The sequence below is a fragment of the Thalassophryne amazonica genome, chromosome 10 (assembly GCF_902500255.1).
Source record: "Thalassophryne amazonica chromosome 10, fThaAma1.1, whole genome shotgun sequence".
In the NCBI taxonomy this organism is placed as follows: domain Eukaryota; kingdom Metazoa; phylum Chordata; class Actinopteri; order Batrachoidiformes; family Batrachoididae; genus Thalassophryne; species Thalassophryne amazonica.
In genome coordinates this window covers 39,180,932-39,286,252 of record NC_047112.1, presented here as the reverse complement: position 1 = coordinate 39,286,252, position 105,321 = coordinate 39,180,932, and the positions used below count along the sequence as shown (strand labels likewise).

Below are 105,321 nucleotides of genomic sequence, written 5' to 3'. Positions count from 1 at the left end.
TCTTTGGGATGGTTATGAGTAATTTTTTCTCTAATAGTTAAAATTTTATTAGCAAAGAAAGTCATGAAGTCATTACTAGTTAAAGTTAAAGGAATACTTGGCTCAATAGAGCTCTGACTCTTTGTCAGCCTGGCTACAGTGCTGAAAAGAAACCTGGGGTTGTTCTTATTTTCTTCAATTAGTGATGAGTAGTAAGATGTCCTAGCTTTACGGAGGGCTTTTTTATAGAGCAACAGACTCTTTTTCCAGGCTAAGTGAAGATCTTCTAAATTAGTGAGACGCCATTTCCTCTCCAACTTACGGGTTATCTGCTTTAAGCTGCGAGTTTGTGAGTTATACCACGGAGTCAGGCACTTCTGATTTAAAGCTCTCTTTTTCAGAGGAGCTACAGCATCCAAAGTTGTCATCAATGAGGATGTAAAACTATTGACGAGATACTCTATCTCACTTACAGAGTTTAGGTAGCTACTCTGCACTGTGTTGGTATATTACATTAGAGAACAAAAAGAAGGAATCATATCCTTAAACCTAGTTACAGCGCTTTCTGAAAGACTTCTAGTGTAATGAAACTTATTCCCCACTGCTGGGTAGTCCATCAGAGTAAATGTAAATGTTATTAAGAAATGATCAGACAGAAGGGAGTTTTCAGGGAATACTGTTAAGTCTTCAATTTCCATACCATAAGTCAGAACAAGATCTAAGATATGATTAAAGTGGTGGGTGGACTCATTTACATTTTGAGCAAAGCCAATTGAGTCTAATAATAGATTAAATGCAGTGTTGAGGCTATCATTCTCAGCATCTGTGTGGATGTTAAAATCGCCCACTATAATTATCTTATCTGAGCTAAGCACTAAGTCAGACAAAAGGTCTGAAAATTCACAGAGAAACTCACAGTAACGACCAGGTGGAGATATAGAAGAGTTATGTATCCCAGATTATGCCAGCAATAACTCAATCAATCAATCAATCAATTTTTTTATATAGCGCCAAATCACAACAAACAGTTGCCCCAAGGCACTTTATATTGTAAGGCAAGGCCATACAATAATTATGTAAAACCCCAACGGTCAAAACGACCCCCTGTGAGCAAGCACTTGGCTACAGTGGGAAGGAAAAACTCCCTTTTAACAGGAAGAAACCTCCAGCAGAACCAGGCTCAGGGAGGGGCATTCTTCTGCTGGGACTGGTTGGGGCTGAGGGAGAGAACCAGGAAAAAGACATGCTGTGGAGGGGAGCAGAGATCGATCACTAATGATTAAATGCAGAGTGGTGCATACAGAGCAAAAAGAGAAAGAAACAGTGCATCATGGGAACCCCCCAGCAGTCTACGTCTATAGCAGCATAACTAAGGGATGGTTCAGGGTCACCTGATCCAGCCCTAACTATAAGCTTTAGCAAAAAGGAAAGTTTTAAGCCTAATCTTAAAAGTAGAGAGGGTGTCTGTCTCCCTGATCTGAATTGGGAGCTGGTTCCACAGGAGAGGAGCCTGAAAGCTGAAGGCTCTGCCTCCCATTCTACTCTTACAAACCCTAGGAACTACAAGTAAGCCCGCAGTCTGAGAGCGAAGCGCTCTATTGGGGTGATATGGTACTACGAGGTCCCTAAGATAAGATGGGACCTGATTATTCAAAACGTTATAAGTAAGAAGAAGAATTTTAAATTCTATTCTAGAATTAACAGGAAGCCAATGAAGAGAGGCCAATATGGGTGAGATATGCTCTCTCCTTCTAGTCCCCGTCAGTACTCTAGCTACAGCATTTTGAATTAACTGAAGGCTTTTTAGGGAACTTTTAGGACAACCTGATAATAATGAATTACAATAGTCCAGCCTAGAGGAAATAAATGCATGAATTAGTTTTTCAGCATCACTCTGAGACAAGACCTTTCTGATTTTAGAGATATTGCGTAAATGCAAAAAAGCAGTCCTACATATTTGTTTAATATACGCTTTGAATGACATATCCTGATCAAAAATGACTCCAAGATTTCTCACAGTATTACTAGAGGTCAGGGTAATGCCATCCAGAGTAAGGATCTGGTTAGACACCATGTTTCTAAGATTTGTGGGGCCAAGTACAATAACTTCAGTTTTATCTGAGTTTAAAAGCAGGAAATTAGAGGTCATCCATGTCTTTATGTCTGTAAGACAATCCTGCAGTTTAGCTAATTGGTGTGTGTCCTCTGGCTTCATGGATAGATAAAGCTGGGTATCATCTGCGTAACAATGAAAATTTAAGCAATACCGTCTAATATACTTCCTAAGGGAAGCATGTATAAAGTGAATAAAATTGGTCCTAGCACAGAACCTTGTGGAACTCCATAATTAACTTTAGTCTGTGAAGAAGATTCCCCATTTACATGAACAAATTGTAATCTATTAGACAAATATGATTCAAACCACCACAGCGCAGTGCCTTTAATACCTATGGCATGCTCTAATCTCTGTAATAAAATTTTATGGTCAACAGTATCAAAAGCAGCACTGAGGTCTAACAGAACAAGCACAGAGATGAGTCCACTGTCCAAGGCCAAAAGAAGATCATTTGTAACCTTCACTAATGCTGTTTCTGTACTATGATGAATTCTAACACCTGACTGAAACTCTTCAAATAGACCATTCCTCTGCAGATGATCAGTTAGCTGTTTTACAACTACCCTTTCAAGAATTTTTGAGAGAAAAGGAAGTTTGGAGATTGGCCTATAATTAGCTAAGATAGCTGGGTCAAGTGATGGCTTTTTAAGTAATGGTTTAATTACTGCCACCTTAAAAGCCTGTGGTACATAACCAACTAACAAAGATAGATTGATCATATTTAAGATCGAAGCATTAAATAATGGTAGGGCTTCCTTGAGCAGCCTGGTAGGAATGGGGTCTAATAAACATGTTGATGGTTTGGATGAAGTAACTAATGAAAATAACTCAGACAGAACAATCGGAGAGAAAGAGTCTAACCAAATACCGGCATCACTGAAAGCAGCCAAAGATAACGATACGTCTTTGGGATGGTTATGAGTAATTTTTTCTCTAATAGTTAAAATTTTGTTAGCAAAGAAAGTCATGAAGTCATTACTAGTTAAAGTTAATGGAATACTGAGCTCAATAGAGCTCTGACTCTTTGTCAGCCTGGCTACAGTGCTGAAAAGAAACCTGGGATTGTTCTTATTTTCTTCAATTAGTGATGAGTAGAAAGATGTCCTAGCTTTACGGAGGGCTTTTTTATAGAGCAACAGACTCTTTTTCCAGGCTAAGTGAAGATCTTCTAAATTAGTGAGACGCCATTTCCTCTCCAACTTACGGGTTATCTGCTTTAAGCTACGAGTTTGTGAGTTATACCACGGAGTCAGGCACTTCTGATTTAAAGCTCTCTTTTTTAGAGGAGCTACAGCATCCAAAGTTGTCTTCAATGAGGATGTAAAACTATTGATGAGATACTCTATCTCACTTACAGAGTTTAGGTAGCTACTCTGCACTGTGTTGGTATATGGCATTAGAGAACATAAAGAAGGAATCATATCCTTAAACCTAGTTACAGCGCTTTCTGAAAGACTTCTAGTGTAATGAAAGTTATTCCCCACTGCTGGGTAGTCCATCAGAGTAAATGTAAATGTTATTAAGAAATGATCAGACAGAAGGGAGTTTTCAGGGAATACTGTTAAGTCTTCTATTTCCATACCATAAGTCAGAACAAGATCTAAGATATGATTAAAGTGGTGGGTGGACTCATTTACTTTTTGAGCAAAGCCAATAGAGTCTAATAATAGATTAAATGCAGTGTTGAGGCTGTCATTCTCAGCATCTGTGTGGATGTTAAAATCGCCCACTATAATTATCTTATCTGAGCTAAGCACTAAGTCAGACAAAAGGTCTGAAAATTCACAGAGAAACTCACAGTAACGACCAGGTGGACGATAGATAATAACAAATAAAACTGGTTTTTGGGACTTCCAATTTGGATGGACAAGACTAAGAGTCAAGCTTTCAAATGAATTAAAGCTCTGTCTGGGTTTTTGATTAATTAATAAGCTGGAATGGAAGATTGCTGCTAATCCTCCGCCCCGGCCCCTTTTACGAGCATTCTGACAGTTAGTGTGACTCGGGGGTGTTGACTCATTTAAACTAACATATTCATCCTGCTGTAACCAGGTTTCTGTTAGGCAGAATAAATCAATATGTTGATCAATTATTATATCATATACCAACAGGGACTTAGAAGAGAGAGACCTAATGTTTAATAGACCACATTTAACTGTTTTAGTCTGTGGTGCAGTTGAAGGTGCTATATTATTTTTTCTTTTTGAATTTTTATGCTTAAATAGATTTTTGCTGGTTATTGGTAGTATAATCTTATAACTCAATAAATTAAAAAGCATATAATGAGGATGAAGTGACTGGACAGTGGTTAACTTTGGTGCACCAGATAAAAGGGGGAAAACATCTTATTCACTCTTCTGTCTTCATTTTGCTATGAGAGTCATGCTGCAAGATTAGATTTGATTATATGAAATAAAATTAGATTAGGTATAACTTTATTAATCTATTGGAAATTGATGTTCCAGAAACATTGTATAGCAGCACACAGGATGAGAAGCACACAGAGTATCAAAAGTAAAAAGGAAAAATAATTGTGAGTGTCATGACTGGGTATAAAAGGAGCATCCCCAAAAGTCTCAGCCGTTCACAAACAAAGATGGGGCGAGGATCACCACTTTGTGAACAACTGCATGAAAAAATAGTCCAAATGTTTAAGAACAATGTTTCTCAATGTTCAATTGCAAGGAATTTAGGGATTCCATCATCTACAGCCCCTAATATAATCAGAAATTTCACAGAATCTGGAGAACTTTCTACACGTAAGTGGCAAGGCCGAAAACCAACATTGAATGCCCGTGACCTTTGATCCCTCAGGCAGCACTGCATTAAAAGCCGACATCATTGTGTAAAGCATCTCACTGCATGGGCTCAGGAACTCTTCAGAAAACCATTGTCAGTTAACACAGTTCGTCACTACATCTACAAGTGCAAGTTAAACATCTACCATGCAAAGCGAAAGCCATATATCAACAACATCCAGAAACACCGCCGCCTTCTCTGGGCCTGAACTCATTTGAAATGGACAGACGCAAAGTGTGCTGTGGTCTGATGAGTCCACATTTCAAATAGCTTTTGGAAATCATGGATGTCGTGTCCTCTGGACAAAAAAGGAAAAAGACCATCCAGATTGTTACCAGCGCAAAGTTCAAAAGCCAGCATCTGTGATGGTATGGGGATGTGTTAGTGCCCATGGCATGGGCAACTTACACATCTGTTATGGCACCATCAATGCTGAAAGGTACATCCAGGTTTTGGAGCAAAACATGCGGCCATAAAAGCAACGTCTTTTTTAGGGACATCCCTGCGTATTTCAGCAAGACAATGCCAAGCCACATTCTGCACGTGTTACAATAGCGTGGCTTCATAGTAAAAGAGTGCGCGTACTAGACTGGCCTGCCTGTAGTCCATACCTGTCGCCCATTGAAAATGTGGCGCATTGTAGCAGCTGCACTCTGCAATCTACCTGAACATCTAAGGTCTGCCCAAACAGTTAGTCTATTTAAATCTGGGCTTAAGACATTGTTATTCAATGCTGCCCTTCTATAACTTATTAAATATTGTATTATTTTCTATATATATATACATTTCCTTTTATTGTAATTCAAATGTCTTGTTTTTAATGTTCTTAATCCTGTAATGTTAAGGTGTTTCTGTTTTTAATCCTGTGAAGCACTTTGAGTTGCTTTGTGCATGAAAGATGCTATATAAATAAATTTGTCTTGCCTTGCCTTGTGTTGTTATGACTCCACCCATTCACTCCCCTCGGGACGCAAACTCACGATCCTTGGCAATGGAGCCGGACTCTATAACCAGAAGGCTGAAACTCAGGGCTCTGGCCTTGTGACCAGAGAATCCTTTTGAACTGCTGAGAGTGAGGTTCACTAACTACATCTGCACAGCGACGCCTGCTGGCCTCCGTTACACAATATGAAGTGCAAAATACAACAACGGAGACCCCAGTCTGTTGAACAACTGAAGTCATACACCAAGTATGAATGGGAAAGAATTCCACCTACAAAGCTTCAACAATTAGTGTCCTCAGTTCCCAAACGCTTATTGAGTGTTATTAGAAGGAAAGGTAGTGAAAGGTACCACTGTCCCAGCTCTTTTGAAACATGTTGCAGGCATCCATTTCAAAATGAGCAAATATTTGCACAAAAACAATAAAGTTTATCAGTTTGAACATTAAATATCTTGTCTTTGTGGTGTATCCAAATGCACTACAATTGGGGTTGTACAACCCCTGGCAAAAATTATGGAATCACCGGCCTCAGAGGATGTTCATTCAGTTGTTTAATTTTGTAGAAAAAAGCAGATCACAGACATGACACAAAACTAAAGTCATTTCAAATGGCAACTTTCTGGCTTTAAGAAACACTATAAGAAATCAAGAAAAAAAGATTGTGGCAGTCAGTAACGGTTACTTTTTTAGACCAAGCAGAGGAAAAAAATATGGAATCACTCAATTCTGAGGAAAAAATTATGGAATCACCCTGTAAATTTTCATCCCCAAAACTAACACCTGCATCATATCAGATCTGCTCGTTAGTCTGCATCTAAAAAGGAGTGAACACACCTTGGAGAGCTGTTGCACCAAGTGGACTGACATGAATCATGGCTCCAACACGAGAGATGTCAATTGAAACAAAGGAGAGGATTATCAAATTCTTAAAAGAGAGTAAATCATCACGCAATGTTGCAAAAGATGTTGGTTGTTCACAGTCAGCTGTGTCTAAACTCTGGACCAAATACAAACAACATGGGAAGGTTGTTAAAGGCAAACATACTGGTAGACCAAGGAAGACATCAAAGCGTCAAGACAGAAAACTTAAAGCAATATGTCTCAAAAATCGAAAAATGTACAACAAAACAAATGAGGAACGAATGGGAGGAAACTGGAGTCAACGTCTGTGACCGAACTGTAAGAAACCGCCTAAAGGAAATGGGATTTACATACAGAAAAGCTAAACGAAAGGCATCATTAACACCTAAACAGAAAAAAACAAGGTTACAATGGGCTAAGGAAAAGCAATCGTGGACTGTGGATGACTGGATGAAAGTCATATTCAGTGATGAATCTCGAATCTGCATTGGGCAAGGTGATGATGCTGAAACTTTTGTTTGGTGCTGTTCCAATGAGATTTATAAAGATGACTGCCTGAAGAGAACATGTAAATTTCCACAGTCATTGATGATATGGGGCTGCATGTCAGGTAAAGGCACTGGGGAGATGGCTGTCATTACATCATCAATAAATGCACAAGTTTATGTTGATATTTTGGACAATTGAAAGGATGTTTGGGGATGATGAAATCATTTTTCAAGATGATAATGCATCTTGCCATAAAGCAAAAACTTGCAAAAAGACACATAGGGTCAATGTCATGGCATAGGGTCAATGTCAATGAGCAGATCTGATTTGATGCAGGTGTTAATTTGGGGGATGAAAATTTACAGGGTGATTCCATAATTTTTTCCTCAGATTTGAGTGATTCCATATTTTTTTCCTCTGCTTGGTCTAAAAAAGTAACCATTACTGACTGCCACAATCTTTTTTTCTTGATTTCTTATAGTGTTTCTTAAAGCCAGAAAGTTGCCATTTGAAATGACTTTAGTTTTGTGTCATGTCTGTGATCTGCTTTTTTTCTACAAAATTAAACAACTGAATGAACATCCTCCGAGGCCGGTGATTCCATACTTTTTGCCAGGGGTTGTAGTTGTAGAAGAAAAGGATGAAAAAGAAAGGAGGAAGACACTATTACCAGGCTGAGAATTGGGCATACGTTCTTGAATAGTACTCTTCCTCCTCGCGAAACACCAGGATGGACTATGTTTGGAATGTTGCCAGCCAGAGAGAGTGCGGCATGTTCTCATGTATTGTGATAAATGTTCCAGAGAAAAGCAATTCAGAATTTAGCAACAAGCAGAATTCAGAATTTAGAAGGATAGGTGTATGTAGGAAGTATTTTAGACAAAGGGTTAAGAGGAAGTGGTGTCTTTTTTAAATACCTGAAAGGCACTGAAAGCACTCGAGAATTTAGTACAACTGTAATGGACTGACGCAGAAGGTGGCAGCAATGCACCGTTAAGGATGCCGCCTGCCGTTAGATGCCAAAGAAGAAGAACCTGTGACGTATTTCCTGAACGACAGACCCTCAACGATTTGATTGGTGGAGATGTTTGCAGGTCAAAGTTAATCTTCCTGTTAGACAACAAACATGGGGGTGAGTTCGTATGCTTTTCGTTTTCATTCAAACAAAATATTAACGTTACACCTCTATGCAAGGTCAGAAATATATGCAAGTAGCGTTTTATTTCTGAAACATTGACCGAGCTGTAGTAACTAGTTTCGTGTTATGTATAGACGTTTTGCTGCGTTTATCAGCCGGTTAGCTTAGCAGAGCTTCGTAAATGCACCATTGTGTGGCTAACATGCGTAGGATTAAGAAACAATGTCCCTTTTAAACTGTGTAGGATAAAGAAAAGAAGAAAAAGGAGAGCATTTTCGACTTGTCAAAATATATCGACAAGCCGATTCGTGTGAAGTTTCAAGGCGGACGAGAGGGTGAGTGATGGTAAAATGCTAATGAAGTTAGCCTGTGGAACACAGCAGCTGCCTAGAATGATAGTCGCCCCTTACAGGTGCGGAGTGTATATTACAAAGATCAGTGTTCACATTGTGAACTGAAAATGTATTTTTGGCAAGTAGGAAGCCTACTGCCTTTATGAAGTTGGTTGTTTTTGTTGTTAAAGGGATCAATTTTTTAATAATCTGTACATTTTTAAGTCCACGTTATACTGGTCAAAAAAGCCACTGTATAGTTATTCCTGAATTAAAAAAAAATCTCTCGCGTTGTGTATTTCTCACAGCCAGTGGTGTCCTGAAAGGTTTTGATCCACTCTTGAATCTGGTGCTGGACGGTACAATTGAGTATATGCGTGGTAAGTCCTCTGTTATTTAATTGTTATCATGGCTGTAAGAATGTTTTCATTACAAAATAGTGCAGTAAACCCCGCCTAAACCGTCATCATTTAAACTGGACATTTGCATTTACCAGACAAAAGCAAAAGTCCAGTGCTTTTGTGCCGTTTTCCATGTAATAAATACTGTATATACCAGATTTTGAATAACGGATTTTCGTTCACATCGGACAAAATGTCCTGTCCGAGCGCAATGCATTTCCATTTAAAAACCCCTTGCCTATACCGGACACAGCGTTTTACGAAATGAAGTTCACCGCTGACATTCGACAATTTGAGGAAAGTGGGTACCGTATTTCTGTAATTAAAAGACCGGGGGATTTTTTGAACTGTGCTCAGACACTGGATCTAAACGAGGCTAGCCATAATTCGAGACCGGTGATTATTACCAAAATGTTGCTTGCACTATGGTGTTAAGTTTCACACACATCCCTGGGTATAACGAACCAAAACACTTTAAGCCCCTTTCACACCAGGTCTGCTTCGAGTTGCGTCAAGCAGTGTCATGACGACGCAGGAATGTCTGCGTCAGGTGCGCGCAGCAGGGATTAGAGAGGAGGTGAGGACGACGCAGAGGAGAACCTGCACACAAACTCATTTGCAGCCAGTCTGTGTGCGCTCTGATCACCCTGCTCAGTGCGCCGCTTTCATTGGACCGACATCTCTGGGATAGCTCGCGCTCACAGGTTGAGCTCGTCAGACTACTTTTGCCACCCTGCTCAGCGTGCTGCTCTCGTTGGAGCAACAACACACAGAATGTGTCTCTTCCCAGATAGATCTCTTTCAGTGCAGTTTCTTGTTCTGACTTTAACACAAAGTTAACACCCACCTATTTCATCGCCAACTGGAAATGGTAATCAAAACATTCCAATCATATCTTTTTGAACTCATCCGCATCAAACTCCATCGTGTCAATGTTTACAGTGTGCTTGAGTGATGTCAGGCAAAGTTGCTCATAAAGCTTACGTTTCTTAAATATTTATTACGGCTACTCTTCAGTTATCTTTGTAATGTTATTACTGGTAAAGTTTAGAATTGGTTTAGATGAGATGTATTCATTATCTCACAGGAATTATCACAGTTATCTGGGAAATACTTTTTGCGCAGGAATTCATCAAGCACATTGGCCGCGGGTGCGTACTAACACAGAATACCCAGAAACTAGCTAGAAGTTCGGCCAAAATGACAGCGTCCACTTTTAGCTTGCCATAAGCTAAGCTAGTGGCGCTCGTGAGAGTGTGCGCTCTGATCTCTCTTCTAGTTTAATGTCTTGTGCTGAGCTGCAGGCCTGCGCTCTGAGTTCTGTCATAGTTTATCTTCTTTGACCGCGAGCTGCGTCCCCACCCACGAACGAACCATCCGTGACAAACTGTGGAGATGTCTGGAGTTATGCTGTATTTTGTGGACATGTCCTGTCTCTGGCAATCAGTCTGTGAGCAGGACTTTGGACTTTATTCAAAAACAATTGTGAGAGAATTTAAGGTGAGTGCGAGCAGCTGCAGCCAGGCTGCAGTCAGCTTTTTTTTTTTCTGTGCTCTTTGAGCATGTAGTTTTTACTGCATTTTGTAGACGGTATAAAACAATCCTGCGTGATTGGGAACAATGGAACACAGCAGGATTCATAAATTAGCGTCAGGTAATGTTGTATTGTGAGGGTGTGGCTTCCAGTCACGTTGAGTAACGTCGCTTTGCCCTGACTTGTGCTGAAACTACTTCCTTTCTGCGTCCTGTGCTCAACGCAGAAAAAATTAAACATGTTTAATTTTTGGTGCCCGATTTGCTTCGTCCTTTGCGTCCCTCGCGGTGTTGTGGCATTGAGCTACATCGTCTTGGCACTAGGTTGCTTCCATGTGATGCCGCATGACGCAACTCGAAGCAGGCCCGGTGTGAAAGGGGCTTTAGATCAGAGCCCTCTGTGGGGCTGCGAACCTGCACACCTGCTAAATGACGGACACAGAAAAAGGCTATGATTTGTCACTTTTCCATCTTCACTCCTTCCTAACCCGTCATATTTTAAAAGTTTTTGCAGGGCACACGCCAATTACATTTTGATAATGGATCAAATGCATTTGGATAGAAAAGACCGCAAATATGAACAACTTTACAACAGCGAGTCAGACAAAGATGCTCAAATGACCTGTAATTCATGGAGGAAAATTGCATGTACCGTACTCTTGATTTGGAGGTTGATGATTGTACAACCCCTGGCAGAAATTATGGAATCACCGGCCTCGGAGGATGTTCATTCAGTTGTTTCATTTTGTAGAAAAAAAGCAGATCACAGACATGACACAAAACTAAAGTCATTTCAAATGGCAACTTTCTGGCTTTAAGAAACACTATAAGAAATCAAGAAAAAAAATTGTGGCAGTCAGTAGCGGTTACTTTTTTAGACCAAGCAGAGGGAAAAAAAATATGGAATCACTCAATTCTGAGGAAAAAATTATGGAATCATGAAAAACAAAAGAACGCTCCAACACATCACTAGTATTTTGTTGCACCACCTCTGGCTTTTATAACAGCATGCAGTCTCTGAGGCATGGACTTAATGAGTGACAAACAGTACTCTTCATCAATCTGGCTCCAACTTTCTCTGATTGCTGTTGCCAGATCAGCTTTGCAGGTTGGATCCTTGTCATGGACCATTTTCTTCAACTTCCACCAAAGATTTTCAATTGGATTAGGATCCGGACTATTTGCAGGCCATGACATTGACCCTATGTGTCTTTTTGCAAGGAATGTTTTCACAGTTTTTGCTCTATGGCAAGATGCATTATCATCTTGAAAAATGATTTCATCATCCCCAAACATCCTTTCAATTGATGGGATAAGAAAAGTGTCCAAAATATCAACGTAAACTTGTGCATTTATTGATGATGTAATGACAGCCATCTCCCCAGTGCCTTTACCTGACATGCAGCCCCATATCATCAGTGACTGTGGAAATTTACATGTTCTCTTCAGGCAGTCATCTTTATAAATCTCATTGGAACAGCACCAAACAAAAGTTCCAGCATCATCACCTTGCCCAATGCAGATTCGAGATTCATCACTGAATATGACTTTCATCCAGTCATCCACAGTCCACAATTGCTTTTCCTTAGCCCATTGTAACCTTGTTTTTTTCTGTTTAGGTGTTAATGATGCCTTTTGTTTAGCTTTTCTGTATGTAAATCCCATTTCCTTTAGGCGGTTTCTTACAGTTCGGTCACAGACGTTGACTCCAGTTTCCTCCCATTCGTTCCTCATTTGTTTTGTTGTACATTTTTCGATTTTTGAGACATATTGCTTTAAGTTTTCTGTCTTGACGCTTTGATGTTTTCCTTGGTCTACCAGTATGTTTGCCTTTAACAACCTTCCCATGTTGTTTGTATTTGGGCCAGAGTTTAGACACAACTGACTGTGAACAACCAACATCTTTTGCAACATTGCGTGATGATTTACCCTCTTTTAAGAGTTTGATAATCCTCTCCTTTGTTTCAATTGACATCTCTCGTGTTGGAGCCATGATTCATGTCAGTCCACTTGGTGCAACAGCTGTCCAAGGTGTGATCACTCCTTTTTAGATGCAGACTGACGAGCAGATCTGATTTCATGCAGGTATTAGTTTTGGGGATGAAAATTTACAGGGTGATTCCATAATTTATTCCTCAGAATTGAGTGAGTCCATATTTTTTTCCCTCTGTTTGGTCTAAAAAAATAACCGTTACTGACTGCCACAACTTTTTTTCCTGATTTCTTACAGTGTTTCTTAAAGCCAGATAGTTGCCGTTTAAAATGGCTTTATTTTTGTGTCATGTCTGTGATCTGCTTTTTTTCTGCAAAATTAAACAACTGAATGAACATCCTCCAAGGCCGGTGATTCCATAATTTTTGCCAGGGGTTGTATAAAGAAGTGGAGCTCATTGAGGGATACATTTATCCAGAAAAGGCCACTGTTTTGTGGCAAATTGCATTAAGATGCAACAGAGAACTTTAAAAGGGTCATGTGCATGTCAACATCATTGCATGGGCACGAAGTTACAGAGCTCGAGAAGTATAAATCAGGCTTTAGGATTTTACCAATCTGCAGTGAACTTTGAAAAAAGAGTGACTCAACCAAATGTAATCTTTTTTTAATGCACATAATGCCTGGCGCTTATTTTAAGGTCAGGTGTTTAATCAAGGAAATACGTCAGCCTAATTGGTGCTGTGGATTCCCTGTAGATCATTCAGTTTTACTGTATTCAGTTTTGACACATAAGTTTGAATTATTTTTTGTTTTGTTTTTAATTACAGGGCATCTGGAAAGTATTAACAGTACTTAATTTTTTCCATATTTTATGTTACAATCTTATTTCATAATATATTCAAATCAATTTTCCCTCAAAATTCTACTCACACTACTCCATAATGACATGCCTTTTTTGCAAATTTATTAAACATTAAGAACAAGAAATTACATGTACATAAGTATTCACACCCTTTGCTCAGTACTTTGTTGATGCACCTTTGGCAGCAATTACAGCCTCAAGGCGCACCTATCTTTGAGCAGTTTTACGGATTCCTCTCAGGCTCAAGTCTGGGCTCTGTTTGGGCCATTCAAGGACATTCACTTCAGTCTTTGTGGGCGCTACCCACTGCTATAAGGAAGAGACATTATCATTCACAGCATACAGCAGTCCAGCTGTGAGGCCTAAGTTTGACTTATGGTTTTGATTTATAAACCATATTAATCCGGATAGTTTAACTACATTAATGTCAAATCTGTCATGTGAACATATAACATATATCTTTTAATTTTAAAATAATGCACTAATTGTGAAGTTTTGAACATTAACACACAGATGCCAGAATGCATTATAGGTAAACTGAGCCTCCGATCACTGATTGGTTGACTCATTATATGTAAAAACCAACACACACGTTAACATGTGTGTTGGTTTTTACAAATAAATGTGTATTTGTAAAATATATCATTTTTTTCATTTGTTTAAAAAAAGGCATTTGTAAAACTCAAAATTCCATTTAAGTTGTAAAATACACATTTATTTGTAAAAACCAACACAAGTTACAAATCAGAAATTTGTGTTTGTGGATCACAAAACACGTGCAAATCAAGGACTATTTGTAGATCACCCTCTGTGCATTTGCAGGTATTAAAGAGACAAATTTCATTCCATAAATAATTGTGTTTTCACTTTAACAAATTAAAGATTTGCATGTACACGTTGTCTTTGAAGCAGATGCAGTTGTTGCTGCCATGCATTATGGGAGTTCGGGGTTTGTTTGTTCTTTATTATTATTCACCTTATTCAGCCCCGCCCACTTTCACAACAGAGGCATTTCCATTTTGTCTTAGGACTTCCAGTGAGCGGTGTTTTCAATATAGCACAATGGAAGATATTACATGGGTAGAAACAAAACCCTTTTTGAAAAGCTCAAAGGGATCGACTCTGGCTCACCCACGGGTTATAAGAGTGGGAAGATGACATGAAAAAGTGGCCCTCGATTATTTTTAACTACTTTGTGTTGTCACTCGGCATGGACAGTTTGGCTTTGAGGAACTATGAGCTCTTTAGTAACCGAGCAGGAGATTTGGAACAGTTAGCCACCTGAAGTGGTCTTATCCCTGAGATATTTTTAAAGCAAATTATGACTTGTACTACAGTATAATGAATGCTACCAGATTTTAAAGTTGTTAATAGCTGTTTTTATTGTTATGATGTCTTCATATACAATCATGTATACAAATATTTTACACAATAAAATGAATTATGAATTATGTTCGGGCACTTGTAGCGTACTGTGTTCCCACGTAGATAATCATTAGAAGCAGTGACAAACCGGAAGTTGTTTGACAAAATGGAGCCACCCATCCTGACTTCCTGAATAAGGTGAATTGTAGTACATGTTAGTTTAGCAGTGTTGTTAGTGTTATAGATTTGTGTTTTTATAGTTCAAGGAGTGTAGTTAGTTTGGTGAAGAATTATGTTGTGACCATGAGTGAAAAGTGCTTTGCGTTTGATCTCTTCTGCCACTGTCTGTGTCGTTGTATGTGAAAAGCAAATGACACTTTTTTGCAGCAGCCGGCAGCCGACCCACCCCCTTCTGCTGGGGGCTGATCTCCTCACAACAACTTGACTGTTGTGAAACACACGACATGAACTAATGTTTGATTTCAAGGTTTACAGATTTACAGATGTTTTTGACCTTTAAGGTTTCTCACTATGCCAGCAAAAAAAAGTTAGCGGAACTAAATTTAGTGGAAGCTAATTGGTCCACTGATAGTTTTCAAAGTTAGCTGAAAAGCTAACCTGCTAACGCAAAAGTTAGCTTAGCTAATTAGCAGAAATGTACCCACCACTGGAGGGAACCCACTCAAACACTGGGGAGAACTTGCAGACTCCACACCGAAAGGACCAGGTTGGATTTTAATCTGAAACCTTCCCTATGTGAGGCAGCAGTGTTAACTACTAAGCCACTGTGCTGCCCCATGATGAAGAGTGTAAGCCACAGCTCTGGTCATGTGGCACACTGAACATGATTCAGCATGCAGGTGCCTCAGTATTGAGGACTCCAGCAACTCTAAAAGGCCCAGGAGATGCCCATGCATCACCTGGCTGGAAATCAGCACTAGTAGGAGAGAGTCAAGTTCATCTGCTAGTGCAAATCAGATGTGAGTTCTCAGATTGGTCTGATTCCCAGAATAAATACAGCTATGAAGAGAGAACAAAACGGCACCACTTTCTGGATGTCATAAATACAGTACATTTCTACATATGTACATTAGTCAGAATGCATTGAGTATTATTGATTATTTCTTTTTTTACCCGTGGTTTTCATAGCAAATATCACTTCAGACATCAGTCTAAAAGCAGAAGTCGTCCTTTCATAAATAAGTATGCTTATGGAATATCAAATGCTAATTCATGTTGTCTCTTTACTGCCAGAAAAGTTGACAAATGCAAATTCTTTCCTAAGATTTTGCTGAAATAATCTTGATAGTTGATCTGCATATATAAATCCAATATGGAAGAAATGAATCACAAATATTGGAGCTTCAAGCTTTTGATATTTGGGTGGTCTCCAACATTTAAAACAAATTTTATAAAGCTGGGCCTCATGTTTATAGCAGAGCACTGATTGGTGGAAAATGGCAAATCAATATTAATGATTAAAAGTCAACTTGTAAAGTGTCAGTCACAGTCAACAGTAGGGGTGTAACGATACACAAAAATCAAGGTTCGGTACGTACTTCAGTTTTGAGGACACGGTTCGGTTCATCTTCAGTACAGTATGGGAACAAAATGCAAAACCTAAATTTGCTTGTTTAAACCAACAATTTATTGTAACATTATACAAACAGGAAATAAAATAATTGCAAAGTGTTGCCTGGTAATAAGTTAAATAAAATCTTCTCATATAAACTACAAATGTATGAAATATTATAAAAAAAAATACATTCCTAGTAAACAGCTTTTAACAAAACCTTTCCATAAGTAAAGCAGGGCACAATGGTTCCAGCATGAAGCCCTGTTCAATTTTATTCAACCTCCATATTTTTTGCCAGAAAAATTAACTTGTCCGAAACTGTCACACTCTATAAGGATTTTTTTAAAAAGAGAATGTTAAATGTAATGTTAAAAAATCCCTTTACTTTTGTACAATTTGTTTTATTTTCTATCTCTTTCTATTAACTGTTCATTTAATGTTTGTTAATATATCTTTTTCAATAAAGTTTTGAAAACAAAAAATGTGGGAGAGGCAAAAAAGTGAGTAAAACCACCTTCAAAATATTTAGAACCACAAATAAACTTGATTCTTGGTTTGTTTATTTATTTTGCCATTAAAATTGGCCATCACTTATTAAAATAAAATAACTTCTCAAGGCCAGGGCTTCTCAAAGTCTGGGGACTATTTAATCACAGCGCAGCTCAGTGCTTTACAGGCTGCTGCAGGCAGCGGAGGAGGGGGAGACCCACTGCCACTCGGTGACAACAGAAACTTTCAGTCGCCAAACATCAGAAAAGTTTCCAGTAACGCCAGAAAAAGTAGCTAGATTTGTTGCTAGTCACTTTTGAGAAAATGAGTCGTTAAGAGGGTTTGGAAAGTTACCAGATTTAGCGAGAAAGTCGCCAAGTTGGCAACACTGAATGTAAACACGCAACATGAACTCACCCGTGCACAGCCCTGTACCAAACTGAACGTCCTGTACCAAAACAGTTCAGGACAAATACATGTACCGTTACACCCTTTAATCAACAGTTTTCTTTGAGTCTTGACCTCATGGTAACTCTGACCTTTAAGCACCAGAATCACATGCTGGTCTTTTCCATAAGATTAGACATCAGTTGTCTTTGAACCTCACCTGGTGGATCAAAATGTGGGTCATTATTTAAATAATTTTCTCTGCAGATCCAGATGACCAGCTGAAACTGACAGAAGACACGAGACAGCTGGGGCTGGTGGTGTGCAGAGGAACCTCTGTCGTTCTAATCTGTCCTCAGGATGGCATGGAGGCTATACCAAACCCCTTCATACAGCAACAGGATGGCTAACATACAGTCCTCCACTCACTCTCTCTCTCACACACACACACACACACCAGTATATTTTGTGAAATATTTTGGTTGATGTTGTTTTAAAATGTTTATTTGGATTTCTCACAGTGATATTACATCCAGAAAAAGAAATTTGTGTTGTCGAAAAAGAAAAGGTTGATCAGGAAGAGGACATTTGTTTGTGTCTGATGTGAGACTAAATGTTTAATTTCCTTATTTATCCAGAAAAAATAAACTTTTTACTATTTGTTTTGTTTGTTTTTGATAAGAAAATAAAGTTAAAATTGATGTATGTAGACTCTTGTGAAACTGTGTTCTTTAAATGTATACAGTTGGGCAGGATTTGCATTGATTTATAAACACAACAGAGAAACTATACATTTTGGACTTTGCTGTTGCACATCTGCAGCCTTGAATCAAAAGCAGTTGTGCTCATGAATTGCTATTTTGAATTGTCTGGTGTCTCAGTGATATTGTTTCCAAACATGTCAGGGAAATTAGTTTTATTAAGTAAAGTAGAAGTGAAGAAAGGGACGGGAAAATTGTACAGGTAAGTGCACAGTCACAAATTAAGTGATGATATCATGTCTTTCATAAACAGACCTTGTGCTTTTAACTGCTGATACTTGAATACACCACTGAGATGGCCACAACCCACTCATGTTTGGTGTAGCAACAGAGGTTCTTGATTGCTATCATTAAATGTGTTTATAGGGATAAAGGGATACATGTGGGGTGGGGGAGGGATGAGACACGCAGACCTTTCTGCTCAATGACATCCACATTTGTTGTGGATTTAACCACTCAGCAACAAGTGTACTAAGCAGGGTGGGTACTAACAAAAGTGACTAATCTTTGTTAGGATTGTGCTTTTTAGGGATGATGGGCGTTTTCTCTCTCTCTCTCTCTCACACACACACACACATACATACGTATATATATATATATATATATAATATACTTCTGACTTATGGTATGGAAATTGAAGACTTAACAGTATTCCCTGAAAACTCCCTTCTGTCTGATCATTTCTTAATAACATTTACTCTGATGGACTACCCAGCAGTGGGGAATAAGTTTCATTACACTAGAAGTCTTTCAGAAAGCGCTGTAACTAGGTTTAAGGATATGATTCCTTCTTTATGTTCTCTAATGACATATACCAACACAGTGCAGAGTAGCTACCTAAACTCTGTAAGTGAGATAGAGTATCTCGTCAATAGTTTTACATCCTCATTGAAGACAACTTTGGATGCTGTAGCTCCTCTGAAAAAGAGCTTTAAATCAGAAGTGCCTGACTCCGTGGTATAACTCACAAACTCGCAGCTTAAAGCAGATAACCCGTAAGTTGGAGAGGAAATGGCGTCTCACTAATTTAGAAGATCTTCACTTAGCCTGGAAAAAGAGTCTGTTGCTCTAAAAAAAAAAGCCCTCCGTAAAGCTAGGACATCTTACTACTCATCACTAATTGAAGAAAATAAGAACAACCCCAGGTTTCTTTTCAGCACTGTAGCCAGGCTGACAAAGAGTCAGAGCTCTATTGAGCCGAGTATTCCTTTAACTTTAACTAGTAATGACTTCATGACTTTCTTTGCTAATAAAATCTTAACTATTAGAGAAAAAATTACTCATAACCATCCCAAAGACGTATCGTTATCTTTGGCTGCTTTCAGTGATGCCGGTATTTGGCTAGACTCTTTCTCTCAGATTGTTCTGAGTTATTTTCATTAGTTACTTCATCCAAACCATCAACATGTCTATTAGACCCCATTCCTACCAGGCTGCTCAAGGAAGCCCTACCATTATTTAATGCTTCGATCTTAAATATCAATCTATCTTTGTTAGTTGGCTATGTACCACAGGCTTTTAAGGTGGCAGTAATTAAACCATTACTTAAAAAGCCATCACTTGACCCAGCTATCTTAGCTAATTATAGGCCAATCTCCAACCTTCCTTTTCTCTCAAAAATTCTTGAAAGGGTAGTTGTAAAACAGCTAACTGATCATCTGCAGAGGAATGGTCTATTTGAAGAGTTTGTCAGGTTTTAGAATTCATCATAGTACAGAAACAGCATTAGTGAAGGTTACAAATGATCTTCTTATGGCCTCAGACAGTGGACTCATCTCTGTGCTTGTTCTGTTAGACCTCAGTGCTGCTTTTGATACTGTTGACCATAAAATGTTATTACAGAGATTAGAGCAAGCCATAGGTATTAAAGGCACTGCGCTGCGGTGGTTTGAATCATATTTATCTAATAGATTACAATTTGTTCATGTAAATGGGGAATCTTCACAGACTAAGGTTAATTATGGAGTTCCACGAGGTTCTGTGCTAGGACCAATTTTATTCACTTTATACATGCTTCCCTTAGGCAGTATTATTAGATGGCATTGCTTAAATTTTCATTGTTACGCAGATGATACCCAGCTTTATCTATCCATGAAGCCAGAGGACACACCAATTAGCTAAACTGCAGGATTGTCTTACAGACATAAAGACATGGATGACCTCTAATTTCCTGCTTTTAAACTCAGATAAAACTGAAGTTATTGTACTTGGCCCCACAAATCTTAGAAACATGGTGTCTAACCAGATCCTTACTCTGGATGGCATTACCCTGACCTCTAGTAATACTTAATTCTTCCTGTTAAAAGGGAGTTTTTCCTTCCCACTATCGCCAAGTGCTTGCTCACAGGGGGCCGTTGGGGTTTTTACGTAATTATTGTGTGGCCTTGCCTTACAATATAAAGCGCCTTGGGGCAACTTTGTTGTGATTTGGCGCTATATAAATAAAATTGATTGATATATATATATATACACTCGTGTGTGTATGTGTATATACAGTAGTGTTCAGAATAATAGTAGTGCTATGTGACTAAAAAGATTAATCCAGGTTTTGAGTATATTTCTTTATGTTAAATGGGAAACAAGGTACCAGTAGATTCTCACAAATCCAACAAGACCAAGCATTCATGATATGCACAGTGTTAAGGCTATGAAATTGGGCTATTAGTAAAAAAAAGTAGAAAAGCGGGTGTTCACAATAATAGTAGTGTGGCAGTCAGTGAGTTTGTCAATTTTGTGGAACAAACAGGTGTGAATCAGGTGTCCCCTATTTAAGGATGAAGTCAGCACCTGTTGAACATGCTTTTCTCTTTGAAAGCCTGAGGAAAATGGGTAGTTTGATTAAAAAGTTTATTGGAGAGGGGAAAACGTATACGCAGGTGCAAAAAATAATAGGCTGTTCATCTATCATCTCCAGTGCTTTAAAATGGACCAAAAAAAAAAACCAGATGTGTGGAAGAAAACAGAAAACAACCATCAAAATGGATAGAAGAATAACCAGAATGGCAAAGGCTCACCCATTGATCAGCTCCAGGATGATCAAAGACAGTCTGGAGTTACCTGTAAGTGCTGTGACAGAAGACGCCTGTGTGAAGCTAATTTATTTGCAAGGATCCCCTGCAGTCCCTCTGTTAAATAAAAGATGTGCAGAAGAGGTTGCAATTGGCCAAACAACACATCAACTGGCCTAAAGAGAGATGGAGGAATATTTTGTGGACTGATGAGAGTAAAATTGTTATTTTTGGGTCCAAGGGCCGCAGACAGTTTGTGAGATGACCCCCAAACTCTGAATTCAAGCCACAGTTCACAGTGAAGCATGGCAGTGCAAGGATCATGATAGGGGCATGTTTCTCCTACTATGGTGTTGGGCCTATATATTGCATACTAGGTACCATGGATCAGTTTGGATATGTCAAAATACTTGAAGAGGTCATGTTGCCTTATTCTGAAGAGGACATGCCCTTGAAATGGGTGTTTCAACAAGACAATAACCCCAAGTACACTAGAAACCAGCAAAATCTTTGTTAGAAACCAACAAAATTAATGCCTCGCAGATGTGAAGAAATCATGAAAAACTGGTTATACAACTAAATACTAGTTTAGTGATTCACAGGATTGCTAATAAAGCAGTATGAACATAATAGTTTTGAGTTTGTAGCATCAACAGCAGATGCTGCTGTTATTGTGAACACCCCCTTTTCTACTTTTATTTAAACTAATAGCCCAATTTCATAGCCTTAAGAGTGTGCATATCATGAATGCTTGGTCCTGTTGGATTTGTGAGAATCTACTGGTACCTTATTTCCCATGTAACAATAAGAAATATACTCAAAATCTGGATTAATCTTTTTAGTCACATAGCACTACTATTATTCTGAACGCTACTGTACATCGACATTTTTGTTGCACAAGCTCTAAAGTGTTCCCAGCACAGGGAACATTTAAAGAATAAATCATTTTTCCTGAGGCAATTAGTTTATTTACTGCTTCAGGTATTTTGAAACAGAAAAATATTTTCTTCACCAACAGAGTCACTTAAGTTTTCAGTCATTTTTGCAACAGTAAATTTTCATTTTTCATTTTCATTTTCTGAAGCAAGTGGTTGACTCGTGAGACTCTTGAAACAATTGTATTTTAAAGATTCATTTACTGAGTCAAGCATTTTAATTCTCTGAATGATTTTCTGAAACAACTGGATCTTTAGTGTTTGGTGCATTTTGAAGCTGTGAATTATTGATTATTTTCATTTTTCAAGCATTTCAAAAGATTGAAACATTTTCACAAGCAACTGCTTGTAGTTTTTAAAAGGGTACAGCCTTGGGTTTTTTAAGATTTATTCTCAGTTCTCAATTTATTTATAAAGCACTTTAAAATGCATACCAACAACCAAAGCGCTGTACACAACAAGAACAGGCAAGTTAAAATAAATAAATAAACCACAGTTAAAAGCAGAAACACTAAAAAAAAAAAAAAAAAATGTCAAACTGTTAAAAGCCAAAGAGAAGAAATGTGTTTTAAGAGAAGATTTAAAAGCAGAGAGCGAATCAGCTTGCCTAATGTGCAAAGGAAGATCATTCCACAGTTTTGGGGCAACGGCTGAAAAAGCTCGGTCACCTCTATGCTTCCTCTTTGACCTTGGGATAACCAACAGTGACAAATCAGCTGACCTGAGTGAGCGTGAAGGGACGTATAAATGGAGCAGGTCAGATAGATATAGCGGGGCAAAGCCATGAAGACATTTAAAAACAAAAGAATTTTAAAATCAATTCTAAAACGAACGGGGAGCCAATGGAGTGAGGCCAAAACCGGTGTAATGTGCTCGCACCTTCTAACACCAGCCAAAAGTCGAGCAGCAGCATTTTGCACCATCTGTAGGCGGGTAAGCAGAGTGATTCAGCCCAGTATAAAGTGCATTGCAATAGTCCAGGCGATTAGTTATAAAAGCATGGATTAAAATCTCAAAATGATGCCATGAAAGAAATCGCTTCACCTTGGCCAGTTGTCTAATAGTCTAATAGTCTAGTTGATAGAAACTAGACTTGACTACTGACCTAATCTGAGCATCGAATTTAAGATCACTGTCCAGTTTTACACCCAGGTTTGTTGCTGTCTGTGTCAGATACTGACTCGTGGGACCCAGATCAACACTGATTTTGGAAGTGTCACTAGGTCCAAACAGCAACACCTCAGTCTTTTTTATCATTCAGGTGTAGAACATTTATGGACAACCATGCCTTAATGTCACCAATGCACTCTAGGAGATGGTTCGCAGAGTATGCATTTTGCTGCTTCAGTGGCAAATAAATTTGACAGTCATCAGCATAAAAATGAAAAGAGATATCATGTCTCCTAAAAACTGATCCCATTGGGAGTAGATACAAAGAAAAAAGAAGCAGACCAAGTATGGAGCCTTGAGGCACCCCACATGTAAGGGGCACTGCACAAGATTCAACAGCTCCAATAAGGACACAAAAACTTCTCTCTGATAGGTAGGATCTAAAACAGTATAAAACAACACCCTTAATGCCCACCCAGTTTTCCAGGCGAGACAAGAGGATCTGATGGTCCACTGTATCGAAGGCCGCTGTTAGATCCAACAGGACCAAAACAACACAGTGACCAGAATCAGTAGCTACACAAATGTCATTAAAAACCCGCAGCAGTGCTGACTCAGTACTGTGATGGGATTTAAAACCAGACTGAAACAACTCCAGGGTGTCATGATTACAACCCCTGGCAATAATTATGGAATCACTGGCCTCGGAGGATGTTCATTCAGTTGTTTAATTTTGTAGAAAAAAAGCAGATCACAGACATGACACAAAACTAAAGTCATTTCAAATGGCAACTTTCTGGCTTTAAGAAACACTATAAGAAATCAACAAAAAAAAAATTGTGGCAGTCAGTAACGGTTACTTTTTTAGACCAAGCAGAGGGAAAAAATTATGGAATCACCCTGTAAATTTTCATCCCCAAAACTAACACCTGCATCAAATCAGATCTGCTCGTTAGTCTGCATCTAAAAAGGAGTGATCAAATCAAATCAAATTAATTTCATTTATATAGCGCCAAATCACAACAGTTGCCCAAGGCGCTTCATATTGCAAGGCAAAGCCATACAATAATTACAGAAAAACCCCAACTGTCAAAATGACCCACTGTGAGCAAGCACTTGGCGACAGTGGGAAGGAAAAACTCCCTTTTAACAGGAAGAAACCTCCAGCAGAACCAGGCTCAGGGAGGGGCAGTCTTCTGCTGGGACTGGTTGGGGCTGAGGGAGAGAACCAGGAAAAAGACATGCTGTGGAAGGGAGCAGAGATCAATCACTAATGATTAAATGCAGAGTGGTGCATACAGAGCAAAAAGAGAAAGAAACACTCAGTGCATCATGGGAACCCCCCAGCAGTCTAAGTCTATAGCAGCATAACTAAGGAATGGTTCAGGGTCACCTGATCCAGCCCTAACTATAAGCTTTAGCAAAAAGGAAAGTTTTAAGCCTAATCTTAAAAGTAGAGAGGGTGTCTGTCTCCCTGATCCGTTTTGGGAGCTGGTTCCACAGGAGAGGAGCCTGAAAGCTGAAGGCTCTGCCTCCCATTCTACTCTTACAAACCCTAGGAACTACAAGTAAGCCTGCAGTCTGAGAGCGAAGCGCTCTATTGGGGTGATATGGTACTATGAGGTCCCTAAGATAAGATGGGACCTGATTATTCAAAACCTTATAAGTAAGAAGAAGAATTTTAAATTCTATTCTAGAATTAATAGGAAGCCAATGAAGAGAGGCCAATATGGGTGAGATATGCTCTCTCCTTCTAGTCCCTGTCAGTACTCTAGCTGCAGCATTTTGAATTAACTGAAGGCTTTTCAGGGAACTTTTAGGACAACCTGATAATAATGAATTACAATAGTCCAGCCTAGAGGAAATAAATGCATGAATTAGTTTTTCAGCATCACTCTGAGACAAGACCTTTCTAATTTTATAGCTATTGCGCAAATGCAAAAAAGCAGTCCTACATATTTGTTTAATATGCGCATTGAATGACATATCCTGATCAAAAATGACTCCAAGATTTCTCACAGTATTACTAGAGGTCAGGGTAATGCCATCCAGAGTAAGGATCTGGTTAGACACCATGTTTCTAAGATTTGTGGGGCCAAGTACAACTTCAGTTTTATCTGAGTTTAAAAGCAGGAAATTAGAGGTCATCCATGTCTTTATGTCTGTAAGACAATCCTGCAGTTTAGCTAATTGGTGTGTGTCCTCTGGCTTCATGGATAGATAAAGCTGGGTATCATCTGCGTAACAATGAAAATTTAAGCAATGCCGTCTAATAATACTGCCTAAGGGAAACGTATAAAGTAAATAAAATTGGTCCTAGCACAGAACCTTGTGGAACTCCATAATTAACCTTAGTCTATGAAGAAGTTTCCCCATTTACATGAACAAATTGTAATCTATTAGATAAATATGATTCAAACCACCGCAGCGCAGTGCCTTTAATACCTATGGCATGCTCTAATCTCTGTAATAAAATTTTATGGTCAACAGTATCAAAAGCAGCACTGAGGTCTAACAGAACAAGCACAGAGATGAGGCCACTGTCTGAGGCCATAAGAAGATCATTTGTAACCTTCACTAATGCTGTTTCTGTACTATGATGAATTCTAAAACCTGACTGAAACTCTTCAAATAGACCATTCCTCTGCAGATGATCAGTTAGCTGTTTTACAACTACCCTTTCAAGAATTTTTGAGCGAAAAGGAAGGTTGGAGATTGGCCTATAATTAGCTAAGATAGCTGGGTCAAGTGATGGCTTTTTAAGTAATGGTTTAATTACTGCCACCTTAAAAGCCTGTGGTACATAGCCAACTAATAAAGACAGATTGATCATATTTAAGATCGAAGCATTAATTAATGGTAGGGCTTCCTTGAGCAGCCTGGTAGGAATGGGGTCTAATAGACATGTTGATGGTTTGGAGGAAGTAACTAATGAAAATAACTCAGACAGAACAATCGGAGAGAAAGAGTCTAACCAAATACCGGCATCACTTAAAGCAGCCAAAGAGAACGATATGTCTTTGGGATGGTTATGAGTAATTTTTTTCTCTAATAGTTAAAATTTTATTAGCAAAGAAAGTCATGAAGTCATTACTAGTTAAAGTTAAAGGAATACTCGGCTCAATAGAGCTCTGACTCTTTGTCAGCCTGGCTACAGTGCTGAAAAGAAACCTGGGGTTGTTCTTATTTTCTTCAATTAGTGATGAGTAGTAAGATGTCCTAGCTTTACGGAGGGCTTTTTTATAGAGCAACAGACTCTTTTTCCAGGCTAAGTGAAGATCTTCTAAATTAGTGAGACGCCATTTCCTCTCCAACTTACGGGTTATCTGCTTTAAGATGCGAGTTTGTGAGTTATACCACGGAGTCAGGCACTTCTGATTTAAGGCTCTCTTTTTCAGAGGAGCTACAGCATCCAAAGTTGTCCTCAATGAGGATATAAAACTATTGACGAGATAATCTATCTCACTCACGGAGTTTAGGTAGCTACTCTGCCCTGTGTTGGTATATGGCATTGGAGAACATAAAGAAGGAATCATATCCTTAAACCTAGTTACAGCGCTTTCTGAAAGACTTCTACTATAATGAAACTTATTCCCCACTGCTGGGTAGTTGGCTTTGCTCAAAAAGTAAATGAGTCCACCCACCACTTTAATCATATCTTAGATCTTGTTCTGACTTATGGTATGGAAATAGAAGACTTAACAGTATTCCCTGATAACTCCCTTCTGTCTGATCATTTCTTAATAACATTTACATTTACTCTGATGGACTACCCAGCAGTGGGGAATAAGTTTCATTACACTAGAAGTCTTTCAGAAAGCGCTGTAACTAGGTTTAAGGATATGATTCCTTCTTTATGTTCTCTAATGCCATATACCAACACAGTGCAGAGTAGCTACCTAAACTCTGTAAGGGAGATAGAGTATCTCGTCAATAGTTTTACATCCTCATTGAAGACAACTTTGGATGCTGTAGCTCCTCTGAAAAAGAGAGCTTTAAATCAGAAGTGTCTGACTCCGTGGTATAACTCACAAACTCGTAGCTTAAAGCAGATAACCCGTAAGTTGGAGAGGAAATGGCGTCTCACTAATTTAGAAGATCTTCACTTAGCCTGGAAAAAGAGTCTGTTGCTCTATAAAAAAGCCCTTCGTAAAGCTAGGACATCTTTCTACTCATCACTAATTGAAGAAAATAAGAACAACCCCAGGTTTCTTTTCAGCACTGTAGCCAGGCTGACAAAGAGTCAGAGCTCTATTGAGCTGAGTATTCCATTAACTTTAACTAGTAATGACTTCATGACTTTCTTTGCTAACAAAATTTTAACTATTAGAGAAAAAATTACTCATAACCATCCCAAAGACGTATCGTTATCTTTGGCTGCTTTCAGTGATGCCGGTATTTGGTTAGACTCTTTCTCTCCGATTGTTCTGTCTGAGTTATTCTCATTAGTTACTTCATCCAAACCATCAACATGTTTATTAGACCCCATTCCTACCAGGCTGCTCAAGGAAGCCCTACCATTATTTAATGCTTCGATCTTAAATATGATCAATCTATCTTTGTTAGTTGGCTATGTACCACAGGCTTTTAAGGTGGCAGTAATTAAACCATTACTTAAAAAGCCATCACTTGACCCAGCTATCTTAGCTAATTATAGGCCAATCTCCAACCTTCCTTTTCTCTCAAAAATTCTTGAAAGGGTAGTTGTAAAACAGCTAACTGATCATCTGCAGAGGAATGGTCTATTTGAAGAGTTTCAGTCAGGTTTTAGAATTCATCATAGTACAGAAACAGCATTAGTGAAGGTTACAAATGATCTTCTTATGGCCTCGGACAGTGGACTCATCTCTGTGCTTGTTCTGTTAGATCTCAGTGCTGCTTTTGATACTGTTGACCATAAAATTTTATTACAGAGATTAGAGCATGCCATAGGTATTAAAGGCACTGCGCTGCGGTGGTTTGAATCATATTTGTCTAATAGATTACAATTTGTTCATGTAAATGGGGAATCTTCTTCACAGACTAAAGTTAATTATGGAGTTCCACAAGGTTCTGTGCTAGGACCAATTTATTCACTTTATACATGCTTCCCTTAGGCAGTATTATTAGACGGTATTGCTTAAATTTTCATTGTTACGCAGATGATACCCAGCTTTATCTATCCATGAAGCCAGAGGACACACACCAATTAGCTAAACTGCAGGATTGTCTTACAGACATAAAGACATGGATGACCTCTAATTTCCTGCTTTTAAACTCAGATAAAACTGAAGTTATTGTACTTGGCCCCACAAATCTTAGAAACATGGTGTCTAACCAGATCCTTACTCTGGATGGCATTACCCTGACCTCTAGTAATACTGTGAGAAATCTTGGAGTCATTTTTGATCAGGATATGTCATTCAAAGTGCATATTAAACAAATATGTAGGACTGCTTTTTTGCATTTACGCAATATCTCTAAAATCAGAAAGGTCTTGTCTCAGAGTGATGCTGAAAAACTAATTCATGCATTTATTTCCTCTAGGCTGGACTATTGTAATTCATTATTATCAGGTTGTCCTAAAAGTTCCCTAAAAAGCCTTCAGTTAATTCAAAATGCTGCAGCTAGAGTACTGACGGGGACTAGAAGGAGAGAGCATATCTCACCCATATTGGCCTCTCTTCATTGGCTTCCTGTTAATTCTAGAATAGAATTTAAAATTCTTCTTCTTACTTATAAGGTTTTGAATAATCAGGTCCCATCTTATCTTAGGGACCTCGTAGTACCATTTTACCCCAATAGAGCGCTTCGCTCTCAGACTGCAGGCTTACTTGTAGTTCCTAGGGTTTGTAAGAGTAGAATGGGAGGCAGAGCCTTCAGCTTTCAGGCTCCTCTCCTGTGGAACCAGCTCCCAATTCAGATCAGGGAGACAGACACCCTCTCTACTTTTAAGATTAGGCTTAAAACTTTCCTTTTTGCTAAAGCTTATAGTTAGGGCTGGATCAGGTGACCCTGAACCATCCCTTAGTTATGCTGCTATAGACGTAGACTGCTGGGGGGTTCCCATGATGCACTGTTTCTTTTTCTTTTTGCTCTGTATGCACCACTCTGCATTTAATCATTAGTGATCGATCTCTGCTCCCCTCCACAGCATGTCTTTTTCCTGGTTCTCTCCCTCAGCCCCAACCAGTCCCAGCAGAAGACTGCCCCTCCCTGAGCCTGGTTCTGCTGGAGGTTTCTTCCTGTTAAAAGGGAGTTTTTCCTTCCCACTGTAGCCAAGTGCTTGCTCACAGGGGGTCGTTTTGACCGTTGGGGTTTTACATAATTATTGTATGGCCTTGCCTTACAATATAAAGCGCCTTGGGGCAACTGTTTGTTGTGATTTGGCGCTATATAAAAAAAATTGATTGATTGATTGATTGATAGTCCATCAGAGTAAATGTAAATGTTATTAAGAAATGATCAGACAGAAGGGAGTTTTCAGGGAATACTGTTAAGTCTTCAATTTCCATACCATAAGTCAGAACAAGATCTAAGATATGATTAAAGTGGTGGGTGGACTCATTTACATTTTGAGCAAAGCCAATTGAGTCTAATAATAGATTAAATGCAGTGTTGAGGCTGTCATTCTCAGCATCTGTGTGGATGTTAAAATCGCCCACTATAATTATCTTATCTGAGCTAAGCACTAAGTCAGACAAAAGGTCTGAAAATTCACAGAGAAACTCACAGTAACGACCAGGTGGACGATAGATAATAACAAATAAAACTGTTTTTTGGGACTTCCAATTTGGATGGACAAGACTAAGAGTCAAGCTTTCAAATGAATTAAAGCTCTGTCTGGGTTTTTGATTAATTAATAAGCTGGAATGGAAGATTGCTGCTAATCCTCCGCCTCAGCTCGTGCTACGAGCATTCTGGCAGTTAGTGTGACTCGGGGGTGTTGACTCATTTAAACTAACATATTCATCCTGCTGTAACCAGGTTTCTGTAAGGCAGAATAAATCAATATGTTGATCAATTATTATATCATTTACTAACAGGGACTTAGAAGAGAGAGACCTAATGTTTAATAGACCACATTTAACTGTTTTAGTCTGTGGTGCAGTTGAAGGTGCTATATTATTTTTTTCTTTTTGAATTTTTATGCTTAAATAGATTTTTACTGGTTATTGGTGGTCTGGGAGCAGGCACCGTCTCTACGGGGATGGGGTAATGAGGGGATGGCAGGAGGAGAGAAGCTGCAGAGAGGTGTGTAAGACTACAACTCTGCTTCCTGGTCCCAACCCTGGATAGTCACAGTTTGGAGGATTTAAGAAAATTGGCCAGATTTCTAGAAATGAGAGCTGCTCCATCCAAAGTGGGATGGATGCCGTTTCTCCTAACAAGATCAGGTTTTCCCCAGAAGCTTTGCCAATTATCTATGAAGCCAACCTCATTTTTTTGGACACCACTCAGACAGACAGCAATTCAAGGAGAACATGCGGCTAAACATGTAACTCCCGGTCCGATTGGGGAGGGGCCCAGAGAAAACTAAAGAACTAAAGAAAGATCTGTCGTTCTTCCACTTTCGCTCAGCTCTCCTACACTCGCGCCTGACAGTGAGCGTAACATCATTCATCCGAGGCTCAGATCGACGTTTGGAAGATCTAAGTTCAATGGAGCTACAGTATCTAAGACAGTCTGACAGATCAAGTTGAATTTAGAGGTGAAGGAGTCAACATCTAAATTAAAGCCGAGACACTCAGAAGAGCTGATCACAGCACTAAAAGCAGTGGAGAACTGAGCAGCAGTGGAAGAATTAAGAACATGACAGCGCTGAGTAGGAGCACAAGATTTCACCATATGACAAAAAGGAGGCATGTCAAAAAGAATAGGCATATGGTCTGAGAAAGCAGCATCATAAACCTCTAAATTAGAAACAGTAAAACCATAAGTTAAAACGAGATCAAGAATGTGCCCATGTTCAAGTGTTGGCCTAGACACAGACTGCACAAAATTAAAAGAATCAATCAAATCTAAAAAAATCATTGGCCAGCGGCTTCAGGGGACAGCAAACATGAATATTAAAATCACCAACTATTAAAATCCGATCATATGAGGTCTGTCCGAAAAGTAACGGACCTTTTTATTTTTTTCAAAAACTATATGGATATGAATCACGTGATTGCATCAGCCAAGTTTGAACCTTCGTGCGCATGCGTGAGTTTTTTCACGCCTGTCGGTTGCGTCATTCGCCTGTGGGCAGGCTTTGAGTGAGCACTGGTCCACCCCCTCGTCGGATTTCTATTGTCAGGGAAATGGCTGAGCGACTGCCGCTTTGCTCCATGAAAATTTTTTCAGAAACTGTGTGAGACAGCCAGTTGGAAACCATTCAGAAAATTCAGATGGCTTTCGGAGAAGATTCTATCAGCGTCACACAGATTAAGGAGGATTACAACCGGATTAAAGACGGTCCACAGTGGCGGAGGGCGCGCCGCGCTTTGAGCGGCTATCGACAGGCTGAAACAACCAGATCATTTCCAAAGTGAAGGCTGTGTTGATCCGGGATGTCGTGTGACTACCAGAGAAATCGCAGAAAATGTGGACATCAGCACTTTTGCGGCACATTCCACTGTTACAGGAGATTTTGTAGTAAGACGTGCGGAGGAATTCGCACTTCGGGACGGAGCCGCTCATGGCGCACAACAAAAAACACCTCCGTGTTGGAAGTCTCACAGGACAAGTTGTGACATGCCCAGCTGTTAAACAATTTCTTGGATACTCACTCGACTGAAAAGCCACCGAAAGCCATCTGAATCTTCAGAATGGGTTCCAACACGGACGTGTTTTTTGTTGTGCGCCATGAGCAGCTCCGTCCCGACGTGCGAATTCCTCTGCACGTCTTTCATTACAAAATCTCCTGTAACAGTGGAATGTGCCGCAAGAGTGCTGATGTCCACATTTTCTGCGATTTCTCTGGTAGTCACATGACGTCCCGGATCAACACAGCGTGGGCCGCCGCTGTGGGCCGTCTTTAATCCGGTTGTAATCCTCCTTAATCTGTGTGACGCCGATAGAATCTTCACCGAAAGCCATCTGAATTTTCTGAATGGTTTCCAACTGGCTGTCTCACACAGTTTCTGAAAATATTTTCATGGAGCAAAGCGGCAGTCGCTCAGCCATTTCCCTGACAATGAAAATCCGACGAGGGGGCTGGACCAGTGCTCACTCAAAGCCTGCCCACAGGCGAATGACACAACCGACAGGCGTGAAAAAACTCACGCATGCGCACGAAGGTTCAAACTTGGCTGATACAAGCGCACATGATTCAAATCCATATAGTTTTTGAAAAAAATTAAAAGGTTCGTTACTTTTCGGACAGACCTCGTAGTTTGGCATTATTTGTGACAGAAAATCGGCAAAATCACTGATAAAATCTTTGTTATACTTAGGGGGTCTGTAAACAACAGCGCACAACACCGGGAGGTCAGAGCGAAGTTCAAATAAGTGAGACTCAAAGCTGGAATAAGATGTTGCCATATTGACCCGTTTACACTTATATTGTTCTTTGTAAACAATCGCAGTGCCTCCGCCGCGTCCTGACATTCTTGGAGAGTTAAAATACGTACAGTCGGGTGGCATAAGTTCACAGAAAGCACTAGACTCACCAGCAGTCATCCAAGTCTCAGTAACACAGAGAAAATCCAATCCACGGGCCATAAAAAAATCCTTCAGGATAAAGGTTTTGTTGGCCAGTGATCTCGCATTTACCAGCACCATCCTGACAGGAGCCGGAGCATTAGCCGACTGTCGGGCCCGGGCGAGAGGCCGCAGATTCCGTAGATTCACCCCATGCCCACTGCGGTAAGGAAAGGGCCGCATCCGAGCCGACCACGGGAACCAAAAGAGGAGGCAATCGGATCAAGAAAACGCCACGAAATATATCTCTCTCTGGAGATATTGGGTCGGCATCGATATTGGGTATGACCTGGATTTAGGTCATAAAAAGAATGTTCTTTGGCACCATTATTATTTATTAGCCTTTAAATAAGGGATTCATAATACGAGTGAAGCGGTGTGCAGCGGTGCAAAGCTTGCTCATGGTACAGGGAGCCCCAAATAGGAAGTGCCAAATTTTGAGTCCACAGTGAAACAGTAAATGTCAAATGTTGAACACTTCCTGGATCAACACTTCCTGGATCGAGCGAGATCTCGTAGAATCTCTCGGGAACTCAGTGGCAAGTTCACACTGAAACATGAAGTGCCAAATTTTGAGTCTACAGAGAAACAGGAAATGTCAAATGTTGAACACTTCCTGGATCGAAATTTCCTGGATTGACCACTGAACTCTACACTACGTGGAATGGGCGTCACGGCTGAGCGAACCCTGCACAGTGGAATCAGGACGATAGTATAGGGTCAAACTCACCAATTTCTGCATAATTAAGCCCTTCGTTGAGTTGTTATGTAATATTATTAAGCTCTGTTAAGGCCATTTAGAAGACTTGTACACGCAGTGTAGTTTTTGATAGATTACTAAAGTAAATAGAAACAAAAACTTGTTAAATCTATGGACATTATAAGCTCTTGCAATGCAACACTATTTGAATACTTTCTATCATATCGCTTGTGAAAACGCACAAAGCCCCCCCACACACACACATATAATGTTCATTTGACACACACAGTCACACACATACACACATAATGTTCATTTGACACGACACACACACACACACACACACACTCAAAACACCCCCCAAACGGTGCACATCAACCACAATCAAACGCACAAATACTTTTTAATGTCGTGCACACATGCTGAAAGGCACACAAGTAACTGGTCAATCAGTTAAAGTAAAGATTAGACTGTATTATAGTTTTGCAGAAGTAGGAACATTGCAACAAATCACAATCACAGGTGATGTAAAGCAGTCAATCCATTCACACGTCAATGTACACTCTATCAAATTGAAAATTATCCATGTGACAGCTTTAGTGTCTGAAACAACAAAATACAACTAGAGCAATGGCCCAATTTTAAATGAGTTGTTTACAGTTGTTTACATTTCAAAACTTTACAGCATCTGATTAACATATTTTGAAAAATACCTTTTTATGTATGTACAGAGCGTGTACGCACTTTCATCATCAGATGGAGCAGCATCTTATTTGGATCCAATATAAAAAATAGTATAGCAATATTATTTGATAATGCTCTATAGAAGTTGACATTTTCAAAGAAGCCAGACCAAGTTAGAGGCAGACAATTTCAAAATGTATATTACATGTATTATACGATATATAATACTATAATAATAATAATATAATATATAATAATAATAATATATAATATATAATACTCGTATATATCTATTATATGTATTATATAATATATGTATTATTATATTATATATATTATATTATATGTATTACTGCATAGTATATGTATTATATGTATATTACTGAATCTGGCCTGTCAACTTCATGGAAAACTCATATAATAAAGCACTGTTAGGCATAAAATGTTGAATTTAATTGATAAAGGTAACTTTTTCCACATAACATTGTTAATTAAGTGCAAAACAACATTGTCATTGACATTAATTAAATCAAATGAAACATTATTACTTAAATCCCAATATTGTGTTGCACTTAATTGACAAAGTTATGTGGAAAAAGTTACATTACCTTTATCAATTAAATTCAACATTTTATTTCTTAGAGTGAGTCATCAGCGTCATGGCACAGTTTGTTTAACAAACATGAAAGCGTATGGCTGGGACATACCTGGGAAATGTAAGTCCTCTCCCACGATTTTCACGAGTATCACGATTCGTGCAATTAATTGCAGTGCAGGACGGCATCTTGCAATGCAAACAAAGCTAAATCAAATCAAACAAAGCTAAATCGGCGAATATTAATCTAAATTGCACGTGTGCTACGAGCGTCTTTTTTATATCAGCGTTGGAAGTTCTGGGGGACACAAGATGGCGTTTTCTGTACTTCCACCGGCTTCACGCCTCAGCGGCCAATCAAGGTGCAGCGATCAATCAGGCCCATTCCACGTAGTGTAGAGTTCAGTGGGATTGACAGACGACATCTTGTGGAATCTCGCGGGAACTCAGTGGCAAGTTCACACTGAAAGAGGAAGTGCCAAATTTTGAGTCCACAGTGAAACAGGAATTGTCAAATGTTTAACACTTCCTGGCATGGGTGGAGCTAGAGCAGAGGCCACAGATGATTGACATGTCACGGCACATGCAAAAAAAAAAAAAAAGAGCTGCATTTTGAAATAGGTGGCACATATTGACTGCTAGGCCCACCCTGTACAGTAGTTGGTGCTGTCTACCACAAAAAGTTCTAATACACCTTAGTAGAAGAAGAAAAATGTTTGACTCATGTGAAACTGAACACGTCATCTGAACGACAGGCTCCAAATGACACCAAAGTTATATCATGAGTAAACGACTGTATTTTATGCCAGAAATGATGTCCAGGTTGTTAAAAGTGGAATTTCTCCTTTCATTCGGGTTGCCTTATATATACAAGTGTTTCTCCAGTGATTTTAAACGAGCAGGCAGCTGTTGATTTATGAGATATAAAGTGAAGACACTCAGTCTGACAGAAATACAGGTAATTTACTCCTCCTCTGTTCTGTATAAAACCTGTGTAACCTCTTAATTTTGCTGTCTGAGTGACACAACTTTAGATAAATAAATCTAAAGTTATCTTCCTCAAACTGAAAGCAAATCTCTACAATTTGATATAAATGAATTTAAAATATACAAGGTCTGTTAGAAAAGTATCGTACCTTTTTATTTTTTTCAAAAACTATATGGATTTGATTCATATGTTTTTATGTCAGCCAAGCTTGAACTTTCGTGCGCATGCGTGAGTTTTTCCACGCCTGTCGGTTGCGTCATTCGCCTGTGGGCAGGCTTTGAGTGAACACTGCTCCACCCCTCTTGTCGTTGTTTCATTGCGAGGAAATGGCAGAATGATTTGGCTTTTTTTCCATCAGAAATTTTTCAGAAACTGTTAGAGACAGGCAGCTGGAAACCATTCGAAAAATTTATCTGGCTTTCTGTGTTGTGTGGGCCACTGAAGAGGAGGTACTGCTGGCCCACCACCACCAGATGGCGCCCTGCTTGGAGTGCGGGCTTCAAGCACGAGAGGGCGCCGAAACTAGTGGAGTGACAGCTGTCACATCATCAAGCACCAGCTGTCACTCATCTACATCATCCTCCATAAAAGCCGGACTGCAACTCCACCTCCCCGCCGAGAAATCAGCTACCATTCAGGTAATTTTCTCTGCTGACTTAAAACATTGAGTAATAATCTGAACTTCTTTGCAGCCGTTTTCCTGTGGTGTTTTCCTTATCTGTGGGATTGCCGTTTAGTGTGATCAGCGACGGCTTCGCTTCACACCCCAACCAGATAAGTGATTAGACAGGAGCTGCACGAGTGTGTGATTGGAGGTGGAGGTGCTCCCTCCCAAAAGAACACAGACTGTGGGATTACTGAGTGTGCAAACTCACACTCATCAATACTGTTTCTGTTCTCTGCCAGCAGTACCGGGTCTGACTGCTGAAGACAGTGGCCACCTGGGGCGCAGGGCTTGGCGGCTCCGGTGTTCTTCAGATCCGTTGGTGGTGGAAGCTGTGTGGGATCCGGCTCTTCTCTCGCCAGACGTCTTCTATCTTCGAGCCTGCCCACACGTCACCTTGTGTATAATTGACATTCCACAATATTGTTATTGTCTGTACTTCGTTGTGCGATTCACAACATTAAATTGTTACTTTTTGGCTTATCCATTGTCCGTTCATTAACGCCCCCTGTTGTGGGTCCGTGTCACGACACCTTCCCAACATTCTGTGAAAATATTACGGGCTTCACAGAGAATAAGGAGTGTTACTACAGCTTTAAGGATGGCCCACAATGGCGCACGGCGCGCCGTGCTCTGAGCCGCCATCAAGAGGCAGAAACCACCACATCATTTCTAAACGGATGGCTGTGTGGAGCCGGGACCGTCGTGTGCAGTTTCTCTGGTTATCACATTTTCCGGCAGGTTTCACTTTTAACAAGAGATTTTGTCATGGAAAGCCGCGCGGAGGCTTCGCGCGTCACGACCGATTCGCTGATGAAGCGAGACAAAAGAACACCTCCGTTTCGGAGTGCCAGAAGACAAGTTGGGACATGCCTATCTCGGCTTTCAGTGCTTACCAGTCGAGTGAGTATAAGAGAAATTGTGGAGAGCTGGGCTTGTCCTCTGGCACTCCGAAACGGAGGTGTTCCTTTGTCTCGCTTCATCAGCGACTCGGTCGTGACGCACGAAGTCTCCGCGCGGCTTCAAGCACGAAGGTTCAAGCTTGGCTGACGGAAAAACATATGACTCAAATCCATATAGTTTTTGAAAAAAATAAAAAGGTACGATACTTTTCTAACAGACCTCGTAAAATCCAGCTTCCTGATGAAGTGGTGTAGAGGAGGAGTTTCTTAAAAAGAAGACCCGATAGTTCAGCTACAATTTGCCATAAAGTACAACTGAGATGCAAGCCGAGATTTGATGTTTTGGTGAAAGAAACTTTTGCATTTCTTCATAAATTATATAAATAAAGTCCAACACATATTCAGTGACTTGGAAATGTTCATGTTTCCATCCCCTGACTTGTCTGAAGAAAACTGGCAATAAAACTGATTATTATTTACAGGCAGTGGTGGGCACTGTTCAGCTAATCCAATAAGCAATAATTATCAAAGCTAATGTTTTTGCTAGCGGATTAGCTTTTCAGATAACTTTTAAAACCATCGTTGGACCAATTATCTTCCGATAAATTAAATTCTGATAACTTTCAGTCCAATAACATTTTTTTCTGGTAAAGTGAGCAAAGTTTAACGGTCAAAACATTTGTAAACCCGAAAAATCAAACATTTTAATCCCTGTCGTGTGTACATCAGTGGTTTTTGGCAGACTAGCTGTTGCTTGTTGATGACATCATCATTAAGTGCAAAACGTAATTGGCCGGTCAACACAGGGAGCGTTGTGGGTCGTGTAGTTCAGCTTCACTTTGGACATTTTTTTTACTAATAGCTCAATTTCATAGCCTTAAGAGTGTGCATATCATGAATGCTTGGTCTTGTTGGATTTGTGAGAATCTACTGAATCTACTGAATCTACCTTGTTTCCCATGTAACAGTAAGAAATATGCTCAAAACCTGGATTAATCTTTTTAGTCACATAGCACTACTATTCTTCTGAACATTACTATATATATATATATATATATATATATATATATATATATATATATACACACACACACACACACACATACACACTCTACGGTGCATTCAGATCCAGAACGTATTCACAGTGCTTCACTTTTTCCACATTTTACGTTACACCCTTATTACAAAATGGATGAAATTATTTTTTCTCTCTCTCTCTCTCTCTTATTGTGGCCAGCCCAAGGCACACCTGTATAATAATCATGCTGTCTAATCAGCATCTTGATATGCCACACCTGTAGGGTGGGATGAATCATCTCAGCAAAGGAGAATTGCTCACTAATGCAGATTTTGACAGATTTGTGAAGAATATTTGAGAGAAATAGTTTTGTGTATATAAAAAATGTTTTAGATCTTTGAGTTCAGCTCATGAAAAATGGGAGCAAAAACAAAAGTGTTTATATTTTTGTTCAGTGTGTATCATAGGTGTCAGCCTGACTCCAGAAAGGGCAAAGAGGGTGCAAGTTAGGTTTCGTTGTAACCACCAACTCAGGTGACAAAAACCATCTCAAGGTGCCTCACACAGAACAATTCAACACACAAAAAAAAATTCAAATACATAATTAAAAACAGAAGTAAAATAATAAAACAGATGCAAAATGAAAACTATTCATAAGAAAGAGAATAAAAATAGGTTTTAAGTCTTGACTTAAAAATGTCCTCACAGTCGCAGGAAGACCGTTCCACAGAGTGGGTGCACGATAAGAAAAAGCTCTTACTTCTTCACCCTGGGAACACAGAGAAGTCCCGCATCCTGCGACTGCAAAGCCCAGGCCGGCACGTAGGGTTCCACCAGATCAGCCAGATAAAACGGTGCCATGAACAACTTTACGAGTCAATAACAAAACCTTAAAATCTGCTCTCACAGAGACAAGGAGCCAGTGTAAAGATAAAGTACACCACATTATTTGTCTGGTCATAAAGATTTCAAAAAGATATGGTTTGGACCATATATGAATGAATGTTAATGGGGTTAAAAGAGCCACAACAAAAGAAAATAGTCTCAAAGGCCAATTTGTACAAGGTTCAAAAGTTAACGTTGATCCAATTTTGGTCAAAAGTGATGCAAATTATTGATTGAGGTAATAAGATTAATAAATGGAGTCTTTTTGATTATTGAATTCTTCATCTCCAAGATGATGGTCAAACATGGTCGACTTCCATTGGTGTGTATGACACATCTGTATCTATGCATAACAGATGGTGTAAATTATTCCTCTTCAAAACCTTATTGGCTCAACCAATAATTTACATCACTTTTTAACCAAAATTGGAGCAGCTTCATTTTGTATGTAACTGCATATAAAACTTAATTACTGTCTTTAATTCGGGGCAGTTTCCTGCTTTCTTATTCTGGCACTCTGGAATTGGAATATTAAAAGCTTCTGATATTATTCAAAAAATAAATGTGATTGAGTAAACTCTATCACAGCGGGCCTGATGAGAGCAGCTGTAATCCTTGTAAAAGAACCCTATCAGGTGTAGAGATCCCAGGACATGCAGCCAGGAAAAAAGAATTCCTGCAGCTTTGCTCCTCCTCTGCTGCTCAGTCACTGTGTCAATGGAGCACCACAAGGCAGCAAGTACACAGAGTACCAGCCTCTCCTGATGTACTCTTTTTAATACTATTCTTCACCTCCCAAAAAAAAAGGGTTTTCTCTGCTTTGCTCTGTTGTGTAAAGGAGTGTACTTATTTACCTGGAGATTATGACGGTAACTCCTGTGTACATGTGGGTGTAACTGAAAAGGATCGAACGCGCTGGTTAGAGGGTCATCAGGGGATTTCTCAAAGCCTAAAGGTGAGTTACCTGTGTTACGGACGCGGCACACCCGTAGGGCACACCCCCTGCCAGGTGGCTCAAATATGGGAACTCTCATTCCTGTCACATCTTCCATCCATATATATCTATTCTGGAATGTTCAGAGATAAAGCTGAAAGAGGTGAGTTAACTTCAGAACATAAAGCCTTTATTGTTTCATGTCTTGCAGTGTGGCGCGCCTGGAGTCACCGTGCGTAATGTGCTGGCACATTGAGTTTCTGCAGTGGGGTTGTTGAAAATTCTGTAATTCATTAAGTTTGTGTGTGTGTGTGTGTGTGTGTGTGTGTGTGTGTGTGTGTGTGTGTGTGTGTGTGTGTGTGTGTGTGTGTGTGTGTGTGTGTGTGTGTGTGTGTGTAGGGGGGGTGATATTGTTGCCACTCTGAACACATCTGATCCTGTCAGCTCTCAGAAGTACAACAGAGCAGATCCTGATTAGTATTTTGCTGGGAAAACACTTGGGAACACCAGGAGCTGCTTGTCCACGAGGAATGGAAGGAAATAGGGTGTAAAAATTGTGCCAAATCTGCTGTGGTGACCCTAAGTCACCGGGGCATTTCCTCTCTTACGCACACATGCATCCAAAAACCTGCAGCAGTCCTGTTTTTGTGCAATCATGATTATTTTTGCTGCTCTTTTAGCTGTTTTGAGCCGCGTGCATCTGTGCATTTCTACACACAGCTGGTTTTGCAAGTTCGTATTGTTTGTGTCTGCAGAAAAATGGTTCTATGGGAGCATTGTTGCCATAATTCTTACATTGTGTTGCAATGCAAAACCTTCACGGTGTTCTTAACATGGTCATCTCCACAATGATCTGCATCGACAGGCCTTTGTCTTCCTGCCTGTTGGCCGCTATGATACTGGACCTGGTGGAATGTGGGTTCTGAGGCTGGTGCTGTGAATCCAACATGGAGGTGAAGAAAGATGAAGGGCCATGGTCTCCTGCTGCAGCATCATCTGGTCCGTCCAATCCTGCGTGCTACAGGAGCATCTTGATAGTCTTCCTCCTAATCTTCCTCGTCATCGGGGTCTTTGTAGGCCTGCTCATTGGTGGGTCCTCAAACAGTCACAGTCAGTCATCACAAGGAATCACGTGTTAACATGTTAGTGCCACAGGCAACTCAATGAGGGGGGGGGGGGGGGGGGGGGGTCTTGATTGGGCTGCAGCTACACTTAAAATGTGTTTGTTTCTCATTCCTTTATTTGGTATGCCAGCATGACTAAAGTGAATTGTTTCCTTGTCAAACACCTCTGTACAGAACACAGAACCTGATCAAATTAAGAAACAGGTGTTGGCTAAACCTGAGCAGCCTTCATTCTGGCTGTGTCACTTACTGTGTGAGCTGTGTAGTTTTCCTGTTGTTGTGCTTGTTTCCCAAAGTTTCCAAATTTACATTTGTGTCCTGTCAGAAGTATAATTTTTCTTATTTTTAGACAAAAAGGATGTTCTACCAGCCACAGACTCTGTTATCAGGGGTTATTTGTGCAATCACACTTGCACAATATTTTCAGCATTTTCCTGCCAGTGGATCACTGTGTAAATGTAAGATCTGACAGTAATCTAGTCTAAACCTGTTTGATTCATCTGCATGTTTCCAGATATTGTATTTTCCAGAGTACAACACGCATCTGTCAAAAAATGTATCTCGAAAATAAAAAACATATATAAGTCACACCTTTTTCTATATTATCAGCTGGGGTTTGGGGTTTTTGCGCACTACTGCACTGTAAACCCGAACAAGTTAGTAGAACTAAAAAATAGTAAAGCAATTAGTTACCACAAGTTTTGAGTCATAAACTTAAAAGTCAATTGTACCCAAAACTTAAAAGTTTTGATTAAATGCTACTTGTACTTCATGATTACAATTAAATTAAAGTGTCACTAAGTAAAAGTAAGTCTTTTTGGCTGCTTCCTTGTTTTTCACTTGGGGTTGCCAGCAGATGTGAGGTGGATCTGTTATGTTGAGCTGGCACAAGTTTTATGCCAGAGAACCTTCCTGACACAACTCCACATTACATGGAGGAATGTGGCAGGGGTGGGGTTTGAACCAGGAACCTACTGCACTCAAACCAAGTGCACTAACCACTTGTCCACCACCCCTGCTAGAGTTCATTAAAGCCTAGTTCACAAGGCAAGATTTTAAAATTATCTATAGGTTTCAAAAACCCACACACGCGACCACCAGACTTTCTGGTAAGCCATAACAGCTGTTTTGATTTTAGATTCGGCTCTGTACGTCCGTCACCTCACTTTCTGATTGGCTGCACATCACATTCAGCAGGCTGCGAATAGTGAAATGAGAGTTATGGACACGGCCGCCGTGCAAATAGGGTCAGCTTTTCAAAAAAAAAAAAACAGTGACTTATAGTATACTCCAGAAAATATGATAGTTCTTGCCAGCTTCATGTTGAAATATCAGTCATTCAGCTGTCTGTATTTCACAATAGATGGTACACTAAAGCAACAGATTCTAGGTGGCAACAGGGGCCCTGTTAGAAAGATCTGAAATTTATATTTTATATAATACCATGTCACTTTTTCATCATCATTCTGGAAGGTTTTTGCCAACTGTATTTGACAAAAGAAAGCACTAAAGCAGTAGTTTTTACCAGTGTCTCCAGGTGGCAGCAATGCATCACATCTGCTTCTTTAATTAAAAAAATATATATATTGCTAATCTATATTTCAGTGACTGATCAGGAACTAACATTCTTGTCTACTCAGTGTGTTCTACCTACATGCCAAGTTTCAAGTAATTGACATTTGTCTTTCTTGTGTTATTAAAGATTAAATATTCTTGACTCACTGAATGACAGATGTATTTTGGCCCTATAAGCCCTGCAGGGAACAACTGGTATTGCTGTGTGTTAATTACCAACATGTAGCCACTTGAAATACATTTTAATGTACATTTGCACATTGACTACAAACACGACTAAATAATTGCAGCCCCACCCATAAATACATGAAAAATAGCCAGAGCTGTGGTTGCTGCTCATTGTTAAAGCCTTATTATACAGCCCTTTGTCCCAATGATGTAATTAATTATTTATGAGTCATTATTAATCACCATGTCTCCCCTGTTGCTGCAGCATACTTGATGCAGGAGCAGCATTACTTTATAGAGACAATGGAGCTGAAAGGTCTGAAGTATGACCCTGTCCTGCAGGATGAGAACTCTGGCTTCTCTATTGTACTAACCTCAGTTCTGAAATCCAAGGTTAGTTCTTTTTTTAATACTACTCTAACTGCATGTGTGAACAATAGCCACGTTAGTATAAAATGATTCTGATGGACCAATCAGAGGTTCACTGCTGCTCAGCTATACCATTAAAAAACATTTATGTTTACACCACTCAGAATAAAAATACATGAATTATGGATTATCAGTGAAGAAAACTCAAATGAAGCTCCACCAAGGAAGTGGTGGTATGGAGGTTAGAGACTGGATTGTAAGCAGAGGCTCCTACATTTCTACCATTAAGACTCAAGAGACTAGAAACGATTGAAGATGTAATATATAGTCCTACTGTACAGAATATTAGGCCAGTCTTTGGGGCAGGTCACGGTCACGGTGGTGAAGGAGTACATTGAGCTTGAATCCTGTCATCTAAAGAAGGCAGGGGCGGAGCCTACGTCAGGCAACAGACAGGGACCTATGGTGGCACTGGGGTGGAGGAGGTAGTATTTCAGGCCAGCGACTGCAAACAGCAGAGAGATTAGTTAGAAGTGACATTTTTAAAGAATGTTTAAGGTTCTCATTGGTCATGACTTGATGACTAAAAGGGGACCAGCTGCTTTCTTTTAGAGATACAGATGTTACAGATGTGAATCTGAAAGAAAGCCTTGAAATCTGAGTCTTCCTTGTAGAACCCGCACAATGCTACATTTCCCCATCAAACATGAAAAATCACCAACTTACCCTAAAGTAAGGTAATTAATCCCAAATTGCTTTTGGCTTGCACCCTGTGAGGCATCATTATAAAGTGCTTGTGCATCTGCAAAAAGTGTTATAGAAATGCAATTTATTCATTCAAGGACCAAGTGACAGATGAACTTAAATGTTGAATTCCATTGCTAGAGATTGTTTCAACTGCTGCTTCTGTCACCAGGATCTACTAGATCATGGTGACTGACTACAAGTCTGACCTGCACCACAATGAGCATGTGATTGTTCCTTGAAAAGTGTTTATTTCTACTGTCTTCCAGATTCAAAATGTTTTCATTGCCTCATCTGCATCACATCACTACATCAAGTGCAATATTGTTGCCTATGGGTAAGTGAGTGCCAAAACTACTTGTACACTGACAATGGTCGTTATCAACAAGAGGTGCAGCCATGTGGTTTTTCCTGTGTGTTCACAGTAACATCAACGGTGACGTGATGGTAACTTTCAGATTGGTCTTCAGGGTGTCCAAGCTCCAGCAGTATTCAGACTACTTTATTCAGGACTTACTGAGAGCAGGTCTCAGCTTGGCGATGCGCGGGAAGCCACTGGAGGTGCCTCAGTTTGGAGAGATCAAGGCTATAATTTTATTAGGTAATAGAGACGTGCTGTTATCACAACACAAATACCCAACGATGGCACATCATCTTGTTTCCATGTCAGCACTCTAATGTTGTACATCACCTCCACAGGAGCCAGTGGGAAGTCATTCTATGCCATTGGAGATGAGTTACTCGGTGAGTCAACCAAGATTAATCAGCACTTTATATCTATTTAGGATATAACATGGTATGAATTTTTTTCCCTTTTTCTTATCAATACAGATATGAATAATTAATTGGGTAAACACATGACATATGCTTTCCAATAAGTGATCAAGCTCACTATTGAAAATTTAAACAATGAAAAATTCTCCAAAATTTTTCACAATGACATTTTTCCAAGTGCTGCAGTATATCCAGCAGAAGACCACTAATGTGTGCAGTAAATTTTGTCACTACATCTTATAACAATGATGCCGCTGAGAATTTAAACAATGAAAAATTCCCTTAAATGTTTTAAAAAGGCATTTTTCCAAACTGACTGTTGTAGGAGACCACTGATGTGATCAGTGAATTTGGTGACACCACACCTGAATTTATTGGATTTTTTTTCTGGTGTCTCTTTTCGTTTTTGCACTTTGTAGACAGTCCCTACGCTTATATTTCTCAGCCGCCTACTCGTTCAGCTCAGTATTATTTTTCCAGTTCAGAGGACGGCTCATATGGATAAAAATAAGGTTGTAGCTCGTTGTCTACCTTCTTGAAGTTAAAAGCTAGTGTTGTGTGTTTTCTACGTTTCTCTTAAGAGCCGTGAACTTCGAATCTGTGAATATCTTTCTAACTTTACCAGAGTCTCCAGGGGAGGTTTCTGTCCTCCCTGAGTGGACTGTCCCAGTCAAACTGCTCACCTGACACTGTCCCTGGACCGGGACACGCTCAGCGTGGTCGGACGCTTGACACCACAAGCGAGAGCCTGTGGATCACCTCCCCGCCTCACCGGCTGTGGTGACACCTAGAATGCCTTTATTAGAGAGAGTGGCGACAGGATCAGTCAAAAAAAAAAAAAAAACGGTCAACGTGACTCACCGTGCCATCTTGGGGCAAAAATAGCATTGGCTGTTAATGCGTCTGCATGTAAATCTAGCTATTTTATTTATTTATTCGATGAAAATGCCTGGTTGCTGTGCATTTGGATGCACAAATGGTCACAGCAAGGGCTTCAAGATATACAGATCCCTTCAGATCTGAACAAAAGAAAAATTTGGGAAAATAAAGCCAGGTGTGCGGGATGGAAGCATTATCATCAAAGCTTTGCAAGGTAAATTTATTGTTCAGTCCCATGTACAGAAAAACTCAACTAAACGTTGTTGTAGAAACCAGATATTCCCAGTCACCGGACAAAAAAAGTCCCAAAGTTTTTGTATTGTTTTCCATGTAATAAACACCATATGTAACGGATTTTGTACAGCGGATTTTTCGCTCACATCAGATAAAATGTCCAGTCCGATCGCAATGTATTTCCATTAAAAACCCAGAGCAGTCTGGACGTGCATAGTAACAGAGGTACAAATTAAAGTTCAGTGCTCTGACACTCGCCGATTTGAGGAAAGTGGGACCGGAGTCATTTCTGTGATTAAAAGTCAGACCTTTTAGTTTTTTCAATCGGTGTTTAGACTCGGACCCACAGCCTGACATGTACCTGTTAAATCAAACACAAAAGGCTGTGATTTGACACTTTTCTGCTTTTAATCCTTCGTTTCCCATCATATTATAATAGTATTTATAGTGTGCATGGTGATAAATCGATCAGAAAAGTCCACACATTTACAGCACAAAGTCAGTAAAAGAGGAAAATGTACAGCTTACCTTTGATTTGGAGGTGTTGATTGTAGAAAGAAAAGCTTGTTGAGGGTCAAATTAGTCCATATGAAGCATAATCCAGAGACGGAGAACTTTAAAACTGTCACGCACATCATTCCATGAGACTGCGTTAAAGAGCAGCAGCTGAATAAATCAGGCTTTAAATTAATTATATAAATCATGATAAATTGTAAATTTATCTAAATTTAATAGCTTCACGATTTTTCTATTTATTTTGATAGCACCTGTACCTGGATGTGTTGCTGTATGTGGTTAAATGATTAAAAAAAATGTTGAAAACATAAAAGGTCCATTCAGTGGTTCAGTACAGTTGGAACCAAAATGGCGCCATGTTCTGAGTTGACGTCACTCTCCAATCAAGGCACTCTAACCCCCCCGGCTGCCAAAAAAAAAAAAATAAATAAACTAAACTACTTAAACTGAAAAAAATATATATTTTTTTCAGTTTAAGTAGTATATATATTATGATTGATATTCACATTTTGCGAGACCTGCATTCACGTTTTGGGAAATATTTTTTAAGTATTCACATTTTGCAATAAAGTAGAGAAGCTTGAATCTTCGACTGGACTGGGTTGCTTGACGCGAGGATGTTTCACTTCAAATCGCAGAAGCTTCCTCAGCTAAAATTCTTGCTCTGGAAGTCTGACTTCTGTCTGACTCTTGTAGAGACGAATGAACAGAAGCCAACAAAAGCTGGAGTTTTAAACCTAACCAGACCCCTCCTACTGAGAGGCAGACTGCTATAGGCTAGTGACTAAACAATAGCTCTAATTAGCAACTATTGTGCTCTAGTTAGCACTCTCCTAATGATAGGGCAGCTGTCCCTCCTAATGAAGGGATGGATGCCTTTCTTGATGGCTCCCTTGATGACTCTCCTGATGACGTGAATGACTCATTACCATGAACAAAAGACTGAAACTCCTTTGACCTGAGTACCCCATTGTAAACAGGGGACAAAGCGTGTCTCAGACCCCCTGCCTGGTTAAGGCTGGGTTTCAAACGTTTCACAAAGAATGCCTCCTTGACCCCTCTCTCAAACCATTTCTTCTCTCTGGCTAATATTTTAACTTCCTTGTCCTGAAACGTGTGGTTAGTGTCTTTAAGGTGGAGATGAACTGCAGACTGAAGTCCACTGGCGCCCTCTCTGCGGTGCTGGTATAGTCTTTTGTGTAAAGGTTGCTTAGTCTCACCTATGTAGTGTTCATTACAGTTTTCCTGACATCTGATAGAATACACTACATTGCTCTGTTTGTAACTAGGGATCATGTCCTTAGGGTGAACTAATTTCTGTCTCAAGGTGTTAATCGGTTTAAAGTAAACTGGGATTTTGTGCTGTCTGAAGATCCTCTGTAGTTTTTCCCCACTCCTGCTAAATAAGGGAGAGACACTCCTCTTCTTCTTATCTCCGTCTCCTGTCTATCTGGTCTCTTTGAACTCTGGGACTTCTGCACTTTGTCCAGGGACCATCGTGGGTACCCACATACTGTGAGGGCTTTCCGGACACGTTGTTGTTCTTTAGCCCTTCCCTCTGCAGTTGTGGGCACCTGTAGGGCTCTGTGTTGAACAGAGGGAAGGGCAGAGGAAGCTTCTGCGATTTGAGGAGAAACGTCCTTGTGTCAAGCAACCCAGTCCAGTTGAAGACTCAAGCTTCTCTACTATGGAAACCACCTGGACAACTGAGACCCTACACAGAAATTTTGCAATAAACCGTTTGCGGATGATTTATAATTTGCAGCTGATTCACATTTTGGAGGTAAACAGGGTGAAAAGGTACACTAGCTCCATCATACGATTATATCACGATGCACCTGTCAAGATTGGTACATATCATGATACATAATTGCATCACTTTTCACACTAATTATGTAGAAACTAATCTTTTGTGAAAGTTTTAACCTTAAAGACACAAATTATTCTGAAGTATAAATTCTGTTACCTGTTTCCTATTTGCATATTTTATAAATCATTGACAATTCTTTTGCAAGAAGTCGTTATTTCTTCTGTCCAGTTGTTGACTTTTAATGGTATCACAATACTAATTTTTAAGAAATACAATTTTAATCCTACACATTCATCGATATTGTCACTATGAATACACAGTGGTTGTGTTACTGGCCACCAAACCTCAGCTTTGGAAATAAAAGAAATTGACGAACGTGCTGATTTCAAGCTACATTTAATGACATCCACAGCTGCTCCTAATTTCCATCATGCATGTGATGATAAGTTTCTTTCCTGCTGTATGGCCGGCAGGTGACAGACAGGTATATTTATAAGCAAAACAAACCTGCTTTTTCCTATTGATCTGGGGTATCAAAGTGAATTATTGATTGATCAGTTTGTCCTTTCAGCTTTTGCTCGAGGTTGCCACAGTAGCAGCAGATCTGATACGAATCTGCATGTTGCTTTGGGGAAAGTTTAATGTCGGATGCCCTTCCTGACACAACTGCTCAGTACATGGAGAATGGACATGGTCTTAATCCAGGATCCTTTTGTTGTGGAAGCAAATGCATTAACCACTTGGTATCAATTTGTTCTTGTTATATGCTCTTTTAATTTGGAGACTTACAACCCCAATTCCAGTGAAGTTGGGGCATTGTGTAAAATGTAAATAAAAACAGAATACAATGATTTGCAAATCCTCTTCAACCTATATTCAACTGAATACACCACAAAGATATTTAATGTTCAAACTGATAAATTTTATTGTTTTTGTGCAAATATTTGCTTATTTTGAAATGGATGCCTGCAACACATTTCATAAAAGCTGTGACAGTGGTATGTTTACCACTGTGTTACATCACCTTTCCTTCTAACAACACTCAATAAGTGCTTGGAAACTGAGGACACTCATGATTGGGTATAAAAGGAGCATCCCCAAAAGTCTCACCCGTTCACAAGCAAAGATGGGGCGAGGATCACCACTTTGTGAACAACTGCATGAAAAAATAGTCCAAACATTTAAGAACAATGTTTCTCAATGTTCAATTACAAGGAATTTAGGGATTCCATCATCTACAGTCCGTAATATAATCACAAAATTCATAGATTCTGGAGAACTTTCTACACGTAAGGGGCAAGGCCGAAAGCCAACACTGAATGCCCGTGACCTTTGATCCCTCAGGCGGCACTGCATTAAAAATCAACATCATTGTGTAAAGGATCTCACCGCGTGGGCTCAGGAACACTTCAGAAAACCATTGTCAGTTAACACCGTTCGTCGCTACATCTACAAGTGCAAGTTCAAACTCTACCTTGCAAAGCAAAAGCCATACATCAACAACATCCAGAATTTGAAATGGACAGACGCAAAGTGGAAAAGTGTGCTGTGGTCGGATGAGTCCACATTTCAAATAGTTTTTGGAAATCATGGACGTCATGTCCTCTGGACAAAAGAGGAAAAAGACCATCCAGCACAAAGTTCAAAAGCCACCATTTGTGTTGGTATGGGGGTGTGTTAGTGCCCATGGCACGGGCAACTTACACATCTGTGATGGCACCATCAATGCTGAAAGGTACATCCAGGTTTGGAGCAACACATGTTGCCATCCAAGCGTCTTTTTCAGGGATAGTCCCTGCTTATTTCAGCAAGACAATGCCAAGCCACATTCTGCACCTGTTACAACAGAGTGGCTTTGTAGTAATAGAGTGCGGATACTAAACTGGCCTACCTGCAGTCCAGACCTGTCGCCCATTGAAAATGTGGTGTATTGTAGCGGGTGCACTCTGCGTTGTGTTGTTATGACTCCGCCCATTCACTCCCCTCGGGACGCAAACTCACAATCCTTGGCATGGGAGCCGGACTCTCTAACCAGAAGGCTAAAACCAGAAGGCTAAAACCCAGGGCTCTGGCCTTGTGACCACAGAATCCTTTTGAGCTGTTGGGAGTGAGGTTTACTAACTACATCTGCACAGCGACACCTGCTGGCCTCCATTACACATTACGAAGTGCAAAATACAACAACAGAGACCCCAGACTGTTGAACAACTGAAGTCACACATCAAGTAAGAATGGGAAAGAATTCCACCTACAAAGCTTCAACAATTATAATGTTTAACAATAATATAATGTTTATAATGTTTATGTTAAACAATATAATGTTTAAGCGTGCTTGTCTCATCTGCAAAACTCTCCATGGCCTAGTCCCACCTCCTCTGGAGGAATTTATTAGACAGAGATCCTAACCTCAGGACTCGGTCTGCTTCTAGAGGGGACTGTGAGGTGCCCCTCAGATGAACTGCCACAGGACAAAACACCATCTCTGTGAAGGGTTGTACAAACTGGAATAGCCTTCCAACAAGGATACGAGACAGTCCCACCCTGAGTGCTTTTAAAAATGACCTTAAAAAATGGCTCAAAAGCAATCAAACCTGTCAACACAGGTGAGATGTATTGTACATAATCTCATGTTTTGTTTTAATTTATTTATTGTAATTGTTTGTTGTTGTGTGTCTGAGGACTACAGATGGAAAGTAGCTTTTAGCTAAATCTGGCATATTTTCACTAAGGCATGAAAATATACAAAGTGTTCATTAATGTGCATTGTCCTCATCAAATAAACAATAAATAAATAAATAAATTAGTGTCCTCAGTTCCCAAACGCTTATTGAGGTATGTTAGAAGGAAAGGTAGTTAAAGGTGCCACTGTCCCAGCTCTTTTGAAACATGTTGCAGGCATCCATTTCAAAATGAGCAAATATTTGCACAAAAACAATAAAGTTTATCAGTTTGAACATTAAATATATTGTTTTTATGGTGTATTTAATTGAATATAGGTAGAAGAGGATTTGCAAATCATTGTATTCTGTTTTTATTTACATTTTTCACACCATCCCAACTTCATTGGAATTGGGGTTGTACAAAATAATAAGAGCGAAGCGTCATGCAGCGGGGCGAAGCTCACTCATGGTACAGGGCGTCCTAAACAGGAAGTGCCAAAATTCAAGTCCACAGTAAAACAGGAAATGTTCAAATGTCAAACACTTCCTGGATTGACAGATGAGATCCCATGGAATCTCATGGGAACTCAGTGGCAAGCTCACAGTCAAACAGGAAGGGCCAATAAATCTTTTTTTAGTATTATTATTAATTAAGAAGAAATTGAATTACAACATCTCGTAGAGGAGACAAATACTCAAACAAAAACAGACAAAAATAAAAACAAACAAACCTTGTGGATTTTACACGCCAGCTTAGATTTCACTTTTTGGAGAGACAAGAAAAATAATTTAAAGTCATTAACAAAACCTACAAAGGAGGACTTATTGTTTCTCCATTTACAACAGTGAATATAATATTTACCCATGAGTTTGACAATATGTATACCACATCAGAAATAGAAGACTTTAGGTTGTCCATATAAAAAAGAATGTGAGAGATGACAAACGGTAACATATCAGTTATTTTCACAGATAACCACTCATTGATATCCAGCCAAAACTTCCTGGATGCAGGGCATAAATAAAACATATGTTCTAAGGTTTCCTCAGCTACATTACAGAAGGCACAAGGCTCTACTTCAAACCCAAATCTTTTAAGGAAATCAGCAACTGGATAGATTTTATTTATTATTTTAAAGTGAGTTTCTTTTACCTTAGGTGAAACAGGCCACTTCACATAATTTGTGTGAGCCTTTTCCATAACTGACAAGGACACTTCATCAGTTGTTCTGAACAAGGCTCTGTTGAAGTTATGGAACAGCTCTACTTTAAAGGCTACACTAACAAATCTGTTATCACATTTCTGCTTGTTTATGTACATTTCATCTATGATTAACTGAGGTAAATGAGCATTAGAATTCTTAATATTTTGTATCAATCTAATCAAAGGCAGGGGGATAGCCTTGCAGATTTTATTATATTCATATTGAGAACATTTTAACTTATATTTAGATGAAAAGACACTATAATTCAAAAATTCACCATCCCCATCCATTATATCGGTAGGAAACCAAATGTCTCTCTCATACCAGTCCTTCTTAAAAAGTGATTTTCTATTGATGTTAATAACTCTGTTATAACATAAGGTTGCTCCATGAGGTGAAAAATTATGCGTAAATATCATTTTCCAAAAGTAAAGAATCTGTTTATGAAATTTTGAAAGTTTCAAAGGAATCTTACTGATATCAAAATCACATTTTAAAAGAAAATCAAATCCTCCAACTTTATTGAACAGTGATCTAGGTATGTGGAACCACATAGAATCAGACTGGGCCAAAAAGGTTTTAATCCTTTTAACCTTCCCAACCATTGTTTCAAAATCTGGAGCTCTGATACCACCTTCTTTATACTCTTTAATAAGCTGTGATCTTTTGATGTAATGTGTTTTATTCTTCCACAGAAATTGAAAAATAATAGAGTTGGCTTTTTTTAATATTGTTGGGAGAAATATAAAGTGAATGACAAGGGTAGATCAAATTTGAAATGCCATCTGCTTTGGAAAGAATCACTCTGCCAAAAATGGTTAGGTCTCTGGATAACCAGCAGCTAAAGTTTCTTTTCATATCTGATATTTTTATAGAGATATTGGTGTCCTCTCTTCTGAGTATGTTTTTGGACATTGTTAGTCCAAGGTATTTAACTTCAGATTCAACTCTAATTGAAGCAATAGAAGAATCTGTGCATGTATGTAAAGGAAGCAATTCACACTTTTTAGTATTAAGGGTTAGCCCTGATGCATTAGAAAAAATATTAATTATGTTTAAAGCTTTTTCAACCATACATTTATCTTTGAGGAAGATGGCTGTATCATCAGCAAACTGGCTAATTTTGAATTCTTTGTCAAAAATCGTAATACCAATTAAATCCTGACTATTATTAATGAGCAATGCTAATAGTTGAGTAGTCAAAATAAATAATTTAGGTGAAGTTGAGGCCGTGGCCCACTTCAATTACTAATAACATGAATTAAAAGAGTAAAAAGCGTAAAACAAAACTGCACCAGTATGCTAGCCATATGAAAGGGAAAATAAGTGTGTCTTAAGTCTGGACTTGAAAGTCTCCACAGAATCTGATTGTTTTATTGACACAGGGAGATCATTCCACAGGACAGGTGCACGATAAGAGAAAGCTCTGTGACCCGCAGACTTCTTATTCACCTTAGGGACACAAAGTAGTCCTGCACCCTGAGAACGTAAGGCCCGGGCCGGTACGTAAGGTTTAATTAGGTCAGCTAGGTAGAGAGGTGCCAGTCCATGAATAATTTTATAGGTTAGTAGCAGAACCTTAAAATCTGGTCTCACTGGGACAGGAAGCCAGTGAAGAGACGCCAAAATGGATGTAATGTGGTTGAACTTTCTGCTTCATGTCAAAAGTCTGGCTGCAGCATTTTGAACCAATTGCAGAGCCCTAATGCTAGACTGCGGTAAACCAGAAAATAGAACATTGCAGTAGTCCAATCTAGAAGAGATGAACGCATGGATCAGGGTCTCAGCATCAGCCATAGACAGGATGGGATGAAAAAGTTCTAATCCACTTTAGTAGAAATAGAAGAATGTTTGATTTTAACTGAACACATCATTTGAACTATGGACTTCTAATCACACCAAACTTATATTGGTGAGTAAATGACCGTATTTTATGTCAGAAATGAGGTCCAGGTTGTTAAAAGCATCATTTCTCCTTTAATTCGGGTTGCCATGTCTTTAAGAGTGCAAATATTTTTAAGGTAACAGACAATAACTGGTTCTCTGTTAGCTTATTCGTGCAGCAGATAACTGAAACAATCCTTCAAATGGTGATACAAGCATCAAATTCAGCACAAATACAGTTGGAGCAAAATTAATGGAACAACTTTAACTTTTGACCCCTGTTACAAACTGAAATTGACCTTTGTCACCATTCTTATCCCTTATCATGTTTCCATCTCCTGACTTGAGGAGCTTTTCCAGGCATGTGAGAGGCAAATAAAGAAAAATGCTTAAAAAGGCGAGGGGTCTGGGGGGAACAAGCTGAAAGGTTTTTGCTATGCTAATGCTCTGCTGAAGCATTTACTCAAAATAAAGTCTGAAGGACCTAAATGACATTTACTCTACTGACTGAATTGGATTGTAATCACGGTGCATTTAAACACGCACAGCAAGTGGATCACTTTAGGGCACGTTCATATAAACAGGACAATCTGATCCACCAATCGGATAGAATTCAATCAGATCAGAAATAAAGTGTCCATGTAAACGTAGCTGTGGTGAGATGCTGACGAGCCTCGCTCATTCATGTCCGTGACATATGCATATTAGCGTTTCTTGTTTTTCAGTTATTGTTGATGAGGTGGCCTCAGTTATCTATATCTATTCATTCACTTAATGCAAATTACTCCTGCAGATTTGGAGATTTTTCTGTCAAAAAAAAAATAATACTAATAATTTTGTGACCCCGAACAATAACGCAAGCAGCTGAACTGACAACAACTCCTCTGTAACTCTTCTTCCACCCCCCACAGCTAGGTGTCGTGACGACACCTTCATTTGTGATGACGGGGAATGTGTCACCAAATTAAATCCAGAGTGTGACTTCATCCCCGACTGTGCAGATGGCTCTGATGAAGCTCGCTGCGGTGAGTGGCCTCTCAAACACTGCAGGTCCAGAGTTGGACTGTTTCCTTCCGTTACTGATAACAGACATGTATGAAACATCTTCCCCACGATGCTCGACTGGCAGAATGCGGCACTCGTCCTGCCTTGGGGAGGCGCATTGTGGGTGGTGAGGATGCTCGACACGGGGAACTGCCCTGGCAGGTCAGTCTGAGGCTCCATGACCATCACATCTGCGGGGCCTCTATCATCAGCGAGCGTTGGCTGGTCAGCGCAGCCCACTGCTTTGAGAGGTAAGCGGCAGTTAAGACTAAGTTATCAAACTATAATTTGAAAGGTGTGTCTGTCTGCGTGTTCCATTTCTCCTCTGAGGTGCCTGCTCCAGTTTACACTAAACTTGCTGTGTGCATGGTTGACCTCACAGATATCCATGAGGGGTTTGTTTTGGCAAATGACAAGGTCACTGGGGTCAAAGGTCTAAATTTTTTAGAGTCTGTCTGTTTGACCTCATATTCCATCCAGGTCTTTTGCCAGATTTCCACCAAATTTGACATGTGGGTACAGTCAACTATAGTATTGCCATTAAAAGGGTTTCGTATGGCAAACGTCAGGGACAATGGGATCTAAATATCAAAATTATGATTTTTCACTCCAAAATTCAACAAATGTGGCACATATGTAAGTGGGATGTGGAATTACTCAGATGTCATCAAATCTGCAAAGCATCAATCATTGGGATTAAGGTCATTGGGGGCAAATGTCAAAACGGACATTTTTCACTCCAATTTACATCGAACCTGATAAACATTACAGGGCAGCCCAGTCTCATGCTTTTGTGTGTGTGTGTGTGTGTGTGTGTGTGTGTGTGTGTGTGTGTGTGTGTGTGTGTGTGTGTGTGTGTGTGTGTGTGTGTGTGTGTGTGTGTGTGTGTGTGTGTGTCATACCATCACGAAATTTGTCACATTTTCATTACACTGTGTAATGAATAACAAGTGTAACAAGTTTTTTCATTAGTTCTAACCCTACCCCTGACCTTAACCCTAACCCAAAGCATAACCCCCACCCCCCCACCCCCATGCATCACCCTGCATGTCTTGATATAGTGCATCCAGAAATTGTTCAGTGATTCACTTTTTCCAAATTTTGTTATGTCACAGCCTTATTCCAAAAAGGATGATTTTTTTTTTCAAAGTTCTACACACAATACCCCATAATGACAATGTGAAAAAAGTTTTGTTTGAGGTTTTTGCAAATTTATTAAACATAAAAACTAAGAAATCACATGTACATATGTATTCACAGACTTTGCCATGAAGCTCAAAATTGAGCACAGGTGCATCCTGTTTCCACTGATCATCCTTGAGATGATGCTACAGCTTAATTGGAGTGCACCTGTGGTAAATTCAGTTGATTGATCATGATTTGGAAAGGCACACACCTGTCTACTTATAAGGTCAAACCGTTGACAGTGCATGTCAGAGCACAAACCAAGTACAAAGGCAAAGGAATTGTCTGTAGACCTATGAGACAGGATTGTCCCGAGGCACAAATCTGGGGAAGTGTACAGAAACATTTCTGCTGCTTTGAAGGTCCCAATAAGCACAGTGGCTTCCATCATCTCTAAATGGAAGAAGTTCGGATCCACCAGGAGTCTTCCTAGAGCTGGCTGCCCATCTTAACTGAGCGATCAGGGCAGAAGGGCCTTAGTCAGGGAGGTGACCAAGAACCCGATGGCTACTCTGTCAGAGCTCCAGCATTCCTCTGTGGAGAGGGGAGAACCTTCCAGAAGGACAACCGTCTCTGCAGCAATCCACCAATCAGGCCTGTATGGTAGAGTGGTCTGACGGAAGCCACTCCTTAGGTAAAGGCACATGGCAGCCTGCAGAAATGTACAGAGACATCCTGGATGAAAACCTGCTCCAGAGTGCTCTTGACCTCAGACTGGGGCGACGGTTTATCTTTCAGCAGGACAATGACCCTAAGGACACAGATAAGATATCAAAGGAGTAACTTCAGGACAACTCTGTGAATGTCCTTGAGTGGCCCAGCCAGAGCCCAGACCTGAATCTGAATGGCTGTGCACCAACGCTCCCCATCTAACCTGATGGAGCTTGATAAATGGTAAATGGACTGCATTTATATAGCGCTTTTCCATATGCATCAGACGCTCAAAGCGCTTTACAAAAATGTCTCACATTCAGTCCAATGTCAGGGTGCTGTCATACAAGGTGCTCACTACACACCGGGAGCAACTAGGGGATTAAGGACCTTGTCCAACAGCCCTTAGTAATTTTCCGGTCAGCTGGGATTTGAATCAAGCATCCTCTGGTCTCAAGCCCAATGCTTAACCACTAGACCATCACTTCCCCCTCCTTGATGGTCCCTCCTTCCAAAGAGGAATGGGCAAAACTGTCCAAAGATAGGTGCACCAATCTTGTGGCATCATATTCAAGAAGATTTGAGGCTGTAATTGCTGCCAAAGGTGCATCAACAAAGTATTGAGCAAAGGGTGTGAATACTTATGTACACGTGATTTCTTAGATTTTTATCTTTAATAAATTTGCAAATGAAACAATAAAAAAGCTTACACACCTATTCCTTTGTTACTTCCTTTAATGTGACAACGTTTCGATCTCACTGGATCAGATGACCAGAGGAAGATCCAGTGGGATAGAAACTTTGTCACATTAAAGAAAGTAACAAAGTGTGCAGGCTTTTTTATTGTTTCATGTCCACTGCAGGAGCCTTGCACCTGGTGATGTGCATCGTATATCTACACTGATTGATTGTTAATTAATGGATTTAGGTCAACCAGATGTCAATCACTGAGGAGAAGGTGAAGGTCACTGGGGTCAATGACAGATTTCATTTGCTGTTGTTGTCTTCATGCCAATTGATACAATTATTAAGGTTGTAACTAACAATTATTTTCATAATCGGTGAATTAATTGATTTTAGTTGTTGTGTCCATTAAATGTCAAATTAGCGTGTTGACCGTGGGGATCCAAGGGCTGTGGATTGGGTAGTGTTTATAAAATAGGCAGCTTTTTATGCAAATTATGCAAAGTTTCTATCATGAGTTGGAATGGTGTGTGAGTCCAGAATGTTTTTAGAACTTTAGACGTTAGACCTCAACAGTTTTTAGAGGAAGAACTCAACCCTTTTATTTCCTGTTAGACAGACGGATGGACGCAAAGTCTTCATAATACCCGTTGGCCATGTTTTGTCCTTGGGTAAAAATGACTCAAAATGATTCATCGATTATCAACTAGTTGTCATTTGATAGTCAGTTAATCACTGCATGTCTGTTCCAGCACAGTTGGCCCATTCTCGAGCCAACTGTGCTGGAAATTATAAATCTCTCATTAACTTCTGGATCTGTTCCTAAATGTTTCAAGCCTGCAGTGATTAAACCATTACTTAAGAAATCCAATCTCGACCCTAGTGTATTGAAAAATTATAGACCGATATCAAATCTATCATTTTGTTCTAAAATCCTGGAAAAAGTGGTTTCGCGACAGCTCGTGGACTACCTCACTGAGAATAATCTTTTTGAGCCACTGCAGTCTGCTTTTAGAAAATATCACTCCGCAGAGACAGCACTTACTAAAGTAGTGAATGACCTTTTGCGAGCAATGGACTCAGATACCACTAGAGTCTTGGTGCTGCTCGATCTTAGTGCTGCGTTTGATACTGTGGATCATCATATTTTACTCAATAGGCTGGAGAATCACTTTGGGATTACTGGAACTGCTCTTGCATGGTTGATGCCATACCTGTCCAGTCGTTCTTACTGTGTATTGTGTAATGGCACCTCCTCTGATTGTAGGGACATGAAGTTTGGGGTTCCACAGGGATCCGTTTTAGGCCCCCTGCTTTTTTCCCTTTATGTAGCACCCCTTGGGAATATACTGCGGCGCTTTGGGATTCCCTTTCATTGCTGTGCTGATAACACTCAATTGTACATGCCAATAACTGCTGGTAATCTCATTCACATAAAATCTTTGGAAGATTGCCTTGCATCAGTAAGACGTTGGATGTCTAGTAACTTCCTACTTTTAAATTCTGATAAGACTGAAGTTATGGTTCTTGGTCCAGTGAGGTATCGGCATCAATTTGATCAGCTAGCACTTAGCTTAGGTTCGTGTGTTATACATCATACGGATAAAGTGAGGAACCTTGGAGTAATTTTTGATCCTACGTTGTCCTTTGCTCTCCACATTAGAGACATTACGAGGACTGCTTTCTTCCATTTACGAAATATAGTGAAGATTCGTCCCATCCTGTCTATGGCTGATGCTGAGACTTTGATTTATGCATTTGTCTCTTCTAGATTGGACTATTGTAATGCTCTATTTTCTGGCTTAGCACAGTCCAGGATTAGGGGTCTTCAACTGGTTCAAAATGCTGCTGCTAGACTTTTGACACAAAGCAGAAAGTTTGACCACATTACGCCCGTTTTAGTGTCCCTGCACTGGCTTCCAGTTGCTGCAAGATCGGATTTTAAAGTCGTGTTATTAGTTTATAAAATTGTTCATGGACTTGCACCTCCCTATCTGGCTGACCTGGTAAGCCCCTATGTACCAGCTCGGGCCCTGCGTTCTCAGGGTGCAGGACTTCTATGTGTTCCCAGGGTGAATAAAAGTCTGCCGGTCACAGAGCTTTCTCCTACTGTGCCCCAGCTCTGTGGAACGATCTCCCGGCACACATTCGGCAGTCGGATACTGTGGAGACTTTAAGTCACGTTTAAAGACTCATTTGTTTTCCCTGTTTTATCATTAGTGTTATGATGTGTTTTTATTCTTGTATTCTTTTATGGTCATCTTTTTATTGTGTTTTTAATTTTTAATTGTTTTTTCATGTTGTGTGACGCGCCTTGAGAAGATTTCATCTTGAATTGGCGCTATATAAATTAATAAATTTGAATTTGAAAGTCTAAATATTACCTCATAATTTCTAAATTGATCAAGTCTTTCTGAGACAAACTGTTTTTGTCACATCTGCTTTTAGCCACAATGACCCCAGTGAGTGGACAGCCCTGGTAGGAGCCAGCATGGTGAGCGGCGAGGAGCCGGAGTCCAAAACAATTCACATCAAGTCACTGGTGGTGTCTCCAGACTACAACCCTCTGACCACTGACTCTGATGTGACTGTGCTGGAGCTGGAGACGCCTCTCACCTTCAGCCCTTATATCCAGCCTGTCTGCCTGCCGTCTCCAGCTCATGTCTTTTCACCGGGTCAGAGCTGTGTGGTGTCAGGGTGGGGCGCTCTGCAACAGCACCTCAGTGAGTACGTGTGCAGGACCAGAGATCCACACAGCAGCAAGTGTTCAATTTTTAAGTTAAATTGAGATCAAAGAGAGTTTGTTGTATTTGTGCGGATTACCGTATATTTCATAATGTTTTGACATCAGTAATGTACAGTATGGCTTTTAACTTAGTTGCGCAGGCTGCCATAGGACACAGGATCTCCAACAAGTTGTCACTGTTCAATGCTTGCATGGACTGGGTGTTGGGGAGGGTTATGTAGGATTACTGACCTTAACTTTATGGATAATTCTATGATCTTTGTGGACTCAGTAGATGATTCTACTTATTGAAGCACTTGAGAGTCTGAGTGAGGAATTGAAGTGTCTGAGCTTCTGATTGTCCTGGATCAAGACTAAGATCCAGGTTTCAGTGACTTCTTGGACTCAGCCTTCAGAGGTGTATCTGTATGCAATGAAAATGTTGAATTTGTAGAGACATTCACTTACATTGGGAGTGACACTCATATCCAGGGTCCTTGACGTTTTAAGAGACACCCTGCAAAGGCTCATGGAGGCATGAGGTTGCTGGACAAAGATGTTTGGCAACACTGCTACCTTTGCTACAAAATGATGGTCCAGGTCTTTAAGGTCCTGGTGGTTCCTGTCTTACTGTAAAGTTGTAAGTCTTTGACACAAAGAGTGACTTAAGATGAAGACTGGATGTGTCAAAATGAACGTTACCTCAGGAGACTCAGATGAGAAGTATCACTTGCATTCTGAGGGAATGTCAGCTCCAATATTTTGGCCATGTGGTACTTTTCACTGTGCATGATCCATTGCACAGGTGGCTTAGTGTGGGTGACCCCAGCAGCTGGAAAAGTCAAGAGGATGCCCATGTTTCACCTGGCTGTAATAGATAGATGGTTACTTTTGAGGGGTGGGAATGGACTGGTTGTCTGTCTGGGTGGTTCCCATCCAGTACATAGGGCAGTTCTGTAGTGTGGTGGATGTGGCGATGTGTGGCATCTCCCAAACTTGACCTTACCTAAGTAATGCACAGCTAGTCTTACTGTATTATTGAACAATATACGTATGCATGTTGGTGTAAAACTTGTGCCAAATCAACATGCAGATCCACCTCAGATCTGCTGCGGCAACGCCGACTGAAACAAGGGCAGCATGCATGGAACAGCCATACAGAAATTGCGAATACAGTCAAAGGGTGGCATAGGAAAGCCCTACTGACACATGGGAAAGACCACAATCTGGGATCCTTTTGGTGGCACAAAAGACCAAAAGAGTTTGGGCAGTGTTTTGGGTGGTGTCTATCTTGATTACCGCAGACTGTTCCCTAATAGCTATGTCTCTTGTCAACTTAGTGTGGGGGTGCCCTATTTGCCCATATTTTTGTAACACATCAAGGCCCCTAACTGTGTTGTAGGGCTGTTGAAGCTGATTGGTGAGCTGGGATGGTACTATTCTGAGTCTCACTGCAGTGCAAGAAGTTGAAAATCTTACACATGATTTCATATTATAACTCAATATTTTTGACATACTTGAACAATGTTTTCCAGCACAAATATTATTTGATACCCAACACTAATGCCTTATAATAACACTGCACACATCTCCAATGTGCCCTTAATTGTTTGTGTGGCGACTGAAGAATTAAAAAATGTATTATTATTATTTTTCATCACATTGCAGTCATTAATTTTCTATACCCACTTGCTGCAGTTAAGGGTGATGGGGGCTGGAGCTTATCCCAGGAGACATAGGGCGAGAAGCGCGGTACACCCTGGACAGGACACCATTATATCGCAGGGCCACATATAGACAAACAAACCCATTCACAGCCGCCCACTCACCTATGGTCAATTTAAGGATACCAATCCACCTAACCTGCATGGTTAGGTGGATTGGGAAGAAGCCTGGAGGGAACCCAGGCAAACATGGGAAGAACATGCAAACTTAATGCAGAAAGGCCCAGAGAGGAAGCGATCCTAGGACCTTTTTGCTGTGAGGCAACAATGCAAACCACTAATCCACCATGGTGACCCATCACATTACATAAATTATGCAAATAATAGGTTGTCCAGAAAGCACAGCCAATTTAATAGGAACCCTAATTCATAAGAAATTGCATGTTGGTGATCATTTCAGTTTTATTAGAGGTGACTTTGCTTGCCCAACTAGTCTGCATGGGTTTTGTGGATTTAGAATTGGCCTATGACCGGGTCCCTCAGGGCGTGTTCCAAAGGTATGGAGTACTGGGACCACTGCGATGCACAATCTGGTCTCTATATGACAAAGTGGGAGTTGTGTCTGTATTCTTGGCATCACATTCAGACCTATTTGTGGTGAGTGTTGGACTCCAACAGGGCTGCCCCTTGTCACCAAATTTATTCCTGATTTTCATAGACAGGACTTCTTGGTGCAGTCAGGGAGTATATCAGGATCAGGGGAGGTTATTGACCTAACTTCAAGTATCTCTGAGTCTAGTTCATGAGTGGGGGTAAGTGTAAGTGTGAGATTGATAGACGGATTGGGGATCTGTCTGATGTTCTGTGGACGCTGTACCAAACTGTTGTGGTGAAGAAAGGCCTGAGCCAGAAGATGAGACTTTATTTGCCGGTTAATGTACGCTCCTCGCTTCACTTATGGTCATGAATTTTGGGTACTTGCACTCAGAGACAGGGTGACAAGTTTGAATTTCTGGGAGGGCCTGCTTTTTCACACCAAAGTGAGCCAACCGATGTGCTGCTGGTGAGAATGCCTCCTGGTTGTCTCCCTTGGGAGGTCTTACAGACATGTCCAACTGAGAGGAGGCCCTGGGGAAGACCCAGGACACAATGGAGGGATTATATTCCCAGCTGCCTTGGAAACCCCTCAGGATTCCCCAGGAAGAGTTTGTGGACTTGACAGATTGGCATCCTGTCCAGGGTGAGCCCTGTCTCATGCCGTATGACTGCTGGGACAGGCTCCAGCCCCCCGTGACCCTTAATTGGAGCAAGCGGTTGAAGATGAGTGTGTGTGAGTTTGTGGACTTTGTTGAAGATGGGGAATGCGGGATGAGATCTTGGTCTGCTGCTACCGTGACCCAGACCTGGATAAGCGGCACCAAATTATTGAGGAAATGAATGATTGTCTCAGTCTGTGTACATTTCATGAATCAAATTTTCTTCAATCTCTTATTCAGTTTTTAAACAAAGAATTTTATGAGAAAACTTTGGAGGTCATCTGTGAATTGTATGTTATTGACGTGTGGTATGCTGTCCTTCAGCTGACGTGCCTCCCATCCTGCAGAAGGCTGTGGTGAAAATCATCGACTCCAAAGTGTGCAATAAGTCATCTGTGTACAGAGGTGCTGTGACACACAACATGATGTGTGCTGGATTCCTGCAGGGGAAAGTGGACTCCTGTCAGGTCAGTGTTCAGCTGACATTTGACAGGAATTTTGTGACAAAGAGTGGCTTTAAACGCTACAGTGTATATAGTAGCTGCAATAACATCCCAATAACCATCCCTGGTTCTCAAGACCAGGCACCTAAGTGGCTCTACTGTACTCTTTTCTACTCTATTTTATTCTTCCTTTTTAGATATGTAGATATACCTTAGTATACTAGCATAGTTCCACCTTAGAATTGTAATATAATATATAAGATATACCTTACTGAATTTTCATGAACAACACATTTGCTTCTTAACAATATTTTGCATCCTGATGACCCTCCAGGCTCTTGTTTTTAATTATATCTCAACATAACAGGATAGGCAATAAGAGGAAATGTGTCCACAGTCCAAGACATAAACAACAGCATTTATTTCACATAGTTCACCTGCAGTACAAAAATTATACTATGAAAATGTGTCATTTCTAATTAACACACTCTGGAATTCTACCCCCCCCCGAATTTTATAGGGTGACTCTGGAGGGCCCCTTGTATGCGAAGGGGCCCCTGGGAGGTACTTTCTAGCAGGGGTGGTGAGTTGGGGTGTCGGCTGTGCCCAACTCAACAAACCTGGAGTCTATTCTCGGGTAACCAGTCTCCGCAACTGGATTCTAAGCCACGCAGATCCCAGTTTGGTCCAAAATCATGTCCAGTATATCCCCACTGAGCCAGTTACCGTGCCAGGAAGGACCTTTACTAACGTGGATGTATCTGAGACCACAGCTACCAATGAGTCATTTTCACTACTACTGCCTGGTAATGTCCAAATCATCACCAGTTTGTCCATCTAAAGAAAGGGGGTGATAAAGTCATATGTACAAGGTAATTTAGAGTCTAATACCCATGATGCTCCCTGTCATATCCCAGTGTCCAACTGCAGTGGAAACTTCCAATGTAGTGCCATTTCCTGCATCAATAAGGTCAATCCAGAGTGTGATGGAGTCACAGACTGCCCCAATCGGTCTGATGAAAGAAACTGTGGTAAGTCAATTCATTTCAATTTATTTATATAGTGCCAAATCACAACATAAGTAGCCCTATGGTGCTGCACATGGGTAAGATCTAACCTCACCAAGCCCCCCCCCCACAGGGGTATGGAAAAACTCCCTCTGGCATTTTTTGAGGAATTTCAAGCAGACCAGACTCAGAGGGGTGACCCACGGCTTCTAACTTTAACAGAGATCAAATAAACAAAGTGCAGCAAAGAGTCATCGAACATGCAAAACAAAATCAAGTACAAAGTGCAATTGTATATGTTGTTGTATAAGTCCCCGTCCCAGTGTCCATTTGGGCAGGAGTCACGTGTGACTTCCGTGAAACATTTCTGAGCCCTGTTTTTGCATCAGAATGCGGCGTTCGTCCTGCTTTGGGATCCCATCGGATTGTAGGTGGAGTAACAGCTCGTAGGGGGGAGTGGCCTTGGATTGGCAGCCTTCAGTACCAAAGACTTCACCGATGTGGTGCCACACTCATCCACAACAGATGGCTGCTCACTGCAGGACACTGCTTCAAAAGGTATCATTTGTTGGATTTTTCCTAAATACCTCCTCAAGAAAATATTTTGCTTTACAATATAAAAAGTCAGACTTTTGTTCTTATTCATATGCAAAGTGACCCAAACCCCGCTGGCTGGACTGTGAGTTTGGGTTCTGTGCTGCGCTCTGGGGTAGGAGCTCTGGTCATCCCCATCCAGCAGGTCATCATCCACCCAGAGTTCAACGGCACAAACATGGATCATGACGTTGCTCTTCTGAAGCTGGCTGTGCCAGCACCAATGTCCTACACCATCCAGTCCGTCTGCCTCCCCTCACCAGCGCACCGCTTCCTGAAGACTGCAGAATGCTATATTGCGGGTTGGGGATCCATGAGGGAAGGAGGTGAGGTTATCCTCACACTAATATGAAACAAGGCCATAAGTATTTAGACACTGACACAATTTTTTTGGGGTGATATTTGTCTCAGTACACCACCACAGTGACATTAAGGCAAATTTATTTATATAGCACAATTCGACACAAAGTTATTCAAAGTGCTTTAAAGAGGCATTGAAAACAACAAACAAGATTTAAAACAATAAAAACAATTGATAAAAAGAAAGTAAATATTGAGAAATATAGTAACATAACATAAAATAAAAACAGGCTTTGATCACAATAAAAAGTACAATAATGAGAAATGTAAAACAGCAATTTCTAATTTAAAAAAAATTATATTTAAGATTAATAGTTAATCTAAGAATACACTTCAGTAAACAATATTGTTTTAAAATTAAAATGAAACAAACAAGATTGTCGTGCAGACGTTCAGATTGAATTCAAGTGAATCAACAAAAATATAACATTTTCTAAAGCCATAATTAATTGCACAAACTAAACATAGGGATTATTATTACAAATAATTACTTTTAGTGTAAACATCCTCCAAGGTGTGTCTCTGTGGACACTTTCCTTTTTTTTTTTTCATTGTGAAAGGGTTATTCTTTTATTATACAATGGAACATTCCTAAATCCTGATCATTGGCTTTTGGTATCCTAATCAAGTTTCCGTTTGCTGGTCTGTGATCATAATCTTTATTTTGATCAATCGTCTTTGATCCTGACCTTTAGTCTTGATTGTATTACCTCTGGGTCTAAACACTACTTTTTGATCAATCATATTTGATCTCGATTGCCTTTGATACTAATCACTGATCTTTGATCCTGATTTGAAGAAAATAAGAACAACCCCAGGTTTCTTTTCAGCACTGTAGCCAGGCTGACAAAGAGTCAGAGCTCTATTGAGCCGAGTATTCCTTTAACTTTAACTAGTAATGACTTCATGACTTTCTTTGCTAATAAAATTTTAACTATTAGAGAAAAAATTACTCATAACCATCCCAAAGACGTATCGTTATCTTTGGCTGCTTTCGGTAATGCTGGTATTTGGTTAGACTCTTTCTCTCCGATTGTTCTGTCTGAGTTATTTTCATTAGTTACTTCCTCCAAACCATCAACATGTCTATTAGACCCCATTCCTACCAGGCTGCTCAAGGAAGCCCTACCATTATTTAATGCTTCGATCTTAAATATGATCAATCTATCTTTATTAGTTGGCTATGTACCTCAGGCTTTTAAGGTGGCAGTAATTAAACCATTACTTAAAAGCCATCACTTGACCCAGCTATCTTAGCTAATTATAGGCCAATCTCCAATCTTCCTTTTCTCTCAAAAATTCTTGAAAGGGTAGCTGTAAAACAGCTAACTGATCATCTGCAGAGGAATGGTCTATTTGAAGAGTTTCAGTCAGGTTTTAGAATTCATCATAGTACAGAAACAGCATTAGTGAAGGTTACAAATGATCTTCTTATGGCCTCAGACAGTGGACTCATCTCTGTGCTTGTTCTGTTAGACCTCAGTGCTGCTTTTGATACTGTTGACCATAAAATTTTATTACAGAGATTAGAGCATGCCATAGGTATTAAAGGCACTGCGCTGCGGTGGTTTGAATCATATTTATTTAATAGATTACAATTTGTTCATGTAAATGGGGAATCTTCTTCACAGACTAAGGTTAATTATGGAGTTCCACAAGGTTCTGTGCTAGGACCAATTTTATTCACTTTATACATGTTTCCCTTAGGCAGTATTATTAGACGGCATTGCTTAAATTTTCACTGTTACGCAGATGATACCCAGCTTTATCTATCCATGAAGCCAGAGGACACACACCAATTAGCTAAACTGCAGGATTGTCTTACAGACATAAAGACATGGATGACCTCTAATTTCCTGCTTTTAAACTCAGATAAAACTGAAGTTATTGTACTTGGCCCCACAAATCTTAGAAACATGGTGTCTAACCAGATCCTTACTCTGGATGGCATTACCCTGACCTCTAGTAATACTGTGAGAAATCTTGGAGTCATTTTTGATCAGGATATGTCATTCAATGCGCATATTAAACAAATATGTAGGACTGCTTTTTTGCATTTGCGCAATATCTCTAAAATTAGAAAGGTCTTGTCTCAGAGTGATGCTGAAAAACTAATTCATGCATTTATTTACTCTAGGCTGGACTATTGTAATTCATTATTATCAGGTTGTCCTAAAAGTTCCATGAAAAGCCTTCAGTTAATTCAAAATGCTGCACCTAGAGTGCTAACAGGGACTAGAAGGAGAGAGCATATCTCACCCATATTGGCCTCTCTTCATTGGCTTCCTGTTAATTCTAGAATAGAATTTAAAATTCTTCTTCTTACTTATAAGGTTTTGAATAATCAGGTCCCATCTTATCTTAGGGACCTCATAGTACCATATCACCCCCATAGAGCGCTTCGCTCTCAGATTGCAGGCTTACTTGTAGTTCCTAGGGTTTGTAAGAGTAGAATGGGAGGCAGAGCCTTCAGCTTTCAGGCTCCTCTCCTGTGGAACCAGCTCCCAATTCAGATCAGGGAGACAGACACCCTCTCTACTTTTAAGATTAGGCTTAAAACTTTCCTTTTTGCTAAAGCTTATAGTTAGGGCTGGATCAGGTGACCCTGAACCATCCCTTAGTTATGCTGCTATAGACTTAGACTGCTGGGGGGTTCCCATGATGCACTGAGTGTTTCTTTCTCTTTTTGCTCTGTATGCACCACTCTGCATTTAATCATTAGTGATTGATCTCTGCTCCCCTCCACAGCATGTCTTTTTCCTGGTTCTCTCCCTCAGCCCCAACCAGTCCCAGCAGAAGACTGCCCCTCCCTGAGCCTGGTTCTGTTGGAGGTTTCTTCCTGTTAAAAGGGAGTTTTTCCTTCCCACTGTTGCCAAGTGCTTGCTCACAGGGGGTCGTTTTGACCATTGTGGTTTTTCCGTAATTATTGTATGGCCTTGCCTTACAATATAAGGCGCCTTGGGGCAACTGTTTGTTGTGATTTGGCGCTATATAAATAAAATTGATTTGATTTGATTGCTGTTCTTTGATCCTGATCTTTGATCCTCACTGTAGACCTTTGACACTAATCACTGATCTCTGATCCTGATTACTGCCACTTCATCCTGATCACTCATACTGATAGTCATTGTTTGACCTCTGAATGTAGCCAAACATGTTATATTTTTATTACTGTCTGTTTGCCTGTGTGGAAAAGTCCTGATTCCATTAATCCTGTAATCAGGATTGTTGACTAGTTCAAGGATCTGGATCAAAGCAATGAGGATCAGAGATCAACGGCAGGATAATGATTCAAGGAATAAGGATAAAACCTCAACAGTCAAAGGCAAGATCCAGCCATTGATCGGCACCACAATGGACGCAACTCTTCTTTGATCCAAATCTGATATCACTTCACCAGTTTTCACTGAAATCTGTTTGTTATAAAATCACTCATACAGTTTTACAAAAGTTACACAACAGTTTTGCATTTAAATTCACAGCCAGGAGTCCTGCTTTATTCATATTAAACCGCACTGTACATTTGTCTATTTATCAACTTGTGCCAAAACTGCTTTGTTTTGTGTGTTTACATGCATGTTTCTCATATATTATGTAAAAGCTAGTGAGAAATAAGCACTTCTAAAATTGAAAACTGTTTTTTTGAGCCCAATAACACCTCTGAATTTATTTACAAAATATTTCGCGGATGTTATCATGATGATATCACAGGCTGGTAGGTAGCTGCACATACCCTCATGAGCGCCACTAGCTTAGCCTATGGCAAGCTAAAAGTGGACGCTCTTGTATGGCCGAACAGCTGTCTAGTTTCTGGATATTCTGTGTTAGTACGCGCCTGACGTGCTTGATGAATTCCTGCGCAAAAACTAGTTCCCAGATAATTGTGATATATTCCTGTGAGATAATGAGTATATCTGATCTAAATCAATTCTAAAATTTACCAGTAATAAAATTATAAAGATAACTTAAGATTTAAGAGTGGCCGTAATAAATATTTAAGAAACTTACAGTTTATGAGCAACTTCACCGGTTATCGCTCAAGCACATTGTAAACGTTGACAGGATGGAATTTGATGCAGGAGAGTTCAGAAAGATACGATTGGAATGTTTTGATTGCCATTTACAGTTGGCGATGAAAGACTTGGGTGTTAACTTCGTGTTAAAGTCAGGACAAGAAGCTGCACTGAAAGAGATCTATCTGGGACAAAGAGACACATTCTGCAGGTTGTCGCTCCAACGAGAGCGGCACGCTGAGCAGTTTCGCAAAAGTAGTCCGGCGAGCTCAATCTGTTGGGGCGAACTATCCCACAATGCTAAAATAGCAGAGATGCCGTCCAATAAGAGTGGGTGCTAATTGCAAAACTCTGTTTCGTTTCGTCATGTGTAAATATAACCTCTGTATCAAATTTTATGTAAAAGCTATCGAGAAATAAACACTTCTAAAACTGAAAAGCTGTTTTTGGAACCTGATAACACCTCTGCAGTCATTTACAAGACATGTTGCAGATGTTGGCGTGCATGCTAACCTCCGCTAACTCACAGCTAACTTTCTATCCAATCCAATCCACTTTATTTATATAGCACATTTCAAAAAACATAAAAGTTTATCAAAGTGCTGCACAGTGATATACACACAAAAACAGAGGTGACACAAAAAGACAAACAAAAAACAGAGATCACACAAGAACAGAGGTCACGCAACTCTCATGCTGAGTTAAAAGCCAGTGAATAAAAATAAGTTTTAAGATGAGATTTAAAAGTAGGTAGGGTGGGGGACAACCTTATTTTAGTGGTAGCTCGTTCCACAATAGGGGCCACCACAGAAAAGGCTCAATCTCCTCGTATTTTTAAATTGCTCTTAGGGACAACAAGGAGGAGCTGATCAGCTGACCTAAGAGATCTGAAATATATTGTGGAGCTGATCTGATTAGTGCTTTAAAAACAAACAATAAAATTTTAAAATGTATTCTAAAATAGACTGGAAGCCAGTGAAAAAATTTCTATGGAGTTAAATTTGTCTCATTGATACCTGCAAATGCACAGAAGGTGATTTACAAATATTCCTTGATTTGCACAACATGAACAAATTTAATTTGAACATGTTCAAACTGTATGTAAGACAATAGGATCTTAATAATTAATTAAACAACTGTAATGCTTATATGGCTGAGGATATTTTAGCTTTGTGTTATATTTTCTATTTTGCACAGGCTCATTGACAAACTTGCTCCAGAAAGCTGCAGTGAACGTCATCGACCAGTCAGACTGCCAGAAACCGTACGGAAATGTTCTGACTGAAAATATGATGTGTGCTGGTTACATGGAAGGAGGCAGAGACACCTGTCTGGTAAGATACGGCACAGTAATACTACTGTAGCATTGGCAGCGTCCAAGCAGGATTCAGATTAGAGTCTCAGATGTTCTGGGAAATTGGACAATAACTTGAGTTTTTTTTTTTTTTTTTTTTTTTTTTACAGTGGATGGTTAACCAGGTCAGTGAAAAGTAAATCTCACCCTTTGCTCTTTAGATGTTTCTACCGCTTGACCGAAAAATGCTTTTAGTAAGAATTATGATGCAAACACAATCGTCAAAGCAATTATTGTTTATTTATGGTCACTGATGCACTTGAGAGAAAATGTCATCTGATGGGCGAGGATAGATTTTCCTCACTAAAAATAAAGAAGTGTCTCGTCTGCCTCTGTAATCTCCTTATGTAAGGAAATCCACGCGCATTCCTGTCTCGGTCAAAGCACCCAACTTCTCAGCAGCTACTATCCCAGTGACATTTTCTTTGTGCCCACTGAGTTTTATCTCGTTTTCTCACTCGTTCCTAATTGATTGTTTTACTGTCCTTTATGGCCTCTTGCCTGTTCAAAGTACTGGTGGGGGGGTGTAGCTGTAGGAGTCATACATTCTTTTGAAAGGACACTAGGCTCTTGGGCCCCAAACCTACCACACTTGGCATGAGATGTCCCAGATGGGGAATCATTACTACAGGAATCTGACCTGATTTGCGTGTTAAATAGTTCACAACCTCAGTGACCGCAAAATCATATCTTGGCTCATCGCAACTATATTCTCGTTATTTGAGCTAGGCATACAACATTTTAACACATTCTACAACTGTTATTGAAAGTCATTGCTACAAAAGCCAACATGAAATCTCAGCTAAAAATCTCCCATGTGCATTGGTGGAATAACAAGCCAGATATGAAATATTTGCCTCAATCTATATGCTATGACTGACAGCTAAAATGAAAACAGTTTGTGTCCAAAAGTCCTGTGAAATCGTTGCCTCTCCCCACATTTATAGACAGACAGGAGTATTCAATACTCAACTGTTGAATTTTTGTAGATGACAGCAACTGTACAGTTGTATGTAAAAGTTTGGGCACCCCTGATAATTTTCATGATTTTCCTTTATAAATCATTGTTTGCCTGGATCAGAAATTTCAATTAAATATATCATATAGCAGACAAACACACTGATATTTGAGAAGTGAAATGAAGTTTCTCGTATTTACAGAAAGTGTTTAAATAAATAAATAATTATTTAAACAAAATCAGACAGGTGCATAAATTTGTGCAACCTTGTCATTTTATTGATTCAAATACATTTAGCACTAATTATTGGAACACAAAATTGGTTTGGTAATCTCAATAACCCTTGACCTCCTTACACAGGTGAATCCAATCATGAGAAAGGGTATTTAAGGTGGCCATTTGCAAATGTTTTTCCTCTTTACATCTCTTCTAATAAGTGCCAACATGGGAGCCTCTAAACATGACCTGAAAACAAAGATTGTTCAACATCATGGTTTAGGGGAAGGATACAAAAAGCTATCGCAGAGATTTCAGCTGTCAGTTTCCACTGTGAGGAACATAGTGAGGAAATGGAAGACTGCAGGCACAGTACTACAACCCCTGGCAATAATTATGGAATCACCGGCCTCGGAGGATGTTCATTCGTTGTTTAATTTTGTAGGAAAAAAAGCAGATCACAGACATGACACAAAACTAAAGTCATTTCAAATGGCAACTTTTCTGGCTTTAAGAAACACTATAAGAAATCAGGACAAAAAATTGTGGCAGTCAGTAACGGTTACTTTTTTAGACCAAGCAGAGGGAAAAAAAATATGGACTCACTCAATTCTGAGGAATAAATTATGGAATCACCCTGTAAATTTTCATCCCCAAAACTAACACCTGCATCAAATCAGATCTGCTCGTTAGTCTGCATCTAAAAAGGAGTGATCACACCTTGGAGAGCTGTTGCACCAAGTGGACTGACATGAATCATGGCTCCAACACGAGAGATGTCAAACTGAAACAAAGGAGAGGATTATCAAACTCTTAAAAGAGGGTAAATAATCACGCAATGGTGCAAAAGATGTTGGTTGTTCACAGTCAGCTGTGTCTAAACTCTGGACCAAATACAAACAACATGGGAAGGTTGTTAAAGGCAAACATACTGGTAGACCAAGGAAGACATCAAAGCGTCAAGACAGAAAACGTAAAGCAATATGTCTAAAAAAATCGAAAATGCACAACAAAACAAATGAGGAACGAATGGGAGGAAACTGGAGTCAACGTCTGTGACCGAACTGTAAGAAACCGCCTAAAGGAAATGGGATTTACATACAGAAAAGCTAAACGAAAGCCATCATTAACACCTAAACACAAAAAAACAAGGTTACAATGGGCTAAGGAAAAGCAATCGTGGACTGTGGATGACTGGATGAAAGTCATATTCATTGATAAATCTCGAATCTGCATTGGGCAAGGTGATAATGCTGGGACCTTTGTTTGGTGCCATTCCAATGAGATTTATAAAGATGACTGCCTGAAGAGAACATGTAAATTTCCACAGTCATTGATGATATGGGGCTGCATGTCAGGTAAACGCACTGGGGAGATGGCTGTCATTACATCATCAATAAATGCACAAGTTTATGTTGATGTTTTGGACACTTTTCTTATCCCATCAATTGAAAGGATGTTTGGAGATGATGAAATCATTTTTCAAGATGATAATGCATCTTGCCATAGAGCAAAAACTGTGAAAACATTCCTTGCAAAAAGACACATAGGGTCAATGTCATGGCCTGCAAATAGTCTGGATCTTAATCCAATTGAAAATCTTTGGTGGAGGTTGAAGAAAATGGTCCACGACAAGGCTCCAACCTGCAAAGCTGATCTGGCAACAGCAATCAGAGAAAGTTGGAGCCAGATTGATGAAGAGTACTGTTTGTCACTCATTAAGTCCATGCCTCAGAGACTGCAAGCTGTTATAAAAGCCAGAGGTGGTGCAACAAAATACTAGTGATGTGTTGGAGCATTCTTTTTGTTTTTCATGATTCCATAATTTTTTCCTCAGAATTGCCAGGGGTTGTAGTTAAGGCCCGAAGTGGCAGGCCAAGAAATATCTGATACGCTGAAGCGAAGGATGGTGAGAACAGTCATAGTCAACCCACAGACTTGCACCAAAGACCTACAACATGATCTTGCTGCAGATAGTGTCTCTGTGCATCGTTCAACTACAGCGCACTTTGCACAAGGAGATGCTGTATGATGTTGTAATGCAGAGGAAGCCTTTTCTGCATACACACCACAAACAGAGTCACTTGAGATATGCTAAAGAACATTTGGACAAGACCAGCTTCATTTTGGAATAAGGTGCTGTGGACTGATTAAACTAAAATAGTTATTTGGACATAAGGGGCAGTATGCATGACTGAAAAAGAACACAGCATTCCAAAAAAATGCTTGCTACCTACAGTAAAATTTGGAGGTTGTTCCATCATGCTGTGCGGCTGTGTGGCCAGTGCAGGTACTGGGAATCTTGTTAAAGTTAAGGGTCACATGGATTCCAGTCAATATCAGCAAATTCTTGAGAACAATGTTCATGAATCAGTGACAAAGGTGAAGTTGCACCGGGGCTGGATCTTTTGGCAAGACAACGACCCTAAACACTATTCAAAATCTACTAAGGCATTCATACAGAGGAACAAGTACAACATTCTGGAATGGCCATCTCAGTCCTCAGACCTGAATATTATTGAAAATCTGTGGTGTGATTTTAGGCGGGCTGTCCATGCTCGGAAACCAACAAACCTGAGATGAAGAATGGCCCAAAATACCTTCAACCAGAATCCAGACTTTCATTGGAAGCTATAGGAAGCGTTTAGAGGCTGTGATTTCTACAAAAGAAGGATCTACTAAATATTGATATTTTTTTTTTGTTGGGGTGCCCAAATTTACGCACCTGCCTCATTTTGTTTAAAGAAATATTGCAAACTTTCTGTAAATCCTATAAACTTAATTTTACTTCTCAAATATCACTGTGGTTGTCTGCTATATGAAAATTCAGTAAGGTATACAGTGAGGAAAATAAGTATTTGAACACCCTGCGGTTTTGCAAGTTCTCCCACTTAGAAATCATGGAGGGGTCTGAAATTTTCATCTTAGGTGCATGTCCACTGTGAGAGACATAATCAAAAAAAAAAATGTATGTAAAGTATGTTACTGCTGCAAATAAGTATTTGAACACCTACCAACCAGCAATAATTCTGTGTCTCACAGACCTGTTAATTTGTCTTTAAGAAGCCCTCTTATTCTGCACTCTTTACCTGTATTAATTGCACCTGTTTGAACTTGTTACCTGTTCACACACTCAATCAATCACACTCCAACCTACTCACCATAGCCAAGAGCAAAGAGCTGTCTAAGGACACCAGGGACAAAACTGTAGACCTGCACAAGGCTGGGATGGACTACAGGACAACAGGCAAGCAGCTTGGTAGAAGACAACAACTGTTATGATTATTTATTAGAAAGTGGAAGAAACACAAGATGACTGTCCAATCTCCCTCGGTCTGGGATTCCATGCAAGATCTCACTTGTGGGGTAAGGATGATTCTGAGAAAGCTCAGAACTACACAGGGAGGACCTGGTCAATGACCTGAAGAGAGCTGGGACCACAGTCACAAAGATTATATTAGTAACACATGATACTGTCATGGTTTAAAATCCTGCAGGGCAGCAAGGTCCCCCTGCTCAAGCCAACACATGTCCAGGCCCGTTTGAAGTTCACCAGTGACCATCTGGATGATCCAGAGGAGGCATGGGAGAAGGTCATGTGGTCAGATGAGACCAGAATAGAGCTTTTTGGAATCAACTCCACTTACCATGTTTAGAGGATGAGAACAACCCCAAGAAAACCATCCCAAACCGTGAAGCATGGGGGTGGAAACATCATACTCTGGGGGTGCTCTTCTGCAAAGGGGACAGGATGACTGCACCGTATTGAAGGAGGATGGATGGGGTCATGTATTGTGAGATCTTGGCAAACACTCCTTCCCTCAGTAAGAGCATTGAAGATGGGTCATGGCTGAGTCTTCCAGCATGACAATGACCCCTAACACACAGCCAGGGCAACTAAGGAGGGGCTCCGTAAGAAGCATTTCAAGGTCCTGGAGTGGCCTGGCCAGTCTCCAGACCTGAACTCAATAGAAAATCTTTGGAGGGAGCTGAAACTCCAAACCTGAAAGATCTAGAGAAGATCTGTGTGGAGGAGTGGACCAAAATCCCTGCTGTAGTGTGTGCAAACCTGGTGAAAAACTACAGGAAACGTTTGACCTCTGTAATTGCAAACAAAGGCTACTGTACCAAATATTAACATTGATTTTCACAGGTGTTCAAATACTTATTTGCAGCAGTAAAATACAAATAAATTATTAAAAAAAAATCATACATTGTGATTTATGGATTTTTTTTTTTTTTTAAGATTATGTCTCTCACAGTGGACATGCACCTAAGATGAAAATTTCAGACCCCTCCATGATTTCTAAGTGGGAGAACTTGCAAAATCGCAGGGTGTTCAAATACTTATTTTCCTCACTGTATCTTATATATTATATTCCAATTCTAAGATGGAACTATGCCAGTATACAAAGGTATATCTAAATATCTAAAAAGGAAGAGTAAAATAGGAGAGTGGAAGAGTAGAGTAGAGGTGCCTGGTCTTGAGAACCAGGGATGGTAAGTTAAAAAGCTTTTTTTCCCATGGGAACTCTCTCTACCCACACAATAGATAGAGATATATATATACGAGGTCTGTTAGAAAAGTAACCGACCTTTTTATTTTTTGCAAAAACCTGAGGGATTTGAATCACGTGTGCTTGCATGAGCCAGTCTTGAACCTTCGTGCGCATGTGTGAATTTTTTCACGCCTGTCGACTGCATCATTTTGCTGGTAAGCAGCCTTTGTGTGAGGACGTGTTGTGCGCTCGTCGGATTTTCTTTGCAAGGAAAATGGCGGAACGACTGGAGCAGCGCGACTGCATCAAATTTTGCCAGAAACTGGGCGACAGCCAGGTGGAAACCATTCGGATTATTCAGACGACTTTCGGTGACGATCCTATGGGCATCACACAGATTAAGGAACGGTACAACCAGTTTAAAGACGTCCGCACAACGGTGGAGAGCGAGCCGCATTTCGCCACCACTCTTTTCACGGCCAAACACGGCCATGTCGGACTCTGTAGTTTTCTCTGGGCCCCTCCCCAATCAGACCGGGAGTGACATGTTTAGCCGCATGTTCTCCTTGAATTGCTGGCTGTCTGAGTGGTGTCCAAAAAATGAGGTGGGCTTCATAGATAATTGGCAAAGCTTCTGGGGAAAACCTGGTCTTGTTAGGAGAGACGGCATCCATCCCACTTTGGATGGAGCAGCTCTCATTTCTAGAAATCTGGCCAATTTTCTTAAATCCTCCAAACCGTGACTATCCAGGGTTGGGACCAGGAAGCAGAGTTGTAGTCTTACACACCTCTCTGCAGCTTCTCTCCCCCTGCCATCCCCTCATTACCCCATCCCCGTAGAGACGGTGCCTGCTCCCAGACTACCAATAACCAGCAAAAATCTATTTAAGCATAAAAATTCAAAAAGAAAAAATAATATAGCACCTTCAACTGCACCACAGACTAAAACAGTTAAATGTGGTCTATTAAACATTAGGTCTCTCTCTTCTAAGTCCCTGTTGGTAAATGATATAATAATTGATCAACATATTGATTTATTCTGCCTTACAGAAACCTGGTTACAGCAGGATGAATATGTTAGTTTAAATGAGTCAACACCCCCGAGTCACACTAACTGTCAGAATGCTCGTAGCACGGGCCGGGGCGGAGGATTAGCAGCAATCTTCCATTCCAGCTTATTAATTAATCAAAAACCCAGACAGAGCTTTAATTCATTTGAAAGCTTGACTCTTAGTCTTGTCCATCCAAATTGGAAGTCCCAAAAACCAGTTTTATTTGTTATTATCTATCGTCCACCTGGTCTTTACTGTGAGTTTCTCTGTGAATTTTCAGACCTTTTGTCTGACTTAGTGCTTAGCTCAGATAAGATAATTATAGTGGGCGATTTTAACATCCACACAGATGCTGAGAATGACAGCCTCAACACTGCATTTAATCTATTATTAGACTCTATTGGCTTTGCTCAAAAAGTAAATGAGTCCACCCACCACTTTAATCATATCTTAGATCTTGTTCTGACTTATGGTATGGAAATAGAAGACTTAACAGTATTCCCTGAAAACTCCCTTCTGTCTGATCATTTCTTAATAACATTTACATTTACTCTGATGGACTACCCAGCAGTGGGGAATAAGTTTCATTACACTAGAAGTCTTTCAGAAAGCGCTGTAACTAGGTTTAAGGATATGATTCCTTCTTTATGTTCTCTAATGCCATATACCAACACAGTGCAGAGTAGCTACCTAAACTCTGTAAGTGAGATAGAGTATCTCGTCAATAGTTTTACATCCTCATTGAAGACAACTTTGGATGCTGGGTAGCCTCTAAAATAAAAAAAGAGGTTTAAATAAATCAATCAGAAGGCCTGACTCCGTGGTATAGACATCAAAACTCGTAGCTTACCAGCAGATAACCCGAATTGGAGAGGAAATGCGTCTCACTAATTTAGAAGACTTCACTTAGATGCCTGGGAACAAGAGTATTACTGTGCTCTATAAAAAAAGGCCCTCCCGTAAAGCTAGGGAAACTTTGATCTTCTGCTACTCATACTAATTTGAAGAAAATAAAGAACACACCCAACCCCAAAGTTTCCTTTCTCACAGCACTGTATCCATGGCTGACAAAGAGTCAGAGCTCTATTTAGCTGGAGTTATTTCCTTAACTTTAACGAGTAATAAGACTTTCATTGACTTTCTTTCTAACCAAATTTTAACTATTAGAGAAAAAAGTACTCATACCATCTAACCCATCCCAAGAACAAAGACGTATGTTAGCTTTGGCTGCTTTCAGTTATGCCGGTATTTTGGTTAGACTCGTTTCTCTCCTGATTGATTCTGTCTGAGTTATTTTCATTATTACTTCATCCAAACATCCATGTTTATTAGACCCCATTCCTCCCAGGCATGCTCAGAAGCCCTACCATATTTAAGGCTTTGATCTTAAATATGATCAATCTATCTTTGTTTAGTTTGGCTATGTACACAGCTTTGTAAGGTGGCAGTAATTAACAATCATTACTTAAAAAGGCAATCACTTGACCCAGCTATCTAGCTAATTATAGGCCAATCTCCAACCTTCCTTTTCGCTTAAAAATTCTTGTGAAATGTAGTTTAAAACAGCTAACTTATCATCTGCAAGAAATGGCTATTTGAAGAGTTTCATTCATGTTTTAGAATTTCATCATAGTAACAGAAACAGCATTAGTGAAGGTTTACAAATGATCTTCTTATGCCTCGAACGTGGGGACTCATCTCTGTGCTTGTTCTGTAACACTCAGTGCTGCTGTTTGATACTGGGTGACCATAAAATTTTATTACGATAGAGCCTGCCATAGGTATTAAAAGGCCGGCTCTGCGGTGGTTGATCATATTTGTCTATGATTACAATTTGTTCATGGGAATGGGAATCTTCTCACAGACTAAGTTAATTAGGAAGGGTCCTCAGGGTTTCTGTGCTAGGAAGCCAATTTATTCACTTTAATACATGCTTCCCTTAGGCAGTATTATTAGAGTTAATTGGCTTAAATTTCATTGTTTACACGAGATACCCAGCTTTAATCTATCCATGAGCCAGAGGACAACACCACACGCCAATTAGCTAACTGCAAACTGCAGGATTGTCTTAACAGACATAAAGAATGGATGACCTCCTCGAATTTCCTAGCTTTAAACTTTCAGATAAAACTGAGTTATTGGTAACTGGCTTGCCCCCACAAATCTAGAAACGATTGTGTCTAACCAGATCGCTTACTTGGATGCTGTACCCCTGACCTCTAGTAATACTGTGCAGAAACGTGGAGTCATATTTTGATCAGGATATGTTCATTCAAAGCGCCCTATTTAAACAAATAGGGAGGACTTTCTTAGCTGTTTGATTTACGCAATCCTCTCTAAAGTCCAGAAAGGTCTTGTCTCAGAGTGATGCTGAAAAACTATTCATATGCATTTATTTCCGTCTAGGACTGACTATATTGTAATTCATATTAATCAAGGTTGTCCTAAAAGTTGTTCCCGCTAAAAGAAAGCCTTCAGTTATTCAAAATGCGCATAGAGTATACTGCGGGAGAGAAGGAGAAGCATTCTCACACCCATAATAGTTGGCCTCCTCTTCATATTTGGCTTCCTAATTCTGAATAGAATTTAAAAATTCTTCTTCTTACTTATACGGTTTTGAATATTCAGAGTTCCCATCTTATCTTAAGGGAACCCCCTCATCGTACCATATCAACGCCACCAATCACACCATAGATCGCTTTCGCTCTCACGACGGCAAAGAGGCTTACTTGTAGGTGCCAGTGTTTGTAGAGTAATGTGGAGGCAGAGCCTTCAGCCGTTCAGAGCACTCATCCGGGGAACCCAGCTCCAATTCAGTAATCGGAGACCAGACAACCTCTCTACTTTTTAAGATTAATAGGCATCAACTTTCCCCTTTTTTTGCTAAAGCTTATAGTTAGGGCTTGGATCAGGTGACCCCTGAACCATCCCTTAGTTATGCTGCTATAGACGTAGACTGCTGGGGGGTTTCCCATGATGCACTCGTTTCTTTCTCTTTTGCTCTGTATGCAACACTCTGCATTAATCATTAGTGACTCGATCTCTGCTCCCCTCCACAGCATGTCTTTTTTCCCTGGTTCTCCTCCCTCCAGACCCAAACAAGTCCCAGCAAAAAAGCGCCCCTTCCATGGCCTGGTTCTGCTGGAGGTTCTTCCTGGTTAAAAGGGAGTTTTTCCTTCCCACTGTAGCCAAGTGCTTTGCTCACAGGGGGGTCCCACTCGTTCTCTGGACCGTTGGGGTTTTACATAATTATTGTATGGCCTTGCCTTACAATATAAAGCGCCTTGGGGCAACTGTTTGTTGTGATTTGGCGCTATATAAAAATTGATTGATTGAAATCTTCTGTCACAGTGGAATGTGCCGAAAAAATGCTGATTTCTCGGATAGTCACATGACGGTCCCGCATCACCACAGCGTTCACTTTGTAAATTATCTGGTCATTTCAGCATGTTGATGGCCGACCGGAGCGTGGCTCGCTCTCCACCATTGTGCAGACATCTTTAAACCGGTTCTACCGCTCCTTAATCTGTGTGATGCCCATAGGATCATCACCGAAAGCCGTCTGAATAATCCGAATGGTTTCCACCTGGCTGTCGCCCAGTTTCTGGCAAAATTTGATGCAGTCGCACTGCTCCAGTCGTTCCGCCATTTTCCTTGCAAAGAAAATCCGACAAGCGCACTACACATGTCCTCACACAAAGCCTGCTTACCAGCAAATGACGCAATCGACAGGCGTGAAAAAATTCACGCATGCGCACGAAGGTTCAAGGTTGGCTCATGCAAGCACATGTGATTCAAATCCATCAGGTTTTTGCAAAAAATAAAAAGGTCGGTTACTTTTCTAACAGACCTCGTATAAGATATATTTAACTGAAATTGCTGATCCAAACAACCAATGATTTATAAAGGAAAATCATGGAAATCATCAGAGGTGCCCAAACCTTTACATATCACTGTATCAATATATAGAAATATCCAAATGTTACATTTAGATGTTAGATATTCCTCAAACAAGAACATGGTCAGACTACAATTCATACTGTATGTGTGCTTTTTCCACTTGAGAGCTGTTAGACCTGGTGAAAGGCCTCAACTCATTGTTCTGCTCAGTGTGGGTGAGGGATGGTTGAAGAGGAGTGGCCAAGGAGGGAAGCTTTGTTTACATGCTGAAGTCAGGTGCAAGTCTGACATCTAGTGACAGAAAATCATAACACAACCCCTTTTTTTTCCTATTACATCTGTTGTCATGCAGGGAGACTCCGGAGGCCCGCTGACTTGTCGTCAGATTTCAGGCCAGTGGTTTGTCGCGGGGGTGACCAGCTGGGGACACGGATGTGGGCGAATAGGTTTTCCTGGCGTTTACACTCGTGTAACATCTATCAGGAAGTGGATAGCCAACTATCTGCCTTTCTGACATGCCACAAACTCCAACAAGAGCAGCTGGAGCCAGAAAAGCATTGGTGAGCGACATGGAGGAAGTGGACTTTCAAGAGCATCATCTCAAAGTCACGTCTGCAGACATTCCACCCCATATACTCAGTTTTCACCAGTATTGACCTGCGTGGCCTACAGGTCATAGGTCTGTTCGTAATACTGTGTAATTATCAGGTTTCACAAGTACTGAATAAAAATGGAGAACCCTGAAGTGACATTCATGGACATACTACCAACACATGCATGAAGTATTTATTTCAGCTATTTATTATCTTGCCCGGTTGCATGGGCCTGCGTTGTATGCTTTTCCCCATTTTGTGTTCCATGCAGAATATGTCATTCTTTTAATGGAATTATTTGTATCTAGAGGTAGAGAGAGGAAAAAAAAACTGTAATAGAGTTATTGAAAGGTGCATTTAATGGCAAAAATACAGCTGTATAGTTTAGCTTCTACTAAGGCCAGGTTTAAATACTACAACCTTTTTCACATGTGTCTCGCTGGTATTTCTTTAAGAGAAATGCAAACCTGAAGGCAGTCCACCCACCCCCACCAAAAAATTCCGTTTGGTCCACACAATCACACACACCACACCATTAAATCAAAGATGTTCAGAGAAGATTTTATGTTTAAAGCTGTTGCTTTGCAAAATTGACAGCTAAAAAAAGCATGCACACAAAGCTGAGAAATGTGCAGCGCCCTGTCTGCAGCAAGGCAGACCCCTCTCAAACAAACCTACTACTGTGGAGGGCCGCAGATAGAGTGACAACTAGAAAGCAGGTCAGACAAAACTGTTTTGTTCTCAAGGTGTACTTTGATATAGGACTGTTTGGAGGCTTGTGAATGTCAGATCCACAGTTGTGAAAACACCAAGTTGCTCCTGGAGTCCTCCTGGGGATTTCTTGTGTAAAAAGCCTGCATCCTTCCTCGTGCAAAACAGGACTGTTTACTTTATACACCAAAGTATTTTGTCTTGAACATGTTTGAAAAAGAATAAGCACCGTATCAAGTGTTTTCATGCCAAAAAAAAAAAACTGCAATTTAGTGGATTCACAATGCACTGCTATCAGCCACTTGCTAGAGGCAATTCCAGTATTGGCATCAATATTACAGTACATATGGGGAGAGAGTAGACGTGTGATGAGTGGAAATAATGAGCCAGATTCATAAATGAAAACTATTGCAGAATCATGCTGTAATGTGTTCCCCGGCTGCTCTCAGGTCCTTTGGAAGATTCCCACCAAAATTTCATCTGTTAGTTGGATCTGTAACTGACTATTAAAAGTCAAATTTGCAAAGGTCAATCATTGGGGTAGAGGTCATGTCTGTGTATTTTGTTGACCGACTCATCCGGGGTCTTTGACTCATTCTACTAAACTTGGGATGTGGATGATGGTTGACCCCAGAATTGCCCTGAGAGGGGGTTTGACAAAGGTAAATGTCTTGGACCCGAGGCTAAATAATTGATTTTCAAACCGATTTGGACCATAGTAGGGGGATTCAGGAATTGCCTTGGCAAAGTCAGCCAAGGTCAGCATTCAGGTAAAGGTCAATAGGGTCAACGGTGAGATTTCCAGCAGGCAAGAACGTGGTTTTAAGTCATTTAATTCCAATGACATTGGGATGTTGTGTAAATGTAAATAAAAACAGAATACGGTTTGCAAATCCTCTTCAACCTATATTCAATTGAATACACCACAAAGATATTTAAATGTTCAAGCTGATAAACTTATTGTTTTTGTGCAAATATTTACTCATTTTGAAATGGATGCCTGCAACACATTTCAAAAAAGCTGGGACAGCGGTATGTTTACACTGTATTGCATCACCTTCCTTCTAACAACTCAACGTTTGGGACTGCCGGACACTAATTGTTGAAGCTTTGTAGGTTGAATTCTTTCCCATTCTTGCTTTATGTACGACTTCAGTTGTTCAACAGTCCGGGGTCTCCGTTGTTGTATTTTGAGCCTCATAATGCGCCACACATTTTCAATGGTGACAGGTCTGGACTGCAGGCAGGCCAGTCTAGTGCCTACTCTTTTACTATGAAGCCACGCTGTTGTAACATGTGCAGAATGTGGCTTGCTATTGTCTTGCTGAAATAAGCAGGGACGTCCCTGAAAAACACGTTGCTTGCATGACAGCATGTGTTGCTCCAAAACCTGGATGTACCTTTCAGCATTGATGGTGCCATCACAGATGTGTAAGTTGTTGAACTTTGCACTGGTAACAATCTGGATGGCCTTTTTCCTCTTTTGTCCGGAGGACACGACGCCCATGATTTCCAAAAACAATTTGAAATGTGGACTCATCAGACCACAGCACTTTTCCACTTTGCATCTGTCCATTTCAAATGAGCTCAGGCCCAGAGAAGGCGGCGGAATTTCTGGATGATGTTGATGTATGGCATTTACTTTGCATGGTAGAGTTTAACTTGTACTTGTAGATGTAGCGATGAACTGTTAACTGACAATGGTTTCCTGAAGTGTTCCTGAGCCCACATTTCATTTCATTTATTTGTGCAAGGACAGCATACAATGGAGGTAAGATCAGCACACGTGGTAAGATCCTTTACACAATAATGTCGGTTTTTATTGCAGTGCCACCTGACGGATCAAAGGTCACAGGCATTCAATGTTGATTTTCGACCTTACGTGTAGGAAGTTCTCCAGATTCACTGAATCTTCTATTATAAACTGTAGATGATGGAATCCTTAAATTACTTGCAACTGAACGTTGAGAAACCTTGTTAAACTGTTGGACTATTTTTCATGCAGTTGTTCATAAAGCGGTGATCCTCGCTCCATCTTTGCTTGTGAATGGCTGAGCCTTTTGGTGATGCTCCTTTTATACCCAATCATGACACTCACCTGTTTCCAATTAACCTGTTCACCTGTGGAATGTTCCAAACAGGTGTTCTTTGAGCATTCATCAACTTTCCCAGTCTTTTGTTGCCCCTGTCCCAGCTTTTTAAAAATGTGTTGCAGGCACCCATTTCAAATGAGCAATATTTGCACAAAAACAAAAGTCTTTGAGTTTGAACATTAAATATCTTCTTTGTGGTGTATTCAATTGAATATAGGTTGAAGAGGATTCACAAATCATATTCTGTTTTTATTTACATTTCACACAACGTCCCAACTTTGGAATTGGGGTTGTAGATCTGAGTTCTCAGACACTGATATGAAGAGACAGACAAGAGACAGCTGCAAGAGCTTATGGAGTCATGAGGTCACTGGACAGAGGTGTTTGGCGAACTTTGAAGAATGATGAAGGTCCATGTCTTTAGGGCCCTGGTGCTTCCTGTCTTACTCTATGGGTGCAAGACTTGGACTAAGTAGTTACCTAACAGATGAGGACAAAATTATTAGCTCTCTATGAAATTTAACGTTTTCTTCAAAATTTTCACATGCTCTTTTAGCAGAGCAAGAAATTTTCAACACAGCATTTCTAAACATCAGTTTTATTTTGGGTGCATATAAAGTACACAACAGTATAAAAACTTCAGTGAGGATGAGAGGTGTCACTGAAGAAAACATCAAAATAAATCAGTTTGAACTTGAGAAAAATAATTATTGACACTCACAAAGCAGGAGAAGGAGTTATCACAGCATTTCCAAGTGTCAAGAACTGAAGTGAGAAGTATCATCAAGACATTCAAAGAGAGCAACACAGTACACATCAAGCTAGGCAGGGTTAAGAAGCAAAATATTTAAAAGACTCTGGAAAGAAAACTAGTGAGAGATGTGTCTGAAGACCCCAGAACAACTGCCAAGACACAAGTGAAGGACTTAGCCAAGTCGGGAGTTGTAGTCTCAAAGAAGATAGTCACGAGAGCCTTGGAGAGGAACGGACTGCCAGGTTGTAGACCAAGAAAAACTCCACTTCTGCAGAAGAGACACCTTCAAACCAGACTGAAGTATGTTAAGGACAACCTGAAGAAAGGTTATGCCAACTGGAAGTGTGTCCTTTGATCAAATGAGACAAAAGTAGAACTCTTTGGCCACAAAGGCATTGCTTATGTTTGGTGAAAGAAGGGAGGGGTGTATAACCAAAAGAACACCGTCCCCACAGTAAAACACGGGGTGGGAGTGTTGTGCTGTGGGATGCTTCAGTGCATCTGGAACAGGGAATCTCCTCAAGGTGGAAGGAATCATGAAGAAAGATGGATATGTGAAGATTTTTCAAAGAAAACCTCAAGCAGTCAGCAACAAAACTGGGTCTGGGTCATCACTTTGTCTTCCAACATGACAACGACCAAAAACATACATCAGTCCTGGTGAAGAACTACCTCTAAAGACCAAAGTGAACGCTATAGACTGGCCTCCACAAAGCCCTGACTTGAATCTCACTGAAACTCTGTGGGGTGAACTGCAGAACAAGGCCCTTTCCAGAAAGCCATCAAATCTGGAAGCGCTTGAGCTTCACCAAAGAAGAATGGGCTGGAATCCCTCAGGAGACATGTCTGAGACTTGTTGAAAACTACAACAAACTGCAGGCTGTTATCCAGCAAAAAGGATCCACAATTGACTATTAGCATCAGAAGGACTAATAAGTTTGACCCTGGAAGGTTTTGTGAAATAATTTTGATTCTATGTGCAAAGTAAACTAATGTAAGCACCCACAAAAAAAACTAGGATATGCAGAAATGCCGAGTTGAAAATTTCTTGCTCTATTAAAAATAAAAGCACTTAAGAAAATGAAAATGCTCAATTTCACAGGGGTGGGGGAGGTATTAATTAATCTGTGACAGCAGTTTTTGGTACAAGGACTCTGTGTTTAAGTTACCAGTACTTGGGGAGACTCCCATGAGTATCACTGCCATTGTGAGAGAATGTCTGATATACTTTGGTCATGTGGTGCATTTTTCTGAGTGTAATCCAGCACATAGATGGCTCAGCATTGAGAACCCCAGTAACTGGAAAAAACCCAAAGGGACACACCTTCTACCTGACTGCAACAGATAGATGGCAAATTCCAAGATGGGGATGGATCAGTTTTCTGCATGGGCAGTTGATATTTGGTACTCAAAGCTGTTTAATGGAGAGTGATGGATGTGATGTGGCACCAACGCATGCTCCAAAACCCAACCTGCGCAAATGTTTAATAAAGTTTTTTTTTTTTAACATATATGACACAGACTGCGTGGAGTCTATATCTAAAAATAATTTTGCTTGACATGCTATGAATATACAAGTGTGGGTATTGCAGTAATGAATAGTCACAGACTTTCCCATGTGGGTATTTCCAATAAAATCTCTACAAGTTACAGTTACAAATAAATCGTTCAAAAGTTGCAACTGTTCAAATGACCCTCATTCAATTTTTATTCTCTCACATAACAGTTGATATAAAATGTGGTTACTGCACTTCACGTATTTTTGTTCATGTGCTGCACAGTAAGACCTTCCAGCTTCTTCCTTTATGCTTGTGGGGGCGCTGTCAGCACAGCAGGTCAGACAAGAATCTTCATTTGGTACAAGTTTTACGTGAGACGCACTTCCTGACAGTTCCACATTCCATGGAGAATGTGGTACAGGTGGTCTTGCACCTGGAACCTTCTGTTTTGGAATAAAGTGCACTGTCCACTCGCCCTGACAGCACCGTTCACGTACTGCGAGTGTGCTGAAATTACACGAGAAAAAAAAGTTGTGCTCCTGACGTGAAGCACAGTAAAGTACCATGGCGTTAGCTGTGAGAATGTGGCTACCTGATGCGAGATCTGCAGCTAAAAAGCACAAACTCGCTAGCGAGGCAGAGTTGTGGCTGGTTACAACCTGACGGTTGTGGTAACCGTTAGCAGACGCTTGTGTGGCCGGCGTGATGACTGCAGCAGGCGCAGACCTGTGTAGCCACCACCGATGACAGGCGGTGCAGCTGGAGCCATGCCTTCCTCAGCATTCAACTGATCTCTAACGACATCCTATGTATGCATACTTTTGCCTGAAAGTTTTGTACAGATTTCAACTCCCAAGTTGAAGCTGCTCCAAACATAACCAGCAAAGGGTTTACATCTGATTTTTGAGACATCAGCTACGTGTTCAACTTCCATTTCAAATTACTTAAAACAAATGCATCACAAAGTTCTGACAGTATGACTTGCACCAACATCAAGACGGCAATTTTCAAAGTATTTCAAAACACTTCCTGGATTTGTTCTGAAAGTTTCAAAACTGCTTCAGAAATTTCATATTTATTTACCATCAGATTATAATGTCAAAGCCCAAACAAGTATTAAAATAGTTACTCAACTCAGAGCAAAATGAATTTGCCCACAGAGACACTGTCCACACTCGTGTCCACAGGCTCCGCCTGCTCGTCCGTGATGTAATATTATCATGATGTGTGCTGCTGCTGCTGCTGATGCATCCGCGCACACACGGTGCTGTTTGAGGCACCCTGTGGTCTTCAACTTAAATCTGTGAGGTCCGAGGAGGAGAACGACAACGTACAGTGCATTCACATTCGAGCCCGTTCCCTCTGTAATCTGGAGTTGTACGTACGGGACACAATATTCCAGCAGTCCATATAACGGTCCATACACATGGCGATACATTTCTGTGAGGACAAGAGAAGTTTGATCATGACTGAGAAAAGAAAAAAAAAAACGACAAAAAAAAAAACACTCAAATCATCAATTCTGATAAGTGGTCACACCTGCTCAGAGTTATCCAGCGTACTTCCAGGTTTGCAGACACACTTCTTGAAGCACTTGTCGGTCATCCTCTAGAAGAGGAGATTAGAAGTTTTTATTTTTAATAGACACCAACTGGGTATCAGGTATAACAGCAAAAATGAAAAAAAAAAAATCAATTAGGAGATATTAAATAAGCATAACTTGTGTTCTGATACTGTATTTGGAAATAAAAACAATCAGTTGTGTTGTTGACCTGACAGCGTTAACACTTTTAGATTTGGCGCTGTATAAGGGTGATTCTTAGACTACGGACACTTATTATGTCCTTTGATCATATGAAAAACACAAAAAGGGGAAATTTCACACTTTTATAGTTATCTTTACAATGAAAGTGTGTTAAGAACTTTGTTCTAGTAGTCTATGATGACTTTTTCACCTTTTTTCAGCATCATTATATGCAAATATTGCCGTTTTGTGCTTGTCCCACACCCAGACTTTTGATCTTCAATGATAAAAATGAATGGTAAAGAAATGTTTTTTCTAATGTTTTAAAATAACTCTGAATAAAATATCAGTAAAATAATCAAAACATAATTGGGGTATTCAATGTCATACAACCGTTTTGTTTTTTTTTTTAAACAAAATGTAGTTGTCCCACACTACTGCCGTAATTTCCACCACAACACTGTAATGTCCCTTTAAACAGTTTGTATGAAAGTTTGTTTGGGTAGTTTCTATGGAGATAAACAGTGACATCAGAGCACATGTATATAGCGCCAAATCACAACAAACAGTTGCCCCAAGGCGCTTTATATTGTAAGGCAATGGTGTGGTGGAAATTACATTTACAAGGCCAATAGTGCCCGTAGTTAAAGAATCACCCATAAATAAATAGAATTGATCAATAGAATATTCATATAATAACATGCTTTTGGAGGGCGGTATGCATTTTCAGAGACCCCACATCCATGCCCAGTCGCCCAAAATGACCGATATTCGCCAGAGTTAGATGAGGGTGAATATCGGTCATTTTGGGCAACTGGGCATGGACGTCGGGCCTCTGAAAATGCATACCGCACGACAACTGCATGTTATTTTGCATTATTATCACTTACTGAGATACACAAAACGTGGAATCACATTAACAATATTTAATGTCATTTCAAAACGCACAACACCCAGCAAACACGTACATAAAAAGTTGGCTCATTTTAGCCGGCTGCTCTGGCTACTGTTCATTGTCGGACTATCCATGATAAAATCATCCGGAATATCCATATTGTGACCAACACACACTTCTCGTCTTTTCATGTTATCGTCTGCAGACAGTTCTTGGGTTGCGCATGCTATAACGTCATCACTTTATGCACAGCAAGAGGGTATTGGAATACCCGACAAGTAGCGTAAATGTAAAACTATGTTACCGGCCCAGCAATGCCTCATAAGTGATAATAATGGCAGTTCTACTTTCAAAGTTTAAAGATAGGAGGTTTATAATTTGTTGAGCAAACGTTGAGATGTTGCTGTGGCTGATTGGTTAGGGTTGGGATATGTAAAAGAGACGATAAATGAATTACACCAATCATGACTGTCTTAAATCGGGTGTGAGTAGAACAGGTAAACATGAAAACATAGAGGGCAGGCCAAAGCACTTTAGGTTTTCTGTTGTGTCCTGCATTTTAATGGGTTTTAGAGGGTTATCTAAAGTCTCCTGAGAATGGTACTTTATGTTGAGTGCCAATTCAAGTTAAGTGGGCACATTTACACAACGTAGCCCGTTAAATTATTAAAGATACGAATCATAACTGAAGGTGATGTAAATGACTTTACTGGTAACATAGGTACATACAGACTATTAGAGGTAGTACCACTGTTCTGAAATTGCCTTTTTATTTATACAGCAGTGGTCACTGATTACCTGAAGTAGCTCCTGTGCGTTAGCCACCGCAATCTGGACCTTCACTTGTTCTATAATCGTACCGGTGTCCATTTTACCTGCACCTGCTCCTCCCGCTGAATAATCAGAACCGAACCCGTCCATTTCTACCAGAAATAAACACAAAACCCTCTGATTTAACGATACTGCCGGAACACACGTGCCCCTGCTAAAGTTAGCTTATGACTGGTGCCCTTGAGATTGGCGGACGTGTATGTACGTCATATCCGCATACTCAAAGGCTACACGGGAAGTGTAGTTTTTGGCAAATAAAATGCTAATCCGACTGATTAAAATTCTGCCTGTTGCATATAATATTTAGACTGAAGGATATTTTCTCTTCTTTTATTACCTGCCATCCTGGCTGCACATTCAAAACAAAGTTGCTTTTACAGTTGATCTGAACAATCAAAGTTAACATCTGCCTCATCACTCGTGTCTGTTTTTAAGTTGTTGCTTACACAAGCAGGCTGGGATGGAACCCACTCACTTAGGGGAGAGTGGGGTGATTTGTGCCGCGGGTAAGTTGTGCCAGCACCTGTTTCTCTGGAACCATATAAGGAATTGGCCATGTGACCACTCATTTTTGAAGAGTCAGACATTTTACTCATCCTGTAAAGAAGGGAGCATCATTGCATGAGATGTAAGCATATTTAAGTGCAAAAACTGTTTTTTCCCTTCAAAGTAAAATTTCTATGATCAAGGTTTTTTTTTTATTGTTGTATCTGAATGGTTATAGACAAGTTTAAAAACATTTCACACATGTTGCAGTGCTTTGGTAAGCTACACTTTGAGTCTATATAGCTAGCATGATGTTAGCTTAAATCTGCTGGATCATGCATTTTTTCCAAAATGGTGGGGTTGGGGTGATTTGTGCCAAAAGGTCTGAGTTAAGTTGTGCCAGTGGCACAACTCACCCCCACTTATGAACATTTTGTAATTTTACATTGTATTCTTATATTTAATCAATAAACTGTGTGACATTCCTATTTTTAGGGTAAAAACAGAAATAAACCGTCATGCCACAAAATTATAAGAAGAAGACAGACAGAGCTTCCACTCCTCTAGAGGTCATGGACAGAGCAGTGCAAGAGGTGGAGAAAGGGGAGCCCATTCGTCAGGTGGCAAGGCAGATGAACATATGCAGGATGACATTAAAATGATACATGGAGAAGAAATAAGGCCAGGATATAAAAGAACTGGATTTGCCAATCAAGTCTTTAACAAACATATGGAGAAAGAGCTGGCAGAACATATAAAGGCCGTAGCAGCGATGTTTCATGGTCTAAGTCCCATTAAATGGCGTGAACTGGCTTTTGAGTGCACGAAGAAATGACTTTTAATATCCCTGCCAGCTGGATCAAAGAGGAAAAAGCAGGTTTGGTTAAATGTGCATTTATTAAGAAAAAGTAATAGGGACCATTAATAATTATTTCCCAAGGAAATGCTTATTATTATAGCTTCAACTTATGTAAATCTTAATGTAAACTGCAATGGCTCAATAAGGGAAAAATTAAGAGATATTATAATAATGCTAAAAAAAAACTTAATCTTTCATAGGATGTGATTGGTTTGCGGCCTTTAAAGCACGCTACCAGTTATCATGCCGCACTCCTGAAGCAACCTCTCTTGGTAGAGCTACTGCCTTTAATAGGCACAATGTGGGGGAGTTCTTTGATAACCTCTCTAAAGTGATGGACAGGTAATAATCATATGGCTCACACTGTCATTCACACTCACTCACACTCTGACTACTATGACAGTTCAGATGTCCAGAATCATGATGATGATAATGATGGTGACAAGGATCTGTCTGCTGGGGACTTTGCTATTGTAAACTTTGCAGGCAAAACCAAATCCTACAACTATGTTGGATTGGTTGAGAAGGTTGATGGTGCTGACATCAGAGCAAAGTTCCTAAGAAGAAGCAAGAGGTCTGTGGATGGAAAGCCCATTTTCGCTTTCAAAGAAAATGATGGAGTTATCCCTAGAGAGGATGTGTATAGGAAACTACCCACACCACAAAAACTTGGTGGTACAGCCAGAAGGGAACAGACATTTATATTCCCTTGTAGCATTGACAAGTGGGATGTGATGTAGTAGGCCAGATCTGTGAAGAGTTCTTCATTTGAATTTTATTTTGTTCTTATGCGTTCATGTGGCTCTAGGCCTTGGAAATGTTTTCATTTTGAACTCAACCTTGTTCTGAAGTGTTGGGCCTTGTTCAAGAAAATATGAGAAATATTGTTAAAATAACTTTAAATAAACCTTAAATGAGCAAGCTTGTATTGCATTTGTCTAGCTATTACAGCTAGCATTACAATTTCTGTTATTAAAATATACAGTTTTACTTAAATAATTAATGGCACAATTTACCCCAATGTATGCTCTCCAAAGGCACAACTTACCCCGCACCGGGGGCAATTTGTGCCACAAGACCACTTTTTTTCAGAAAGCTATATTTCTTCAATACTTTACTTCAGTTCCAAAGTCATTGTTCCCACGGTTGCACCACATCCTGAAATATATTTACATAATTAAGTTGGAGGTGTTACTCTCATGGCCTTGCTTTAAAGTAACTTTAAGTAAAAAACTGCACAACTTACCCCACTCTCCCCTACTGACCTTCATTTATATTGTACAAGTCCTTCAATTACATTTTTGAAAAAACTATAGAATTGTTCAAGCAACCTATTTTAAAGTTAAGTATTGGCTGTTTTGTTTTGTTTACCGTGATTAGCACCTTTTTGTAAATTATTTGAAATTTCAAAGCTTTTTGTTATTTTTACAGCGTGAAATTTTTAAATAATGACTCATTTTTTCAGTGTTTTGGTGTACAGAAAAAACACATTCATATACACATAATAAATCTTACTTCATCTACTGACTGTACGTATATCGCAAATAACAAATACAATATAATAATAGTAAAAGTATTCAATCAATTCAATCAATTTTTTTATATAGCGCCAAATCACAACAAACAGTTGCCCCAAGGCGCTTTATATTGTAAGGCAAGGCCATACAATAATTATGTAAAACCCCAACGGTCAAAACGACCCCCTGTGAGCAAGCACTTGGCTACAGTGGGAAGGAAAAACTCCCTTTTAACAGGAAGAAACCTCCAGCAGAACCAGGCTCAGGGAGGGGCAGTCTTCTGCTGGGACTGGTTGGGGCTGAGGGAGAGAACCAAGAAAAAGACATGCTGTGGAGGGGAGCAGAGATCGATCACTAATGATTAAATGCAGAGTGGTGCATACAGAGCAAAAAGAGAAAGAAACAGTGCATCATGGGAACCCCCCAGCAGTCTACGTCTATAGCAGCATAACTAAGGGATGGTTCAGGGTCACCTGATCCAGCCCTAACTATAAGCTTTAGCAAAAAGGAAAGTTTTAAGCCTAATCTTAAAAGTAGAGAGGGTGTCTGTCTCCCTGATCTGAATTGGGAGCTGGTTCCACAGGAGAGGAGCCTGAAAGCTGAAGGCTCTGCCTCCCATTCTACTCTTACAAACCCTAGGAACTACAAATAAGCCTGCAGTCTGAGAGCGAAGCGCTCTATTGGGGTGATATGGTACTACGAGGTCCCTAAGATAAGATGGGACCTGATTATTCAAAACCTTATAAGTAAGAAGAAGAATTTTAAATTCTATTCTAGAATTAACAGGAAGCCAATGAAGAGAGGCCAATATGGGTGAGATATGCTCTCTCCTTCTAGTCCCCGTCAGTACTCTAGCTGCAGCATTTTGAATTAACTGAAGGCTTTTTAGGGAACTTTTAGGACAACCTGATAATAATGAATTACAATAGTCCAGCCTAGAGGAAATAAATGCATGAATTAGTTTTTCAGCATCACTCTGAGACAAGACCTTTCTGATTTTAGAGATATTGCGTAAATGCAAAAAAGCAGTCCTACATATTTGTTTAATATGCGCTTTGAATGACATATCCTGATCAAAAATGACTCCAAGATTTCTCACAGTATTACTAGAGGTCAGGGTAATGCCATCCAGAGTAAGGATCTGGTTAGACACCATGTTTCTAAGATTTGTGGGGCCAAGTACAATAACTTCAGTTTTATCTGAGTTTAAAAGCAGGAAATTAGAGGTCATCCATGTCTTTATGTCTGTAAGACAATCCTGCAGTTTAGCTAATTGGTGTGTGTCCTCTGGCTTCATGGATAGATAAAGCTGGGTATCATCTGCGTAACAATGAAAATTTAAGCAATACCGTCTAATAATACTGCCTAAGGGAAGCATGTATAAAGTAAATAAAATTGGTCCTAGCACAGAACCTTGTGGAACTCCATAATTAACTTTAGTCTGTGAAGAAGATTCCCCATTTACATGAACAAATTTTAATCTATTAGACAAATATGATTCAAACCACCGCAGCGCAGTGCCTTTAATACCTATGGCATGCTCTAATCTCTGTAATAAAATTTTATGGTCAACAGTATCAAAAGCAGCACTGAGGTCTAACAGAACAAGCACAGAGATGAGTCCACTGTCCGAGGCCATAAGAAGATCATTTGTAACCTTCACTAATGCTGTTTCTGTACTATGATGAATTCTAAAACCTGACTGAAACTCTTCAAATAGACCATTCCTCTGCAGGTGATCAGTTAGCTGTTTTACAACTACCCTTTCAAGAATTTTTGAGAGAAAAGGAAGGTTGGAGATTGGCCTATAATTAGCTAAGATAGCTGGGTCAAGTGATGGCTTTTTAAGTAATGGTTTAATTACTGCCACCTTAAAAGCCTGTGGTACATAGCCAACTAACAAAGATAGATTGATCATATTTAAGATCGAAGCATTAAATAATGGTAGGGCTTCCTTGAGCAGCCTGGTAGGAATGGGGTCTAATAAACATGTTGATGGTTTGGATGAAGTAACTAATGAGAATAACTCAGACAGAACAATCGGAGAGAAAGAGTCTAACCAAATACCGGCATCACTGAAAGCAGCCAAAGATAACGATACGTCTTTGGGATGGTTATGAGTAATTTTTTCTCTAATAGTTAAAATTTTGTTAGCAAAGAAAGTCATGAAGTCATTACTAGTTAAAGTTAATGGAATACTCAGCTCAATAGAGCTCTGACTCTTTGTCAGCCTGGCTACAGTGCTGAAAAGAAACCTGGGGTTGTTCTTATTTTCTTCAATTAGTGATGAGTAGAAAGATGTCCTAGCTTTACGGAGGGCTTTTTTATAGAGCAACAGACTCTTTTTCCAGGCTAAGTGAAGATCTTCTAAATTAGTGAGACACCATTTCCTCTCCAACTTACGGGTTATCTGCTTTAAGCTACGAGTTTGTGAGTTATACCACGGAGTCAGACACTTCTGATTTAAAGCTCTCTTTTTCAGAGGAGCTACAGCATCCAAAGTTGTCTTCAATGAGGATGTAAAACTATTGACGAGATACTCTATCTCCCTTACAGAGTTTAGGTAGCTACTCTGCACTGTGTTGGTATATGGCATTAGAGAACATAAAGAAGGAATCATATCCTTAAACCTAGTTACAGCGCTTTCTGAAAGACTTCTAGTGTAATGAAACTTATTCCCCACTGCTGGGTAGTCCATCAGAGTAAATGTAAATGTTATTAAGAAATGATCAGACAGAAGGGAGTTTTCAGGGAATACTGTTAAGTCTTCTATTTCCATACCATAAGTCAGAACAAGATCTAAGATATGATTAAAGTGGTGGGTGGACTCATTTACTTTTTGAGCAAAGCCAATAGAGTCTAATAATAGATTAAATGCAGTGTTGAGGCTGTCATTCTCAGCATCTGTGTGGATGTTAAAATCGCCCACTATAATTATCTTATCTGAGCTAAGCACTAAGTCAGACAAAAGGTCTGAAAATTCACAGAGAAACTCACAGTAACGACCAGGTGGACGATAGATAATAACAAATAAAACTGGTTTTTGGGACTTCCAATTTGGATGGACAAGACTAAGAGACAAGCTTTCAAATGAATTAAAGCTCTGTCTGGGTTTTGGATTAATTAATAAGCTGGAATGGAAGATTGCTGCTAATCCTCCGCCCCGGCCCGTGCTACGAGCATTCTGACAGTTAGTGTGACTCGGGGGTGTTGACTCATTTAAACTAACATATTCATCCTGCTGTAACCAGGTTTCTGTTAGGCAGAATAAATCAATATGTTGATCAATTATTATATCATTTACCAACAGGGACTTAGAAGAGAGAGACCTAATGTTTAATAGACCACATTTAACTGTTTTAGTCTGTGGTGCAGTTGAAGGTGCTATATTATTTTTTCTTTTTGAATTTTTATGCTTAAATAGATTTTTGCTGGTTATTGGTAGTCTGGGAGCAGGCACCGTCTCTACGGGGATGGGGTAATGAGGGGATGGCAGGGGGAGAGAAGCTGCAGAGAGGTGTGTAAGACTACAACTCTGCTTCCTGGTCCCAACCCTGGATAGTCACGGTTTGGAGGATTTAAGAAAATTGGCCAGATTTCTAGAAATGAGAGCTGCTCCATCCAAAGTGGGATGGATGCCGTCTCTCCTAACAAGACCAGGTTTTCCCCAGAAGCTTTGCCAATTATCTATGAAGCCCACCTCATTTTTTGGACACCACTCAGACAGCCAGCAATTCAAGGAGAACATGCGGCTAAACATGTCACTCCCGGTCTGATTGGGGAGGGGTCCAGAGAAAACAACAGAGTCCGACATTGTTTTTGCAAAGTTACACACCGATTTAATGTTAATTTTAGTGACCTCCGATTGGCGTAACCGGGTGTCATTACTGCCGACGTGAATTACAATCTTACCAAATTTACGCTTAGCCTTAGCCAGCAGTTTCAAATTTCCTTCAATGTCGCCTGCTCTGGCCCCCGGAAGACTGACTATGGTTGCTGGTGTCGCTAACTTCACATTTCTCAAAACAGAGTCGCCAATAACCAGAGTTTGATCCTCGGCGGGTGTGTCGTCGAGTGGGGAAAAACGGTTAGAGATGTGAACGGGTTGGCGGTGTACACGGGGCTTCTGTTTAGGGCTACGCTTCCTCCTCACAGTCACCCAGTCAGCCTGCTTTCCCGGCTGCTCGGGATCTGCCAGAGGGTAACTAACGGCGGCTAAGCTACCTTGGTCCGCACCGACTACAGGGGCCTTGCTAGCTGTAGAATTTTCCACGGTGCGGAGCCGAGTCTCCAATTCGCCCAGCCTGGCCTCCAAAGCTACGAATAAGCTACACTTATTACAAGTACCATTACTGCTAAAGGAGGCCAAGGAATAACTAAACATTTCACACCCAGAGCAGAAAAGTGTGGGAGAGACAGGAGAAGCCGCCATGCTAAATCGGCTAAGAGCTAGTAGCTACGCTAAGCTAGCGGATTCCTAAAAACACGCAAAGTGAATAATGTGTAAATAATTTAGAGGTGATTCAGCAGAAGGAGTGCTTTAGTTAAGGCACGTAAAGATTACACTGGGAAACAAATCGTAATCTAGATAACTAGATCAATCTAACTGCGCAGATTAAACAGCTAACAGATACAGAAAAAACACCGCTGTGCTCCGGAACAGGAAGTGATACAATACCGCAGTGAGAGCCAACCACCAGTAGAGGCCAGAACACCAGTATTGGCTAGAACATTATTGAAACAGGCTAAAAATGTTCTATGTTCTAAAATATGTACAATGCTTGATGATCCCATATATATAATCACACAAATAAACGATAGAGACAGATTATTAAATAATAAAACCCTTTGTATTTGTCTTAAAAACAATGGATCCACTCAACTCAGTGGTGTCTTTTTATATTTTAAAGTAAAGAAGCAAAACTGTTTCATGAGTAAGTTTACACATTTCGTCTCAGAGCTGTTACACTTGTAACATTTCAAACTAGAAGCACTCAGAGAGTGCAAACCTCCGCCAAGGCCATGGGGTCACTGACCCCATAACATCTACACGCCGTGGAATCATTGAACCTAAAAATGTCTAACAATGATGTTTGCTCAGTAGTAAAAAAAAGTTTAATCTGCTGTGACTGGATAGCATGTATCCTTAGCACTTGGCATCACAGTTTATTGCAACTTGCACCTTTCCCAGAAGCTACTGTGATCTGAGCACTGATATTGATATTGCATGTGCTTATAGACAAAAATAAATAAGAGACAAAATTCAATTCATTATTCAACTAAACTGCAAATATATGAATTTTTTAACATTTATGAAACACTTCTCTAAACAAGGCCATAGGGTCACTGACCCTAAAGAGATTCCCTCCTTGGCACAGTGATCTATTCAACAATTCAGTGTTACAACCAAAACTATGATACATACACTTTTCTTTCCTTTATATTTGACATCCTTGACCATGAAAACATACCACTAGAACTTGGAATCACTTTTATGTCTTTATTAGTTCAAAGGTTATTGTATAAAAACGATTTTTCGGTAATGGCGGTTTTCTTCTGGATCTAGCTCCATAACATTTGAAGCTACATCAAATCTGATGACACCAGATTCAGCTACAATTTGGTGTTAGTTGTGCATCTCTAGCTTCATTTGTCACCTCACACTGACACATTTTCTATTTTCCCTATATTTCTGCATATTCTGGATCACCAGATCCGGAATCCGGATCCGATCATCACCAAACTTTGTTGTTTGATAGAACATTTGACTATGTTACACCCTAATTTTTTTCAAGCCTTTCTGCCTTGTTTTTGTGGAGTTAGAAACTAGAATGTCAAAATTGTGGTGAAGAATCCTTTAAAAAATTCCTGGATCCAGATCGTGATCTGGATCACTACTATAATTTAATCACTTGTTCCTCTTGTCATTTCCAACCACTCCACAAAATTTCATCAAAATCCGTTCAAATCTTTTTGAGTTATCCTGCTGACAAACAGACAAACAAACAAACAAACGCGACCGAAAACATAACCTCCTTGGTGGAGGTAACTATGTTGTTTGCAAAAATATAAACAATTTAAATACTTTCTTCTGGTTGCCAGTCATGTAAATGCGGTTCTTTTGCCGCCAGGTGGCGATATACTCCACTGAATCATAGAAGTAGATTGGCCATCGTGTGTGTGTGTGTGTGTGTGTGTGTGTGTGTGTGTGTGTGTGTGTGTGTGTGTGTGTGTGTGTGTGTGTGTGTGTGTGTGTGTGTGTGTGTGTGTGTGTGTGTGTGTGTGTGTGTGTGTGAGAGAGAGAGAGAGAGAGCTGTACAAAGAAAACTTGGATGAATTCAGTAGATTCTTATTGATATATAATTTAATAATTACATGTATATTTAAAAAAGCATCCTTTTTAAAAATACAGATATTACATCATATATTTGAGACTGCACAATTTACTCAACAAACATGCTTTTTGTAAAACACATTTTCAAGACAGCTACGTACACTTCTTTGTCTTTCGGCTACATACACAAGCAGCATATTTAAAAAGAAATTCATTCATTCATTCATTTGTTGGACAGTTATTTACGTAGATTCATTCTTTGTGATCCAGTGAAACCATAATGTGTGTTTCTGTGTGATCTTGACATTTCATCAATTCTACGCAATATTAAATCACTTTGTCTTTAATAAACACACATCCATGTTTGTCTGTGTTAAACTGTTATGACCTTGAGATTGACCTTTCACAGTTACCCAACATCAAAGGTCATATGACCAAAAGAAATGAAATATATTAGTGTTTAATAGTACCCACGAGTGTATAATGAATCAAATCCTGGAAATAGCTGTTATAAATATTCCCCACTACAAGCTCTGCAGGCTCTGCACAGACTGGCGGCATGTCCAAGATGTACCCCACCTCATGCCTAGTGAGCTCTGGGAAAGGCTCCAAATTAATGAATGAATAAATAAGCACTGGACCTAAATTTTGACCTTGGCCTATCAAATTGATTTTAATCCTTTTTTTTTTTTCTTTTCAAAATTAAACCCTCTTGTTCTTTATTGATCCTCAGTCATTCCACTAAGTTCGGTCCAAATCAGATCCTAATTCTTTTGAGTTATGATGTTCACACTCATACAGAAACACAGGGCTGAAAACAGTACCCCAGCATGTACTGCCATGTGTGGGTGTAAAAATAAATAAAAGTCTGAATAATTTTAACGGTATATTTGCAGAATGCAAGTATTATTCTAGTCTTGCATGTAAATTTCAAAACAGACTGTTGTATTGCCTGGTTAAACCAGTTATATAGTTGTACCTTTCACTATAGTGCCACATGTTCAAACAGTAGAACATCTGTATTGTTTGGTGCTGAGGCCATATTATGTTTTTGTTTAAAGATGACGGCGCACAGACGACCACTTGCACTTTTTGAATAAATGTTCAGTACAGTGAGTACATCTGCAGCAAACAATGAAGTGACGGTTGCTGTCGCACAACTGACGCTCCGTGAGAGGCCTCAGGGCACCGGGGGGCGATTGGGTATTGGTGGTGGTGGTGGTGGTGGGGGTCGCATCATTAGTGGTGAGCACACACCCGTGCACTTTGCACAAGTCCTAAAACCAGTTTGGCCTCAAATCATGGAGATGAGAGGGAGGGGAGGGTTAAAGTGCATCAGAATGAATAACCCTCGATTACCATCATGAGTTCATTAATCTAATCTTCTTAAATTCTTACTCTCCTTGAGGCACACACTTGTGTGCATTACAGCATCTGGGCCCATCAACTGTGATGAAGCTCCAAATGAGCATCAGAAACAATGTGAGTTATGCTTGTTTATTGGTGTAGATCTTTGAGGTTGCACAAGACCGATGGCGTTTACGTTGGGGACTTGTTTTTTATGAAACAGGCTTTTGTCAGTGTGAAATAGGAGTGCAGCTCTGAAATTTAAATTCCTTTTAAGGAAACAACTGGGAGCAGTGAATAAACGAAAAGCTAACTGTCTCTCAAACAGACCTCTGCATGCAAAAGGACACAAAATCAAACTGGTGTGAGTGAGTGAGTCAGTCAGTCAGGCAGTCACTGAGTGAGTGAGTGAGTGAGTGAGTGAGTGAGTGAGTGAGTGAGTGAGTGAGTGAGTGAGCCAGTCAGTCAGTCAGTCAGTCAATTAGTTGGTGAGCGGATGAACCAGTGGGTTAACTATTGAGTCAGGCAGTTAGTGAGTGAGTGAGTCTCAGTCAATCAGTCGGTGAGTGAATTAGTCAGTCAGCCGTTGATTGCGTCAATGAGTGAGTGAATCAATGAGTGAGTGAGTCAGTCAGTCAGTCAGTTATGCAGTCAGTCACTGACTGAGTGAGTGAGTAAGTTAGGCAGTCAGGCAGTCAGTCACTGAGTGAGTGAGTGAGTGAGTGAGTAAGCCAGTCAGTCAGTCAGTCAATTAGTTGGTGAGCGGATGAACCAGTGGGTTAGCTATTGAGTCAGGCAGTTAGTGAGTGAGTGAGTCTGTCAGTCAATCAGTCGTTGAGTGAATTAGTCAGTCAGTCAGTTGGTAATTGAGTCAGTCAGTCAATCATAAGGTGAGCGAGTGAATGAGTCAGTCAGTTAATCAGTGAGTGAGTGAGATTTAATAGCCTGTACTGTTGAATTATACAGGAGCGCTCAGATATTATAAGTGTTCCTAATCTAATTACTCTTTACATCAGATCAGTGAGATACACGCTACAAAAATAAGATATATTTACTTAATCTCATAATAGAATAGAATAGAGCCTTTATTGTCATTGTACATACATACAATGAAATTTGTCCTCTGCATTTAGCCCATCCTAGTTACAGTAATCCAACCACTAGGAGCAGTTATGTCAACTGGTTCCACAGAACTTGGCTGTTGAAATGGGAAAAGAACAAGTGAAGTAATTGTAACAAATTGTTACAATTAATTAGAAGCACCCACAGGACAGGATGGTTACAGGTTAAACCCTTCACACAAGGTTGGTTAATCCACAAATCGATCCTGATGCACCACTCCACACAACGTGCATTGATGTGAATGGGTGAATCTGACGCATCATTGTACAACTAATTAAATTAATGTCAGCTCTGTACACTTGAAACATTCCTGGCATACATGCCAGGCCTCTGAAACTGCCACACCTAAATGGAATGCAGCCATTACAGTCATTAATTATACCTGCTCTAACATGTCAAAATGATTTGATAAAAAAACCCATTATCTCCCCAACTGTGATGTACTAATGCATCTTATACAAAAGAGGCTGTTCCTTCACAATGTCAATCTAGGCTTTGGCAAAAGCCCCAGCATGTGCTTTGCATTTTCTATCCCCAGTTATCCATCTTCATGATGAAGTGGTACAGAGGAGGATTTTCTTAAAAAGAAGACCTGAAAGTTTAGCTACAAATTGCCAGAAGGTACATCTGAGATGCAAGCCTGGATTTGATCTGTTTTGGTGAAAGAAAATCCTTCTCTGCTCTATTCCACTATGAAGCTAAGAGTAGTGATGCAAAATGCAAAGCTTGCACTGTGCACAATTTCTACAGTCACAGCCACATAAGCCCATAACTTCTCCTGGGTTGTCTGGGTGTCTTGGTGGCTTTCCTCACTCTTCTCCTTCTTGCACAGTCTGTTGTGTGTTGGGGGGTGTGGCTGGACATTTTGGTGTTCTTTTCTTTTCTTTGCTCTCCAGGTGGCATGAAAACTGATTTGTCTGTGGAGAAGGTGCTGGCTGAAGAGTCCTTCACCCTCATCAACATCATGTGCAGCACCTGTGAATGGTGCTCACGTGCAGCCTTAAAGACTTTCAGCTGAAGCAGATAATTGGATGGCGTTCTGCATTTAAGTCATGTGTGATTCAAGCAGAATTGCCGGGAACTCGACCTTGTGATGTTCGTTTGTGAGACGCTGAGGACCGCGCCTGGGTTTGACACATCGAGCCTGTGAAGCAGGAAGGGTGAGGGACACATGCTGTCAGCACACATCAGAGGTGATTAATTGTTTGACTACTTGTTGATAGTAACTTGGTATTTTGTTACGCAGTATATTTGAATCGTGATGAGAATTGTGCAGCTTGCTTCTCACTGCTGTGGCGTGCGGACAAGTGATCCTCCACCTGTTGTGAGAAGCTGCTCGTTTGCATAAAGCTTAAAATACAGACCTGAATGTGTTGCTGATAGTGTGTGTCTTTTAAAGGATATTAGTTGTAACTGCTGACTTACCTCACCTCTTCTATCCTTCGCAGAGAGTCGGTTTGTCGTGTCCACCTGGGGGGTGTTTGGCGGTAATAGTGAGTCCAGAAGTGCCGGGCTTCGATCCTTTTGGGCGCTGGAGAGCGTGCCAGCCTTCACTCCACCAGAATGACGCTGTTTAGTTTCTACACTTTATTATGCACCAGAGGGTGAAAAATAAATTGTTTTTGTTATTGGAACCGCTTTCTGGTTATTTTAGCGCTGGGTTCCGTCAGACGCAGGTTCGCTCCTCAACCCGCGTCGACACATAACACAGTCACTCAGTTTTTTTAGAACAGTCTACTCCATGCAGATTTACCATAAAGTGCCATACTGTTTGTATTTCTTTGTAATTAATGTAAATAAAGTCCAAGACATATTCAGTGGCAGCTTTACCATCAGAGAGCCTCGTCCACAACCACCACAAAAGACTCCAAGCTGTCACTGATGTTAAAGGGCGCAATACACAGTATTAAGAACAGGGGTATGTAAACTTTTGATCAGGGTCATTTGGGTAGTTTGTGTTGTCATTATGATTTCAAAAGAGTAAACACAGTTGTTTGACAATAAATGGCTTCACCCAATCACTAACCATGAGTGGAAAAAAAGGTTTTGTGTTATCATTCATATTCTCTGAAAAATGGCAAAAAAAAAAAAAAAAAAAAAAACTTCTGCCAGGGTATGTAAACTGTTGAGCACAACTGTGTATATATATATATATATATATATATATATATATATATTATTATTATCCATTTTACCAATATGGATCCAGATCAATTCCAAAATTTAATGGAGTCTTCCATGGCCTAATATGTAGTAAAAATCCGAGATGGATCTGCATGTTGAATTGGCACAGGTTTTACACCGGATGCCCTTCCTGATGCAATTCCACATTACATGGAGAAATGTGGCAGGGGTGGGATTTGAACCGGGAACCTGGTGCACTGAGACCAAGTGCACTAACCACTTGACCACCACCCCTGCCTCTTCCATGGCATAATATGTATCTGTGTTAAAAAATTTCATCAAAATCTGTGAAGTAGTTTTGATGTAATCCTTCAAGAGTATATAAAGGGAAATCTTGATCCAGAATCTGAATTTGGATCCGGATCACCTCCAAAAATTTAATGGAGCCTTCCTTGCCTTAATATGTATCTGTGGTGAAAATTTGGTGAGAATCCGTGAAGTAGTTCTGATGTAATCCTTCAAAGCGTATATAAAGGGAAATCTTGATCCAGAATCTGAATTCGGATCCGGATCACATCCAAAAAATTAATGGAGTCTTCCATGCCCTAATATGTATCCATGGTGAAAATTTGGTGAGAATCTATGAAGTAGTTTTGACGTAATCCTTCAAAGCCTATATAAAGTGAAATTTTGATCAAGAATCTGGATTTGGATCTGGTTCACCTCCAAAATTTAATGGAGTCTTCCATGGCCTAATGTGTCCATGGTGAAAATGTGGTGGGAATCCATGAAGTAGTTTTGACGTAATCCTT

At 40.1% G+C, this 105,321-nt stretch overlaps 3 protein-coding genes and 1 long non-coding RNA gene across 5 annotated transcripts; 2 read left to right on the top strand and 2 right to left on the bottom strand.

Annotated features, from left to right (window-relative positions):
• Positions 1-8,226: 8,226 nt before the first annotated feature.
• Positions 8,227-17,786, top strand: lsm7 (LSM7 homolog, U6 small nuclear RNA and mRNA degradation associated). Its single transcript, XM_034179851.1, has 4 exons — positions 8,227-8,319; positions 8,570-8,660; positions 8,966-9,037; positions 17,474-17,786. The coding sequence occupies exons 1-4, from the start codon at positions 8,314-8,316 to the stop codon at positions 17,614-17,616; spliced, it is 312 nt and encodes a 103-aa protein (XP_034035742.1). The 5' UTR covers positions 8,227-8,313; the 3' UTR covers positions 17,617-17,786.
• On the bottom strand, positions 17,355-33,741 carry LOC117518650. The gene is made up of 2 exons (XR_004563035.1): positions 33,707-33,741; positions 17,355-17,630 (listed from the first exon to the last, which is right to left on the bottom strand). It is a non-coding gene; the product is annotated as an uncharacterized LOC117518650 (long non-coding RNA).
• Positions 33,742-39,655: 5,914 nt separating this feature from the next.
• tmprss9 (transmembrane serine protease 9) lies at positions 39,656-82,516 on the top strand. 2 transcript variants are annotated; one of them, XM_034179850.1, is made up of 16 exons: positions 39,656-40,074; positions 40,919-41,142; positions 43,186-43,313; positions 44,303-44,370; positions 44,459-44,634; positions 44,733-44,777; positions 54,907-55,020; positions 55,125-55,290; positions 60,008-60,282; positions 63,529-63,671; positions 64,168-64,453; positions 64,565-64,678; positions 65,044-65,212; positions 65,309-65,574; positions 70,819-70,955; positions 81,953-82,516. In XM_034179850.1, the coding sequence occupies exons 2-16, from the start codon at positions 41,001-41,003 to the stop codon at positions 82,112-82,114; spliced, it is 2,391 nt and encodes a 796-aa protein (XP_034035741.1). In that variant the 5' UTR covers positions 39,656-40,074; positions 40,919-41,000; the 3' UTR covers positions 82,115-82,516. The 2 variants fall into 2 exon arrangements, with proteins under 2 accessions (XP_034035741.1, XP_034035740.1); XM_034179849.1 differs by having other exon boundaries at positions 39,656-40,216.
• Positions 82,517-87,441: 4,925 nt separating this feature from the next.
• Positions 87,442-90,905, bottom strand: timm13 (translocase of inner mitochondrial membrane 13 homolog (yeast)). Its single transcript, XM_034179848.1, has 3 exons — positions 90,688-90,905; positions 88,790-88,858; positions 87,442-88,690 (listed from the first exon to the last, which is right to left on the bottom strand). Exons 1-3 carry the CDS (start codon positions 90,808-90,810, stop codon positions 88,592-88,594), a joined length of 291 nt encoding a protein of 96 aa, XP_034035739.1. The 5' UTR covers positions 90,811-90,905; the 3' UTR covers positions 87,442-88,591.
• Positions 90,906-105,321: the final 14,416 nt, after the last annotated feature.

Excerpts from the sequence above, each read along its gene's own strand:
- lsm7 (XM_034179851.1), top strand. Across the intron at positions 8,661-8,965 it reads GTTTCAAGGCGGACGAGAGG|CCAGTGGTGTCCTGAAAGGT; the intron begins GTGAGTGATGGT and ends TATTTCTCACAG. Across the intron at positions 9,038-17,473 it reads TACAATTGAGTATATGCGTG|ATCCAGATGACCAGCTGAAA; the intron begins GTAAGTCCTCTG and ends TTTTCTCTGCAG.
- tmprss9 (XM_034179850.1), top strand. The coding sequence starts at position 41,001 with ATGGAGGTGAAGAAAGATGAAGGGCCATGGTCTCCTGCTGCAGCATCA. Across the intron at positions 41,143-43,185 it reads CTTTGTAGGCCTGCTCATTG|CATACTTGATGCAGGAGCAG; the intron begins GTGGGTCCTCAA and ends CTGTTGCTGCAG. Across the intron at positions 60,283-63,528 it reads CGCTCTGCAACAGCACCTCA|CTGACGTGCCTCCCATCCTG; the intron begins GTGAGTACGTGT and ends GCTGTCCTTCAG.
- timm13 (XM_034179848.1), bottom strand. The coding sequence starts at position 90,810 with ATGGACGGGTTCGGTTCTGATTATTCAGCGGGAGGAGCAGGTGCAGGT. Across the intron at positions 88,859-90,687 it reads ACGCACAGGAGCTACTTCAG|AGGATGACCGACAAGTGCTT; the intron begins GTAATCAGTGAC and ends CTCCTCTTCTAG. Across the intron at positions 88,691-88,789 it reads CGCTGGATAACTCTGAGCAG|AAATGTATCGCCATGTGTAT; the intron begins GTGTGACCACTT and ends TTGTCCTCACAG.